Genomic DNA, 115909 nt, shown 5'->3' with positions numbered 1-115909 from the left:
TAGTTTTGACTTGTTGCTATTATTAATGAGCATTGCATCACAAACTCGAAATCAAATCGAGATTTTTTTTTGGTACAATTACCCTCAATTTGATTTAAAAACAACACCATGTGCATACTTGATCCTTTTCTGCCATCTTCAAATATAAAGACAGTGAAGGAATATTCTATGGATACATTAGCATACTGTGATTAGGCGTTTACGCCTTATTTAGCAGCGTAAATCACGCATATTTTAATACATTTTTAAATATTGAGTTTAAATTTATAACATTGTTTATTGTTATATTACCCTGGAATTAGTTATTTTTTTTATTTTATTTTTTTTTTTTTTTTTTATTTACAGCTGCTGAGTGACAGTAAATTTGGCATCTTCTTCCATCTGATTGGAAGTTCTCTATTTTTTCCTGTTCTGGAAAGTCATTCAAACGTAATAGTGGATTTTTTTCTTTTGGTCTTGGAGCAAATGGGTAAGTGACATTAATATTTGCTGTGATCACCCTTTCACTCCCATTCACCGCTGTCGAAATTTACGCTGCAAACATGTACTTCGTTCCAAAACCCAGAGAATGAAAAGGTAAGGCAATACATAAACAAACAAACAAACAAACAAAAAACCTCACAGACACTCACATGTTTCAATAAAACACTTTAGAAAAATACATGACTAAATAAATTAATAAATAAACCTTATACAATCTATTAAAAAATATTGAAATATTTAAATTAATTAAAAAACAATTTTTAATTAAAGTAAGCAGCAAAATGCATGTATTTACTAATTTTGTACGTTATATATCTCTAAATAATTTAACTAAAAAGGGTATGTACAGATGCTTTCTCCCTGTTGTACCACTAGGTGGCGTACAAGTTTTATCGTCATCCTAAAAATCATTGACTCCCATCAACAGGGTTTTAAAGAGATGACGATCAACTTTCATTTTTGTGTTGTTGTTGTTGTTGTTGTTGTTTTAACCCTTTAATGCATACCTCATTCCACAGCTGTATTTCCATTTTCCATTTCCATAAGTCCGTTTTTGGAGTTATGCACACACCTCTTTAGTATTTCTCAACCTTTCTCTTCTGAATAGAGTAACACAAATAAATGGCAACATTGCAAGGACAAATTTAATTACACACACACACACACACACACACACACATGTTGTGTTTCCATGTTTTATGGGGACTTTCCATAGACATAATGGTTTTTATATTGTACAAACTTTATATTCTATCCCCTAAACCTAACCCTACCCCTAAACCTAACCCTCACAGAAAACTTTCTGCATTTTTACATTTTCAATAAAACATAATTTAGTATGATTTATAAGCTGTTTTCCTCATGGGGACCGACAAAATGTCCCCACAAGGTCAAAAATTTCGGGTTTTACTATCCTTATGTGGACATTTGGTCCCCACAAAGTGATAAATACACGCTCACACACACACACACACACACACACACACACACACACACACACACACACACACACACACACACACACATATATATATAAAACTGCTTAACAAACATTTATATAAATTTTAAAGATATGTGATACAGTAGTGACCCTTTTTTGTGCTTTCATGTAAATTTACTTTCACATGATTTATGTTTCTTTTTTATTAAAAGACAAATGAGTTCTGTATTCACACAAATTACTTCTATATCACATTGATGTTCTGTGTGACAATGGTGAATATCAGTATTCTATATGTGTGTACACATACACATTATACATGCAATTTCTTACACAAGGTGGTGCTAATGTTTCAGTGATCCACTTAATTTACATTTCACATTGCTATTTGATAAAGAAGGAGCGTGTACGTAAACTACACTCATTCAGTGCTTTATTAGGTACACCTTCACACCTTCTTATTCTGTCTAATCTAATCAGCTAGTCATGTGGCAGCAGTGTAATGCATAAAAATCATGAATACACGGGTCAGGAGCTTCAGTTAATGTTCACATCAACCATCAAAATGGGGAAAATGTGATCTCAATGATTGTTGGTGCCAGACGGGCTGGTTCAACTGCTGGTCTTCTGGGATTATCACCCAAAACAGTCTCTAGAGTTTACTCAGAATGGTGCCAAATACAAAAAACATCCAGCGAGCGAAGTTCTGCTGACGGAAATGCCTTATTGTTGAGAGAGGTCAACGGAGAATGGCCAGACTGGTTTGAGGTGACAGAAAGGCTATGGTAACTCAGATAACAACTCTGTACAATTGTAGTGAGCAGTATAGCATCTCAGAATGCACAACACGTCGAACCTTGAGGCAGATGTGCTACAACAGCAGAAGACCACGTCAGGTTCCACTTCTGTCAGCCAAGAACAGAAACTGAGGCTGTAGTTGGCACAGGCGTGCCAAAACTGGTCAGTTAAAGACTGAAAAAGCCATGAATCCATGGACCCAACCTGCCTTGTGTCAACAGTCCAGGCTGGTGGCAGTGGTGTAATGGTGTTTGGTACGTTTTCTTGGCACACTTTGGTTCTGTTAATACCGATCAATCATCACTTGAATTCCACAGCCTATTTGAGTATTGTTGCTGACCATGTGCATCCCTTCATGGCCACAATTTACCCATCTTCTAATGCTAATTCCAGCATGATAATGCACCATGTCAGAAAGCAAATGTCATCTCAAACTGGTTTCATGAACATGATTTCTTTCTAACTTTTAACTGTTCTTCAGTGGTCTTCCCCGTCACTGGATCTGAATCCAATAGAAAACCTTTGGGATGTGGTAGAACAGGAGGTATGAGCATGAATGTGCAGCTGATAAATCTGCAGAAATTGTGTGATGCAGATTTGGAGCAGAATCTCAAAGTAATATTTCCAACATCTTATGGAATCCGCCATGAAGAATTGAGGCTGTTTTGAGAGCAAAGGGAGGCCCTACCCAGTATTAGTGTGGAGTTCCTAATAAAGTGCTCAGTGAGTGTATAGTAAGTTTAACACATGAACAGTAATACTTGACTATTGTCATTTGGGTGTACTATTGAAATTATGTAAATTGTGCATTTATTTAGACTCAAAAAGTGCTGGAGAAAATACATATGTGTAGTTAATGTGTAGTTTATGTGTACCTTATATGATTTATGTAACTCAATATGTGTTTGATAGCCAGTTGTATCTCATTACATTTCTAAGTTCAAGTTCAAGTAATGAATCCTGTTCTAGATTAGTTGCATCTCTTTGATATATGAAAATTAAAACATCAAAATATATCAGAATATATTCTATTCTATTTTCTCAATGTCTTAAAAATGTTTTGAAAATGTGACACTATCTGGGCCTTTTGCAGATCCATTTGTGACAGATATATGTGCCGGGTCACTAAAAAACCAAGTATGTAACAATGTTTGGTGAAACACCCATACTTTTAAGGGTTAATTGCATGAAATCCACACATCTATTTATTCAAGCAGAGTTCATGATTAATGTTTAAATTAACGTTTTTACTGTGCTAAAAATAACAAGTTAAGTTTGATCTACTGCTGAATATTGCAACTGTCTGGCTTGCTTTATTGGATTAAGATGGGCTCTGTTTAATAGAACATACATGATGTTGGAATGGACAAACTTGCAGCAACCTTAAGTATGGCAGTCAGGATGAATGCATATAGACAGATTAACAATATGCAGTGCCTGAAAAACAGTCTGATTAAGCATTAATCGCTTATGCTGAAATAACCTTTTGGTGCACTGAACATTCATCATACTTAAAATATATGCTTATTTTAATAAAGAAATATTTTTATGGCGCTCACACTTTTGCCTCACAAAGGTGGAAAAAAATGTATGTGAGTAGCTGATTTCTTTCTAACTAATTTGGAACTCATGTTTATGAGTTTTAAGATTGCATATTTTATAGCTGCTGCAGTTGATATGGAAATTCTAGTGGAAACGAATTAGGTTTGCTTGAGGGCTCACTTTACCCATATCCTGCTTTGAAACTTCGACAGATCTTAGAAACAGCTTTGCACATTGAAGACAGGACTATTCATGCTAAACTCGGTCATCTCAATCATAGAGGACGGAAAAATAATTTTCATACCACCTATCAGCAAGCCTCTCTCATTCAAATCAGAGTGGCCACTACAGCATTATATTTTCCATCATACTTATGCATATGACATACTTTCCTTTGTTCAGTGGGGTTGGTCAGTGCCTAAAAGCGATATAACAAAAAATCTAGGGAGCAGTCATTGGAAATATTCGCCAGATGATAGGTGAGCTATACACTAGCAGGCACTTGCATGGTTGATGGACCAACTTCACTTCACTTTATGACCTTTGACAGCATCTAGGCCTGTTTTTATGCTTTTCATTACCAATCATCAAAGAAGAAATACCTCACTGAAGTACTAAGATTCTTCTTCTAAATGGCTGGTGAGTCATTCATGCCACAAATGATGGTTGTCAAAAAGTTTATGAGTTACAATAAATAACATGGATTAGTAACAACAACAAACATAATTACAATATATAAGGATGAAAGCATATTCTGGATTGGGGAACTAAATGTAGTAATTTAAGAAACTGTTCTATAATATATACAGTACTGTGCAAAAGTTTTATGCTCTTGGGAAAAATGTTGCATAGTGAGGATGTCTTCAGAAATAATGTCATAAATTGCTTTCATTTATCAATTAACATCATACAAAGTCAAGTAAACATAAAAAATGCTAAATCAATATTCGGTGTGACCACCTTTGCCTTCAAAACAGCACCAATTCTACTACTTACAGCACAGTTTTTATTGGTTGTTGGCAGATATGATGTTCCAAGTTCTTTGAGAATTTGCCTCAGTTCTTCTATATATTTAGGCTGTCTCAATTGCTTCTGTCTCTTCATGTAATCTCAGACTGACTCGATGTTCAGTGGGGGGCTCTGTGTTGACAATGCCATCTGTTGCAGGACTCTCTGTTCTTCTATTACATTCTATTTGCAAAATAAATGTTTGGGAGTCTAAAATGTGTATTTCCTATTAACACACTAAAGCTGAAAATATAAATAACCATCTAAAGACAAATGTTTTTGTCAAAAGATTCAAATATGTTTGCACAGTACTGTACATTTGTCTATCATTAATTCGAATATATATGTGAATATTATAATTTTGAAAATTAGAAATTGTGATTCATTCATATGTTTTCATATATTTATATTCAAATGCACATGGCCTACTAATTGGCATTACATAATGTTTTTGTTTATAACATATTAATGAAAGTTACAAATATATGTAATACACTACCTGTTAAAAGTTTGGACACACGTATTCATTCTACAGTGTTAGTATTTTTTCTCTTCTAATTTTACAACAATATTAAAGTCATCAAAACTATGAAATAACACAAATGGAAGTACTGAAATTATGTAGTGACCAAAAATACTAAAACAAAAAACATCTTATATTTTAGCTTCTTCATATTAGCCATGTTTTAACTAAATTACAGCTCGCCATATTCTAGGAATTATCTGGTACATTTAAATAAATAAAATAGAAATACTTTTATATATAAAACAAATAAATTAATAAATAATCAGGCCTACGTTTTTAATGAAAATGTTAGTTTTGTAAATACATTCATACAAAGACACAATCTGTATATCTATTTTCAAGCATTTAAGCATAATCCTTTAGGTAAGAAGTCTTTTTTTTTTTAATAAATTATTCAGCATAAATTAAGTGAGGTGTTACCAAACGTTTGACAGATGGTGTGTACATATTGGTAAATCACATGTAAAAAAATAAAATAAAAAAATAAAATAAAAAACACAACAATCCATTAGCTCCCTTTACACAATACAACTCCACATGTACATCGCACATAAATAAATAAAGCAATAATTCAAGAGCTCTAGTCCTCCAGCTGAAGTCTTGAAGATCCAGCCTTGCTCTTCCCATTGTGCTCAAAGTGTGAAGCAGCTCAGGGAGGCTCTGCCTGTTCCGTTCAATTCAGCCTTACTGTCATCGAACTTCCTTCCTGCCTTTCGTACATTAAACAAACATTCGGCCCTGACGCGAGGTGTCGAACTACTCCTAGTGACTGTAGCGCCGTGCAATACAAAATAACAAAGTGTAACATTTATTAAAATCGCCCAAAATGAACTCTTGGAATGTAGCGCGTCAGTGGAGAAACTGAGGTTATTGTTCGTGTATGGGACGACAAATAAGCGTTTGAACGAACGACAACAGTTTCTGCAACAAGGAGGCTTGTCCCAATTAAAGCGAGGTGAGGTGTCCGACATGATGGTTAAGTTAACTTTTCAGACAGATCTATGTAAGGGAGGAGACCCAAAACAGTGTTACCTCTCCAAAAAAGTAAGTCTCAACATGTCTATCGGACTTAATTAAGTTTGCAGAGTCGCATGTTTATGTTATTGTAATAAACTATAATCATATGCTCTGCATGGCTCATTATTAAGGGGTTATTAAGACAGTTTTGGTGTTAATACCCATTTTGGCACCAAATTTCGTGTGTCAAATGTCCGTGTGTAAACTAAACAAGTATCACTTTTAAATAAGGTTGTATTGCTTAACATTAGTTGGCTACATTAGTTATCATCAACTAACAATGAGCAATACTTCACATCACTTATTAATCTTATGTTATCTAATTAATCTAATGTTAATTTCAAAATATATTACTACATTTTTAAAAGAAAAAGTTGCACATGTTAACGTTAGTGAATGCATTATCAACTAACAATTACGCATTGTACTTTCATCAATCAACTTTGCCCAAGATTATAAATGCTGTAAAAATATTGTTCATTGTTAGTTCAAGATTCTTAATGCATTTGCTAATATTAACATATAGAAGCTTGCCTATAGAAATGCTACCTATACATTTTAGGGGAATGTGCAAAAGCCATATGAACATGTTCCACCTCTGCAAGATTTGGTGATGAAGTCTAGGGCGTTTAATGCTTAGTTTTATGCCAGAGAGTCATGATTATTCCTTTATGTTCTTATAATTCATATATAGTACTTAATGTTCATTAGACCATAAGTGATCCTACTGGAATAGAATTGGAAGAAGAATGCATCAGTTCTACTGAGTTCATAAGAGAGTCACCACGTGTTTTCCAGCTCATTAAAATGATCTGAATGCCAAAGAGTGGGAAGTTTAGTAAAAAGCTTTTATTGATATGCTTCAAAGTCTTGTGAGGGTCAGTTTAATTTTCGTGGAGTCATATTTATTTCGTATTATCATATTGGTCATATGATTCACTGTGATGAACAGCTTTTAGACACTTTCTCTAAACGCAGTACCCACAAGGGTCCTGGAGTTGCAGTAAATGTTTCAACCATGACATGGGTTGCCTCAAGATGCATTTGAACTCTCAGGCTTTAAGGGCGATAATCACTTTTTAAAATGGTGAATGGGTTAAGAGGGAGGAGGTGCATTCCAACCTTGACCTCCCCCACTGGAGTTAAAATGCAGGGCACAATCTACCCATCCCACCTGACTTCTTAGCTAAAACATGTGATGTTTATCAACACTATTTAATCAAATATCTGAATTCAGCCTGAAGAAGTGGCTTTTAACTCACACATGGTTGCTGGAATGAGATGGTAAGCATCTTAACAATGTGTTTCGGAACATGATATATTTGCAGTTGAATACAACTAAACAGTTTCTCTGATATGTTTAGTCTTCTCCTTGGGTGTGTGGCTCTTTTGTTCAGATAATTTGCCTTAAGTGCAAAAGTAATTAGTCCCACTTGGGAAAACTTGCTGGAAATTGTCATGGTTCATTTTGAAATAATTTGCCTCAGCCTTTCGAGTTAATAAAATTTCTATGTACCATTTAAGCAAAACTTTTCCCATGTCGAGGCTTTGGCGATAAATTAAAGCAGCTACTGGTTACCTCACTGACTGTTGTTTCCTTAAAATCCTCTGATGTTTAACATCAGCAGGGTTGAGGACTCACAACCATTTATGTTTGCAAAGTAAAAAGTAAAAAGTAAAAGTTTTGTTGATATATGAGGACTATTGTGCACCAACATCTTTTAATTTACAAACTGGCTAGACAAACTAAAAGTGATATAAGTGCTATGGTATGTGTAATAATATTTTTCCATGAAGCCTTATTGTATTACACCCTCAGTCCTTCGCTCTTTCTCTCTCAGGCAAAGGCATAAAAGGTTATGTTGACTGCGTCTGAGTAACATGTGTTTCCAGTATTTGAGTTTTTGTGGAAGGACATATTTTTCCGGCATACTTGAAACTGTGTGTTAATAATGTGTATACTGCCATGACTGAGTAAGCAGTGTGATATAATAAAGATTCTTCAGACAACTAAGTAAATGAGTGAGTATTAAACAGACAAGCAAATCTTTTTAAACTTTTTTTAGATGGCAATGTCTTACTACAAAGGCATTTTGATAACCATCAAAACCAACACAATTAACAAATATTTTGTGTTGAAAGCAACCTTAATATTAGTCTTGATATAGTCATGTTTTAGTAAGATTGTTGTCCTCTTATTGATGATGTCCTCGTTTTGGGGAAACTTATAGAATTTAAAAGAGAGGACATTTATTTTGCCATTCCTCTGATAAATACACTTTAACCTATAAATCTTTACTTACTGATGGCACATGCACTTTTTATAAAATTGGAAACATCTGACTATCTTGTGCTTCTTTTTAGCAACTCTGCCAAGGAAGAACCAGTTGTGGATATAACATGTGAATGAGGAAAGGAGTCTCGGATTGTATTTTACAGTGCCTGCCAGCTTTCCTTCAGTCCCTCGTAATGATGGTTGGCTCCAGTGGCCAGTGGACTGTGGATGAATAGACCTAAATGGGAGCTCACACGGACAGAGCCAGCCTGCCACTATGGCAGCTTATGCTCTGAACAGCCTGATAATGATGAACCCCAACAATCTGACCAATAAAAGCAGCCCTCGGACAGGAAGGCCTGTGCTTCCAGTACCTGGTCGTTCTACATTTAGCCCAGTGCTGGGGGGCAGTGGAAGTCCCTTTAGCCCAGGCAGTCTGAGCCCCGGGTCCCCAGAAAAATCCTTTGTCTACCCGACAGTTACCAGTCCCAGCAGCCCAAGAGCTCGTTCCCCATGCCGGCAGCCAGAACTGCTGGGGGTGAACGTGGGTAATCGTGTGCGCAGATTAAGCGTGTCCGACCTTGATGAAGACCAGGAGAATGAAGAGCGACGTGCTGCTCAGCAACTGGAGCGGCACAAGGAACTGCAGAACGTGGAGGTGAACAAAAAGGTGGACCTCTTTGAGGCTCACATATCGGCCCATGTGCACAGCAGAGACAATCAGCAGAGCCCACGGATTTCCAGGAAAACTGACCCAGCCACTCAGTTTGCCAAACTCTGCTTGAACCCAGAAGAAACACTCCTGGCTACGCAGAACAAGGATCACTCTACAGGGATCCCCAAAGAACAGCAAAATGGAAAGCGCTTCTCTGGCCCGGAGGAGGGGCTGCAGGTCAGCTGTGATGAGAAGAACGGGGCTTACCCAAATACAGAAGAGGGCAGCCCACATAAGAGCACATCAGCAGGAGCTAAGAGCAAAGCTGACAGCTCTACCGACAATAACTCCAGGACTTCCCGAGAGGTTAGCAACTACTCGATTGCAAACGAGAGCTCAGCATCTAGGACCGAGACATGTTCGAAAAAGGACGGAGGTGATCCGACAGCAACACAGCGACAGGCTGACTGGGGCAGCCCAGAGGTGGGCGCCATACCTGCTGTCATTATTACGGACCACGGCATGGAGGTGGGTGGGGAGGGCAAAGAGCCCGAGGTTAGCCCTCAACCTTTGAGAGCCATAAGGAAGCTCTCCTCCTCATCTGCCTCCTCTACGGGATTCTCCTCCTCTTGGGAGGAATCAGAGGACGATATCTCCAGCGACCCTGAGCGGTCCCCAGCTTTCTTGCAGACTCAACAGAAAGCGGTGAGTCCACTTGTGATTTGAGCTTTAATTTCATTTTGTAAGTTGGACAGTGTGGCTTGATGAGTTTCCAAATTGGGTCAACAAATGTGTCCTTGTTGATTATTGATCTCATTCAAGCATGTGCTGTTGGTCATCTACAATTTCTGTTCATGGGAGAATTGCCTTCTGGGTGCAGATTCACCTCAAGGTGAATATAGCCTATACGTGTACTGGTCAGTCCCAGAATTGTTGGTGTGTATTCTAGACATCTTCCAGTACATTTGTCAAGCTCATCTGTATTCTTCCCGAGTAACTGACATTCTCATATACAAAGGTACTTCTGTGTCCTGCTGTCAGACTGGATGGACTTTTTTCTCTGACTTTAGCTGGTCGCCCTTTAAGCAAATTACAAAAGAGGAACGGGGAACAATTAGCAGTACAAGGCTAGCAGTTCTAGACCAAATGTTAAACGGTCAAATATTCTCAGTGATTTTTCAAAAAATCATGCATGAAGAAGAAAAACTAAATGGATGTGAAGTATTTTTTGTTGCTGTATAGCAAGCAACCATCTATTATTTAAAGGTGAAGTGTGTATTTTCCGCTCCACAAGCATCACCAATTAGAAATGCAAAACACTCCAACTGTCTTCCATTATTTAGATAAACCAAAACGTGTGCTGTTGGAGGATTCCGTTTTGGCTGTTCAAACAAGCCAAAAGCAATGTTTTGATAGCACCACACTTAAAATATTTGAACATTGAAAAAATTAAATACTTCACATTTTAAAGGGTTAATTTACCGGAAAAATTAATATTATGCAATCATTCAAAAGATCTTGTTCCACAAAAGGAGATTTTATGCAGAATGTTAGCCTCCATTTATGTTTATTCACACTTTGCTTAGTGACCATTTAATTTAATTGTATGGAAAAAAGATGCAGTGAAAGTGAAATGTGACAAAGGCTAACATTCTGCCTAACATCTTGTTTTGTGTTCTGCAAAAGAGCAAATGTTATACAGGTTTAGAATGAGAGTGAGTAAATTATGACAGAATTGTCATTTATGGGTGAAATGTAATTGAAACGTGGAGAACCATAAGTCAACTGCATTAGCGTTAAGCTAAAAGTTTTTAGATTATATAATCATCTCCTGTGGAAATGACATGTGTGACACATTCTCAAGGGGGTTACACTTGTCTTTGAGACAGGCTTGCCCTGGTGAAAATGTGTAGGCTCATATATTTAGGCACACCATGCTAGCAGCGGCATCACTGGTGCCTGTGGCTAGTATGCTGTTGCTGCTGTCACAGAGGACTTCATTGTTTAGACATAGATGTCACACAGTCCTCCAGGCTCACACTATAATTTGTAAAATAATGTGGCTCTCCTCATCACTCAGGCTTTTACGCCCCTTTATGTGACGTCTATTTCTTATAAACACACAGTGGAAGAGAGCAATCATCCTATTGTACCTTCTGGAGGAGTGATGGCACTCATGAAAGATTGTTTAACTATTCAACGTAACTACAAGGGCAAGACTACTTGATAGCCTTGATCTTCTGTGATGGAATCTTTGATGTTTCCAGACATATGCCGTTGTTATTGAATGGCTTTGGCTTTGGTGGGTAGATGTTCTATGAGTGCCTTAAGTGGTTGTGATTCAGGGAACAGTTACTGCAACGAAAAGGAGCTTTGCTTGATGTATAAAGGAATAGTTCACCCAAAAATAAAAAGATTCTCAAAATGTACTCACCCTCATGCCATCCCAGATGTGTTTAAATGTAATCCAAAAGACTCCATACCTTCTGAAGTGATATGATAGATGTAGGTGAAAAACAGATAGAAGTCCTTTTTTACTATAAATGTCCACTCTCACTTTTTAGCATTCTTCATGCATACTGGTCGGGACTGGTCAAAGATGGAGAATCATTAAAAAAAATAAAGATTAAATGTTGATCTGTTTCTCACACAAACTTTTTCATTTCACTTCTAAATCATGAATTTAACAACTGGGGTCGCATTAATAATTTTTTTGCTGACTTAATGGGATTTTTGGAGATTCAAAGTTTTAGTCTCCGTTCACTTGCATTGTAAAGACCAACAGAGATGAGATATTCTTCTAAAAATCTTCATTTGTTGTCTGCAGAAGAAAGTCGTACACATCTGGGATGGCATGAGGGTGAGTAAATGATGAGAGAAATTTTATTTTTGGGTAAACTATCCCTTTAAGGGTTCGGTGAGCACACTAGTCTTTGTATAATGTGTATTCTATGCTCCCACAAGGTTCAAAGAGTAGTTCACCCAAAAATGGAAATTCTGTCCTCATTTACTCTTTTGTAGCTTTTGTCTGACTTTCTTTCTTCTGTGGGACACAGGAGTTATTTGCTGCTCTTTACCATACAAATTAAATGAAATGAAAATGAATTTTTGCCACTGTTGTCAAGATTTTCTTAATCTTACTTAAATTTCAGTCTGTTCCTCAAAAAAATCTGTTGTATAGCTTCAGAATATTTGGAATATAATTTTTGTAAGCTTGACAGCCTCTGGTCCCCATCCACTTTTATTGTATGGAAGAGAGCAGCTCAGACATTCTGCTAAACTTCTCCTTCAGTGTTTGGGAAAAAAAAGTCACACTGAAGGTTCTGAACGATATGAGAGTGAAATAATGCTGACATTTTTTATTTTTGATCAAATTAATGGACTTTGATTTAAACCTGTGTATGACTTGTGCAATGATTTGTAAAAAACATTCTTTTGATTCCCATTTTTGCATTAAATTTGGCTTATATCCTTGGGTTTGGTGAGCATGGCTTGATCAAAAATATCTAAAACACTTGTAGATGACCTCAGTTCACATAATTCTTATAAAAATAGCCTTACTTTAGAAAAAAAATCCAATTGCAAGAAATATTCCACTTGACGTTTATCATTGTGTTCTCAGCAGGCTTGTGTTCTCAGTTCATCACATTTGGGGGCCATTACTTTTCTTAAACACTTTGGCTCACACTGTGTTTTTTAGACTGCTGAAATATTCTATGGTCGTCAAGTTGAGACCAGGAACAAATGGATTCACAAGAGTATCATAAGGAAGTTTTTCAAAGGGTTTTAAATCTAATAATTGCAATACTTTTAAAGGGATAGTTCACCAAAATATTACAATTCTGCCATCATCATTTACTCACCCTCATGTTATTCAGAACCTGTATGACTTTAAATCAACATGGGGGTGAGTAAATGATGATATAAATAGGTGAAATATCTCTTTAATGAGCTAATTTTGTTTTTAAAAACATGTTTATCTCACATTTCATGGTTCTGCTTGACCTCCTTCCTCTCACAGTAACAAGGTTAGGGGGGAAATTCATGAGCAGGAAACATATCTGTGTTAATTTTACTCTGCAAACATTTGCACGATGTTTCTATTTATTAGGTTGCACAAAGCCTTTGGAAAATTAAAGAGTGATAAAAACCACACGTATTATCTGCGCTTTTGGTCAAACTATTGACCCAGAAAAGTTTCCAATGGGCTTGCCTTTTTAAGTTCTAATGGCTGTGTTTTGTGGTTTAGTGCTGCTAATTATGCCTCATGTGCTCTGCAGATAGCCGCGGCTCAGGGGATCCCTCAAGCACGGTTCATTTGACAGCTGTTGCGCATTTCACTTTACCAAGACTGCAAACTCATGCATTTTTGGGATCACCAAAAGTACTAAAAGTGAAACTATACCACAGTTTCCAAAGATTCTTTTTTCTGCACTTCCTTGTTTCAACCAAGTTAAAGGTGTGTCACTGGGATGTGCTTGTATTTTCACATTCTTACAGTTCATGCCCCTGGACAGGTCGTAAAGTGTGTAAAAACGCAGGCATCATACATAATTCACTCTGCTGTGGCATACTATTAAGATTAATTGAACTGTCTCTTTAAAAAGGACTTTCTGTCTGACATTTAAACAAAAATGTTTTGGTGCTTCAAAGGAATAGCTCACCAAAAAAAAAAGTGATTGAAAGAAAAGATCAATCAGAAACATTTAAAGCTGATGCATGTAGGGTTTTGTTGTTGTTGTTTTGTCAAAATGTTAAAAAACTTAAATACACCGTGATTTCCCTGAAAAGTGTGAACAATGGGTCTGTGGCAGTTTCATAACATTGCTCTGTTTGATTGAGCATCCCTTTATCAATGGCTTAACCAATGGTGTGAGTTTACTCCGGGACTATGTTTCCGACCAATGGAAGACGGGGAGTGTTTTCGGGAAACCTGTTTGAAAACAGTCATTATTTGTGCAATTTTGTTTGGTGATGGAAATGGCACAGAAATGATAAACTTCAGCCTTAACTTTTGGTTACAGTGTAGTTTTGTTATGTGGTGTGTTCTATTAATAGGGAAGATGAGATATGCAAGATAATATTTTCCCAGCACAAGTCAGAGGTGTGGTTCATTTTCTGCATGCTCAGTTACTCCCCTGATCTGGTGTCTCCTTTTCCTGTGTCAATAAGATGAGGGAAGAACCCTCGTGTGTGTGTGTTTGTGTGTGTGTGTGTGTGTGTTTGTTTGTCTGAGCACACTGCACATAGTCTTGTGGTAACTTGCTCTAGCAAACCCGACAGCAAGTGTAACCTAACCAAACATGCTACAGGCTCATAGCTTTTTGCTTAGTTGCTTAATTTCTAAGCTGCATCATATTGCATGATTCAGACACAATTAGCAATCAGTATACTTTGGTGCAGTGATTTGCAACAGTGATTTTTCTTCACAACCCAGATTTTACTTTGGATGTCAAGTGGCGACCCAAAATAGTACCATAAATAATTAATAATAATGAAAGAATAATGAAGACATGAGAAGCGCTTTCTCTTTTCTTTTATGTATTTTGATATTCCTCATTATACACACACATTATACCCTATGAGAATATACCGGCCACTAATATTTGGGTCCAGTTGAGAACCACATAAGTGTGCTTCAGTGTGCATTGTTATATTAAAAAGAGGCATATTCAGCATATTACTTTACATATTTGCATGATAAAACAGGAACATTGTACCCTGACATTCACACGGGAAGTCGGCAAGTTGTTTCCTAGAGTTCCAGTACCCTTGGATCGGCCACATTATGCTGACTTAACCTCTCCGGGTGGATCGGACGCAGTCCTCCAGCCCCTGGCGGACGGAACGCCCCGCCGCGTTCTCGGGGAACAGAAGGGGTCTCCCCCGCCCCTGGCGGTCAGCGGTTCTCCCGCTCCAGGCGGTCTGCAGCGAGCCCCTTCTCCCCTCGTGGTCGGCGGCCGTTCCTCCGCTTCCAGGCGGCCGGGCTCCTCTGTCCTTCTGCAGATGGCTGCGGCTGCTCCGTTGGGGTGGATGGTAGTGGTGAGAACTCTACTACGGCGTATCCCTCTTTCTTCCCGGATTTCGGCACCAGTGTAAAGCATTTCAATGGAAAGGAGGAGGCGATATAAACAATACTTTAATGATTAACTTAAACAAAAAACAATCACACACACATGACGGACATGTCCGTAAACGATCTCTCTCTCGTCGCACCACCATTCGCAATCGGCCTTTATCCCTCTCGGAGGCTTAATTAGCCTGATAAGGGACTGGGTGTGTATAATCACAACCTGGCCCCGACCTCTGCCCTGTCACATTTATATTTTTACTCCATGATGGTTAGGTTTAGGTTTTGGGTTGGAAGTACAGTTTATAACTTGTGCATTCCTCTGCACTGTATTACAGCCTGTACAGCTGAAAACAACTCTCTTTACAATATGCTTTTGGACCCCCTCCGTGGACATTTCACCTTGAAAATGGAGCTCACACCCAACAACCCTTACCACATTGACCACTGTGGGCGGTAATCACAGACCAATTTTAGCTAAAGTAAAGTCAACCTACTGTTTCCAATTTCACTGTGAGATCAGTCTGTTGGGATATGGTTAATAAAATATTGATTCTTGTAGAAAATATGACATAATTTACAACTAAAAAACATCAACTCTCTTTTGGCGACACTCTGTTGACGTTTCACCAAAAAACTGGAGCTCACATGTACCCATAAGTTAAACAAAACTCACAGCTTCGGCCACTGGGGGCAGGGTTTAAATTTTGGTACGCATAGACTTAATTCAGCTGAGGAATTTTCGACGTACTGTAGCCAAATTCACAATGAGATCAGTCTGTTTGCACCGGGCATCTCTAACTTGTAAAGCACAAAGATAGTTCTCTGTTTAGTCTGCTTTAGTAGTCCTTGTTGCAATTTGTGACTGTATTCTGTCGGTCAATAGTAAAATAATGTTAAGCTACATTAAAGTGATCTGATGTAATGGTAGTTTTAATCCTGATGCAATCCAAATAGTAAAGATCATGGTTTTAAAGTCATGAGAAAATTTGAATACAATATGATGAAACATGTCTAGGCCTGTGATCACAGCAGGCTTCAGGCTACAGCAAGTAGGCGGATAACTTTCTAGAGATTGTGTGTGAGTGGTGCATATGTGTATGTCATACACACTGTGCGCAGTGAATGAACACACTCATAGACACAAAGAGTGCTGCTTTGTTTGGAAATGTTTCTGCTCTTAGAGAAAATTGATAGAGGGAATTATTTAATTTTCCTAATTTGAAAGACCTTAAAGGGATAGTTCACCCACAAATATACAATTCTGTCATCATTTACTCACCCTATTGTTTTGTTTTGTGACTTTCTTTCTTCTGTGGAAAAAATAAGAAGATGTTAGAATATGACAGTATCAGTAACCATTTACTTTCATTGCTTTTTTTCAATTTCAATTGCATTTTCTCCATACAAAGAAAGTGAATGGTGACTGAGACTAAATTCCACTGAACATTTCCTAATGTTCCATGCAAGAAAGAAAGTTTAAATGTACTTAAAACAACTTCTGATTTTGTCCTGTTGTTTTAAGTAAAATATAACTGTTTAGTAATCAGATATAGTGTGACAAAACAAGGTCTGAATATTTGTTCAGTCTTAGCGTTGCTTTGAACCTTATGCTCAGTTTGTGAGCCACCCAGCATAAACAGTTTTTGTGTGAGGTTGATTCTATCACCCCAACTGTGAGCATACAAGTGCTGGAGCATGATACACTAGAGGATCTGAAGGCTACAAGCAATGGAAAATGTAACACCCCTGTGGTTGACGGTTGCCTAGCGACCAGCTGACGTCAAGGCATGCCTAGTTCAAACAGCTGGGGTTCTGTGCTGCAGTCGTACTGCTGGAGGGAGCCGTTTCATATGCATCAGACAGGAAGTGCACCGGCCCTTTTTGTTTTTGCGCCGGCCAGGCATGCTTCACTCGTATGCACCGTAGAACCCTTAAAGAAAGGGAAAGCACCCTACTATTAATGAGTGGCTGTTTACATTTGAAATTGAAGGAAAGTGCATTTGCATTTCATAAATGTGCAGTAGGCTACTTATGGTCTTGTTTTGTGTTGTTTTAGTTGGTGTCTACATCTGCATAGCATATTATTTTCTTTTTCAGTTTTTGCCTGGTTTACCCTTTTCCACCACTCATGATTTTCCAAAAGAAGAGACACAGAATTACATGAGGTGTTTTTAAATGCATAGCTCACCCAAAAATGAAATTCTGTCATAATTTAGTCACTCTGATATCGTTCCAAGCCCATATGATTTTCTTTCTTCTGTCAAAGGGGATGTTAGGTAGGATTTTCACAGTAGTCAATATGAATTGTGCACTATATTCCAAGTCTTTTGAAGTCATACAGTATGGTAGCGGTGTGGGAAAAATAGGCCAAAATTAAAATCCAAATTGTATTTAATTTTGAATTAAATCTCAAATTAAAATTGTGATCGCTATGAGACACACAAGAGCCAATAATGTTTGGCATCACTGATTTCAAACCTTGTGTGATGTCTTGACGCATCACATTGAAATACTGTATGTGCAAGTGAATGAGGTTTGAGAGCTGCAGCGGAGAAGATTATCAGTGATTAACTGGTAAAATTTCTAAAAAGATGTCATATGGCTCCAGAAGACATAGGATATAGTACACAACATATAATATTTGTATCTACTATTATAGTGTAAACATATATAATTTTTTACTATTTACTATTTTTCAAATACTCTTTTCAACTATTATAATGGTGCTTTTGGTAATTTGTGGTCATTGTTGGACCTGGATAGACCCTGGACACCATTTACCTTTGTTGTATAGAGAAAAGCATCAGCAGTGTCAGCATTCTGCTAAAGATCTCCTTTTGATAGAATGTTTATTTTTGGGTGCACTATTCCTTTAACAAAGGTGGCTGTGTTAAGGAATGCTGTTGTGGCTTTCTTTCTGAGAAACTGATGTGAAGAATGGAATGGTTAACTCCTGGAAATGAGCAGTGAGCTACTCTTATGATGCCCCCCGCACGTCGCTAGACTCTCTTGAAGTGGTGTCTTTGATGCACAGGCATAAGCCATGGCCTACAAAGCAATTTAAATGTACAGTACTTACACTTAGTGTACAATATTACTGCCTAATATTGTGTAGGTCCCCAAAGCCTATGGTAACTCAGATAACCACTCAGTTGTGTCCAATTGTGGTGAGAAGAATATCATCTCAGAATGCCATTCTGAGATGCGAGTTGGCAATGTTTTAACTGCACGAGGGGGACCTACACAATATTAGGCAGGTGGTTTTAATGTTGTGGCTGATCGGTGTATATACTGTATATGTATATATAATCTGTATATAATCAGCGTAACAATTTGAGCAAAAAGTTTAGTTCGAAAATTAACATGAAAATTACAAATTGAATCTTACAAATATTTTCCTTTTTTTCAAAATCCTAAAAGTTTTTGTTTAATTCCAGTTTTAGATTAGATTTTGAATCACAGATTTTCAATGTGTGCGATTTTTGAACCAAAATGCATTTTCAAAATTGTACAGAGTACAATTTCTCTCTCCTTCAAACAAGTCAATATTAGAAGAAAGATTTGTTTTTTTCAGTGAATCCCTCATGCAGTGAGTGAACTTTGTTTAATGTTTTTTCGCAGTTTTACATTCTTGTGTATATTAGGGTGCAGTAAAACATCAGTTTATAGGCAGGTCTCGCTTCTGTGAAAGAACTCTCCTGTCATTAATGGGAAAAAGACTGGTTTCAGGACAAGCAGGAACAGCTATGGCATGCTTTGAAAGGCTAGGAGTGTCAAGGAACATGACGGTCTATTTCTCAACTGTCAAAGAGGAATTCAAATAGTACTCTGTTGAGTGTTGATATACGATAAGTGCTGAGCTTTAGTCTGAGCTGTATTTCCTTTAAACAAACATTATTAGATGGTCTAGGTTTACCCACTTTTGACCCATTTTTGTGTGCATATTGTTTTAAACAGACACAGTCTGATTCAATTCCGACATGTACCTGACTTGCCAATGGAAAATTGCACTTCAGGATTTTCAAGATATGAATGTTGATCTCATTGAAATCTCATACTGAAAGTTATATTTACTCCAGCTGTCATTTGACACTCAAAAATCAATGTAGGATATGTACAAAAACACATTTCAAGCTCGTCTGTCGGGCAAACAAAAAGCCCCGACCCCATGTCTTTGTTATGCTCTATGATCCTGTGAGCACACAATACACTTTGCATCTTGATATAGGCCTTCATTTTTCCACTATGATATTGCTTGAAATATTCAAATGAAAAAAGACAAAACAAGCTCAATTTATAAAACCGATAGTTCTGACTTTATGAACTCATATTACTTACTATCTTCAGTGGAACACAAAAGGATATGTTTGGCAGAATGTTATCCTCAGTCACCATTCATTTTCAAAGCATTTTTCTGTTCAATGAAAGTGAATGGAGACTGAGGCTTGTCATTCTGCCAAACATCACCTTTTGCAGTATGTTCCATGGAAAAAATAAAGTCAAACAAGTTTGGAACAATTTAAATGTTCACACGTTTCTTTTTATAATTTCAGTCACATTGTTATTTTTGATTATCACAGGTGATTTCATTGATAATATTTAAAAGCATTGCAAAGATTATTTGACTTATGTTAACTCTGTTATTCCACATTGAAAACAGTGTCTGCCTTCTGTGAAAGCTTGTGGTTATGCTGGCAACATTGACCTCGGCCGACATAAGATGGTTGAAGCCCTAATGGTGGCTGTCTTGCCTCCATGAAATAGCACCCAGTCTCTGGCCATGTCACTGAGTGTGGCTTGCAGATGTGGAAAATACTGTCTCGGAGCCCTCAGCCTTTTCCTGTTTCGCAGAGAGGTTCCTTTTGAGGGGTTAAAAGCCACTTCCTCCCTCAGTGCTCAGTGGAAACTTTAACAACACCCATGAGGTCAAGCAGACGCTGTGTAGAACGGCATCCCTTTCCTCCATCTTGATATAGCTCACCCTGTGCTTATCAGAACAATGGCACGATCCAGCGCTGCGGAGTGCTCCCCTTGCGATACGCCGCTGCCTCTTCCGATCCCCAAATTAACAAAACCCTGAGCTATTGATAGCGGTTTTATACAATAGTGAAGGGCATTGGGAGTTTGAGAGAGGGAGGGGGACGTAATCTGCGGTCAGGTTAATGTCCTCTCTGGGACAGTTTATTTTTCTGGCATTCCACAAGGGAAGGCCGCTCACTTGTTGTATGATTCTCAAAACACATTTTTGCAAATCACCCAGTCTCATTTTTACCAAGGCAAGGGGGAATTGCTTTGGGCATTTTTCATGAATACGGTTTAATTCGGCATCTCATTTGGTTTTTTTTTAAGCGTTGGCGGCACAAATCTCGTGTTTATATTGTGAGAACTATTAGAAATGTTAGATCTATTATGTAACTTAAAAATAAACCTATAAAATAAAAGCGTCTACCGGTAGTTAAGCACATCAAATGTCTGTATTGTCTTGACCTTCTCCACTGTATCCAACAATTACAATCACACAACAATGTCATAACTTTGACCAATCTGTTTATTGTAGATTTGTCGTAGTTATAACTATTTTTTTATTAACTTTTATTGATTTGATAAAATAATGTTTTAATTACTATTTACAGTTGAAGTCAGAAGTTTACTCATTAAAACTAATTTTTTAACCACTCCACAGATTTCATATTAGCAAACTATAATTTTGGCAAGTCGTTTGGTACTTTTAGGAATTTTTCCAACAATTGTTTACAGACAGATTGTTTCCCTTTTAATTGACCATATCACAATTCCAGTGGGTCAGAAGTTTATATACAATAAGTTAACTGTGCCTTTAAGCAGCTTGTCAAACGTTTAAGCAATTAGCCACTTAGATTCTGATAGGCTAATTGGCTATTTGCAGTCAATTGGAGGTGTACCTGTGGATATATTTTAAGGCCTACCTTCAAACTCAGTGCCTCTTTGCTTGACATTATGAGAAAATAAAAATAAATCAGCCAAGACCTCCGAAAACAAATTGTGGACCTCCTAAAGTCTGGTTCATTCTTGGGAGCAACTTCCAAACGCCTAAAGGTACCACGCTCGTCTGTACAAACAATAGTATGTAAGTATAAACACCATGGGACTATGCAGCCATCATACTGCTCAGGAAGGAGATGCATTCTGTCTACTAGAGAGGAATTTAGTTTGGTGCGAAAAGTGCAAATCAATCCCAGAACAACAGCAAAGGACTTTGTGAATATGCTGGAGGAAACAGGTAGACAAGTATCTATATCCACAGTAAAACGAGTCCTATATCGACATAACCTGAAAGGCTGCTCAGCAAGGAAGAAGCCACTGCTCCAAAACCACCTTAAAAAAAGACAGAATGCAGTTTGCAAGTGCACATAGGGACAAAGATCTTACTTTTTGGAGAAATGTCCTCTGGTCTGATGAAACAATTTGAACTGTTTGGCCATAATGACCATCATTATGTTTGGAGGTAAAAAGGTGAGGCTTGCAAAGCTGAAGAACACCATCTCAACCATGAAGAATGGGGGTGGCAGCATAATATTTGCTGCAGGAGGGATTGGTGCATTCACAATATAGATGGCATCATGAGGACGGAAAATTATGTGGCTATATTGAAGCAACATATCAAGACATCAGCCAGGAAGTTAAAGCTTGGTCGCAAATGGGTCTTCCAAATGGACAATGACCCTAAGCATACCTCCAAAGTTGTGGCAAAATGGCTTAAGGACAACAAAGTCAAGGTATTGGAGTTGCCATCACAAAGCTCTGACCTCAATCTGATTTGTGAAAATTAGTGGGCAAAACTAATAGGCATGTGCGAGCAAAGGGGCCTACAAGCCTGTCTCAGTTAAACCAGTTCTGTCTGGAGGAATGCGCCAAAATTCCAGCAACTTATTGTGAGAAGCTTTTGGAAGGCTACCCAAAATATTTGAACCAAGTTAAACAATTTAAAGGCCAAATACTAACAAACATGTAAACTTCTGTCCCACTGGGAATGTGATGAAAGAAATAAAAGCTAAAATAGATAATTCTCTCTACTAATATTGTGACATTTCATATTCTTAAAATTTAAGTAGTGATCCTAACTGCCATAAGACAGAGAATGTTTTCTATGATTAAATGTCAGGGATTGTGAAAAAGGTGTGTAAACTTCTGGTTTCAACTGTAGCTCTACTACTCAAGTTAACAAGAATATATTTCTTTAATTTATGGGAGATAAAAGTTTTGCAATCAATAAATATAACCAACATTATTTAATTTTATTATCTAATTTTATCAAATAAATGCATATTCATTTTTATATTTATTAATCTTTACAAATCAAAAGTTTTAGACAACGTTTAACAGGGTTGCAAAAATGTCAAGCTTCATATAAAATAACTCAGATTTTTATATAGCTCATAATTTTTAGTTAGGTTGACAGTTCTCCTTTCACCGACAATTTGTTGGTAAGAAGAAAAATATACTTTTTCAAGCACTATGTTGTACCCCATTTGTAGAAAGAGCTCTGAAAACCCTAAAAAGTTGTCTTTACTCAATTTATTAAATATATTTGTTCTCTTAATTAAGTAATGGTGTCTTCAAAACGTATGTAATTATGTTTATTTAACTTGGTGTTCATATAGAATGAACTTAACTATTTAAGTTTAGTTAACTAGATGCAAATAGACTTAACTGAGATTTGATATTTAAATACTGTAGTTTATATTTAATAAATTTAGTTGAATTTACTTAAATTTGATCAAACATTAACCCAGCTCAAATTATTAAGAATATTATAATCGATTCAAGGTCAATAATTAAATAAACTTTTTTAACTATTTAAATGCCCCCATAAGTTCCCTTTAACAAAGGAAACATAATTAAATAATTCACACACAATCGTTTGAGTTATAAACACTTAAAAACGTATACAATTTATAAAGGAAAAATAAATAAATGATAAAAAGTTCAAGGAAACCCAAAAATTGACATTTCAAGTAATGTTTAATTAAGAAAACTACATTTTCCCATTTCCAGTGACAACATTAGTGTTAACATTGTGCCTTTGAGAAAGGAATTGACATGGTTTGTTATTGTGGGGTGATGTTTGCAGAATAACAGTCTTTGGTCTGCAACAAAATAAGCAAGACTTGCTGCAAACAAACATCCACTTGAACTCAAATGTGTCTGGTGTTTCCCAGGGTGCATTGCTGTCGGAAACTTTTGTGGTTTTGCGATGATGTTGCATTTATCATCAGTAGGGAGGTCGCTCACCTTTAGTTCTGCTTTTGACCCTGTTGTACATGCCATCAAATACTATTCATCATCAACGCAGCATTATGACAAAAATGTCTGTTCTTATCATGCTGCAAACAAACTTAAGAGTTTCATCATTAGCCTACTGTTAAACTCATGTTTTTATTATATACGCTTATGATCAACCACGCCAATCCAGGAAATTAACTGAAATACATTCAGAATGTAATTTGGAATTCAGCTGCATTTGAATGAGGGTCAAAAACAGTTTGATCCAGCTTGTGGAGATGGCTAATTTGAAATAAATGGCAAATTCAAAAGAATAATGATCCGCACTCCTTTTTTCCAAATTTAAAAAAAATGTTATTACATTTTTTCCACCAGTATATTATATTTATATATATATGTATATTTTTTCACCAATCAAAATTGCAAACACTTGTTGTGTTTTGCTTGCCCATCAGGATTAAAAGCTATTTGTTTACAAGCAGCAAGTAGTTTCCATTTCGAAAACAAAAATGATTGTATTAGTGAGTAATGTTCTAAATTAAATAAAATGAGTACACCTGAACGTTGTTGACCTCTGTTATAGTGTCAAAAATGCCATATCTGTTCATAACAATCTGGAGATAATTAAAAGTGTTATTGCAACATCAAAGACGTAAATATGTTTCCAACCACCAACCATTAAAGTCATGCAAATGTATTTCTGCATGCAAATACAGGACCCAAATCTGCATGCAAGCTACCCAGTCTGGCAAGACTTGTTTAACCAGCAGGGATTTAATTTTTTGCATCATACCTCAACATAAATCATGATTTAAAAATATTAACTTCGTATAATTATCACATTCATATCTTCAAGTCTCCACGCTACTAACTGCTTGCAAAACTCTCTATATTGTTTGAAAAATAGGCAGTCTTTCCAGAGCAGTAATTTTTTCCTCATAACTTTCCCTAAATAAATTAATCATACTTTTAAAATACTTAAATTAATGATCAATAACATGAGATGAAGCCATATGATATGATCCAGCCATATTAGTAAAGTTTTTTGCATAGAGGTGGGTAGGGATGCAACTATTTGATAATCAATTAATCGAACGATTATTGGAACAATTATTCAACTATTCTGCAATTATTGCAACGATTAATCATTAGCTCTTAACCGATTATTCAGCTTGTGCCCGAACTTAAAGGTTGTATTAAACGTGCTTATTAACAATAGTTATAATATAACAGTAATCTTTTAAAAATACCTCTAAATGACATTATCTGAATTAAAGGTGGAAATGTTTTTTTTTTTAAGTTTAATTCAGGAAATATTTTTTTTTATTGGAAAACAAGCCAAAACAAAAACAAATCAAAAATGTATTTTGTTGCAGTGTATAATGGGGCAAAGACTACCCTCTCTCATATTTCTGTTCACTTCTATCCATCATTAACTCACAAAAAACAAACTCTCTGTTATTAATAAAGCTGCGTATTGCCAGTTGTCTTCACAATAAGAAATGCACAGTGACACATGTAGTATGATTCAATAAGTTGTGAGCCATCACGTTATAATCTAGCTGCATTAAGTGTACGTGCTGCAGTTTCAATCTCTCCCCCTTTGATCGGGACATTCATGCAACTCATAGAAGAGACGCTGTCCGCACTGAGAAATGCCAGTTTCGGAGTTTGTAATTATTTACATGATCTGCTTCCTTATTATTTGAACTTTAATAAAGCTGTAATGCATTAAATATAACTGCATTTAAGATTAAATGCAACAAGAGCAAATCTGTATTTACTTATTTAATATTTTTGCATTATAATTCACTCATACTTTGCGAACTTCATCACCTGAAGCTGCTTGGAAAGTTCAGAGTGCATCTGGACTGTGAGTTGTGTAATTCTTCCTCTCCTCAGTCAGGCGTGAACTGCTGTGCTGCTCTCACACACCATCATTAGAGTTTCATATGATCTCATGTTATGTTAAATTAGATCAAACGACTAATCGGCAATGGAAATTTTTGTAGTTCATTTTTTATTGTCGATGTTGTCGATAGCGTAGACTAGTCGTTCCAACCCTAGAGGTGGGCTGCCTTGTGGGAGCCACAAATTTGAGATCACATGACCAGCTAAATGCTACTCATTTTATTTTGTAACTCCGCATTATGGAATACCTTACTCACAATTTGTGTATATATATATATCACTCTATTGTCACACTACCATGTACACAAGTGCAACAGTAGGTGAAAGTCTTGTGTGCAGTTCAGAGCAACATAGCAGTCATGACAGTGACGAGACATATACCAATTACAATAAACAACATATTTACACAACACAAGTTACATATCAAATGTACACATACCTACACAACAATAATATACAATGTACAGTAAACAATACACAATATAGAATACACATACAATAAAAATGAAAAATAAAGAGTATATAAAAAAATATATATACAGTAGTTGTATTGTGGAGATTATAATTATGACAGTCCAGTGTGAGATATAAGATTAATAAAGTGAGTGCTGATTATTGATCGTGAGAGATCAAGTGTTCAAAAGTCTGATTGCTTGGGGGAAGAAGCTGTCATGTAGTCAGCTGGTGCGGGTCCTGATACTGCGATACCGCCTGCCTGATGGTAGCAGTGTGAGCAGCCCATAACTCGGGTGGCTGGAGTCTCTGATGATCCTCCAAGCTTTTTTTACACACCGCCTGTTATATATGAGGGAAGCTCACCTCCGATGATGTGTCTGGCAGTTCGCACAACCCTTTGCAGGGCTTTGCGGTTGTGGGCGGTGCTATTACCGTACCAGGCGGTGATGCAGCCAGTCAGGATGCTCTCTACAGTGCTGGTGTAGAACCTTGTGAGGATGTTGTGGTTCATTCCAAACTTCCTCAGCCATCTCAGGAAGAAGAGGCGCTGGTGAGCCTTCTTCACAACGGCCTCAGTGTGGACGGGCCATGTGAGTTCCTCAGTAATGTTGACACAGAGGAACTTGATGCTGCTGACTCTCTCCACCGGTGCTCCATTAATGGTGATGGGGCTGTGTTCTCTGTCTTTCTTCTTGAAGTCCACTACAAGCTCCTTGGTTTTACTGACGTTGAGGGAGAGGTTGTGCTCCTGACACCAGTGTGTCAGAGTGTTTCATCATTGTCAGTGATCAGACCTACCACCGTCGTATCGTCAGCAAACTTAATGATGGCATTGGAGCTATGTGTTGCCACACAGTCATGTGTGTACAGGGAATACAGGAGTGGGCTGAGAACACCACCCTGCGGGGCTCCAGTGTTGAGGGTCAGTGATCAGGAGATGTTGCTGCCCATTCTAACCACCTGACATCTGCCTGACAGAAAGTCCAGGATCCAGCTGCACAGCGAGCTGTTTAAGCCCATGCAGAGTAACCATCCTCTGTAGCGTTGGCCGTGAGTGCTCTCTCCACGAGGGCTGTGTTATTGTCCTCGAAATAAGCATAACATTTATTAAGCTCATCCGGGAGAGAGGTAGCAGTGTTCACGGCGGAGTTTTTATTACCTTTGTATTCCGTGATGATGTTAATTCCCTACCACATACTTCTAGAGTCAGTGGTGTTGAACTGTCCTTCAATTTTGTGCCTGTATTGGCGTTTGGCTGCTCTGAAAGAGTTACGGAGGGCATAACCGGCTTGTTTATGCTCCTCCGCGTTCCCGGAATTAAAAGCGGAGGTCCGCGCATTAAGTGCCGCGCGAACATCGCCGTTAACCCATGGTTTCTGGTTGGGGTAGATCCGTATTTTTTTGGTCGGAACAACGTCCTCTACGCACTTCCTGATGAAACACAATACGCTATCAGCGTAAACCTCGATGTCGTCATATATAGTGGCTGACTGCAAACAGCACATTTCTACATTGGAATCTGTAATTGAAAACCTTTGCTTTGGCATGATATGTCCAAGATGATTCCATATCAGCCTGCTAAACAAACAAAAAATTATATCACAATTTATCATTTAAAAATATTTACCTCTTTTACATTTGCTTTTACGACCACTTATACCAATGGATTATTGCTAATTGCTTTTGAAACTATTTAAAGCACATTGTATGAAAATCATATTAATAGATTGCTGTAGTTTCTTCTAAGAACAGTCTTATAATTGTAATGAAAGATGTACTTTGAAAATCTTTCTATACTTTTGAATCATAACTCTCACATTTGCTTTACATCAGTCACAAAAATAGTTCATTCATCATCACGTTTTGGGAAAAGTAAGTCATCTTCTCACAAATCACTTTGGTGATGTCAAAACAAGGTTCTGACCTCTTCTCAGTCTGAAAACAACAATGACATGGTCCTTTAGTTATTTAAACATTCAGATGGGTGACCCTATTGACTAACACACCATAGGGCCATTATAGACACATATACATGAAACTGACTCTGCACACATAAACAGACAATCAGTCAATGCATACTCAAGTTTTATTATTCATTTTAGCTACTATCAGGCAGGCCAAGGAGACATTACATATTCTCTATACATTTGCCATGATTTTACTGTCAAAATAAAGGTATCATCTTGAATATTGCAATGATTTTAATGTACTTTTCCACCATTAAGTTTCCTAAAGACTGCATTATTAGACTACGGTTCTCGATCTCGCAACTTGTGCACATGAGAATGTTAAAAATGTGTTTTATTAGAATCTCCGATTTAAACATCAGTAGCAAAAATAAGTTTGAGTTAAGGTCGATTCTTTTCAACAGTTCAAACTGTTTCATTGTCAATGAGTCGAATACAAACTCTGATTCAACGATTAGTTCATGTCTTCAATCAGAAATGTTCTTGGAAGTCTCCATTTGGAATTTTTTTAAATATGAAAATGTTTTATTAAATATATGTAGGTAAATATAGCTGTTTATTACTATGTAGCATTTTGTTACTGTGTATACATAAAAATATGTAATATTCTCCCTTGCATTCATTTAGTGAAAAACATGCCACGATTAACTCGATTTTTACTGTGTTGTAGTTTACTCACATTCATTTGAATCTACTTTGAATCTCTGGTTGAAAGAAAACAAAATATATTTTGTTTTGTACCATTTCAGAGCAAATGCATACATATTAAAAGATAAACTGAATATTGTCAAAAGGCTGAAAAGTATCTAGATGTATTTTATTTTATTTTTTGGTTGTTTTATTACCCAGTCCTTCTTTCAGGTGTGAACAGAGTGCTTGATTTTTTTGTCTTAAAGGGCTTAATGTGCAATCTGGGGACCCATATAATGAGTAGGCGTTATATATCCTGTTCTATTGCGATTTCAGATCTTTATGCATTGCAGATGAGTTTGAAGAACCCTGTTTATTTGCATCGCTCATGGCCTTTGCAGGAATCCTATAGAGTTTTAATATGGTCTCTGCGCATTATACTCTGCCTACCAGCATATTTGCATGGGCCAATTGTGCTTTTAACTGCTTTGTATGGAAACAAATGAGAAATTCGCATTACCCTGCACTTTCCTTCACTCAAATTGTAGCCTATGTTGCGATTGCACAGTAGTGTATAATCTTACAATCTTACCATGTTAACTTTTATCACACACATCTGGAATTTTGTTGTCCCCTTGCTGGGTTTTTTCACCACGTCAATCAGCCTGTTGTTCGAATCACTTCAGGTAATACCTTCTGGTTTTGCTTTGACTTCTCAGTAGTTGGGCTGTAAAATTCTATTTTCTAATATGGAAGCCAAACTGCTGAGCACAAAAAAGTAACACAAATCTTCACAATTCTGGTGTGTGTCAAAAATGTGTCAATGGTAAGTGAGTTTTTGGGTTGTTGGTATTTCTTGTTTTTGTTGTTATTTTTGTTACTATCAGATAGTTCTTCTATCCTTATCAGCCAGAAACCACATGAGATAACATTAGGAAAATATAGAATTTGTTGGTTTTGTTGAGTGTTTTTGTAACAAGTAAGCTCAGTGTTACAGATATAGTACATTTTTCCTGTGAACAAATAAATGTATAAAAACTGGTGTGAATCAAACACATTTATAATTGTAATACAACCATATATCTTGAAATCTACTGCTGTATGGACCCAGAAGCAACATGGACTATAATGTTTTATTATATAAAAGTGAACAAAAATGTCCTTAAACTTAAGCATTGAAATGTCTTAATTTTGTACAAAACAAATTGTGGTTGGCACAAACCATGTTTATTCTTGTTGCATATGAACAGGAATATAATCTAGCCGGAGGTATTCAATCTAGTCTTTTTTTAGTCTTTCAAAGTTGGTAAGCCTAGTTATTTTGCTATCCTAAATATAGACGAATATATGGTTAGTTGCATCTGATTATTTGCATTTAGCAATAGCATTGATTCCCAGGTCGTGACACACCAGTTAAGAACTACTGATCTAGAGCTGTTGTTATATATGGTCGGCAATAGTTATTTTGACCTGACCTTGGTTCTCTGAGTGAGTCTACAACTCCCATCACTTCCTGCGACTGAGTTTTCCACTGGTTTTGTTTTTGCACATCCAGAAGATTTCCCTCGCTACAGACATTTAATTTTGATCCACTTTTATCTTCACTGAACTTTAAATTCTACACTCATTGGGGGCAGGATCTTGTATTTCTGATGTTAACATTTGGTCTGGAAAACCCTTCCTGTTCATCAGTCCTAATGTTTTTAATTGCTTTCTGAGGTGGCCCAAACCACAGCGCTCTGACAGGATCTGCTTCATGTCAAATGCTCCGATATTAGCCAGAAGTCTTTTGAGTATCGCCTTACATTCAATAATGTTGTCTAATCTGCAGATATAACAGTACAAATCTTTTGTAAATCCCTTTGTGAAACCTTTATTTGTATTTTCTGCACACTGTGATGGAAACCTAGAAATATGTGTGAATTCTAAAATTGTGATCTATTTAATTTTTCTCAGATCAAAATATGTAATCAGCTGATAATGGCTTATCCTGAGGACTATATCTATAAAATAATTGTTAGTTCTTTTTTAAATCTCATAGAAATTAATTGATCAAAAGGTGTGGGAACCCTCATAATAAGTTGTTTTTGCAGTTAATAATAATAGTGATAAAAGTGATAACATAAGTAGTAGTGTTGTTATTATTAATAGTATTAATAGTAGGTTTTATTATTATTATTAATGATAATAGTAATTGTTTTTGTAAAAATAATTACAATAGTAGTAGTAGTAGTAGTAGTAGTAGTAGCTATTAATTATTATTTGTTGTTAATTATTATTTATTATTATTCCTGATTATATTATTAATGATTATTACACCCGTATATATAGAGCACCTTTCAAGTGGGCCAATGTGTTTTATATACAAGTTGAAAGTAAAATGTATGTATTCCAAAAGGAAAAAAAACATTCTCCATGGGAAAAAAATGGCACATGGAAAACTGCTGGAGATTTGAAAATGTTCCTGTCAATGGGCTATGTTCAAACATGGCATGTAAACTCTATGTTTGTGTTATCGCTGTTTGGGTGTTTCTGACATGGGTCGAGGGAACCCTCATGCTCTAATAGCTACAATCTTATTAACATCCTTCCTTATACTTTTCCAAGCAACGATGCCGACTCCTGGATCACTGACTTTCCACCATGTGCCTGTAGGGGTGGCCCTTGTTAGGGGTATAGAGGGGGGACACAGGAAATAGACCCCCAACCCTCACTGCCACGCTGCATTCTCTTTAATATGACATCTCATGGGCGCACCATTGGAGCAGAACAGGAGAACCTTTATGTGACAGAAAAAACTTCATGCTGCTCTCGGACAGTGGTTAATACCATTTATGGGCCTCTTTTTCTGTCTAAATTTAATCAGACCTTTCGTCATGGAAGTTACAGGGAGTAATTTAAAGCTTATTGCTGTCATATCCACTCATAAAAACAGTGCAGCACTCAAATGCCAAATTAATACCATTTATTTAATTGTGATTTGAAGAGATCACATCAATTATTTTTTATAATTTACTCACCATGTTCCAAACTTGTATGACTTTCTTTCATCTGTGAAAAACAAGAGGGCAGAATGTTAGGGACTGACAGCCTCAGTCAACAGTCACTTTCATCATATGGATAAAAATGCATTGAAAGTGAATGGTGACTGAGACTCACTGCCTTAATGTGTTCCATGAAAAAAAGAAAATCATTTGGGTTTGGAACAACAGGGGTAAGTGAATGATGATAGAATTTTCATCTTTGGTGATCTTTCCCTTTAAAATGTTTAAATGTAAATTGATATAAATTTGGAAAACTCTTATATATACACCGATCAACATTAGAACCACATGCCTAATATTGTGTGGGTCCCCCTCATGCCGCCAAAACAGAGCCAATGTTATTCTTCTCACCAATATTGTTACTGTAGACTTTGTCAGTTCAAACCAGTCTGGCCATTCTCTGTTGACCTCTCTTATCAACAAGTCAATTCCGTCCACAGACTACTGCACAGAACTACTGCTCACTGGATGTTTCTGTTTTTGGCACCATTCTGAGTAATTTCTAGAGAATGTTGCATGTGAAAATCCCAGGAAATCAGCAGTTACAGAAATACTCAAACCAGCCTGTCTGGCACCAACAATCATGCCACCGTCCAAATCACTGAGATCACATTTTTTTCCCCATTCTGATGGTTGATGTGAAAGTTAACTGAAGCTCCTGCACTGCTGTCACACAATTGACTGATTAGATAATCGCATGGATGAGTGTTGGTGCCAGACGGGCTGGTTTGAGTATTTCTGTAACTGCTGATCTCCTGGGATTTTCACATGCAACAATCTCTAGAATTTACTCAGAATGGAGCCAAAAACAAAAACATCCAGTGAGCGGTAGTTCTGTGGATGGAAACGCCTTGTTGATGAGAGAGGTCAATAGAGAATGGCCAGACTGGTTCAAACTGACAAAGTCTACAGTAACTCAGATAACCGCGGGTTGGCGCTGTTTTGGCGGCACCTACACAATATCAGGCAGGTGGTTTTAATGTTGTGGCTGATCTGTGTATGTAACAACAAACAGCTCAAATAACTTGAGCTAAAAAACAATCTGATTCATTGCATCGCTGTTAATTGGCGTTCCACTGCCCATCCAATTTGCATGTCTGCTTGTGTGCTTGTCCATTTTCCTTTGAATCAAGATGTTTTTGCATGAATTAGCACTTAGAATGTGTAAAAAATTTGTGGAAGATATGAAATAAGTCTGATATCAGCTTTATCACTGCTCATCACAATCTGTTAAATCATCTAAATCTGATAGTAAAAGTATTGTAATAGCTTAATCTTTAATCGGTTTACTATTGTTTATTCAAAATGCATGGCAAAGCACAAGTGACCAGACTTTGAATATGCTTGCTTGTGTTTGTTGGCTGGATGGGCTCTCTATGTTTGGAGGGGGTTGATTTGTGGTCATAGTGTGCTCAGTGATGTACTGCTCTTCCTGGGAGAGCTGGATCGAAATGTGCTGGGGTGGGGGTTGTAGAGGTAGAGAAAGGCTTCCCTGGTCACCCGAGGAAACCCCCCATTCATCTCTAAGATTGGAGTAAAGAATGTGTTTGCCATGCCAAAATGGAAAGTTTAAGAGATTACACTCAAGGACATTTAGTGAAGTGGAATAATAGTGAATGGCTCAACAGAGCAGCTCCTCTTGAACTGAAAACAGAGCCTGTTATCTGTAGTGTGAGTGTGTCCAAATAGAGCTAGAATATTTTGAGAGGGTTCCAGGTGAAAGAACTCACCTTGACAGAAAAATAGCTTTGAAAACACTGCACACCGTGTCACTTCCAGAATCGGGTATAGTGGATGTGTTTCATTAACCTTAGAATCTTTATGTAACGTAATCCACCTAAGATGCATATTATGTTTAGAAATTGTAAAAGCTACATGGAAAGAACTATTATTTTGTCAATCATTTTTTTTTATGATAATTGTTGTTATGTTGAATTTAATTGGATGACATACATTTTATTCAATATTTTGAATATACTGAAAGTGAAGTACAAGTTTAGGTCGAGTAGTGCAATTGAATTGGAAACATGGAAACCTAAAATATCTTACTATGGAATGCTAAAAATAGCAACTAAATCTTAGTCTAGTCATATTTATCTAACATATCCGCCCATCTAAAAGTTTGCAAATCTACTTGTTCAAAATTTTTGCATGAATTGGCGCTCAGATTATTTGGAAAACCATTGCAAGAAATAAAATCGCTTTAGTATCAATTGTATTGAGCTTATCACTGCCTTCCAATTGGTTCATCAAAATTTGGCCAGTGCAAGAGCTCTAGATACTTTCAATGCTTTAAAACAAATCTCATCTATTGATGAAATTACGCATTTATTTTAAGGTTTTATATACTGTAGTGAATCTGATTGTATGTTTATAAACAAATCTTTTGCTTAAAGTGCTTTAGTGTGCTGTGCAAACCATGATATCAGCACTGACTACCTCAGGAGTGGCCAGCAGATGTATGTAAATTCATGTAAAAGACCTGTTTGTTTATTCTCCCACATATTGTATTCTGGGTTTTGCTGTAGGAAAATGAACCCCACCTGCCAAACCTTATATAACTAATTACATAAGTAATAATTATTCATATTCCTTCAGGCACGTGTTCAGCTGCATGTATTGGGTAGTTGACAAATTACATGGACAAGATTTTAGGATTTGTTATATTATACATAATGAACAGTGATGTTATAACTAGTTACCATTTCTTTTAAGTTTGAACCATTTTAATCACATTTTAGCTTTTCACTTAAATAGTCTTGCAGTGTGATAAATACATTTTTAGAATTATAAATGTTCCATGAGTCTCCATTGAGTCTCAAAAAGTGGGAGCCATAAAATCTGCATACGCAAAATTATATAAGTATTATAAAATGTTGTTTAAAATGCACTACTTAACATGTTAACTACATTTTTGCCTTTATATACAAATGCCCCAAAAAGTATTTGGACAATTAAGCCACATTCATGAAAAATATATGAATGTTATTGTATTTGAAACAAAATATCAAGCCAAAACCAAGTTTGTAATTATAAAGCACCTGTGGTTACTCTGCTAGGGTACATATGTGAACGTTAGTGGAAATTGTGTAATTACATGTATACATTGACTACATAATGGTACAAATGGCTTGGACCATTATAATGCAATGATATTCATAGATTTTAAGTATCCCTTAAGTGTCCAAATACTTTTAGGGCTGCTGTATTTGTTGCCATTTATAGCCAGGCAATTGTTTATTACTGTAGCATTGAAATCTAAATGGGACTTACCTTGTCCAATCTTTGTCATTTAACAGCATAAATCATGGAAGAAGATCAAGAACATGGTGCAATGGTCACCATTTCTGATGTCCTTCAAGAAGAAGTACCCTTGGATCCAGCTGGCTGGCCATGCAGGTAGGCCTCAAAAGGGAGGTGCATATATTACATAACCTCAGCAAATACATTCTTAAAACAGTGAATCTTAGGTCAGAAACATACTTTAGTCAATTACACAGGCACAAAAACTTGGCCAAAGCATTGCAAGCCCAAAGTCCTATTGTAAATACTTAATGCACATTCTTGCGTAACAGTGGAAGTAACAAACCTAAGTAGAGTACTAAGGGGGCAGATTCTTGTCTTTAAATACCTTCAAATTGTCATGCCTTTAACTGGAAGTTTTATTATTCAGTTAGCTAGCTATTACAACATTCAACAACATTCTCTTCGATCTGTGAAAGTAGCTGACCCGAAAGAGAAATCTGACTGTAGAAGAACACAATTTATGTAACTTTCACAATTCTGCCTGCTATAGCACTTCTTGTGGCAACACTTAGAATCCAAAACATACTTCTGTAGCATTATTAATTGCGCTCTGACACATTTTCAATGACGTGTAAAAATGAGCTTGCATAGCTAGAAGTGTTTGCATTCATGTATGTTTTGGGCCCTATGGTACACCTATCAGCCACAACATTAAAACCACCTGCCTAATATTGTGTAGGTCCCCCTTGTGCTGCCAAAACAGTGCCAATTATACAGTTATCACCACAATTATACAGAGTGGTTATATGAGATTCCATAGACTTTGCCAGTCTGGCCATTCTCTGTTGACATCTCTCATCAACAAGACATCAATGCTGTAAATGTGCTAATTTTAGCAGCTTAGCACTCTGCAGCTCTCGATTTGTTACCCACTGAAGCTAAGCGGGGTTGAGCCTGGGCAGTACCTAGATAGGAAACCTTCTGGGCAAAGCAAAGTCCTTATTAATACTGCTCATATTCTGCTCACTTCAGGAAACTTTAAGGCAGGGGCGAATGGTCGTATCCTGAAGAAACACTGCGAGTGTGAGCAGCAATGTCTCGATAGGCTAATGAGAGATGTGCTGAAGCCTTATGTTCCTGCATACCATGGAGATGTAGAAAAGGATGGAGAGAAGTACAATCAGATGGAGGACTTGCTGGCGGATTTTGACTTGCCCTGTGTGATGGACTGCAAGATGGGTGTCAGGTCAGTTGCACAGAGACGAGGAGGGAATATTAACTTTTTTTGCTGCTACAAAGTTTTGAACTTAGAAAAATTAAGATATTAGCCTTTTGGTTAGCTGCTAATATTTATTTAGGTAATGTATTATGGGTGAACTATGCCTAGTCGCCAACCTAGACTGTTTAATTATTGCATATTCTTCAATCCTTTTTGAAAGAATTGAAATGGACAACAGACTTAAGGAATCAGTGAGTTTTTACTGTGAGGAGCAATCCAGCTGGACCATTTCAGGCAAGACTTCTTCTGTACAATAAGAAAAAGAAAGGGAAAGAAAGAGATAGAGAGAGAGTAAAGAAATATATAATTCACTAATGCGAATGAAGTAAACCAGATTAGTCCTCTATGCTAAGATTGAATCTTATTCTTATCTTGGACTTGTGCAATTGCTGTCCACTTATTAAACTGATAGTTGTTCATTAAAATAAAGAGTTCCATCCACTGACCCATTACTTGTACAGATGTTAAACATTCCAAGCACCATAGAACTTCTATAAAAATGGAAACTGTGCAGAAGAGCTGCTCTTTGTCTTCTAATTGGGTGAAAGATAGCTGTGCTTGTTTGCCACTGGTGTAGGGAGACCTTAAAACCCAATGGTTAGCGCTCTTCACTTTTCCCACTCTCACGGCTTGACTTTCTCATCTCCGTTGTTTCTGGGATCACTAAGTTTGCTGTTGCAAGCCTGACCACAACACAGCAGCAGCCATGGACAAATAAAGAGATAACCAGATGTTCTGGATTTCTGCTGGCCTGTCCAATCCAAACAATGCTATGTTTTAAGATTAATGCACATTCGGTCCACTTAGCAGTTTCTGTGTTACCATTTACAAAGAAATGTCAGACTTATCTGCTAAAAAGACTAGCTTAAACCAATATAAATTACATGCTTGTCCAGGCTGTTTTATGCTGGTCTGGTGCTGGTTTAGGTCATGCTGTTCACAGGCAAAAGCTCCAGCAAACCAGCATCCATCCTGGTCAAATAAAACACCTAGCTAAAAAAACAAAACATCCAAACATATGCTGGTCGGCCAGCAAACCAGCATCCCTTGCTGGGGACCAGCACACATGCATCGCATGCCATTCAGTCATCATCCAAAACAATATTTGCTGGTTAATCAGTATCCAAAACACAATATTTACATTTACATTACATTTATGCATTTGGCAGACGCTTTTATCCAAAGCGACTTACAGTGCACTTGTTACAGGGACAATTCCCCCGGAGCAACCTGGAGTTAAGTGCCTTGCTCAAGGACACAATGGTGGTGGCTGTGGGGCTCAAACCAGCGTCCTTCTGACTACCAGATTACCAGTTATGTGCTTAGACCACTACTCCACCACCACTCCTGCAGTATTTGCTGGTAAACCTGTAAACTAGAATGCCATGCTGGTCAACCAGCATCCAAAACATACTATTTGCTGGTCAACCTGCACACCAGCATCCCATGCTGGTCAGTCATCATCCACAAAAATGTATGCTGGTAAACCAGTACACTAGAATGCCATGCTGGTTAACCAGCATCCAAAATATTATATTTGTTGGCCAACCTACACACCAGCATCCAAAAAAAAATATCGGTTGGTCAGCCAGCACACCAGCATCCCATGCTGGGGTATCAGCATCTAAAACACAATATTTGCTGGTCAACCAGGACACCATGCTTGAAAACCCGCATCCAAAACACAATATTTGTAGTTCAACCAACACACCAGCATCCAAAACACAAAATTTGTAGGTCAGCTTGCACAACTTGGTCAACAAGTAAACCAGCATACAAAACACAAAGTTTGCTTGTCCACCAGCATACCGTGCTGGGGACTAGCAAACCAGCACACCAGCATTCCATGCTGTGGTCCAGTGCACAAAACACATTCTGACTAGCAATGCTTGACACCTTACCAGGTTGGTTCAGGCTGGTTTAAAAGGAGAGAAAATGTTTACTATATGAAGATTTAGTTTAATAGGAACTCCTTTGGTTAACAACTCCCCTGAAATATCCCTCTGTCTAAGATCGTTTTCAAGAGAAATTTATTTTTGTATGCTCTACGAACTTCAAGAGAAAATTAATGATGTTGCAACACATGCAACACGATGAGTAAATGACACTGAAACTGAGCCAGTGGTAATTTTATCTCTCCTCTTGCAGGACGTATCTGGAGGAGGAATTGACGAAAGCCAGAAAGAAGCCTAGCTTAAGAGCCGACATGTACCAGAAGATGATTGAGGTGGACCCTGATGCTCCGACGGCCGAAGAACACGAACAGAAAGCGGTCACAAAGCCGCGCTATATGCAGTGGAGAGAAACCATCAGCTCCACCTCTACACTGGGCTTCCGGATTGAGGGCATCAAGGTGAGATGTTCTCATCACGCTATGATGGAACTTTGCCACTTCCCCTTGGTATGAAACCAACAGATGATTGAGCAGACGATTGAGATGAAATAGCAAAAAATCTTCAACATCCTCATTTGAATAATACAGTTGAAGTCAGAAGTTTACATGCACTTAGGTTGAAGTAATTAATACTCATTTTTTGTTATTAACAATTTTTTATTGATTCCAATCATAAAACATACAAACACAACATAAAATACACAATCAATTCTTAACATTAAACCCCTCCCCCCGAACACCCCCCCACCCAACACAATCACGCACTAGTGGTCACCAACAACTGGAACATAAAAATATAAAACATTTAAATAAAAAAATTCAAACAACATCATTAATACACATACCCAACTAAACTACAAATCCCTCTCCACAGCCCATCCCCAAGAACCCTCCAAAAAAGCCAAATAACCCCCCCAATTCCTGACAAACAAATCACATTTTCCCAGCCTTCTAAAAATCACCTCCTCAAACGCCGCCACCCTGCCCTTTTTAATAAATATCCCCAATGTTAATACCCGTCCCATCACCCAGGATACAGAGTCTGGGGCAAAATGAAAATTGAGTGTCCAATACCTCACACATAAAGCTCTTAACCTTCAACCAAAATTCTTGGATCTTAACATGTGTTGTGTCCCCGTCTTCTGATTGGCACCGCCAGCAGGAGGGTGTGTCTTTAAGACCTAGCCTATACAATCTAGAGTGGGTCCAAAAGAATCGATGCAAAATCTTAAATTGCATCAGACGGCCCCTTGCATCTCTGGATGTAGACTTGATGCTTTTTAGAATCCAAGCCTGCACTCCCTCCTCCAATACCAAATTTAAATGTTTCTCCCATAATCTCTTGAGAGAAGACGAAGCTTCGTCCCCCTGACTTTGAATTAGCAGGGAGTAATACACTGATGCCTCATGACCTTTTCCAAAAGCAGTAATCACCACTTCCAGAGTAACTGCCGCTTTAGGGGGGTGTATACTACTCCCAAAAATACTGCAAAACAGGTGGCGCAGCAGTAAATACCTAAAGAACTGAGATCTAGGAATCTTAAAATGTTGAACCAAATTTTCAAAAAGATCTCAACACTCCACTCTCATATAGGTCACTGAGTGTAGTAACCCCCCCTCACAATCCACTCTGACCAACAGAAAGGTGACTTATTAATATGTAATTTTGGGTTCAGCCATATGCTTGAGGCTACATTTAAATAAATGTCTGAATGAAACACTCTGGACACGTGCAAATGAGAGATAACGGGGTGTGACTTAACTTCTCCAGTTATTGTAATAGAAAGGCTTTGGAATGGCAAAATAGGGGCAAGGATTTCCTGTTCAATACAAAAACAGGGAGGGACTCTCTCAGGTGGAAGCGACCAATGAACAAAATGTCTGAGACCAAATGCATAATAATAAAACAAAATCTTGGGTAGGCATAGCCCAACTTTGTCAATAAGCCAGTGTAATTAGTTGAAATGTAATCTGGGATGTTTACCATTCCAAATAAAAGTCTTCACTATGCTATCATATTGCTTGAAATAAGATAGGGGGACATCTACATGGAGAGATTGTAGCAGGAAGTTGAATTTTGGAATACAATTCATTTGATAATGATAATGATATGGGGATTTCCTTTTCCCCATATTTGGCACCAGGCACTCACCAGGGTATGATCTGAGACATAGGGCAGTCAGCAACAGAGGGACTTATAAAAACAATTATGGACTGATGAAAAAAATACCTACCTGATGGGTTCAAAAGTCTCCAAATATATGTAAGACACATCCTGTGAAGCATCACTGTTGCCCTAGGGGGCTTACACACTTTTGCTTCACTATGATCAAGGACTGAGTCCATCAGGACACCAAGAAAATCTCCACCCCATATCTTCCCAAAATGTTCTGCTTCCTTCAGGGAAAGACGCGTTTCTTGAAGAAACACAATTTCATATTTATTAAGTTTAAGAAAATAAATAACCTTCCTTCTTTTTATGGGGTGTCCCAATCCATTCACATTCCACATGGAGAGAGACAATCCACTCATATTAACATTTTACATTTTGACATATTAGAAAAAAGATTGTGTGTCAAAAATTAAATTATTAAGACTACATTCCAACATTAGTGTAACACTCAAACCCCAAACTTCCCCCCGAACCAAACAAACAGCAAAAAGACAAATTTGCATATTAACCCTGTGCATGACAGCGCCAAATGCCGAAATGTCCTCTGGTCAAATGAAACAAAAACTGTACTGTTTGGCCATAATGACCAACACATAATGACCATCATTATGTTTGAAGGAAAAAGGGTGAGGCTTGCAAGCCGAAGAACACCATCCCGACCGTGAAGCATTGGGGTGGCAGCATCATGTTGTGGGGGTGCTTTGCTGCAGGAGGAACTGGTGCACTTCACAAAATAGATGGCATCATGAGGAAGGAAAATTATGTGGATATATTGAAGCAACATCTCAAGACTTCAGCCAGGAAATTAAAGCTTGGTTGCAAATGGGTCTTCCAAACGGACAATGACCCCAAGCATACCTCCAAAGTTGTGGCAAAATGGCTTAAGGACAACAAAGTCAAGGTATTGAAGTGGGCAGAACTAAAAAAGCATGTGCGAGCATGGAGGCCTAAAACCTGACTCAGTTACACCAGTTCTGTCTGGAGGAATGGGCAAAATTCCAGCAACTTATTGTGAGAAGCTTGTGGAAGGCTACCCAAAATATTTGACCCAAGTTAAACAATTTAAAGGCAATGATACCAAATACTAACAAAGTGTATGTAAACTTCTGACCCACTGGGAAGTTAATCACTTTGTAATACCGTCACATCCAATTACAATGTTAAAATAAAGTTGTTTACTATGAAATAGTTTTCGACTATGTAGCCTACGTCATCTATGGGTCATGTTTTTCTAGTTTTAAAGTATTTTTTTTAATGATGTTCAGGTTTTGTCACATATTCCCTTAATTTTAAGTGAGCCACAAATTACAGAAAGTGAAACTAGAAGTGCAGTGCTGTTTTAATCCAGCGAGTCATGGCAGCTCTGTACCTATTCCTGTTTTAATGAAATAATGGCCTTCAGACTTGAGGTGACGGGGCAGGCATGGCTTTTCTCAAGAGGATGATTGCAACTGAATGTTTTTGTCATACACACAGGCTGTTTGTGGCACATCCATTGAGCCCAACATCAGTCAGTGACAGGCCATGGCTCTCACAACATGATTTCAGTCCTATAATTCCGGCCTTAACTACACCTGGCTTTAGTTACATAAATACATCTTCTAGGAAAATTTCAAAGAGATGTAATAAAGCTCTAAAACATTTAATTAATTAAGTCAAACCAGACTGCCCTGATTCCATTAAGAAAGGGAAGAGGTGATTAGAAAGCTTATGGTTGGTCTGTGTCATCATTTTCCAAAATAAATCTGTTAATGAGTGCTCTTCATTGGAGCGTTCCAGACGTCCTGCATGAATAGTTGAAGGGATGTTCTCCTTCACACTTCCCGTCAGCAAAAAGGGGGGTTCTCCCCCACTTTCTTTCCTTTCATGGATAAAGAATGCCCTGGGTGGCTCTAGATTAAGTATTTTTTGAAGAACAGTGTGGCTGAACATAGAGGCACATTATTTCGCCCACAGTCTAGAAATGTAACGTTGTAGATTCAAGAATTAGTGGTGATTGCTAAGGCAATTACTCTTACTGATACTAAGGAGGTTATCAAAATGTTGGCTTAAAAATGTGTCACCATTTGTATTAAAGATATTAATGATGTCTCAAATTGTGCTGCTAGTGAGAGCTGTGCTATTCATTGTCAAAGCAATACAATTTTGCTTTCTGGACTGTAAAACAGGCAAATAAATCCCATAGACTTAAACGGAAAAAGGGTAACAAAGCCATATCTATGGATTTACTATCAACTTTTTCTTAGCCCATTAATTACTCATCTGACAACTACCCAAAACGCCCTAGCAACCACCCAGAAGATCCTAGTGAGTTTTGCACAAGCAAGCACCAGTAAAATTTTTCAGAATATGTAAAAATCAACTTATGTTTTTCACTCTACTGTTTAATGGCATGAAATGTTCCACGTTGCTCTCAATGCAAGATCGATAGTGTGGTGTTGTTTTAACATATATGGTCATAACATGTTTTCTATGTACGATATCTATGACTTGGAACTTGATGGCGATATCTATGACTTGGAAAAGGCTAAATATATAAATTTTTCAGCAAAAATGTTTTGCTTTAAAAAATATAGGCTTTAAAAAAAAAATCAGATTTTGTCTGACACTCACAATGAATTCCCTTCCCTTTCCCTCCTACAGAAAGAGGATGGAACAGTAAACAGGGACTTTAAAAAGACCAGGACCCAAGAACAAGTGACACAGGCCTTCCAAGACTTCGTCAAAGGAAACAAGAACATCCTGGTAAGTTTGTGCTCATGTGTTTGTGTGCTTTTGGGCCTTCTGCCAGTTTTAAACTCTTGTGTGTGCGAAGCAAGTGACAGGTGGAGCAAAACTCTTCTTGTTTACCACCCAAGATGGTTTGTGTAACTAAGGGTTTCCTTTGTGCGGTGCAGCCCTTCAGGGTTATAGATGTTTGAAACCCAATGAAAGCTCACCTGCTACTGTATTTGTCAGGGAAAACCACTCTTCAAGTAGCACATACACTTACAATACTTGATTATGTACACAGAAATACACACATGCAAATACACTGTACTTTGCATAATGCGATTGTTGACACTAGGCAATGCTTGTGTACATTTTATAGTATGTATGAGTGTCATTAAAGTACCCTGAAAATTCTTACAGATTTAAATACGTTGTGAAATAAATTACATTGCAAGGCAGGGCTCCCTAGTTCACTTGGAACTGGGATGTTTTCTCAGTGTCAAGCCTTATAGATAAACAGTTCCAAAGAACTTTGTCCTTGACTTCTTAATCAGCATTTATTTAACACTGTGTTTGTCCATATTGTGTCCTGGAACTTTACGTGCATCCTGATTCACTCACATACTGAGTATATATTTTACGAATTAACTGAGGTTTATTGCTACAGTGAATGTATAGTTGTTGATCCATTATTTATATGCTTAATTAATGTTATTATTTTGTGTTATCAAGTCAAATGATAAAAACCATTTTTGCCAAAGGCAGGAAGTCTGATTATAGGACACTAAAGTGACAACCATTTGACTCATCCACAGGTGGCAATTAAAATGTTGGTTTATCTCTGTTTGATATCTACTAACTTTAAAGGTATTATTCATCTAAAAATATTTCTATAAGTCTCTTATTATTTTCCCAGATGTGTATGACTTTCTTTCTTCTGCTCAACACAAAGACTTTTAGAAGAATATTTCAGCTCTGTAGGTCAGTGCAATTAAAGTGAATGGTGACCAAAATTTTGAAGCTCCAAAAGCACATAAAGCCAGCATAAATGTAATCCATACGACTCCAGTGGTGAAATCCATATCTTCAGAAGCAATATGATAAGTTTAAGTGAGAAATAGATCAATATTTAAGTCCTTTTTTACTATCAATCTCCACTCTCTTTTTCCTATTCTTATTTTCTTTTGTTTTTTGGCGACTCACATTCCTCGTTCATATCACCAACTACTGGGCAAGGAGGAGATTTTATAGTACAAAAGGACTAAATAGTGATCTGTTTTTCATCCACACTTAACATATCACTTCAGAAGATATAAATTTAACCACTAGAGTTGTATGGACTACTTTTATTCTGCCTTAACGTGCATTTTGCAATTGGTACCCTTTGAGTTGCATTGTGGGGATCTACAGAGCAAAGATATTCTTCTAAAAATATTTGTTTGTATTCTGCAGAAGAAAGAAAGTCATAAACATCTAACTTGGTATTATGGTGAGGAAATGATGAGATAATTTTCATTTTTGGGTGAACTATTCCTTTAAGAAATCAGTGATTGGCCAAGGACATTGAAATAATTTTTTGTTTTATGCATTTTCAATTTCACCATAGCTCTTCCATACATAATGTTTTATACAAACATTAGCTATGCATACATTACAGTGCAAAAGTTGTAGGCAGTTGTAAAAAAAAAAAAAAAGTATATTTTAAAAAAGAATTATTTTTATTTATTTATTAACTTAATACAGAGTGTAGTAAACATAAAATAGCCTTTCATCTTAAGACAAAGGTTTTTGTGAATTTTTTACAAAACAAAGTACTGATATTTACTGATAAATAGGGTTGGGAGGGTTAATTTAGAAATGTTGAAATGTATTCCACTACAGATTACAGAATACATGCTGTAAAATGTAATTTGTAACGTATTCCGTTAGATTACTAAAGGTCAGTAACGTATTCTAGATTTTTTCACTTGTTTTGACAATAAAAACTCTACCAGTACAGTAAGACAAAATACACGTTAAAAATACATTCTCTGAAAAACCTAAATATCGTATGCAGTGTTGTTTCTAAAACAAGATAAATCAAATTGATCTGGTTTCAATGATTTTTAGATATTTTACAGGAAAACAACACAAACATTATTATGAAGAATATGATTCTTGACCTAATATCAAAGGTCTCACTATAAAAATAGAATTTATGATCTAACGGGAATTTTCTTGTTTAAAAAAAATATAATCGCGCCTGGTAACATGTGCATGTAAAATGTTTAGAAATAGCATTTTAGCTTAGCGTAAAGCTAACAATTTATACAAGATGTATTTCTATTTCATCTGCTCCAAACTTACTTCAGACTTACTTCTCTGTCTGCTCGTATAAATGTAACACATCATAAGAAAGTGTTTTGCCGCTGTTCAAATGCACTTTGGATCGCATCATTTATATGTAATCAATATTAAATGAAACAAATGACAATAAAATGCAAAGTAATCTCTTCAGTAATCAAAATACTTTTCGAATGTAACTGTATTCTAAATACCAGTTATTTAAATTGTAACTGTAGTGGAATATAGTTACTTATGTTTTGTATTTTAAATACGCAATCCCATTACATGCATTTTGTTTTCCCCCAACCCTGGTTATACAATCGATTCGTTTTGTCTAGTTTTTAGTGTTAAAAAGTCATTTTATTTATTACAAAAATATCTTCTGACTTCATTAATTTCTTGTATAGTAGGTATTTTGGGCTTTAAACATTTCTTTGTAATAGTGAGTTTTAACATGCAACTAGCATTATTCTGAATCAATATTTGATTCAAAACCTGATAAAACAACACTTGAGCAGTGTTTTTAGTGTTTAACCCTTGTGCGTCCTTGTGGACATTTTTGGCTTTTTCAGTTTTGTTTTTTTGATAACTTTGTCTGTGTTAATGCTAACTGCATAAAATTTTCCACAGGTGTGAATTTTTATTGGAATTTTAATATTTCACCCTATTTTCTTTAAAAAAAATATTTTTTGGACTAGTTACACAAAATACTCCCTCTTAGCGTCGTTTTGGACAAAAATGCCCCATTGAAACCCATTAAAACTGCGATTTTTAATCCCAGTGCCATTTAACTATAAAATTATGCAATCTTGTTTAACATGCTTTCATTATGTTGGCAAGGCTTCAAAATTTACATTTTAAATATTTTTTATCAGATCGTGCCATTTTTTCAGGTTTGGCATATCATCGCTTTTGTTGTTGTTTTCTGCTGTTTTTGGCTTATGCATATTATAGAGCTAATTAGATACATTATGAATATATAATTGTGTGAGTGTGTTGGTATGGATTTCAGAGTGTGGTTTGTATGTGTCTGAGGCTCTAATAATACAAATAAAAATTCTGTTAGCATTTATTAAATTGAAAATAATTATAATTATTATATTTTTTATAAAAAACAACAGTGGCATTATGTAAACAAACCGGCGTTTAAAGTGTTAAAATTCTGAAAATAAATGAATGTTTGGTAATTATGATTAGAACTGATTCTGGTTAAAATATAAGTCAGTGAAAGTAGAAAAAAATATTATTCTATAATATTTTTATGACACTTTTTTGACATGGCCATTTTTGTCCATTATGGACCTGAGTGGTAGCTTTATTTTAAATCTGATACTGCATAAAACATATGAAAGCATCAAAATGAATGTTGTTGTTAATCATTGACATATCTTTCTTTAATAATCAAAGAAACAAAATTCTGCTTAGCATCTATTAAATTGAAAATAATTACTATTTTTAATTTTTTCCTAAAAAAACAACAGTGGCATTATGTAAACAAACCAGCGTTTAAAGGGTTAAAATTCTAAAAATGAATGAATGTTTGGTCATTATGATTAGAGCTGATGCTGGTTAAAAAACTTATGTCAGTGAAAGTGGAAAAAAATATAAATCTATAATATTTTTATGACAGTTTTTGGACATGGCCATTTTTGTCCATAATGAACCTATGTGTAACTTTTTTTAATTGATGCACAAGGGTTAAAACATCTTATACTAACTTTGTCTCTTTTCCCAAAGAATTCCTATCTGAACCGACTGAAAGAGATCAGGGACACTTTGGAAGTATCACCGTTTTTCAAAACACATGAGGTAAACTGTCTTTTATTATCTTAAAACACATGAGTTACAACTATGAACTTGAAAGCTTTAAAAAATGCAAGCTTTTACCCACTCATTTGATAATAGTAACCATAAAAGCAATTACATCATGTGATACCTTTGGATACTTAATGCCTGAAAAGAAGCTTGGTTGTATGCAAATCACTACACAATCTCTATTAATGAGTGTAAGATAAATACACAAGATACACTTCATACATTGGAACTGTAACAACTTTGTATTAATACAAGGAGGTAAAACAGGCTCTGCAAACACAGTGTTGTTTATTCACACAATTATATGGTGGAAACACAGGGCACAGCTCTGCAAACTATCTGTTTAATAAGTGAACATATGTTTGCTGCACAAACCTTCAGGAAACAGGATCTTTGTGTCTATTGTGTCAAGTTTGCAATTGTATTTGTGGCAAAACATTCAAAGTCTCGCAAAGATACGAAATGCATGGAACAGGTTCTGACATTGAACACTTTTCCGTGTTATGCATTTACAACTTTGCCCCATTTCTCATGCTCAGGTGATTGGCAGTTCTCTCCTTTTCGTCCATGACAAAAGGGAGCATGCAAAAGTATGGATGATAGACTTTGGGAAGACCACTCCATTGATGGAAGGGAAGGAGCTGAGCCACAGGGCCACCTGGGTGGAGGGTAACAGGGAAGATGGCTACTTCTACGGCCTGGACAACGTCATAGACATTATAACAAACATGCTAGCTCCTAAACCTCACTAGAATAAGAGGACATGGTCTTCTCCTCCCACCCTTGGGTGGGCTGCCCGCACTACAGATCAGGACCTCGCTGGGTTACCCTAAAGCTATCCTAACTGATCTCCCTCTTTGGCAAAAAAGAAAACTGTTAAATGCCGCAATGGCCTTTAACGAGTGTGTATGTTTGTAAACTTGTAGATGCTGTACATATGTAGTGTAAAAGCCAGTGTTTTTAGTTCAGGAAATGTGTGAATAGAATATTTGCAGCTACTGCTTTTAAAGAATGGCACATCTTAAAGCCACACTCCCTTTTTTCTTCTCCTTTCAAGCGAGTTCTTTTCAAAATGCTAGTGTCACAGAAAAGTTTAAAGCACTTGCAGGCATATTTTACTAGTAATCTTAAAAGTATAGTTCACCCAAAAATGAAAATTCTCGTCATTTACCCTCATGTCGTTCCAAATGTACACAAATGGGATATTATTATATATTATTAAGAGGAATTTCATACAATAGCAGCTGATTGTGACTCTTTTTAAAGCTTAAAAAAGCACCCAAAAGGGTAAAAAAAAAAAAAAAAAAATGTAGTCCATGTGACTCCATGCGTCATAGTCCGGTCTTCTTAAGGCGTACAATCACTGTTCACTCTTAAATCAAATTGATCAAGTCATCTACAACAAGAGTCCAAATATAGCGTCAATCAATCACATCAAACCTCATTGTTATTTGTGTCATGACATCATGACGTTTGGTTACAAGATGCACAAAAATCAGTTATCTTTGATGATATTCAAGTGTCACCATATTTGATTTGTTGATGAGTTGATTGTTGATTTAATTTAAGAGTGAATACACAACATTGGAACAAAATAATGGTGAGTAAATTATGACACTTGTAATTTTTGGAAGAACTGTCCCTCTAATACAATGTTTTTGGAGATGCTGCACGTGTAGTAAAAAACTGTACGATTTTTTTTAAATGTCTCATTTATGGACCATTTTTTTTTATTTGAAACAAAAATCTAAAGTTTATAAATAATGTTGAATCTGACCACCACTTTTGATCCACCACTTTTAATTAAAATATTTTATATTTATATTTGCTGGGTCCAAACAATATCTTTTTATTTGTTTTATAGCTTTTACACTGTTAAGGTAACTTATAATTTGTGTTACCAATTGTGTCATCTATACTGAGTGCCTATAGTAGAACAAATGAAATGATCCCATGTTGTGAATTGTCTAATGATGTCCTTTTATATGAAACAAATACTTCATATTGATGTTCCATGAATTCAGTCACAATTTTTGTCCAAGTGGCCAAAACAATTAATCAAGGGGTTTTTCAGGAAGTGTCTCCTTATCTGTCTTGCATGTCTATATGTTAGTCTGCCACTACCAGTTTGTGAAATGTTTTCTAGTTCCCTGTTGGCGCACAGTCTGAACTTGTGTTTGTCTTAACAGGATTCTGAAAGGGTGAAAATGGCAGATGGTGAATGGTAAAACAACAACAGTAGACATTGACAGTGCTAAATGGTGTCACTTAAGTTTTAGTTTCAAGTTAAAGAAATAGTTGACTAGATGATTTTTTCTTCCTTGGAACACAACAAAAAACAAACAATGAAAATGAATAGTGACTGAGGGTGTTAGTCAATAACATTCTGCATAACATCTCCTTTTGTGTTTCACGGAAGAAAAAACATGTTCGTAATGACTTATGGGTATAAGTCATTGGCGATTTCCATTTTTCATCCTGACTAATAGATCTCTTTACCAAAAATGTAAACCATTCCTCGCAAGTTTAAGCATTCCTTGTTGTCACAAGAGCCTTAAGAAATGTTGTTTTTCCTTCAAAAAAAGTGCCTGGGGCAATCCTTCATGCAATGCCTTTAAATTTCGACTCACCACAATGAGCGCATCATGGTTTAGAGAGGTGATTGTTGTTTGCATGACTATTTGCCATGCAAATGATCCATCCCTGCATACCCGAATCATTGAGATATGCTCTAAGCAAAATATTGTTGGAGATAAAAACTAATTTGTTGGTCAGTATGGAAACCATGTGCTGACACCAGAATAAACACAATCAGTGAATAATCGTAGTTGATTTAGCCCAGGGCACGGAACACCTAGGGCAGACCTACAGTTTGAAACGTCAACGCAACGCATTCCAAACACACAGTAAATGGCAAAGGGGTTATTGTGAGGCCTCAAACCAAATGTCACCACACTGGGGTTCTGTTTTTTTTTTACACATCCTTTATTTGTGATGAAGAGATTTCACTCTTGTTAAATAAAATGACCTTTTACGAATGCTATAGGAACCAAGAGGACTAAAGGTTAATGGTTGATAAGAAAGCATGTCTCAAAGTCCTGTGCAACTGTCTTAGTTCCTTAATCACAGGCTGAAAAAAACTTAATTTATGTGGCCAGTTAGTTTGATTCTTTATATGCCATGAAACCTTGACTTTAAAGCTGCTGTAAGCTATTTTTTCAGCCCCTAATACCTGACAGATAACATTAAAATAGATGTCCTGAAAAATTATACAGGTCTCTTTGATAGTCCTAATCTCTGTAAACAGCAAAAAAACTAAAATGGACTAAAATTAATCTGACTACAGCTCGCACATGTTAGCCAAACAGAACTCCTGTAAATGGCTCTCGAGCAATGGCAGGAATTTGGGGCGGGAGTATCTGTTTGCACGACCAGTGGAAGACGGGAGTGTTTGGTGATGGTAGTGGTGCAAAACTCTCTTATGATAACTTTAAAGGAATATTCCACAAGTTAAGCTTAATTGAAAGCATTTGTGGCATAATGTTGATTACTACAAAAAAATGTTTTTTTTTTTAGAATTGGCACTTCTTTAAAAAAAGCAAAAATCAAGGTTACAGTGAGGCATTTACAATGGAAGTGAATGTGGCAAATTTCTGGAGGGTTTAAAGGCAGAAATGTGAAGCTTGTAAGTTGAGCTGTAAACTTTACAGTTATTTAGAATTTTAGGGTTTGTTGACATAATATCGTTAGTTAGTAAGTGATTTTATCACACTAAAATAATTTTAACATGCATATTGTTTATGTCTTGTGGCTATACTTTTGAAAAAATAATATTTGAATGTTAAAAAATTGGCCCTATTTACTTTCATGGTAAGTGCGTCGCTGTCACCGATTATTATAATTATAATTATTATTTTTTTTAAGAAAATGAGAGTCGTCAAAATGCATTTTTTTGTGGTAATCAACATTATGCCACAGATGCTGTCGATTGAACCCGCCCTATTCCTTTAATATGGAATACTTAGAACTTTCAGAGCGTTGCCTACTCTCTTATCAAATCAAGGTGATAAGAGTCATAACCAATGAAGAAAATATTGCTAATTTCATGTTTGACTGATCTCCCGATATCAAATGAACTCAAGACACACATTTTTCTCCCCACTTAAGCTAAGACATGGGAGTAGGACTCCCCCTGCTGTTATGGTGCTGTATTACATTAGAACAAACAAAACTGACAAAGTCCATCTTTTGCCCTAAACGTTTTACATTTCATGCCACATTTGTGTCAAAATAAAGGAAACTTCTAGTGATGTCATACGCAAACTTATATTTATATACTAATATTTGTTACATTTTGCACAAGAACACTAAATGTAGCTGCTTTGTTTGTCTGCGCTTGTTTGGTTGCCTGTATTTTCCATACCTTGGTGACGTAGTTGTTCATAGTAATGTAAGCTGAGCTTATTGCTGTGTAAAAATTTGCAAATGTTTTCAAAGTGTGTCTCTCTCTTTTGGAAAATAAATTTCTGAAACCTGCAAGAGTTGACCTGTTGTATTGTATTGGTCAAGGTGTTGCTGCATGGAGCCTGTTTACACAAGTAACATTTACACAACATGCTTCTGTGAAGAAGATATCCGTGTTGTGGTTCAGAGCTCCATCCATAACATTTTGAACAACCAACATCTTGCATCTCTGCCCTGATGTATATTTGCCATGTTAATACTGCAATTAATTAACTATGCTTGGTTGTACAGTTTTTCCTCAGTAAAAAAAATTGGGTCAAAAAAATCCATGGTTTATTCTGTTTTTTATTTATTTTATTTATTTATTTTTCACAGGCTTTACAGAAACAATACAACTGTCATTAGGATTTCCATTTTGTAGTAAACAAAACAAGCAACATGAAATCTCCTTCCTTTGTCTTATACTTGACTTTTTTTTCATCATTTAATTACTTCAAGAGACATTTATGGAGCTACATTTGTGCCAAAACTTAACAAACAAATAGAACATTTTGCAAACAAACACAATCCACTTCACAAAGGAAAACTTGACTCTTAAGCAAACTGAAAGCAATTTCAGCATTGCAATACAGAGACATTTTGTTCATTCATTGATCTTCTGGTTTCAGGTCTAAGCTCTGTATATTGTAAAATGATGTACAATGTAAGATGATCTTTAAATGATCCATAAATTATTAAAAGATTAATAAATTAACGATACTTTTAAAATTGCTTTATGGTTTAAGGCAATGGTTAGTAATAGAAGCGTAAATAGATCACTTAATTTAACTATGCTATGATGACTACAAACTCTATTCCTGTAGGTTGACTTTATTTGCAGTTATTCCACAATGAGCAGCAAGTGTTCCCAGGGGTGGAGCTAGGGGGTGGCCAGGGGTGGCCACGGCCACCATGGAAATAATCGCGGCCACCCCACTGGCCACCCCGATCGTAATTACGATCTATTATAAATAATAATTATAATTTTGTAGAAATTGATCAAAAGGACCTCGATCGATCATGGCTAAACTATTACGTTCAGACTGCGAAACTATCGCGACAGTTTAATCATTAAATTAAAAAAAAAAAAAAAAACGTTTAATCATTAAACTATCGCGAGGCAAATGTGCTATCGCGAGAGTTTCCGTAGCGCACGTTTCCAACATTCGACTGTGAAGAGGGGTGCAGCTTCGTTTTGGTGCCTGGATCAACTCGTGTTTGAGCACACAAACACATCTATTCAGGTGAGTTATTAATATCAGATAAATTATTATTTTAGTTCCTTTCAACTCTTTGTGTCAGTGAAGTTGTATCAAAGTGAACAGTTAGGAAGCAGTTGACTTTATATTAGCTGACTTGACTTGGATGCTCAGAACTATTTCCATGTTATCTCTGAATATATAAGGACATTTATTAAGTTATGTTTTTATCATGAGACATTTAATGTGATTCAACATTCCAATATAATTACTAGCCTAGGTTTTAGGTCGATTTTATATACAGTATAACAAAAACATTTAATCTTTGTTCAATAATAGTCCTCCATTTTTGTTTGTTTTTTTCAAACATGATGTTAATGTTGAAATGTTTTGCTTAGGTGTATTTATGTCAGACAGTCAGTGAAATGTGTGGAAAATTAAAAGAAAGGCACCAGATATAGCATCCTTCTTCAGGAAGAGTAGCAAGAAGCAGCCAAATGACTCTAAGACACAGGAGAATAATAGGCAGGATGAAAGAGAGAAAGAACAGACTGACCCAGAGAGTGAGGGAGAAGAATCTCCAGAGAGCACAAGCCCAAGAGAAATGTCAGGTATACCTCCACTCACACACTTGAGTACTCTACTGGTATATATGTTTGAATACAACAAGTGATATAGAAATCAATAATATATAAAACTGTTTAAAGTGTATGAAAACCAACTGAGACTGATTTTTGTATTCTAGCACTTTCTCAGACAGTTCAGGAGACAAACTTTGAGAATGAAGAGGAGCCAACTACCAGTAACCACGCTGACCCAATAGGACCTCCAGGTAAACTACAGTACCTATCACACATACCTTGATTATACAGGTGAAACTCGAAAAATTAGAATATCGTGCAAAAATTATAATTTTGATGATTATGGCTTACAGCTTATGAAAACCCCAAATTCAAAATATCAGAAAATTAGAATAATATTACATGAAATCAATAAAAAAAAAAAAGGATTTTAAATACAGAAATGTCGGCCCTCTGAAAAGTATAATCATGCATATGTGTATAGTTATATATACTAAATATATTAGTTTCACTTTTTAATTTGAATTACTGAAATACACAAACTTTTGCACAATATTAAAAAATAAATAAATAAAGTGATCTTGAACATGATTTTCTGGTCCTGTTTAAACTGTTTTTTTTTTTTTTTCAGCATTGGGAAATATGTATTCTGTTTTCAAAGTGAATTTCCTAAGTTTTATTTGATTAAATAACTTGAGGGTGAGTAAAATTATGACACACAGTTATTTGGTGAACTTTAATAAAAATGTCATTGTAGGCTAGCTATTGTACATTATACATCATTGTGATTTTGGGCACCTACAATACTTTAATAATTATTTTAAGGTTGGATGAGTGCCATGTTTGTTTGCAAAATTATGTTTTTTGTGCCACCCCAGAGTAAATGCTGGCCCCTGCCCGGCCACCCCTATGAAAAATTCCTGGCTCCGCCACTGCGTGTTCCATGGACATAAGTGAAAAAGCACATTAATAAGCGTTAATTAATTGTTACATGAAAATCATCTAGTTACAATTACAATGAATTATATGTTTACAACATAATTATGTTGTTTTTATCTTAATATTACTAGAATATGTCTAGCTTTCACCAGATCAGATCGTAATTCAGGACATATCTAATATAACTAGAAAGGGGATGTCGTTTTCCCCACATAACATTGTAATAATAACGACACAACTCAGTGAAGAAATATAGACAGCCTATGTGGCAGCACTGCGCCATCTACTGTTTTGAAAGAGGACATTGCACAACCTATTAATAAGAAAATCTGTATTGATGGATTTGTGAGAGAATCAAGACAGTGGTTGGGAAAATTGTGCCAAAAGTCAGGTGACGCACAAATGGAATGGATTTGTTCACATTCGACTTTGTATTTATTCAATAATACAGTAGAATTTCTAAAAGAGAATGTATTTATTTGTGAAATATGATAGAAGTTTATATAAACACACACACACACACACACACACACACACACACACACACACACACACACACACACACACACACACACACACATATATTTATAAAACAGCGCATTTGTTTGTTAAGCCAGTAGAACATGACAACTAGCATTCATTTTCTCTTAAATTTCCCTTTGTATTTGCAAATCTCTTTATAATAATTATAAAAAGGCCATTTGTTTGAGAGTCTAGTTTTTCTATGCTAAGTGGATTGTGCTTTTTTGAAAAACGTCCTATTTATATGTTAGTTTTGGCATAAATTTGGCTCCATAGACATTTTCCACATAAGAATGTACAGGTATCATAAAACAATTTGGGAAAGAAAGGCTTGTATGCATACAGAGGGTGAGAGGAGGCTTAAATTAAGTCTGATATTGTCATATTCAGTGTTTTCCATTTCTTTATCCTTCCTGGCTAAAATGTATGTAAATATTGCCAGCATGGAAGTGAACAATAGAGGTAAGCACAAATAAGAAAGCATGCTAGTCAAAGAGTTCAAAGGTTGTCTGAATCAGTGGCGTAGCCAATGGCACACCCAAATTAGACCCAGGCCCACCCAGAATATTTGGGATGACTCTTTGACTTCAAATATATATTTATAAAATGGTAAAAAAAATCATAAATTCTGATTTCTATATGTGTGAAAGAACTGTTTGAATGTGCTGTTTCTCTGTTGTTAAGGAAACATTTAAAAACATTTGGGTGAAAATTTGTCCCATCTATTTCTGTTGAGGCTCACCCAAACGAAATTTCGTGGCTAAGCCCTTGGTCTGAATTAGTTAACTGGAATTTATTCCATATGATTGAAAGCCAAGTTCTCTCAAAGTGAACAGTTGCCCCCTAGTGGCACTCTTGTTCAATGCACTGGAGCAGTCTACAGCCCAGTCAAAACGATGCATATTATTTTTTAATTTCCTCTTAAAATAAGTATGCGTTACTTATGAGCTCCATAATTCAAAAAATGTAGAAACATATCCCAAACAGTAATATATTCCAGCAAGCCTATGTGGTGTTATTTATTTTGGCATATTTTTTTTGGCATCCATCATCCTGATCTGATTGGATATAGATACTTTGTAGTGCTGAAGGTGTGCAAATAAAATTATTTTGATATGATAGCATAAACTGTGAAGTTTAAGTAGCTTTATTTTCATTTTCCTCCCTTGAATAAGCTGGACTTCCTTATTTAGTCATACTTAGAATGAGTCACACCACTGACAGTAAGCCTCAGAAATACTGTTAGCATGTGGAGCAGGGAGCTTAGAGAAAGGCCATGTTCAAGAATCAGTGAAACAACTGCCCACAAGAACACACACACACACACACACACACACACACACACACACACACACACACACACACACACACACACACACACACACACACGTAGTGTTTCCATGTTTTATGGGGACTTTCCATAGACATAATGGTTTTTATACTGTACAAACTTTATATTCTATCCCCTAAACCTAACCCTATCCCTAAACCTAACCCTCACAGAAAACTTTCTGCATTTTTACATTTTCAAAAAACATAATTTAGGATGATTTATAAGCTGTTTTCCTCATGGGGACCGACAAAATGTCCCCACAAGGTCAAACATTTCGGGTTTTACTATCCTTATGTGGACATTTGGTCCCCACAAAGTGATAAATACACGCTCACACACACACACACGCACACACACACACACACACACACACACACACACACACACACACACACACACACACACACACATTGGTGGAGCTATCCTTATGAGGACTCTCCATAGACATAATTCATTTTTTTTTAATGTACAAACTATAGATTTTTTCCCCTAACCCTACCCCCTAAACTTAACCCTCACAAAAAACTTTCTGCATTTGTACATTTTCAAAAAACTATGATGTGGACAAAAATGAAAAGTTTGTCATTATTTACTCTGATGAACTGAGGAACATTTAGCCTTGCATCTCCTTTTATGTTCCACAGAAGTAATACATGTTTGAAAGAACATGAGTGTGAGTAAATGATGACAGAACATTCATCTTTAGATATCTCATAAGGACTGATTCTAAGCCAAACAAAAATGACACAGTCATCATTATTTGTGTTTTTATTTCCACATCTAATTTGACATTTTATCTCATGATGGTGTGATCCTGAAATTAAAGCAATTACATTATAGAGATGGCATGATTTGGATCTATGGTGGCAGTTGGCGTCTGAGGAATGCAGTGTGTAATTCCATCCAGCTGCTCTGTGTTTTTATGACATCAAGTAAACAAAGGGGGTCATAAAACTTCTCTTCAAAACATTCCGCTGTAGTCAATAGGGAGCATGCAATTTAAACCAATATTTATTGCATTATATAGTTTCCGAAAAAGAAAACATCTACCGTCAGTTCCTTAAAGGGCTAATGACTTTTTTTTATTGTTTTAATGTTTCTTGAGGTTCACTTATAAACAAAATGTGCACCAAAAACAGTCATTTGTGTCTAAAACATGATCATTTCCCCCCCTCATTCTGACCCACAGAAACACTCTGCTTTGGTGCTGTTTCTCCTCAGGGACGGATTACCGATTGGGCCAATGGGGCCAGTGCCCAGGGGCCCTTGACTACCAGGGGGCCCTTGACTGCCCGGGGGTGCCCAGGGCTTTAACTCTGCTTTAACCCTCAAAACAAACTTTCTGCATTTTTACATTTTCAATAAAGCATAATTTTGTATGTGTTTCAAGCAATCTGAATTATGGAAACACTAGAAATATCATCATAAACCACATTTATTGCATTATACCCTTGTAATTACCAGGTCATACCCTAAAAAAAAGGCATCATAAACCACCAAAACCCACCCATCCAGCTTAACCAGCATGCAATTCCCATGCTAGTTTAATGGTGTTTAGTGCTGGTTTGATGCTGGTCTTGCTGATGGACCAGCATAGCTAATTAAAAAGCATTGTACAGTCACCAGCACACCAGCATGCCATGCTGGGGGACCGGCAAACAATACACAACTTAAGCTGGTGACCAGTAATGCTAGATTTTTTTAGCAGGGTAGAAGCTCATCTCAAGTTTCACATAAGTCTTCATGCCACAGTACAGTTTGTTTGGCATATACATTCAAACACGTTCATTATCTACGAGTGTGGTATACACACAACATCACTTTATATTGTTTCCAGAAAAAACAGCGAGACTAGAGGAATGCAGAGCAAAGGCCTAAAATAATAGAATCCAATGCATTACTTGTAAAGGAGACAAATAAATATGCTTTAAAAACAGATTCTGAGATAACCTAGCTCCAAACAAACTCTAAAGAGGGAGAAAATGTTCTATAAGGCATCATTTGTTGTAGATATTTGGGAAACAGATATTAAGATGTAATTTTCTAAAATCATGAAGTAATAATTTTGCTTGTAAAATAGACTAATCAATTTGCACTAATCATTATCTCACAATCATTCCTAACATGAATTGCAATGTTTAATTGAGATTAAACTATTGAAAACCAATATTATGCAAAAGGATTACAGATTGTTCATTCTAAGGGATAGCATGCCTCATACTTGATTTGTTGTGAAACGCCTTTCTCTTTCCCCAAGAGAGGAAGTCTCAACTCATCTCCACATCATTTTAATTTCAGTTAACTGGGTAAATGCTTTGAAGTCATGCCTCAATAAATTGCTTACTTGCATAAGAGAATGTATTCTAACATCACAAAATGTACACACTGGGGATGATTGAAAATGTCCCATTAACAGGATTTTATTACATTTTGAGTGTGAAACTTTACTACTGGTTGTGGTCATACACACAGATTTGTTAAGCCTATTTTAAAATGTGTGTGTATCTCTGGTTTTGATGGGGGGAAAAACATCACCACATTGTCACTTTTAGATGCATAATTTATTAGATATGATACCTCTGACATTTACAGAGGTGTGACAGTTTACAAAGTCATTGTGTGAGTCTGCTGAGTAACATTATGTTTGGCTGTAATAAATTAATGCTTCTGGACAGCACTGGATTCTACAGTAATGTTTGCATTTAAAAAAGGCAGCATTAAACAGAACAACACCCAACTCTACACAACATTTTCACGTTCTATCCATATTTGCAACAAACCCTCAAATACATTCACACCAGAGACCAGCTAATATCTATTTATATCCAAAAAGAGACTCAACTAAATTTGAGACTCCTCAGAATAGTTGTGTTGTGAATGAAAGTATCTAATATTTGGTAATGGGCCACTTCAGAATTTACTGGATTTTTACAAACACATTGTGCACTCAGCAACGCCAAATATTCTTCTTAATCAGTTGCTGGCGCCATTAGCAATTGGTGGTAAATTCTTCAATGTCACTCACTCGTAAATTATACTGTTATGGCTTTTACAGTTTGTAATTGATTTCATCCCCTTCACATGAGTTGAATAAAGTGGGAGGTCACTATGGCAACTGGCCCACTATTATTCACCAATACTTGTATGTTTTACTTAAAATTGATAATTACAACACTCAAAAATAGGATTTTTGCAGGTTGTTCACTTTACTTAATTAAAATGAACTAAAGCAACAGAATTCTAGAACATTTTGTCCTGAATTCAATTAAAGTTTACTTAATCCATTTGAGTAAGGTCTACATGAATATTTCTTTGTAGCATTGATAAAACTGGCTAGGAGATTTCCATTTCCCAGCATGCTTTTCAGGGGACTGGATGGTGTGAACAAATGTTATTTAATGCATGTTTTAGCAAGATAGGAACATAATTAGTGTTTACTGGTCTGTTTGATCATTTTTTAAAAGTAGTGTTTGTTTATCTGGTGTTTGGGCTGTTACCATTGTGGTGAAGACTGGTGCTTGTGCTTTGGTTGAGGATGGACTTACACTTTCAAGTGATGCCTTATTTGAATCATATACTAACGATTAATTTGGACTAAAATATGACAACTAATTCAATAAACCTTAGTAAATTAATAAGTTTGACAAACATAAAAAAATAAGTTAGTTGAATCTAATAAAGTTGAGTTAAACCAACTCTATTGCATTTATTTGACCTAATCCAACTAAAGTATGTTGGTTCAATTAAACTGTTTTAATTTGAATGAAATAGATGAACTTGCTTGTAAAAACTTTCTCAAATTCAATGAATTAAGCGTAATGACTTCATTTATTGAGTGAAGAGAAAAGGTTTTGTTTTTAGCTGTTGGTCTCTGTGTATTTCAGACTAGTAGAGATAACATGTGAACTTAAGTTTTATAAAACAAACAGATAAATACACACTTCCTGTTTATAAGGCTTAATTTGAGTTATACACAGCACACAACAAAGAAATACTATAGACATTATCCACCTTATTTTGCAACGAGAATGCCCTCTGACAAGAATGGAGAGTAAAATACGTTTATTAATTTGTCAAGATGAAACAAGATGCAGTTTTGGTGCAAAGAAAGTTAAAGCAGCATTTGCCCAGCAGCTTTCTTCTCTCTGCTGGTTGTGTAAAGTTTATGGAAGCATGTCAGAAGGCACGGAGGACTGTCCTATCAGTGCCTGATCTCTCATTCATTCTGCCTGTGCAACAGTGTGATAAAACGATGGCAAGATGCGATATATGGTAAAACTATATGTGTTTAAAACCAATGAGTTTATGACAATTAAAATTAATGATAATAATATGATAACATATATTGCCAGCTTGTAATATAAAGCAGCATAATGTAATATTTCTGTATCACTAAAATAGCTGGAAGTGGCTGATACCGGAAGTGGTCCACATTCAAGGTTGATAATGGCAGCGCCCTAGTTTCTTTGAAAAATAAGGTGGATAATGCCCATGACCATATACACTAAATATTCAGTTTAATATAAATTCATACAGTGCTCAGTGGGAAGCAAAATATTCAGCATTATTAAGCTTTGCTTTTCATTGGACAACTGAAAGTTCTATACAACTATTTAAAAATGTAAATAGTGGAGACCGGGGCTAGTTACACACTGGGAAGTTATCATAAAGGTTAAATCTTAGTGACCAGTAATTTAGTGAGTAGGTTTGGTAATGAGTCACTATATGCAAATGCTTGTTTACAACAGCAGTGGCTTTGTATGTTGGTTTCAAAAACCTAAGGTGTGTCCCAAACCGCATGCTGCTGTACTATTCTAAGTCATTTTGATGTGTTAGTAGTGCGAGTAGTATGTTAACACTGCAAATGCACTAAAAAGAACTATGCTATAAGTACCCAGATGATTCAATTCTTCAACCATCCAAACGGAGAGTGGAATGTTGGACACTTTATGCACTCAGCGTTCACGGCTTGCCGTACGTAGCGGAAGGCAGGGAGAACTGGGACTTTTCCTGGTGGGCTGGCTGCGAAACGGGGCTGAACGGTGAGGAACGGGCAGCGATAAGTAGAAACGGGCTGCCGCGTTATGCCGAATGGCACTGCAATAAGCTAAAGTCGGCTGCAATATGCAGAAAGGGACAGCGACAATAATAGCGGCACTGCGATATGCAGAAAAGGACAGCGACAACCCCAAACTTTGTGGTTGTTTTTATGTCAAATCAGGGATGATTTCTCTTCCCAGTCCACCCATGGTGGAAGGGGCGGAGATACTTGGCTGCATTGTTCATATGACAAAACAATTGTAAATAATGGAGAACATAGCAACTAGCAAACACATAGCATGTGTTTGAAACATCACTTCCGTCAGCTGTTAATCGGCAAATGCTTCTGTGAAGTACAAAAAACTTGAAGTGTTCCATTCGGGAAGATAAAAACACTTTGAAAATTCATACACTACATGGCTGAGTTCATAGTGTATAGTGCATCATTTGGGACACAACTCTAGTTCAAAACCCTCTGTGACAAACCTGTGAATTCTAACATGCAAACTAAACTTCAAATATTGTCATATTTTGTAATAGCTCTTAGGTAAACAAGTGAACACAATAACACCATATTGGCATACATTCAGGAAAGGGTCAACCATACAATGAAATGAAATTTTAACCATAAGGTATATTTTGTCACAAAAGGTCAAATTGTATTCATCTTATTCATTAGCTTTTTGTTGTTTACGGTATGTGTCTATACAGTGATTGGCTTTTAAAAAATAAACCTACTCTGAAAAATATTCACTCGAGTTTAAATTAAACTAGCCCCGGTCCACCAGTTTAAGAAGTTCATATATCCTTAAGTGTATACTGCTCAATTTAATGCACATTAATACTACAGATTAGAGCATGTTTAAACAAGATCGGTTTTCCCTGACAGGCAAGGTATGTGTTCGGCACATAGACGGTTTGCACATTTGTACAATTATCGAGATATTCACAGACCATATACATACTTTTTTCTGTCTCTTGTCAGTCAGGTCCCTTTTATTTTAGCACCTGATATGAAGGAACAATAGGAGTTGGACTGAGAATCTATATGTGAACAACGCCTGGATCTCCCAAGCTACCTGGGGGCCTTCTCAAAACTCCCATTTATGTTGACCAGACAGCACAGGAAAAAGGTGCACATTCAAGATTAAGTTTCAAGCACAGCAATCAGAGCTGCTGGGGTGCAGCCTGCTCCCTGTAGCCTGTAAGTAGAAAAGCAGCACAGTGTAAGAGCACATAACTCTGGCTAATAATACTACTGCGTTATGGGTTGAAATTAATGGCTGGATGTCATGTAGCAGGTTGTAGGTCCAAGCCTTTCAAATGCCAATCTATTAACTATAACCACCCAAAACTGGCCCTTATTTTATTCCCAACCAGCATGACTTTTTTGTTCCATCCATGGAACATAATAAGACAAGAATGTTAAGAATGTTCAAGGCTTTCAAGCACCAAAAAGGACAAAATGGTACTATAAAAGCACCAATGGTCAATGGGGTCGTCGACTTCAATCCTTTTGCATTATGCTTTTTGTGCAGTCACTTTGCATGAGCTAACTGGAATTGAGAGCTAATGTGAAAGATTTAAGCGAATAACAATTTGTTACTCAAGTCCTAATACAAAACTATTGAATTGCTTTTAAAGTCTTGAAAAACATGGAATCAAAGAATCACATTACCATACCTACATTTTTGCTAAATTATTTTTACTTGGCTTGTTGTAAGTATTGTGGTAGTTTCCTGGTGAAATGAACACTAGAGGCTCTACAACAAAAATTACTTTAATTCACATTCAGACAAATCACACAACATTTGAAAAAAGTTGGGTTCATGAGTTCGTTGGAATATACTAGTAGCAAAACATGTGTGCAAATAGCCTATGAAGACACAGGACGTACATTTATGCAAAAGTGTCCATTACTCATCTCAGTCGCATTAAAAACACAGATTCTATATGTGGCAGGGCGCAGGGCGGGGCCGGGTTGTGATTATACACACCCTGTCCCTTAACAGGCTAATTAAGCCTCCGAGAGGGATAAAGGCTGATGGCAGATGGTGGTACGACGAGAGAGAGATAGTTTACGGACATGTCCGTCATGTGTGTTTTTTGTCTTTTTAAGATTATCATTATAAATATTATTTATATTGCCAAGCCGGTTCTCGCCTCCTCCTTCCCTTTGAACTCCTTTACACAATATTTCTCAAAATGCATCCCAAACTTGGAAAGAACATAATGAAAGAGTTATGCCAAATTAGGTAAATAAATGCTTTATCAGTGTTCAATATATGCTCTATTAATCTCTAGCATTGACAGATGAATACTGAAGGGTTCGGGCAGGAGATTCGAACTAATTACTTTTCTGACATGGAGTGCCATTTTTTATTTTCCTGGTCAATGACTGTGCCGATGGCTTATTTCCAGGTTAAATTAATATTTTGAATAAACTGAATAGATTTTTGAACCACACGATGTGGGTTTATGTTTTCTCTTTTAATCGTTTAATGTAATTTTGAGTGTGACCATGGTTTAAGGACGATGTACCTGTATGCTGGGTTGGAAATCTCAAGGATTAAAAATTGTGTTTTCCTTATTACAACACGCATTGTTCTGAAAACAAAAAGAAACAAATAAAACACAGAATGTAGGCTGTCTGACCACAGCAAAGCGGGCACGTTTACTTATGTGAAGCGTTGCTGGCTCATGATGAATGAATGGCTTGCACGAGTCTCGTCACACTTTAATAGTGTTTAGCCACCCATTCAGCTGATGAAAACACGCTGCGTGATCATGTGGAAGGATTATATCAAGCTGTAGATTGGAATGCTGGTGCGGAATTTATATAAATAAAATAGTCTACTCCTCTCTCGCCGTTGCTGGTGTGTTTATCTGTTTCTTTACTCACAATGGTGCATTTGTGCGCTCAACATGAGATTACATCTGTATTATGGCAACGTGAATACGTCACATGAGAGACCACGTGATCTCAGCCCTCTCGTGAATCTTACCAGAAGTGATTGTTAATAGTTTAAAAGTTCTTAAATATTGATTTTTTTTGCACCAAAATCATCATATCGCTTCAATTTAAGGATAGGTTTAGGCTACTTTAACAGCTGGAGTTGTACAGATGACGTTTATGCTGTCAATCATGGAGATTATTTGAGATTCAAAAGATCAATCTCCATTCACATGCATTTTAAGGACCTAAAAAGCTGAGATATTATTCTATTATTCTTCATATGTGTCCTGTTGAAGAACGAGTCAAACACACCTGGGATATCATCAGGGTGAGTACATAATGAGGGAATTTTCAATTTTGGGTAAATATAACTCTTTTATTGCCACACAATTGATAATTCACCTCGAAATGCCACAATACGTGTAATGAAGAAAATTATAATTTTGCAAAAATGTCACCACAGTCATGTAATTGTCATGAGATCAGGCACACCATTACTGTGCTTTTATGGTGTCTTTTTGCCCTTTGTGGAGCTTCAGAGAAGATTTTGAAACCAACATCAGCTTACCTTAATTCATAAAAAAAAAAGAAAACAATTTCCTCATCAAAAACGGCTGACTTTATGTGATTTTTGGAGTTTCAAATTTCTGGCCTACTTTCACTTGCATTGTTTGGAATTACAGAGATATTCTCCTAAAAATTTTTATTTGTATTCTGCAGAAGAAAGTAAGTCAAACACATCTGGGATGTCATGAGGGTTAGTACATTATTTTTATTTTATTTCTGTCAGTATTGCTTTCTCCCCTTTTCTCCCCAATTTGAAATGCCCAATTCCCACCAAGTCCTCGTGGTGGCACGGTTACTCACCTCAATTCGGGTGGCGGAGGACAAGTCTCAGTTGCCTCAGCTTCTGAGACCGTCATTCCGTGCATCTTATCACTTGGCTCATTGTGCATGACACCGCGGAGACTCCCAGCATGTGGAGGCTCATGCTACTCGCCACAATCCACGCACAACTTACCATGCGCCCCATTGAGAGTGAGAACCACTTATCGTGAGTCGCGACCACAAGGAGGTTACCCCATGTGACTCTAACTTCCCTAGCAACCAGGCCAATTTGGTTGCTTAGGAGACATGCCTGGAGTCACTCTGCACACCCTGGATTTGAACTCGTGAATCAGTATTGTCAGCGTCAATACTCGCTCAGCTACCCAGGCCCAGGGTTAGTAAATGATGAGCGAATTTTCATTTTGGGGTGAACTATCCCTTTAATGACACATTCCAAATGGCCTTGTTTAGCAAGAAAATTGACAACCTATTCATAAAACAATACATTACAACAGGTTTTTAAATGCAGATGAATCTTATTAATGCATTATTATTATTATAGTAGTAGTATTATTACAATGCAGCTTTAAATAGATCAAGGAACAAGCTTTAAAAAGGTGATTCACTTTTGCATGCAAGCCATTTAGTAATCTCTACAGGGGGTTTCAAGGCAAAGTTAAAAGTTAAACTCTCCTCCAAGGCTGCCGTGCCACAAAGGCAAAGCCACTACAAGATCTTGTCAAAGGGCTCAGAGAGTGACTGAAAAGACTGGTGGCACTGTGCATCGTGGCAGTCTCTGTATAAAGTCGCGCTTGTGTAGCGCTTCTATTCTAATGAGCACTATGTCTCTACTGGCATTTAACAGACAAAATGTGGATCAAACAGACTGAGAGGAGACTGACAGATGGCAGGTGGTGGGAGGAACATTATCCGAGACGGTTCAGAATACACACAACAGTAGAAGCCATGCTTGAGGCATGCATAATGGTGATGGGCTGAAATGAGTGACCAAACAATAAAGAGAACAGACCTGTATCAAATATAGTGTAATGCTGTTTAGGATTATACCATGTTTTTGTTGCATTTAGTATTGTTTTTTTTTTATTGGTGTAGTATTTCATGTTATAATGCAATTTGGTATGTTTAATGATGTTCTATTTGAAACAGGTCAGAAGATGAGCTGTGATAGGACAAAGTGAAATATCAGATTCACTTACCTTCAGAGACTGTCAATCCAAGAGATCATATAGCAGCAAAATAAATAAATTATAGGTTAGAACTTTGAAATGAATCTGTAAAAAGCTACATGTAGATCAACATGACAAAAAACAACTATGAAAATAAAGCTATGTTTAAAGACTTTCGCACAGGATTTCTGGTAAATTAGTGTGATTACAGTACATTCAATAACAGTACAAACGTTTTACAGGAGAAATACAGAGACAAAGTTATGCACGTTGCTTTTCCCACCTAGACAGAGCAATTAATGCAGAGCTTTCTATCCACTCCCTACCAACAGACCACTCTAATAGTCTTTGTTTAAAGGATTCTAGTACTTTCTATAGCCCTGGAAGGTAGAGATGGTATAATAAGGAACAAGACAGACATGAGGCTGAACATAAATGCAGTAGACAACGGCCCACAGCAGGCTGACTGCTGAAATGCTGTTATCTTCACTAACAATTGGCATGTTAAATGTACATTGTAGTTACAGTGGGATCTGAAAATCTGGGATATTATTTTTTACATTTAAACCTGGAAATACAATGAATGTTTCAGGATTTTCAAAAGTTTAAAACAATGTACAGTAAATTTATGATGTAACATAAATACGAAATATAAGAAAATGTGCAACACATGTGACACACATGGATGAGCCATGCTGTTTACAACTGAGTAGAAGGAACGCTGTACAGAAGCTTAATTGGTTTTGGTTTAGATCTGTATATATCTGTTTCTTTACTCACAATAGTGCATTTTCATCTTATCCAGGATGTCTCAACCGAGAGAAGAACGTGAGATTACGTCCGGTAATGCGAATACATCACACGAGAGACTGTAATAACTCCACCCTCTCGTGAAACTTACAGAAAGCAATGGATTATAGTTAAAAAGTACCAAATGTTGATCTTTTTCACACATAAACCGATCGTACTGCTTTAGAAGACATTCATTTAACCGCTGGTGTCGTATGGATGACGTTTATGCTACCTTCTTTTTGAGCTTCAAAAGTCGGATCGCCATCCACCTACATTTTGAGGACCTACTGAGCTGAGATAGTTTTCTATTTTTCTTCAGATGTGTTCTGGTGAGGAAAGAAAGTCATACACACCTGGAATATCATGAGGTATCGTGAGTATTTTCATTTTGGGTGAACTATCCCTTTAAAGCAAAAGGGAACTTTTCATTCAAATTATCAACCTGGTCACGTTACTATACCAAATAATTATTGTAATTATTTTTATGTGGCTCGTGGTACATATTGCGGTAGTTTCCTATTGAAATGAACAATAGAGGCACTAAGACAACATTGTGGCATTAATTCCCTTTCACACAAATCTTGAGTTCAACTGCAGATTATCAGTTAATAAACACTAACTTTTCACCCTGTTCTCACAAAATGCTTTTTTATGACATCAAAACACTTTAGCGCGTATTAGGGTTATTTCCCCTCTCCTAGAATTTCTCTGTGGCCTATGCAGCTTTCGCAGTCACGTGAGTATTCTAATCAAAGTTTGCCAAGGATATGGCTTTTATTGTTAAAACCAATACAATCACACCGTGATATTTGAAGTACATGATTGGATTAAACTATCCAAACACAATCCCCTATCAATCGACATCCAGTTGATTAAAGAGTAAGTTTGAAAGAGCACACAGATGAAATTGCTGCTGGAAAAATGTCAAGGAAGCGTGCACGTACATTTAATGAAGATCTTCAAAAAGAGTTTACATTTCTAAAAAAGGAGTCACAGACAGAGCCTAGTAAAGTGAGGTGTGAGATTTGTAGCATCACCCATGGAGGCCACACACGACAACACGACATGTTCATATAAAAAAGCATGTGGATGCTGCAATAAGTAAGTGTGCCACACAACGTGTTAGAGATTTTTTGGTGAAGAAATGTTCTGAATCTGACAAGGTGCACACAAGTGAACCTATAGCTTTGCACATTCATGACCTGAGAAAAGTCTTGCAGGCCAGGCTGGAGGAATCATTCATACCCTCTGACATTAAAAAGCAGTTGGATGCCCTGGTTGAAGCTGATGACATGCAAGCGGATGATTTGTTACGTACAGTGAGAAACGTTTATTTAGCATTGGTGGATTACCTCCAAAATTGGAGCCGCTCATTGGAGAACACCGAAAAACTTGAGTGGGGCCTACTGAGCGATACCCCAGAGTGGAAAGACATTCAGAGCAGCCTCGAACACTTCTAATCTAGAATCACCGTTCTCAGTTTGATTGACAAAACCGCGCTCTTTGATGAGTGGGCTTAAGTGAAAAACATTGTCACTCATCGCATCACTGAGAGGAACATGAACAAGGTGGCCGTGTCTGAGAGATGGACAGAAGTTTTACGTGAGATGGAGAGCAAGACCATCAACTTCGGAGTCTTAATCAAGGTCATAGAGTTTAAATTGGAGAATTGAAGACAATGCTCTTTGTACGTCTTAATTTTGGACTGGACTGCTCTGTATCTTACGATTAACTCTTCAGAGACAAGCGTGAACTGAGGAAAAGTACAAGTTGATAACACAGATGCATATGCACCCTCTACTTCGTATTGATCTGAGCCTAGGTAGGGATATGTCAATTTTATTTTTGCTGGGAGTGGGCTTTAAGTAATGTATTAAGTAATGACTAAAATGTTTATCCTAAAGTATATATAGTGAGATTTAAACAAAAGAAGAACCAAAAGTTATTATATTATATATATAAAATGAATAAATGAGAAACCCCTGTATGGGCTGAAATATGTGCCACCAGAAACTGAATTTGAACCATTTGGTATTAACAAGGTATACTCACTTGCAAGAATGACCATGTCCATTCCCCAAAATATGCTCATGATCCAGCCCACCATGACGATGGCAGTGAGGATCTGAATGAAGGCAGCTGCAATGTTCAGCCAGAACACGCAGCACATGTGTCGGTCGGGCAGGTCCGTCCTCGCTCCGCACAAAACCGTGAAGGCTGAGATGAACGTGCCTGTCACAAAAACATAAAAGAGATGCCATCAACAGATGATATGATTCTGTTCTTTGCTTGCAATGCGTAATACAAGCAATATGCATTCATCTCAACTTATAACCACACACTTAGGCCTAGTAAAGGGGCCTGAAACCCTCTAATGGTATCATTCTTCATGTTGTGAATTGTAAAGCACATTACAGTGAGGTCAGAGACATAATTATGGCATGATGTATTAACAATGGAGATTGAATAGAAAATAAAAGACTGAATATTTTCAGTTATTATATTCTAATACAAACTAATGCATCAACAACACCTCAAAGCAGTGATATAAAATTAATTTGAAATAATGAGTGGTGCGTTTTAACTATGCCAACCAGCAACACATGAGAATGAAATTAGCTTAAGTTACCGATTTAATTCACTATGCAGGTCTGCAGAAAGGGGTTAAGGATACTTAATGTATCAAATAATGAGACTAAGTTTGATACTTGCATGTCCCATTTGAATTAAACTGTCCTGATGCAATTTGTTGAGGCTCCAGTTGATCTTTGATGATGTTGTCTTGATGAGAGAGAACCAGTGAGAGTCAGAGGATCTTGGTGAATGGGCAGTCGAGGCCGTAGCCTGGCACATGCTTGGGAGTCCTTGGGGCCTTTAGTTTGGCATCATTCAGCGAGAGAGTGAGAGAGCACGAGGCTCAGAGAACCAGAAAGGCAGGAAGCCGGAGGAGCATAACAGAGCGAAGAGATAAGAGAGAGAGATAGAGCTAAGAAGAAGAGAGAAAATGGGCGCAGCAATTTTATACCCTTAGCACACATGTCCCACCTCTCATTGGCTCGACCAATGAGAAGGGTTTGGGTTCCAGGCGGGAATTTGGTTTATTGCTCTTTGTTGTAAAATTGCCCATTGCATGTGCAAGAAAGAAAATAGGAAATATACTGGTAATACTAATATGTTGTTGTTATCGACATATCATGTACACAGTCATTTCAATCTTCAAAATACCAAGTTATAGAGACCAAATATGCCACACATATGATTTTGGTTAACCATAGTATGCAAAGTCTGAAACATTAACCCATTAGTTTGCAAGAAAACATAGATCAAGCACATTTAAGGGAAAATGTGAGATGGCACATTAGATACATGTCAATATTTATCACATGGATATATAGAATATATATATAGGATTAACAGGGTTCATTTCTCTTTCTCAGTAAGAGAATGAAGGGAGGGTCAGCACTTCTCTGAACATTCCTTTGGAGGTCGTAAAAGTCTCCCTTACTCTGGGCAGGAGAATGATTCCTTTGTTCCATCACGGCTCATTTGCATGTTTCTGGCTGGGTTTATGACGGTAAGAGATTTTGGGCTGAATGACTCAAAAGATAGTAAAACATCGCGTAATATCATTCTACAGAGATCTTATATTCGAATTCAGCTCGGACAAATCGTAAGGTTTAATTTGATACCAAGAAAGGTATATTTAGTACACTTAATAAGGGAATATACACTGAGGCTATTAAATATGAGGCCTCAGAGTTTAAAAACACACAACGAAACAGTTCTAACGAGTTTGATATACCTCAGAAATACACAACATACAGGGATTACACGTATTTCATTAGCAATATGCAGTTCTGTGTTTAACTGAAAAACACACACACACACACATTTTTACGTTCAAAGTTTCCCCCTTCCTGTCCACACGATAAGCACGTGGTGAGCATGCGGATGTCACATGCGGTTCTCTGTCAATAGTTCATTGTCTCTTTGTCAATACATTTATTGTGCTTGTGGAGGCTGGTTGGCGCTATTTCAGTAATTAGGGGGGTTTTTAACAGTAAGTTCTTGTTTGTTCGTGAATCTGTTAAGGCCACTGATCCTCCGCCATACCTTACAACTATGCAGGTCTGCGCTCAAAAGCGGTAAATTCCGAGGACCATGAATGAATGAATAAATGTTACACTTATATACAGTAGCATTTTTCGGACACTAACATGTCAGCTTAACATTCATACTGTATGATCAAAGCTTTTGATTGGGTAAGAGGCAAAAGCAAACATCAATGATAGTCAGGCTATCATTGAACGCTCATTGCACACGTGCACAACGTTCTCCAAATCTACCTCGATTAATATGGTGGATGACAGGCTAGCCCCCCCACAAAGCAAATGAGAACCATTAAATGGCTTTAACGCAACAGACCTTAATGATTATAGAATTTAATAAAATAATATCTACTGTTGTCTTGTGTAATGGACATAAAACAAGTTTAAGATGCGGAAATTATATTATATCTTACAAATAAATCCATAATTATGCCACAGTTTTTTCACAAACTGCCACATCTGGTAATGCACAGACCCACCTGTCCCTAATGTAGAGACACCTTTGGAAATGAGTACACTGTAGATTGTTTATATATCACTAAATTTAACAGAACTATGGTAGAACCAGACATTAACATTCAAATGTGTGGTGCGCTACAAACCCGCCACAACATAAACTCATCTTATCAAGTCGAATAGTTTGTGTATGCAAGATTGTTTCGATGTAAGAGTCTCCATGAATGTGAATGATTTGGTACAAACATAATGAACACACCAAATGTAATGAAGAAACTAATTTATACAAGACTTTTTTTTTCTTTAGCCATTGTCTGTTTGAATTCTTGGAAAGTTAAACATGGTAACTTGGAAAGACATTTTTTGTCAGATACATCTCTTTTGTCCCCTTCAAACTAGGGCAATTAGGTTATAAATAGCCATCCATATTTGTAAGACCGATAAGCCTAATTTACAGTGAAGGAGTTCGAGGGAGCAGGCAGCAGTGTGTCGGTCTGTATGGCTGCTGGTGTGCTGCCAAGTGCAATTTAGCATCTCATTAGTGTTATCACAATAGTTGGTTTCAAATGGGGAGGACAACTGCAGAACCGTTTATCATAGCCCACAAAACTGAAACAAACAAACAAACAAACATAAAACAACTTATTATGGGGAATTGACTTTATTCAAGCTTATAGATGAAAATATCAGCCTTTATAAACTGAATCCAAATATGGCCTGTCATTTATTCCAGTCATTTACAACTGGTGCTTTAGGGCCCAGACTTTACATGACATCAATTGGTGACCTAACAGAAAACTAAAATTGTTTCTGGAACAAATGTAAACAGAAATGTCTTGCAAAAAATAAAAATAAAACTGGAAGCGTTTGGTCCTTCCTTTTATTGATGTCTATTTATTTTGCTATCCTACAGTAACTATGCAAGATTATACGGTTAGTTCCATTTTTGTTTTTGCATTTTTTCCCCCCCTGCTTTCCATGCAAGATGATCTCACAGTGAAATCGGAAACATTAGGTTGACTTTTCTTTAGCAAAAAAAACTCTGCACTTACCAAAATGCAAAACACTGCCCCCAGAGGCCAAAGTGGCATGTGTTGTTGGGCGTATGGGCACGTTTGAGCTCTGTTTTCCAGGTAAAATATCCATGGAGGGGTCCCAAAAAAGAGCTATTAAACTGGCAGTATAACAGTGAAGAGGAATGCATATTTTGTACAGCTGCTGAAAGATGACGCTATATATACTTATTTCCTGTCAAAATTCATTTGTTTCCTTCTTTGGAAAGAACAACACAATCGTACAACACAATATGTAACAATAATGCTTTATTAACATTTTCCAAACTCCACAGAACAAAGACAAATTCACTAAAATAGCACCAATTCAAGTAACATGTTGACTGATTGATAGAACTACTATTTATTGCAAAGCACATTAAATCTCTTAAACCCTCATCTTCCACAATATTTATCATTATCAAGCTGTCTTTTCACTTTGGATATGGAATGCACATGACTTGTTTCAGGACAGCAAGTGCCATGTTGAACTCCAAATGAAAAGCTGCTTTTAGCGCAAGCACTGCAGATGGAAATATAATTAATTCCAAATAATTCAGAATTGTCTGGTAATCATTAGCGTGTGCTTCAGAAGCTCGGCAGCAATGGGTTCAAAGTTGAAATATGTTAAATTTGAGCGGAGCGTCAACAGACCCTCCAAGGGTGAACAAGCTGTGCAGCAGGCTTGTAAGAATTTAGATGCATAAGTGGAAAATGCTGACTTACAAAAGACACGAAAAACGTATCACATCGCAAAGGTTACGCCCTCTAACCAGTGTTCAGAACTCACACGGAACTGTATAAAATGTCAGAATCTAATGTAAAATCAGTACATGCCTTAATTGCGATTTAGAAAAGAAATTATGCGTTATATATTTTAAATTAATCACATGCATTAAGGCGTTAACGCATTACAGGCTTTTAATTATGATTTTGACAGTGACACAAAGTGAACTCATACAGCAAAAACAAGAACTGACATAGAAATGCACAACTAGAGGGAATATACACACTCAAGTGCTAACGAGGGAATGGAAAACAGGTGAGCACAATGGGGAAAAGATGGCAGTGATGAGGGCAGTGCATGATGGGAAATATTGTCTGAGGGAAACACTTCAAAATAACAGTCCTAGGAAACACGAGGGAGACAGACTGTGACAGTAATAAACCTGAGTGTTCCGCTCTGCTGACGCTTGAACCGACGCAAAAATGTCTGATGGCAGATGGTGCTTGTCAATGAGTCAGCATAATGTGGCAGATCCTGGACTGGTACTGGATTTTTCAGAAACAACATGCAGAATTTATGTGCGATCATGTTGGTCCGTGTTCCTTTAAGAACAGCCCTGCTGAAAAAACAAACAAACATCCTAAACCGAACTGAACTGGCTTGCTGGTCTTAGCTGGTTTGAGTGCCAAACAAAACCTTAAAACCAGCTAACAGACCGGTCTAACCATACTGGAACACTAGATGACCAGCAAACCAGCTTAGGATGGTTTAAAATGCTTTTTCAGCAGGTAGACCTGTGACCCATTTATTCATGTTCCACTGAGAACCACTACTAGTCGATGCAGTCTGGTGGTATGAAATGCTGAGCTTTTTTTTTTTGTTTTGTTTTTATGTTATGGGAACCAACGCCTAAAATGTATATTTTGGAAGGGGCTTTCCAAGTTGACAGAAAAATACAATAAAATTAATCATTTACAGCATAACTGCTTCAAAATCTCTGATTCTCAAGGCCCTTAAACAAACAATACTCTTATTATCTGAAAAAAAGCAGTTGCAGCTTACGACAGACACCAAGGGACTAAAGAACAAATCTACAAAATGGAAAAAATGGAAAATAACCCTCTATCCCACCCATTCCCACTTCAAAAGTCTATCCTTCCCCTGATTTCTGTTTGCATGGTTGAGTGAAAATTTCTCTGTGGTCAGAGACAAACAGAGCCTTGGGTGTTTGTAGCCCTCTAATTACAGTCAATGATGTGAGGACCCCCACCATATTATCAGACATGTACAGTACACACGCACAATGCAAATCAACTGTGTGAAGTTTCATTGGGCTGTCAGCTATGCTTCCACCTGTCACACTGCATGGGATACCTTGGCTAATGTCTAATTTAGAGTCCACATCAATTCTCATAATCATACAAAAGAGACACACATTCGCACACATTCCCTCTATGAGGAATGGATGCACATAGATAAGAGACAGAGGGGTCCTGGTTCCGGCACATTAGGCTCAAGATGACTATAATTTTCCTTGGCCTCTCTAAAATGCGCCCACTGCCAGTGTGGGAGGTTAATTATCCCATTTGGTTCCCTTTCTTCTGAGAGAGACAAATGTTGAAAGATGGTAGAATTCACTGAAAAGTTACACCACTTTTGTGCAAGGTATTTTAGCACAAAAGGCTGCATCTTATTCACACAACAAGCTACAATCCAGTTAACCAGGTGCTAAATGCACTACATTTAACTATATTATATAGGTATAATAGCCTAATTTGTAATAGTAATTCGATGGTAAACGATGTAGCAGTAAACGATGATCAAAAGATAGAGAAGACCATTAAATCTGGCCATGTATTCAGATGAGCATTGCAGTCATGCCTAGGCATTATTGGTAGCCGATTCAGGTACCTGAATTGCAAGTTGAATAGGTTGTATTAAACATATCTGTTATATAAACACCTTCAGTATAAATAGCCATGGTGACCTTTTCGTGTTTTTGCCTTGAACAATAATCAGTCTCCACTTATCTCCTCTCAGCTTCACCCATCCTTGTGGGCTGCGCTAGCATCTCTTAAGAGCCTCAGTGGAGCTTGTGGATGCACCATTCAATACGTATTTTCAGAAAATCATTCACAAGTCTACTCACTTGTTGATTACACAAATTGATTTGAGTTTCTTCAAGTCATCGAGCATGATTTGTCACCCCATTGGATAAAAACATGACCTTCAGTCTTACGAAAGACACATACCAACACTTTCCTTATTGCCTCCCCCTCTTCAGGTGTAAATAGAGTGCAACAGTAGGGCTCAGGGGGTAACAATGCCATTCAATGCCAAACTCTATAGGTAAATGGATTTTCAGCAATAATGTATAAACCTTTCAAGATTGACCGATCATGAGCTCCAAGGTTGCTATGAGCAATGTGACTAAAGAAGACTTTAGTCACTAGCATCCTACCATTATAGTTAAATTCAACATTAATCCACATTTGCCACCTGTTTTACTTCTGTGACATAATTGACAGTGGAGCAGGATATTCAATGAAAAAGTACTACTTCATTTTATCCATTGGGAATTGATTGGATCTTAAAAATTTGGACATTACATACCAAAATGGAGCCAGACAGGATGAGAGTACGCTTAAACAATGCTTAAACGTTAATGCATGCCTCAGTTCTTTGGTGAACCGGGACCACATTCCACCCCCTGTATGGTACCTCATTCAGTTTTTGGAGTTATGCCCCCTCCTCTTTAGTAATCCTTAAACCTTCACTTGTGAAAAGTGCAAAAAATAAATAAAAAATAAAAACTGCTTCTTTACCAAAAGAATATATGGTCATTAAAGACAAGAGAAATGTAATGATACAGCTTTTTTGCACTTCCATAAATCATATTTTTATGATTATTTCATGATATTTTCTGTGTGACATGGTGAATAACCAGTTCCCTTCCGAGGGAACTCGACACTGCGTCGTTGAAAACGACTCTTTGGGGAACGCTCCTTAGCGTGCGCCTCTGAATTATGAATGAAACTATTCCAATCTTGATTGGTGTTGCGTCATGACGTAACATGTGACGGCATAACCGGATGCATAAAAGTGACGCCGGTACACATACACATTAGCTTTCGCTCTTCAGCAAGCGCTCTATGTTGAAATTGTTTGTCTTATTTGGTGTTGTTTGTCTGATTTAAAAATATTATGGCCACCGAACAGTTCAAGAAGTGCGTGCACTCCTGCCCTCGCTTCATTACGTGTAGGGACACGCACGCTTTATGTGTGAACTGTTTGGGAGCATAGCACGCACAGGCAGCTCTCGAGGGAGCTGCTCTGTGAAAGTTGTGAAGCACTACCCATGAGAGTGCTGCGCCCCGGTTGGCGTGCTTCGATGAACACGGTCAGGCTCGCGTTCCCCACGGTTTTGGTCCCGCGTCTGTTGAGGCAGCGCGGCGATTGAAATCGCGGGGTTCGCGAGCGGATTTTGCAGATGAGAATGAGACTGCTGCGCACGTTCTCATTCTTCGCTTGAGGATCCCGAGCCTACTGTGAGTGGTGCAGAAGCCGGCGTCGCGGCTTCTTCTGCCCATGATCAGGTCCCCTTGCTTGAGCTCACTGCTTCCGAGGAAGTGGATATGCTCAGCATCGATGCGGATCTAATCGTGAGCCAAGCACGCCAGTTTTTGGCCAAGCTTATGAGGAGCTGATTGAGGTTGTGACGCGTGCGTGGCCAGACTGAATATCAGCTGGCCACAAAATGAGCAGGGAACGCAAGTTGAAAGCAATTAGACGTGCGCTTCCTGCGGCACAGATCACAAACTCAGCGCCGGGTTTGCCGCTTATCCCCGATCTCCACAAAGATATCTAAAACGAGATCATGGGGTAAACCGCGATTCGTCCCGTGATCTCCAGCCCCAGTGTTTGATTACAGATGATGTTTTGGGGCACGGTATATGGGCTAAAACCCCGGCGCTGCCTAGTAAGCCCTGCAGAGATACATCTGCTTTAATAAGTAGGGCTTACATGGCCGCACACAATCGGTGTTGGTTTCCTGCCGCCTCTGACGCTTCAGGCCACATCAATTTCCAGCTTAACGCACAGCTTAACATTCGTGTAAAAAAAAAAAACAACAAGCATCAATTGTGGTCAATCGACTAAATCCTGCCGGTTTCCCGCTTCAGGAAGTCGGGAACAGTGCTCGAAAAACACCCGAGACCAGCCTCGAGAGGCTGGTTCCTTTAGTTGAAGCTTCAGGAAAGAGGTCCTACCGAGGTGGTAGAACCTCGGAGGGCTGTCCCCCCCCCCGCTGCAGAGCAACCGAGGTTGCTCTCGCAGCGGAGTCCTCAGGAAATCGGTGTCGGTTCCCGCCGTCTCTGACGCTTCGGGCCACATCAATTTCAAAAAATAAAAAACACACATCAATTGTGGTCACAAGGACTGTATCGACTAAATCCTGCCGGTATCTCGCTTCAGGAAGTCGAGAACAGTGCTCGAAAAACACCGAGACCAGCCTCGAGAGGCTGGTTCCCGTAGTAGATTTTGTAGAGGCATGGAATCATCTTCCCAACATATCTGCATGGGTCCTGCATATAATAAAATCAGGGTACAAACTGCAGTTCGGGCACCGCCCCCAAATTCTCTGGGGTGGTGCAGACTACAGTGGTTCCGAGCAGGCTCAGGTGATGGAACAAGAAGTGCAATCTCTGCTGCTGAAGGAGGCCATAGAATGTGTTCCTCATTCAGACAGGGAGTCCGGTCTTTACAGCCGGTACTTTATAGTTCCAAAAAAAAAAAAAAAGGATGGGGGTTGAGGCCGATTTTAGATCTCAGAGTTTTGAACCGCCTTTGAGGAGGTTCAGGTTCAAAATGCTTACCATTCCTGTCATCGTGAGTCAGATCAGATCCGAGGACTGGTTTGTCACGATAGATCTAAAAGACGCCTATTTTCATGTACCCATCCTTCCATGTCACAGGAGGTTCCTGAGGTTCGCTGGGGCTGAAGCTTACCAATATCGGGTTCTTCCGCTCGCCTAGCACTCTCTCCCCGCACATTCACCAAATGTATGGATGCAGCTCCTGCTCCTCTGAGACTTCAGGGCATCCGCGATACTGAATTTTATCGATGACTGGCTCATTCTGGCCCAGTCTCGAGAAATGGCGGTTCGGCATCGAGATGTCGCCCTGGCCATATTCGAAGTTTGGGGTTGAGACTCAACACAAAAGAGTGTGTTACAACCATCCCAGTGCACAACGCTTCTGGGTGTTGTGTGGGACTCTGTTAAGATGCAGGCACGCATGTCTCCTGCACGTATCGAGTCCGCTCTGGCGATGGTGTCCGGGTTAAAACTAGGCCAGGCCATCACTGTAAAGCAGTTTCAAAGACTGCTGGGCCTCATGGCAGCGGCATCCAACTTGATACCTTTGGGCCTTCTACACATGAGGCCCCTCCAGTGGTGGCTGAAAGCCAAGGTGTTTTCCCCAAGGGGAATCCATTTCAGTATAATCAGAGTAACGCGCAGATGCCTTCGTTCTCTGCTAATATGGAAGAAACCTTGGTTCCTGTCCCTAGGGCCAGTGTTGGGAGCGCCATGTCGCCGAAAACCGCTTCGACAGACGCCCTCCCTCACTGGCTGGGGCGCTGTCATGGACGGCCGCTTTGCTAGGGGTCTGTGGCAGGACCATCATCATTCTTGGCACAGAAACTGTCTAGAGATGTTGGCTGTGTTCAGGGCTCTGAGGAGCTTCCTTCCAGACATCAAAGGTTACCATGTCCTAGTACGCTCGGACAATACATCAGTGGTAGCTTATCTGAACCGACAAGGAGGACTCAGATCGCGCCCTCTGTGCAGACTGGCGCATCAGATAATTCTTTGGTCCCAAGGGAAAATACTGTCTATCAGAGCATGTATATTCCGGGGGTTCAGAATCAGGGAGCAGACATCCTGTCGAGGCAGGGGCTGAGGCCCGGGGAATGGAGACTTCATCCAGAGGTGAAGTTGATATGGGACAAATTTGGACCATCAGAAGTGGATCTATTCGCGTCTCGAGAGACGTCCCACTGTCCACTTTGGTTCTCCCTCTCACATCCAGCCCCACTGGGGTTGGACGCCATGGTACAGGCTTGGCCGAGGCTTCGCCTGTACGCATTTCCCCCGATCGCTCTGCTCCCAGGAGTCCTGGAAAGGGTCCGCCAAGAGGGCATCAATCTACTTCTGGTTGCCCCCATGTGGCCGGCCCGAGTATGGTTCTCAGACATAATTTCACTCCTGATAGCTCCGCCATGGCAGATTCCTCTGAGGAGGGATCTGTTGTCTCAGGCGGGGGCACAGTCTTCCACCCTCGCCCAGAGCTGTGGAAACTGTGGGTCTGGCCCTTGAGGGGGTTCAGTACCTAAATGCTGGTCTATCAGCGGGGTGGTTGAAACCATACTTAGCTCTAGGGCTCCGCCTACTAGGAGATTATATGGCCTCAAGTGGAATGTGTTCTCCACTTGGTGTAGAGAACATGAATTAGATCCAGTTAACTGCCCGGTGGCTTCAGTTCTGGAGTTTCTTCAAGATCGCTTCTCTGCGGGTCTCTCCCTTCCACACTTAAGGTGTACGTGGCTGCCATTTCGTGCTCCATGCACCACTGAGTGATGGGCCTCTGGGGAGGCACCAGCTGGTCATTCGCTTTCTCCGTGGTACATGGAGGATGAGACTGACAACCAGGTCCAGGGTTCCTGCCTGGGACCTGGCGGTGGTTCTCGAAGGGTTATCCCTGGCCCCTTCGAACCCCTTCAGTCGGCTTAGCCCAAGGACCTGACGCTCAAGATGGCTTTTCTCTTAGCTATTACCTCTCTAAAGAGGGTGGGTGATCTTCAAGCCCTGGCAGTGACGCCAGCTTGCTTGGAGTTTGCCCCTGGCGGAGTTAAAGCCATTTTACACCCGAGACCTGGCTATGTGCCTAAGGTGCCATCTAACACGGCACGGTCCACGGTCCTGCAGGCTTTTTATCCTCCACCTCATGTGTCGGCAGAAGAAGAGAGGCTCCATTTGCTCTGCCCTGTCAGAGCTTTGAGTGTTTACCTCGAGAGGTCCTCTTCTTGGAGGAGGTCGGACCAACTGTTAGTGTGTTTTGGGTCACCTAAGAAGGGGCTCCTGCCTCGAAACAAACCATTAGTAATTGGATTGTTCAGGCTATTATCTTGGCCTACAAGGTGCGTAATTTGCCTTCACCTTTGGCCGTGAGGGCTCATTCAACTAGAGGCATGGCGCCCTCTAGGGCTCTCTTATCGGGAGTACCCTCCAGGAGATCTGTGAGGCAGCCGGTTGGGCTACCCCGCACACTTTCATCAGGTTTTACAGTCTGCACCTCCCTAGTACGCCTGGCGACGTGTGCTCTCGTCCTAGCTGAGTGCCTGAGTTCAGTTTCACCCTAGGGAAGGCCTTTTTTCGGCGCGTGGCCTAGTGGGCATTCGTTCCTCAAAGAGTCGCTCAACGACGCAGTGCGAGTTCCCTCGAAGGGAACGCCTCGGGTTATGACTATAACCCTTGTTCCCTGAGAAGGGAACGAGACACTGCGTCGTCCTGCCACGCCCCTCAAGGCCTGAGAGCGGCTTGCTTCATCGCTAGGCTAATGTGTATGTGTACCGGCGTCACTTTTATGCATCCGGTTATGCCGTCACATGTTACGTCATGACGCAACACCAATCAAGATTGGAATAGTTTCATTCATAATTCAGAGGCGCACGCTAAGGAGCGTTCCCCAAAGAGTCGTTTTCAACGACGCAGTGTCTCGTTCCCTTCTCAGGGAACAAGGGTTATAGTCATAACCCGAGACGTATTCCATATGGGTGTATACATACGTATTATACATACTATTTCTTGCTAAAGGTGACACTGATGTTTCAATGATTGACTTTATTTACATTTGACATTGCTATTAGATGAAGAAGCAATGTGAAAGTAAACAACACCAAGTGTAACACATGAACAGTATGATTTGGCTATTGCCATTTGGGTGTACTATTGAAATTATGTTGTGGATCTATTGTGTTCTGAGGGTGAACGGTGCCTTGTGGTGGTGACATCTCATAGAAACACAAAATCACTTTCCCTGACTGTGACCCGCTGGTGGAATGACCTGCCGAATTCCACCCGAGCATCTGTTTCTCTAGCCTCTTTCAAAAAACAATTGTTGTTGTACTCTCATTCCATTCTTCCACTGTCCCTCACCTTGTTGCAATGTGTAATGTACTTCTCCAAGCAAATTATTGAAACATGTATTACAGCACATTGCCACCTACTGTCTCCATTGGGATGAATCCCTTCTATTGTTCTTCTCATTTGTAAGTCGCTTTGGATAAAAGCAATACATGTAATTGTAAATCTATTTAGACTCAAAAAGTACCTGAGAAAATGCTTTGTGTAGGATATGTGTTTGACAGCCAGTTGGGTCTCATGAAATTTCAGTTTGGAAGTAATGAATCCAGCTCTCTATTTGCATAATCTCTTTGATATTTGAAAAATAAAAAATCCAAATATATCAGAATATATTATATTATATTCCTTTCTAATTTTCTTGAATGTTTAGAAAATTTGACAATTTCTGGCATTTTGTTGATCCATTTGTGATAGATATACTGCACATGCCGGGCCACTAAAGACCAGAGGTACAGTATGTAAGAATGTATAGCGAAACACCCATGCATTTAAAGCATGCATTGTCGCTGTCCTTTACTGCATATCACTGCCCCCTTCGGCATATTGTGGCGCCGTTTTGCATAATGCTCATTTCAACTTATCGTGGCCCAACCGGTTCTCACGATGGCCAGTCCACCCCTGATTGGCCCCAAAGTGCATCTTTCCATTGGGAAAATGCCTGGTGTGCCAGATTACCAATCCAGCCCTGGTTGCCTCTATTTATAACGGCTCAAGGATGAGAGCCAAGACAGTTTGTGAGGAGAAATGATAAAGTCAGCCAGTTCTCAGCTATTCTGTGAGAGCTGATTACTCATCACTCATTTATTGGCTGTTCAGTCCTTTCCAAAGGGATTTATTTGGTTTACACTATATTTTACAAGGATCACTGCACAAATATACTGCTCATTGCATGCCTTTAAAGAGACTTTTATGGAACAGTTCAAACAAAAAACATTTTTGTGTGAGAAACAGACCAATAAATATGTGCACTGATAATCTTCCCCTCATGTGTGCTCTCAAATTGAGAATAACTGAGACAGGATCATTTAGTAAGGGAATTGAACAGATCAGTCTGATTTGTGAACAAATCATTTGACCGGTTTTGTGAACCAGATCAACCGATTATTTAAAAAGATCTGACTTACTGATTTGTTCATTAAAGCAACATGAAGAGCTAAGGTGCATGTAAAGATTTTTAGTTAACAATTACTTATATTTCATTCTGCTCATCACACAAAGCTATCATATGGCTTCATATGATATGGAATATAGCTCACAAGTAGTATGGACAACATTCAATATACTTTTGTATTGGATTAACATCCTTTTTGAAGCTTGAAAACTCCAATACCCATTTATTGTAATTGCATGGATAAGAATGACCAGTAAATGATTCAAGATTGCTATGCTTGTGTTTTATGGAAGGTGAATAAATAACGACAGAATTTTCATTTTTTGGTTTAATCCTTGAAGATCCCTGAAAAGACTAAAAGGCAAGCAACAGACACATGAACAACATTTTACAATATGGAAAAACCCCATTAGGGGAACAACGAATTTTCACTACATTGGCTTAAAAGTTACTCTTCAAGATGAATCTTTATTGAAAATCTAATTTTTTTTCTTCTCACAGTGTTTGGAGGGATTTGGAGAATGAGAGGTCATGTGTAATGCTCAAAGTTTTTGTCATTAATCACACTGCAAATCTTATGTAATCTAAAGCAAACACTTGTTACTTGTTAATGGTGTCTGCAGCTCTATTAAAAATTAGACGAGCAATAACCATCTCCGAATGACGTTATCCCATTCATTTCATCTTATTGAAGAGACCTTCTCAGTCTCTATACAATGCAAAAAGTTGTGTGACGAGGAGGAGGGCGGGCCGGGCCATGAGGACACACGCCCAGTGTTGTGTCGAAGTCTGTTCCACTATGTTTCCCCTTTGATGAAGTCTGTTCCCCCTATGTTTCACCTTAGGTTAGAGTCAAAGTCTGTTCCCTCTATGATTATGTTTAACGGTGCTATGGGGAACACTAACCTAAGGGAAAACGTAGGGGAACAGACTTCGACACCGGCCCTGAATCAGGTTAATCTGCCAGGAGGGGGATAGAGACGAGCCGGAGAAACCAGTTCGAGAGAGAGAGAGGCATATGCGGCCGCTGTGTGTGTTTGTGTTTAAGTTGATTCAAGTTCATTTATGTTATTAAAACTTACGTTGACTGTTCAGCTGGTTTCTGCCTCCTCCTTGCCCAACTTATCCCATTACAAGTTGTAATGCTCAGTGGTCCTATGCTGCCAAAATCATTGCACTGTGTCATTCTTTTTATTTATTTATATTTTATCCCTTCTCTCCCAATTTGGAATGCCCAATTTCCACTTCTTAGTAGGTCCTCATGGTGGTGTGGTTACTCACCTCAATCCGGGTGGTGGAGGACAAGTCTCAGTTGCCTCCACTTCTGAGACCGCCAATCCGCACATCTTATCATGTGGTTCGTTGTGCATGACACTGCAGAGACTCCACATGTGGATGCTCATGCTCTCCGTGATCCACGCACAACTTACCACCCGCCCCATTTTGAGCGAGAACCACTAATCGCGACCACGAGGAGGTTACCCCATGTGACTCTACCCTCCCTAGCACCTGGGCCAATTTGGTTGCTTAGGAGACCTGGCTGGAGTCATTCAGCACACCCTGAATTTGAACTCACGACTCCAGGGGTGGTAGTAAGCGTCAATACTCACTAAGCTACCCAGGCCCCCCATTCTTTTCCTGCTCTCAGAACTGTTGTTTTGATAGTAAAATGTGACATTTATTTTATAGTAATGTGACTGCCCTACAGTGGAATTTGTCAATGAGACACCACATCAAGTTAAAAGTAAATCAGCTTTGAAAAATGCATCTTGAGAGATCTACATTCTGTTTTGTTTTGATAGATGGAAAACATTACATTACTAACATTATTACAGAATTTACAAATTGGAGCATAAATTGTTAAACTGTTTACATTATTATTATTATTATTATTATTATTATTTTAACATTAGCGTTTTAGATTTAGAGTTGATAATGAATATGTTGGTATAATAATAATTAAAAAAGACACAAATAATGTAAAAAGAGAAACATCAAAAAGTGTAATTACAGCACTCTTGGTGATCTCTTCATTCAGTCTATTTTTAGCTTAAATCCACAAGTGAGCTGAGTTGAGGTCAAACATAAGAGTCCTTTACTTGACAATCACATCATCATCTGTGTCTGTCTTTTGTCAGACACAGATGATGTCTTTTGAAGACACTGTCTTTTTCATTTGAATATCTTTGCTTAGCATGTATTAACCATCTGAAATCTGCAACCAGTCAAGATCACCACAGGCTTTAGTTTTTTTCATGTGAAATGCCTTTCACATGGAATTGGGATGAGGATTGGGACGAGGTCAAGATTAACAGTCAACAGTTTTCCACTTTTAGACCTTGAGAAACTCCTTTCTTCGGATGAAATTCCATCCATATCTGATTGTCTCTACACAGAAAATATATTTTTGAAAGGGCTGCACGCTTGGATATCAGAGTCCACACAGAGATTTATATTACAACGAGATATTCATTTCTCTGGTATGCTTGAACACATAATGCAAATCACATCACCCATCTATTTGATGTGGAAAATATATGCTTTATGTTGTTGAAGATGTTTCCTCTCAGATGTCAATAAGAAATTCAGCAGATGTCTTAGAGATGTTTATTATTTTGAATTTTTGTACATACTTTTTAAGATGTTTAGTAGATTTTAATTAGACTGTGATGCTTTCCAGATAAAAATAACTAAAACATCTAAGACATCTCGGAGATGTATGTTTGCTATCTGGGTAATGCCAGAGCAAGCTTGTAAATGTAGTTGATTATGTTATGCCAGCGTTAAAATGCATCACCTTACAACAAGTCATGCACTATCATAAAAGTGTTCAGGGAGGTGGGGAAATTGTTTTATGAATTTATAGTCGTTTTACTTGTGATTTTCCTGAAAGGGAATACTGCCTCCAGATGCTAAAGCAGTAAGTGATTCAGAGCATATAAAAAAGAGTGACATCCATTTATATGCAGGAGAGGTCGCCAGAAGCCAGTAGTAAAAATAATTGTTTTCATCTGAACAAGGTGTAAAACAGTGAAGAGAAGTGTTTTTTTTTTATTTAATCTACCACCCCCCAACCAAAACCCACATCTAACCATAACCATTAGTAGAGACAAAATGCAATGCTAGGGATAAATATGCAACCTCCTTATCACGCTTGTGTTTGTTTATACAAACATGATTACTTCCTTATTCAAACAGGGGTCTCCCATGCAACTGATGCAACGTGCTAACAATCATGCCACGAGGGAAAGTAATTGTTATTGAGATATTCCAAATATGTCTGCTGCAATATAGGGCATGTAAGTGAGTCAGCATACTTTTGCCGATCGTAGGGTACCGGAACTTTCGGAAACAGCATGCCAACTTCCCGTGTGATCATGTTGCTGATTCCCCACAAATGCTAGGAGTGCTTTTTATGATGTCAATGTGAAGAATCACTGCATCTCAGCCACTTAATTTTTCCAGTGTAAACAAGGATACAGGTGTGCCCAGCTGTCTGTAACACAGCGGTAATTTATTTTGTCTAGAAACTCACTAACATGACCCTCATTTCATGCACATGCAAATTATCATGATCAGAATCTAACCTCAACTGGCACCCTGCACATGCCCTGCCAAGTTTCTGCAATTAAAGGTGAAGAGAGAAGCTTGTCAAGTGCGACTCACTAACTAGAGTGGTAATGGTCTCTGATAATCTCTGAGTTCGTTCTGTGTGCTCAACTGAGCCCCATTTGGCTCTTGGCATTTTCCCTTGTATCATCCTCATAATCCAAACATGGGCTCTCTTGTCATAATAGTCTGCCCTAATTTATGTATAAACAACCATGCAGTAGACATGAGCTTGGTAAAGCATGCCCGCTTGGAGAGATGATATGAGACAGACACATTACTGCCTCTAATGCATCTTAGTTCTGTAAAGATTTTGATGCAACATTAATTATAAAAGAGGTGGAGGGTAAGGTTGAGCGATATAATATTCACGATACTGTAGATACACAATTATTTGGTAATATAAAATTAAACCACATTGCAAATAATGTGATGATTTTAATGCTCCTTTATTAGGCCATTTAGTTTTATCAGACTAGTTTCATGAGTATTAAGACTGATTTAAACTTCAGAAGCAAAAGTAGAATTTGAATTATTATGTTTGATTTAGATGGTTTTAACTGAAGTTTGTGAATCAAACTGTAAATCAGTGAATCGATTGGTGTTCATTAGTTTAGAGTGGAGGAGGGTGGGGCCGGGCTGGAACAACGCACACTCGGTCCCCAACCAGCCTGATGGGGGCGCGCGAGGGATAAAGGCGGCTGGTGACGTCAGTTCGAGAGAGAATGACAGGCAGCTGCTCTGTGTGTTTATGTTTGTGTTTTTTGGTTCCGTTTATTATTATACTATTATTTATGTTGCCAAGCAGGTTCTCGCCTTCTCCTTTCCCTCATACCCCTTTACACTGGTCCCGAAACCCGGGAGGGAGGAGGGATGCCCATCGCGGGGTCCTCGACACTGCCGTCCACCCAGGGGTGTGCCGCTGCCCGACCGCCCGGACACGGAGAGCGGCCGCTGTCCGCGAGGCGAGTGGAGACTGGACTCCCCGACTACCTGGAGCGAAGGGGCCACTGCCAGGGGTGGAGGAGTGCCCTGCCATCCCCCAGAAATGTGGAGGGGTAGAGAAGACCGCCGTCCACGAGGGGTGGAGGGAAGCAACTCCCCGACTACCTGGAGCGGTAGGGCCACTGCCGGGGCGGAGGAGTGTCCCCACGGGTCGCCGAGAACACAGAGGGGCATTCTGTCCACTGGGGGTTGGTCTGACGCCGGTCCGCCCAGGGAGGAGTGGCTGCCATCTGCCTGAGAGGGTGGAGGAGTGGGTGCCGTCTGCCTGAGAGGGTGGAGGAGTGATCGGGGACCACGTGATGATGCATCAGAGAGTGAGTTTTCTTTTCTCTCTCTCTCCTCTCTCTGTCACTCCATGTTGGCCTGTATCCCTCACCTATTATGTTTTTGTTATTGTTTTGCCCTCCTGTCTCCTCCCAGGTCGAGGAAGGTGGGGATGACCCACCGGCAGACGGGGCGCAGCTGTTTGGTCGATATGAGGGTTCCTCTGAAGAACATTTCAAGATATTTATGGACAACCTGGTCCCGTTAAATCACTTTACTATACCTTCTTTTTTTGCTAAATGTTTTTTACGTGGCCAGTTGTATGCTTTTTGTGGAAGTTGCCTGGTGAAATGAACACTAGAGCAACGATGACTTCTATTCACACAAATCACAAGTAAAATACCATCAGTTCATAAACACTTACTTTTAGCTCTATACCTCATACAATGCTATCTTGTGACATCTAAACTCTTTTACTATAGTGCATAACTTGTAAGACAATACATTTTAACGTTTGCATAACCAACTACATTTACAAGTTATATTTGAGTATAATCATGTTGCAATTGCGTTTTTCATCCAACATTGTGTTTAATTTACTTTTAGTGCCGTACATTGAACATTTCACCTAAGAACTGCCGCAGTACATTTAAGGAACCACTTAACATCAATTTGCAAAAATGTTTCAATGCCAATTCCATGAATGCCAAATTCATGTAATTTTCATGAGATCAGGCTGTTTATTGAATATCAGCAACAGTTTAACAAATATTGAGGGAGAATTTGTGCTGTATCTGCCATGACTGATTAAGGGCAATTTACACACATTGATCACTCTTGCAGTATCTACAGGATACACATGTCTTCCAGACTCCAGAGGGACTGGCTTAAACTTGAGGAGGCCCAATGATAAAGCTATGCTGAAGTAGATGCAAGATTAGATGACCTGAGGTACGGTTCCCATGGGGGTATCCTGATGGATGAAACCAATATTGACATAAACACCAGAGGGCCTCAAGTGGCTGAGTAAAGCAGTAACCGGGTTGACAGCTGCTGTTTCATTAATGTATGTTCAGTCTAACTGCAACGGTCAGAGCTTGGGTTCTAAGCTCTGCAGATTTCCCAGGCACACAAAGGCTGGGCTGAAATACCATAGGCGAGCTTCATATTTCCAGTGCCCTGGTATTAGTAAATCGTTAGCACAAAAATACCCAAAGGGGAAAATAACCATGCCTGTGGGTTAAAAAGGATAGATGACAACCTAATGCATGATCCATAAAAGAAGAGGAAGCCAATAAGTATCAGTTCCCCTACCCAGACAATAGACTGACAGGCACAGATTAGATGTGTAGGTATAAAGTTTCATCACACTGCCTTGTTTCGGAAGGCTTTGATGCGACATAACTAAAGAGCATGGAGTATGATTTGTTTGCAATTGCTTGCATATTTAAAAAATTATGCAGGATCCCTTGAGTCATGCATAACAAGCCTTTTTGACATGAGAGAAACTCATAGTCGATCAATATTCTGCAGCACTGTGTGCCACTATTGAAAATAACAAGATACAAAAAGAGCTATAACTAGAATCATTACAGAGAAATAAGGTAATCCATTTAGTCTTTGTAGACCTCCTTAATGCTACAATCTATTGGCAATAAGAAAGGATGAAAGGAGAATGTCACACAAGAGAATGACTCAAAGGGCCAAACACTAAAGATACCAATAACTTAGACCCACAGGCCAAACAAAAATCATTGAGAATCAAGGTGGAAATGACTATTCTGAGATGGATGGATCAGTTAGGAAGGAGAAAAGGTCAAGTTATCAATCAGAGTAATGGAGTGGATGCAATTATACATACACTGCCAGCCAAAAGTTGGAATAATGTACAGATTTAGCTGTTTCAGAAGGAAATTGGTACTTTAATTCACCAAAGTGGCATTCAACTGATCACAAAGTATAGTGAGGACTTTACTGATGTAAAAAAACAGCACTATCACTATTTAGTTATTTCTTTTATCAAATCTAGACAGGCTCCATTTCCAGCAGCCATCACTCCAACACCTTATCCTTGAGTAATCATGCTAAATTGCTAATTTGGTACTAGAAAATAATTAGCCATTATGTAAAACACAGCTGAAAGCTATTTGGTTTGTTAAATGAATCTTAAAATTGTCTTTGTGTTTGTTTTTGAGTTGCCACAGTTTGCAATAGACTGGCATGTCTTGAAACAGCTTTCTCTAGAAACTCGTCAGTCAATAATTGTTTTGAGGAATGAATGCTATACAATGCTTGAAATTGCAATACATTCTTCAAAGACAAAGGACAACTGGCTCTAACAAGGACATAAAGATATGTGGAAGGCCAGATGTACAACTAAACAAGAGGATAAGTACATCAGAGTCTCTAGTTTGAGAAATAGACACCTCACAGGTCCTCAGCTGACAGCTTCATTGAATTCTACCTTCTGTTAAAAAAAAGCCACGTTTGAAATGGAAAAACAAAAGAAAAGATAATTGGAAAAGAGTGTTATGGATCTTAACCCCATTGAGCTTTTGTGGGATCAGCTAGACTGTAAGGTGCATGAGAAGTGCCCAACAAGACAGCAACATTTATGGCAAGTGCTGCAGGAAGTGTGGGGTGAAATGTCACCTGAGTATCTGGACAAACTGACAGCTAGAATGCCAAGGATCTGCAAAGCCGTCATTGCTGCACGTGGAGGAGTTTTTGATGATAACACTTTGAAGAACTTCTGAACATTTTTTTCACATTGTAATAGTAAATTTTCACGTTATTATTGTCCTGACTATACATTGTGACCAGTTGAAATCCACTTTGGTGAATAAAAGTATTAATTTAATTCCATACGAGCAAAATCTGTACATTACTCCAAACTTTTGGCTGCCAGTGTATACTGTATCTGACTGGAATGTTTGTATTTGTATTGTAGGCTATTAGAGTGGTGGTGGTGTAAGGGTCTAAACCACATAACTAGTAAACTGTTAATCAGAAGGTTGCTGGTTCGACACCACCATTGTGTCATTGAGCAAGGCACTTAACTCCAGGTTGCTCCGGGGGGATTGTCCCTGTAATAAGGGCTCTGTAAGTCGCTTTGGATAAAAGCGTCTGCCAAATGCATAAATATATAACAAACATAACTCACATTACTAGGCTACACAGTGAATATTCTACACATGCTGAAAAAAAGCTGACTGAAATGTCACCGAAAGAAACTTGATCTGATGTTTCCATTCCTGTCCAGATCCTAAAAGTGCGCTTCAGTGATTTATACATAGCCTATTTAAAATTTCACAAAACAGAAAATAAGCAGTGCTCAAAGTCGCGCGTACTTGGACATTCCAACCGCATCCCGAAAATTGCGAAGTAGCTTATAAACAATGCATTGTATATTCTATATTAAAGTAAAGTAAGAGACAAAAAGTAACACTTTATTCTATTTCTATTACTCAGGCAGCACATTCAAATAACGTATTGATTGCATTATTTTTGAATCACAGCACCAGGTTGTAAACACATCTGACATTTTCGCAGGTGGTACGAATGGTGAATGTGCGATTCGCCCCACTTACTCACCCAGCCCCGGCACAAATGTGTTGAGAAACAGGCAGATGACGGCTACTGGGAAAGGCATATAGGGGATGGCAGCGCGTAAAGGTCCTTTCTTCTCCCTGACTTGAACAACAACTTCGCTGGTAGAAGACGAGACTCCTTTTTCATTCATTTCCGTGTCCTTCTGGTCCATTTTCAAATTTAGTAAACAAAAAACAAACCTAGAAATCTTTGATATGTGTGTTGGACACTGTCAGGCGCACGCGACCGTATGCTTTGCATTGATGTTGAAGTCAGTGCACGAAGCGAACGGTAGGCGTCACAGTTACTACTGTGTCAGTGAGCAACAGTACATTACAGAATATATTTAAAGTCACAGTAATAAGGGGCCGTTCACACCGAAGACATTTTTGCGTCCGTCCGCGCTGTTTTTATTTATAAATGTATTGCTTTTGAAAGTAAACATGAACAAGAAGTATTTGGACGTTACATATAAATATAAATATACATTTATTTTTTCGATGCATCTGATGCATTTTGTGACCAGAAAAAGCTAAACTTTCATTAATGGTTGCCTTTAGCCCCGTTGTACCCTACACATATGCATTCTTGGTTTAATTGTATCTCGTCCACTGATCTATATATATAACAGATCATTGATCTCGTCAGATTTTAGAGACTCCACAGCAATGTTGTGCTACAGTGAGATTTATTTGCTCAGTTTTCCAGCTTTACAAAAGGGACCAGCCATATGACATGTCTCAGTAAATATTCATAAAGGTGATCCCCAAAGTCAGTCGTCTTATTTTCAGGTCACTTTGCAACAAGGCATTCTTGGTTAAAATATATAGGCCTACATATTTGTTCTGTTCTGAAGTCAACGGAAACAGCGTAACGTAAAAACGCTGGCTTAATTATTAGATATTGTGAGCAACAGGCTGACAAATTACATGTGGAAGTGGTGCTGTCATGTTATTAAAACAAAAGTTTGCTTTGTGATTGTCAAGTCTGAATAAAAAAAAAAAAAAAAAAAGAAAAAAACATTGTCCATAATCTGAAATAGCAAAAGGCATTGGCATGGGATCAGTGCTTGTGACCCCCTGTCTGGTCTCATACTTACTGTATCTGGTAGCCTACATCAATCTGTCTTACTGAGTTGGATGCTTATTTGCAGTCTTCTAAATGCTTCCAGCATTTCCGCTAAGGACTTGGCTGTTAATTATTTAGGAATGACATATACTCTACTTGCAGTATTGTAACAGACAGGGCAAAGTAGGCTGTGTCTTAAATTTTCTTGGTAAATCCCCTTAACTCAATGTTTTTACAGCTTAGGCTAAAAATTGCTATAATCAACTGCTGCAGCAGTCATAACAGATTGCATTTATTATAAAAAAAAAAAAAAAAAATAAAATTCATCGACCTCAAAGTCTTCAGATTATTTAGGAGAAATATAGAACCTAAAAAAACACATCTCTCCACTCATTTAAATTAAGTGACATATATTGAGTCACTAGTATATTGAGGGCTGTAAGCACTAAATAAAGCACTAATTATGTAAGAGCAAGAGCATTATTGCTAAATAGTCCTGCTATTCCTGCTATTCTATTTGAGCATTTAATGACAGGCAGTTTTTGATTATTTCCTGTCCTTCTGTTTTTAAAGATTTTGTTTGGTGATTTTTTTTTGCATTGTATTTTTGTAAATCATTACTGTTACTTTTAGGCTCATACAGCTTCTACCAAAGTGACTAAAAAAGCTGATAAGGTAAAGAGAGGTAAATAAAGGTGCAATTCAATACAAGTTAAGCTCAATCAACAGCATTCGTGGCATAATATTGATTACCACAAAAATGAATTTCGACTCATCCCTACTTTTCTTTAAAAAAAAAATAATTAAAAAAAATAAGCGAAAAAAATTAGCTTTTTATTAGTGCTTTTGGAGGGTTTAAAGACAGAAAAGGGAAGCTTATAGTTTTATACAAGCACTTACATTAATTTACATTACCTTCTGTTAAAACTCATCTTATTTGAGCTGTTAAGTTGTTTAAATGGTCATTTGTACAGTCATTTTAGGGTTTTATGCTTTGTAGACATTGCCATGGCAACGAAATTGTAAAATTAGCTATAACTTTACCCAGAAAGGGTTAGTAAATTATTTTATCGCACTAAAATTATGTTTACAGGCATATTGTTTATCTTGTGGTTATACTTTTGAAAAAGTAAGTAAGGCCCCATTCACATTTTTTTTTTTTTAAGAAAAGGAGGGGCAGGTCAAAATATATATATTTTTTTGGTAATCAACACAATGTCACAAATGCTTTCGATTGAGTTTAACTTGTATTGAACCCAGTTTTTGTGCAAATTTGGAGATTAAAATTCTGAAAGTGCCTAAAGGAATTGTTTGTTCCTGCTCAAATAGTTTTAAATAACTAGTTTCTATTTATTTATACCTTCACATGAGTTATTATTAGACAATCATTTAGTTGAATTGGATGTTTGTAACAATATCTCATATTCTCAGACATACGTCAATGTGTTTCATTAGATCTGTAATGTAATGGCGGCCACTAGTGGTCAGAATAAGCAAGTCACTGGATGATTCCAGTTCCTTCCTGATGAGAGAGAGAAATGAAGACAGACTCTCTGAAAGAGTGGCATAATAAAGAAAAGAGCAGCATGTCTTTAACAGATCTGGAAGGAACAGAGAAATCCAAGAGTTTGAAAGAGTCAAAGAAAGATAAAGAGCCAATACAATGAGATGATTTCGTGAATGACTCACTACAGTAAATGAATCAGAATTCAAGCAGGATTGAAAAAACTGAAGAGGTGCTGAAATGGAAAATAAAGAGAGAAGAGACGATCAGAAATTCAGAGGATATAAAAAAGAAAAGATTCATGCATAAAACTGAGTTTTGAAAAGAACAGTGAGATGAGAAATTGAATATGGTTCTTGAAAGAAAATTAGGATGGAGGAAAATTAAATATAAGAGAAAATATGAGGGAATACATAAAATTATAAAGGAGATGTAAGAAATGCTGAGAAACAAAAGTCGAGAGAATGGAAAAGAATATGAAAACAGAAAACGAATATGATATCAAAAACAAGGATGAATAACATTCTGAAGCCATTAATGTGTTAAAAAAACAAAACAAACAAACAAACAAACAAGTATGTGGATATAAAAAGTAGAGGGTTGAATATGTAAAGTTGTATGTAAAAATAAATTATGAAAGATGATTGCTTGGGCAACAATGTCTAAAGCTTGAATTTTAGGCTGGAGAAAAGGAGGTGTTTAAAACTTCAAACCCGTGGATTTCACACAGAGAAAACAACCAACCACACAAATGTTTGCTGACAGCCTCATCATACTCAAATGTTACAGCAGCTCTCAACAGAGAAGAAGCCATTTAGAGCCATTTAGGAACTCAGCTTTGCTTTGTTTGATGCACAGTTGGCTTTGATTAATAAGTAAACATGAAAGACACAAGGGCAAGTGACAGCAACTTAAAAACTGTAATTGTGAAACATATGATTTAATTTTCAAGTTCTACAAACCCCTAATTTTGTAATGCTCTATGCCAATATTTTAGTCCTGATGTCAGTGATGACACTGTCTCATGAAATGTATTCGGTTATTCTCCCATTGGGTACCTGCAGAAACGAGTTGACCTGCTTTGTGAAACAGAGCTCACTGCAGTCAGTATATAATGTATAGATGCATAGATTCTTTCTACATTTGTCTCATGTGTCACAAAAACAAAAGCCTTATTTGCTCTCTCTTGAAAGCCACTTTTTTTTAAAGTGGAATATATCTGGAATAAAGTTCCCTAGTGAATTTGAGAATCACATTTTGACAGATGAGACAGGAAAAATAGATTTTTATATTTTAATTTGGAGTATGTACGCTCATCATTTTTATTGCTGTGTTGTGTTAATGGTGTGTTTCAGTGCAGTGCCATGTGCACTTTTTACACTGGAGTTGTGTATTATGCCACTCACATAGTACCTGTTGCACCTGTCTGAGTTAAATAACAAATGATCACATCCTCATTGAGTTTACAGACAATAAGAGAAAATCTTTCTGGTTGTTTGACTCTTTGAGGTGGACTAGAGCTGTTTCCTCTAGTCTTTGGAGTGGTGTTGTCTCTGTTGTGCTGATTGACTCTGATTCTGTCCTTTCAGAAATGAAGAGTGATGCTGTTTTTACGATCGTTAAAGAGGATGTTTTTAAGGCTTCCGGTGAAACAAAAATGTCTTTGCTTTTTTGCTTTGCTGAATATTTGCAAAGTTTAAAAATTACAAGCACTTGAAATGTCCAGGTGCCGAAAGCTGGCAATCCATCACACACCCCGCCCCAACCGTGTTGGACGTGTTTGTGGTCACCACTTTTTGTCTGAATACTTGACCCAGCATAATGCCTTGTTGAAGAAGGCTGGTGTTGTCCAAGGTGCTAAAGCAACCAGACAGTGGTGAGTTACCCAAATGCTTATGCACCCGTGGCACCAGGCATGTTGTAGTACAAGTCACTTAAGCCAATACTGGAAAGATCTCATGCATAACAGACCTAATGGTCTGATGCCGCCATAAAACCGAGTATTTTCTGAAAACACTTCAGTGGACATGTTTTCCACAGTTTGAACTGAGACAGACAAAGAAGAATGAATGCGCTCGATTGTGAGGTGCGCATACATGCGTACTTACGGAGTTGAGATGAACCCCTAAAACAATTCACAATGGGCGCTATGCGAGCGCACGATTCAAGCGTCTCAGATCTAAAATGGGCCGGAGCCCACTGCCTGACTTTGGAATGTGAAAATAGCGTCTGTAAACCCCACTGTGGGTGTCCCAGTCCAGGACAGTTTCTATCACATTCTTTGTGAGGAGATTGTACATTTCTGCAGTAATACTGACGGATCCTGTGGTGGGATCCCAGATTACAGAACTCCATTGAAGTGAGGTGGCCGGCATATGAACTGAATCGTGTAGCTGTGTTGTATTGTATTCAACACCCAATTTGACACGCCAATGAGGGCTCGCCATGCATCCATACAGAGAGACAGTGGGCTTATTGATTCGCTCACTACAGGAGATGGGACGCCACTTGCCATAGGGAAGCTGTTGACCATGGTGTGTGGGATGTGATAGACTTGCACGCCCATGAGGCCCCACCGTGCGTCTGCGCAGAGAGACAGCGGATTTCTTGATTCGCTCGCTATAGGAGACAGAGAGCCAGAGGGAAATGGTTGATCATACTGTGTGTGTGTGTAAACACGTAAAGAGTAAAAAGCCCTTTTAGTGACCAGAGGTAAAGCGGGAGCGGGCCGGATGAGAGGCAGCGCTGTTCCTCTTAGGTAGAAAATATTTAATTGCCTGTGACTGTTTTTGAGCGGATATGAAACTCTCAGAAAATCCTTCCACGTCATTGCCAAAGAGGCAATCAGGCGACACTGGAGTGTCGAGGAGGGTGGCATTATCCACGTCACACATGTCTGTGAGAGTCGGCCAGATGTGTCGATCCAGGACCACCAGGTTGCTCATAGCTTTTCCAATGGCCTGAGTAGTAGCCTTTGTGGCTCACAACACCAAGTCTGTTGCAGTGCGAAGCTCTTTAAACATATCTGGATCGGGGCCTTATTCATCCATATTTTTGAGGTGCTTATCTTGAAAAACCTGGAGCACTGCCATACAGTGGAGTGCTGATCCAACTTGGCCCGCCACCATGTATGCTCTTCCAGTCAGTGCGAACATGGGATTTCCTTTCCATGACAGAATTCGGGCAGAGGTGGGCTGCAAGGGAGGGACACGGCGTCATCCCCGTTGTCAGAGCCACTGTGACAAGTCACAAACTCTCTTTGAGTGAGGAAGCAAGGTCCAGTTGAATAGTCAACGTAAATCTTTTTATTTTTAAGGTTGTTCACCTTTTCAGCATAACACACATAAATAAATGCACATATCCACACTGCTATGTGCAATACTCTCTCTCCCCTTCGGCGGTCTGTATTGCCACTTTTATCCCTCTCCATCTCTATCTGCAACAGCAATAATGCAATAATTTCCCATAGAAGTCAGTCCTTACCATTCTTCCTCTCCCGGCCTTGCTCTCTACAGATGTTGCTTCACCACGCCCCCATCACCACAGCTGCCAAACATGATAAGACCATGTGCTTCTACAGAGGGCCAGAGGTAATCAATTTGTAATGCAGCGGTGAGGACACTACGTCTGATACGCGGGAGGCTTGCAAGGCTTGCACCGGCATGATATCCTCCTTGGATTCATCCATCTCCACCTCGCAGCCCCACCATACATCTTGATTTGGTTCCTCTGGATTAAAAGCAGAGGAGGCGGGTGGAAGGGCACATGAGGCTGGATCATCCCTCAGAATGAGGGTGATCCTGGAGTGTAGTGTCCTGAGACTCATGCCCTTGCAGTGAGGGCAGTCTTTCTCCATGAGAGCTGCTTCGTGACAGGAGAGAAAGCAAGAAGAAAACAGGCAAAGAATATTACTGTAATACAAGATCATTTCAAAATTAAGAGGGGGAAAAATTCAGGTACACCTAAAATGGACCAAATGAAGTGGTGAGCCTATAGACATTAGCACAATATGAAGAACTGAATGGAAGAAGAGTATGTTTGTGTAAAAAAGGGGGAAAAGGATATCTAATATTTAATGGAACTCATTAGAATCATTAGAACCATTAGATCATTAGAACAATATGGACATACATTTGGAGGAAAATAAATCAGATTTTTGCATGGCAACAACGTCAAAAGCATAATGACCAGGTGGGATATTAGAGCTGACTAAATCACCCATCGTTTCTGACAGAGTTAACAATCAAGTTTGAAATGATGCTGACAATCTTTATTATGCCTGCCCTCCCTATTAGAACAGTCCAGAAGGTGGCAGTAATAGTATTTTTTCACATGACACATATGCCTGGTGTCCTCAGTTCTGATGTATAATGAAATGCATTTAGTTATTCTCCCTCTGGGTGCCAGCAGAAGTGAGTGGACTGCCATGTGTGTATAGATGTCATTAAGAAAGGCTTGTGCTTTTCTCCAAATCTAGACCTTCTACATATAGTTATGTTACAAATAGCAAATCTTAACCTTGTGGTAAGGCCTTCTTAAATAAGTTGCAATATTATAATCTCACCAGAGGTGTGAATCTTCAAGATCTGAATTCTCTGGTCTCTTGATCTTTGCTCTTCCAATCATGCATGTTGACTTTGACCTTTCAGAAAGGGAGATATTTTCATTATAATGCTTGCTAAATGTAGTGTGTAGGTCTTTGATGCCCTTGCTGACTGCTGAACATGTGCGTTTTTTACAGTGTGAGAGTGGGTTGATGCAAGAGGTATTGACAGCATTTCATGGCATTTTCACACTGGAGACAAATTGGATATTTGTTGTTTTTGCTTCCATAAATGCCATTTGTTTAGAATATTATAGCTTGTATATTTTAACTTGAATTAACACTTTTAATATTAAGAGCTTTCGGTTCCTTTTAAAAGAAAGAAAACAAAAGGAAGAAAAAACATAGCTTGGCAAGGGTTTGGTAATTCATTCTGAAGACAGCTGTATTGGAATTTGTGTGCATATGAATACACCAGACAGAGAACAGTTCTTTTTACACGTCTCTCATTCCTGTTTGGCCATTTTTATTTAGATCAAAATACTCTTGCTAAACGAGAACAATTAATGAGCTGTGTAGGCAAAACTGATTATTTTGTTTGTGCTAGTTGTTCTCTGCTGTAACGTCCTTTAGATTGTTTTTGAATTTTAGTGCACACAAAAAATTGTGATGCTAACACTGCCGCAAGTGCCATTTTGTGACACACTCAGTGACCACTTTATTAGGTACACCCGTACACCTACATATTCATATGATTATCTAATCAGCCAATTGCACTGGCTCACCAAAACTGGACAGTTAATGACTGGAAAACATAGCCTGGTTTAATGAATCTCACATAATACACAGATATGAATGTACACAGAGGTAGGCCCACTGCAGGCTTAACATTCTGTGCTTGGCTGACAGAAGTGGAACCCGACGTGGTCTTCTGCTGTTGTAGACAATCCACCTCAAGGTGCGATATGTGCATTCTGAGATACAATTTTACTTACTACAATTATAAAGAGTGGTTATCTGAGTTACCGTAGCCTTTCTGTCAGCTCGAACCAGTCTGGCCAATCTCCGTTGACCTCACTCATCAACAAGGGGAACGTCTCAGTTACTGTTGTAACCTCTGTTCCCTGATGGAGGAAACGAGACGTTGTTTCCCTATTGCCATAGACAGAACTTTACTGTTGTAACGGCCGGGAACTTGCCTGCTGGCCTTCCTTTATACCCGTATGTCGGGCGCCTGGCGAATTGAATCGCATAGCCGAGTCGGACGATTATGGCCACCCAGCACGATGGGTTAGGAAGTGATAACCACACACCCAAACTCCGGGCAAGGGGCACTAGGGGAAGGATCGCATCCGACGTTCCTGGGGGTGGGGCCTCACAATGGGGGGGGAGCATGGAGAGACGCAACGGGGAGTGTTGCAAATGCAAATGCAAATTTAACTCGCCATTTCTCATTGGCCTTTTCTCAAAGATCTGAAGGTGCTTCGGGCTCATTGACACAACGTCGAGTGGGTGACAGAAGGGGAAGTACAATATTTAAAAATGTTGGAAGTCAGCTGTTTATCTAGTCCTTTACAAAGAAAAATTCAATAAAAATAAAAATAAGAACATTTACTGTGAGTCAGTGAGCAGAGGGCGAAGAGACAAGAAGGGCGAATGTATATACAGTTGTATGGTCTTATCTTTGGGTCGTCAGTGAGCCTACACACTGCACCTATCATTTCTGTTCAAAGAGGAACAAGTGACATCACATGCATGGTTTAAAACTGTGCTTGCAGTGATTTTAATCATCATATGGTTAGCTGTACCTATTGGTGATAGTAAAGTTGGACTGAGAATGTTTTATCGTGTGGTGGGGTGGTACAGGTAGGGGCGCCGTAATGGGGGGTGCAAGGATTGCCTGGCAAATTGGCCCCCGGATGCTAGGGGGACCCAAAATCACCACATAATTTTTTTGGTATTATTATTATTTATTTTTAAAACATTTTCATATATATGCCATGGCTATTCAAATCCAGCCTGCCAATTATTTTTATCAGCCGGTTTGTCTGATTCTGATAAATTGAAATAAAACTTGATGAAATAGCATTCTGATAATAAGAGCACTCTCAGCTCAAAACTCAGTTTAAGAACTCTCAGCACCATGTGCAACAGCATGCAGCAGTCTAAGTTCCGGACCAGAGCGTGGGTGTTTTTCTGGCCATAGTTCAGTCATGCTGCTTTCCAAAATATGAACCAGTGCAGTTTAGGTGAGCATATTTGTTTGTCATATTCAATCAAAAGTATTTATGTAAATTGCTTCACTGTGGTTAAATGTACAGACAAAAAAATATAGTATCACAGCATTTGTAACAGAAGTGTCATCTTATTAAATAAAAGATAAATTGATACTGAAAAGCAAACCTTCATAGAAAATGCACTAAAAAGTTTTTATAAAATAATTTTAAAAACATTATTTATTATTTTATACTTTACAAGTTAAACTGATGTGTCTCATCTGTTCAGCATCTGTAGTGCTCATAAAAAGGGATAATGAAATGCAAATGAATGTGTTTGGTTCTAGATATGTGGCAGCGTTTTCAATCTCGAACATTAGCAAATCAGTTTGTACTCCGATGGCCACTGTTTTCTTATGTGGGTTATTATTGTCAAAGATATGGGGCTTTAGTTGATTTTAATGCACCTCTTAGTTTTTATAGTTGTAGCCCTAAAATGTTAAAATGATCATAAAGTTATAAGGTTATGAGGTCATATTTGTTCTTCAACCACATCTTAAGAAGGAATTTATGGCCTGATCGAAAAAAAAGTTAATTGACTCCCCTAAGCACTACCCTCGGGGGAATCCCAACACCATTTTGGAAGTATGTTCCACTTTGTTAAGTGGGCAAGAGAACAGGGAATTTTCTGTTGACAGACCCTCAAACCCTTGATTTTGACTGAGTGTGCGAACTTACTCTGATGTACGCTTCAAGCAGCTCCATGTCCCACAATGCAACTCGATTGTGACATAAAAGCAGTCACGCTTCATCAAACCCTACCCCCACACAACTCTAATGTGCAATGGAAATTAAGTTAGTTTAATTAAGAGTTATACTGATATTTATACTTGTTACAGCAAAATACTTGTAGCAACCTTAAACTGACACAGTCAGTTCATTGCAACATTTTCATTTGTGTAAAACTAGATTAATCCTTTCTAACAATTAATTCTAATAAAATGTTAATGTATACATGATGAAATTTTTACATAAGGGTCTGAAATCACAACTAAAATTTGCCTGAATCTGTGATTTCTTCAATCTCTGAAGGTGTTGTCTTCACAGGAGCAAAATTTGCCAAATAGTTCCACAAAAAATAGCGATAATGTGCTTGATGTTAGGCTCAATAATATACTAGAATATTAAATATTTCAGTTGGCCACTATGGCTGAGATGCATAGTGTACAGTATAGTTATAAATAAGAAGTATCATTACTTTATTCCATTATATGCTATAGTGAATTGTTTTCTTTCGGTATCATTTACAGTATTGTTTGTGTATTTATATTGAGAAGGGACCACTCACCACGAGCATAGCATAATAAATAAACTGAGCATTTCTCCACAATGCATCCATGTAAAAACTTTGTAACTGTTTGATCGTGAGCTTAGATGTAGTGTTAGATAAATAGCCTATGATAAATAATGAACTGCGTTCATATTAATTAACCCCTACGGTCATTCTAATTATTCAAATTCAGAACACAACATGTTGTGCACTCGGGCAGGTTTAGAATTATCCAACATAAAAAAATCTGGTTTGGATTATTTATGAAACTGGAACAGATAATGGACAACATTGTTTTGTGTCAAAGTTACATTTTATTGGCCTTATGGGGGGTTTTACAATAAAGTTGTATAGCCAGTGCTGGTCCTCCCTATATGCAAACTAAGCAAGTTGTTTAGGGCCCCCAATCCACCAAGGGGCCCCCACACTGACAAAGATATTATAAGCAGTGTTACGAAAATATTAACGGGGGTCCCCACACAAATTCTTGCTTAGGGCCCCCAAAAGGCTAGGACTGGCACTGTGTATAACATATGCTCACACAGCATAAATTACATTCTAAATTAGGTATCATGAATTAAAAATGTATATCTATTTTCAAGTATTTGTTCATTTTGTTTAATGTTTTTATAAATATACTATTGTTCATTGCTATTTTATGTTAGTCCTCAATAATGTTGCATAACTAATCTTAAAAAAAATTATTAGTAGCCTATATGTAGAAATGAACATAGCCTAAACCAAGATTTAAGAATGATGTAAAAGCATTGTTGATTCTTAGTTAATGTCATCTATTGTGTATTGTAAATGTATTGTTAAGCACAGCCTTAATTGCAGTGTTAACTATACATGGAATAAAAAGCAATCTTACAATGCTTCCATGAATAGCCCACATTAACCTGATATTAAGTATTTTTAAAAAGTAAATATTATCATGCACTTTCTCAACTACTAAACTAACTTTTCTTCACTGAATAGTAAAATACAGTCCTCTTTGTTCTCTTTTTCTAGCTCATGGCTTTAGTTTTTGGTGTAAACATCTCCTCTTGTTGCCAGAATTCACTATAATTCACCTAATTGAAGTGCACTTTCTCATGGATCAAACATAGTGCATTTGTGACTAATATGTTTTTCAGCAACACTACCATTTTAATATTAATTGAAATTTGAATGGATTTATTTTATTTCTTTATTATTCTTATTGATGGTATTTATTTCTAACAAACATTTCATAGCAAACATCTTTATGACTCGAACGTTTTATAACACATCTTTATTGTTGCTATAGTAACAAACATTAATATGGGGGGTCAGACCCCCCTGAAACACCCTAATTAAAGTTAGAAAATCTAAAAAACTAAATTGTGGATATCTAGCTAATATTTATAATACTACTACTAATAATTATCTGTTACGTAATATATTAAAAATTGTATAATTGTGTTATTATTATTGCTAATATTATTAAATTAATTAACTGAAATTGAATCAGATTAATCTCTAGCTTTGGTTTTAAATGTTTTGCCACCTATTAGCACCAATTTGTTTTATTAAAAAAGAAGACCAAAATCTGAGAATGTTTCTAGATGTTGTTTATTTATATATAGTCATGTTATGATTCAAACTGGTTCAGACTGTACTTGTAAAACTTAGCTTAAATTTTAAAAAAAAGCTTAAATCGGTTTAAAAACTTTTCAGTGTAAGATTTTTCAAAGCGAAGAGCAGTTTACACATTAGGCACTGTCCCCTGAGCTGCCATCTGATCCATCTCCTTCAGGTTTCGAGCATCCACCAGGTTCTTCAGTCTCTGAACCCATTTGTCTGATGGGTCAGCACAGATCTCCTTTAGAGCCTTTGTGATGAAACTGGAATTTTAATGAGAAGATGGTTCATGATTTCACATAATAACCGATTTACAATTGTTATTCATTCCAAATAAGACATTGTGCAAAAGATACTTACATGATACCCCTCCTGTGGCATTCGAGATGTGTTATATGGTAACTTTCAACCTGCTTTAGGGGGATTCTTATATTGGAAAAAGTAAAGCAGCACTTATCTGGGCCTTGACTCCCTGCAGGAGAAATATAGAGGAAACAATACATTGTAATTAACAGTATGTTCAAAATATTAAAATAACATGCTAACAGTTCACGAACACTTTTAAAAGTGGTGATGTGCAATTGTTACCTTAAGGATCTATTTCTATCTGATCTAACCCATATAAAAATAATTGAATTAGTGTAAACTAATGTAATCAAGTTGATTCAGTTATATTTAATAATTTGTAATATTTCTGACCTGAATGAATCCAAGTAATTTAGATGTAACTGCATGAAGCACATTTTGTAGATTACCATTTTTACAGTCAATTACATACAATTAACAATTTAGAAAAATGCCTCACAGATGTATTTAAAATTGTTGGCAGTCGAGTATTTATCTAGTCCTTTACAAAGAAATATCATAAATTAGAAAAAGACGCACATTCACTGCGAGTGAGTGAGCAGAGGGTGAGGAGCACCAGACAGGCGATGATGATGCAGTAAGCTCTCATGTTTGAGTCTGTGGTCTGTCGGTGATCAATGTGTCTTGATGCGCTGTCTTCGGCTGGTCGTCTTGAGTATGATCTCCTCACATATACTGTCTGCCTTTTAAGGTGTGCATCCACGTGTGCCTGTACTTTTTCCACTACACAAACTTCTGGGTTCTGTCCAACGAGGAAGAATTGACATCACATGCTTGGGGGGAAAACCATGATGTGGTCTACAGGGCTAGTACTTCCTGTAGTACCCCCTCCCCAATTCTGTGAACCTAACTTAAATTGCTGACACAAGTCACCTGAAAAGTTGATAATATTATGTTCTTTCTTCAAAGTCTATGCAAACCCATGGAAAATGTCTTTAAATTTATGAAGGTTTCTAATAAGGACCCTGTTGGATCTATAACATTTTAAGTCATTGTAATGTTGACTTAAAATGTTGTTTATTTGTCATTCAGTCTGGTTTAGATTAAATTAGCTTAATCTTTGAATAAATACTGATCATAATAAATGAACAACATTGCGCTGGTGTGCACTCCAAGTTTTTATTACTATAATTATAATTATTATTTAATAAAAGCTAAACATTTAGTTTAGAAACTGTTTAGAATGTGTTTAATAAGCTAAGAGCAGTTCAAGTTTATGTCCCCAATTGTTCCCTGATTGTCATCCCAAATAATTAAGAACCTTCAAATGGACCCCATTGACTCATTTCAACACGTCAAAGCCAGATTTATATATAAAATGTTTACATGTTTTCAAGTTTCTCAAGAAGATGCCCTATACTCTCAAGTGCAGTGCAATGCAAGAAAAGTCCCTCTCTGCAAATGCATGGTGGAAAATGAGTCTGGGGCTCAATGCAGGAAATGGTAAGCTTAGCTTTTAGGTGAAGGAGGCAAGGTGGTTGGACTGAAAGTGTTTAGTGTGGTTAACAGATCTGCACACAGTGTGATCCAATCTCAATAATATCAGAAGTTACTCGCTGAGTTTATACCACACAAACAAATAATGCTTCATCCTTGCTTGTTATCGTGCTTGGAATCAATTTTGCCACAAACTTTAAATTTTTGAATGAACTATCCCTTTAACAGAATGTATTGCAGAGTGCATTTATAGCAACATTTTAGATTTTTTGTCTTTTTTTTCCATTCCATTACTTTTTCACACGTCTGATCTATTCTGAGCCACACGTGTCATGTCATTGTTCCTCTTCGCCCACTGGGCCCACATTACAACACTTTCTCAAACACTACCATACAGTACTTATTCACTGGGGAGTTTTTAGACCTGTGTAAATCACTAATGACCACATAGTAAGATATCGCATTAAAGAATAACAGATGTAAATATTTCAATTCTTGAAGGTGAGGGTGAGAGTCGCAACATTAAAGGCCCAAACATGCTCTATGTAAGTATGTGAACATGGATGCATCTTGCTACAAAAGCTCGATTTCACATGTTGTTGCATTGCGTCCAAGTGCAATCCATAACCCAGAGCAAGTAAGTGCTGTATTCTCAGCGTTGCAGCAAGGGGCACTACAGTGTATATCATTTTTGCAATCAACAACTGTCATGGCGGAGGAACAAGTTAGATTATACAAACAAATTTTTTTGTCATCTTTTCAGCAAATACAAAAGCACACTCCTCAACTGTCAGCATGTTGACTCCACACTACGGTTTCGTGGCACCTAAAAAACTTTTTTGCCCCCTTATGGTCTAAAGATTATAACTGCTAGAGCAATGCAAGAACGCATGTAATTTATGTACAATAGGATCAAGCGTTTACTAAACGTTTAATAACTAACTCAGTTATCACTCCTTGTTATACTTTGCATATTAAGTTCAGGATAGGAGAAAGTTTCATGACATTGAAAAAAATAAACACTTCGACTTTAAAGGGATAGTTCACCCAAAAATGAAAATTCTCTCGTTTACTCACCCTCATGCCATAACAGGTGTGTATAATTTACTTTCTTCTGCAAAACACAAATTATGATTTTTAGAAGAATATCTCAGCTCTGTATTCAAAGTCCATTCAATGCAACTGAATGATGACCAGAAGGTCTGAAAAGGACATAAAGACAGCACTCCCGTGATAAAATCCATATTTCCTGAAGATATAGGTTAGGTGTGGGTGAGAAAAAGATCAATATTTAAGTTGTTTTTACTGTAAATCTACACTTTCACTTTCACATTCAGCCACCTACTGTTTGGGGCTGGTCAAAGGTGGAGATTTATCCTTGTGCGACTCTGCGTCCACATCGGTGGACGTAGTATTTTGGATTTGCTATACGCAGCACATAATTTAAATTAATTTGAACCATCTGAGTACTGTTCACAACACTCTACGTTGTCATTTAAGGGTAAAACTTATGGCACACCATGTCATGTGACACAACAGCATGGCATCGATATCATGGAAGCGCTTCTATGGGGAAAGCACCAACAAAAGTGCCTCTGTTAAGAACGTTTTTTGAATGAAACCTGTTTGGTTGTAAAGATTAGCGTCTCTAATTTTGTTTGATATATCGGTTAAAAACTGATAAACATGTCCACATATGTGAAAAATGGGACCTTATTCCCTCAAAATGTGAAAAAACATGTTAACATTAACACATCTGTGGGTCATCTCGTTTCATTTTAATATAAATGTTGATATATTTTATTTTGTTATAGCTGTACTATACGGTTCTATTCACTAACATTAGTAAGTGCATTCCCATATTTATTGTGCATTTTCACATTGAGAATCAAAGATGTTATCCAAAAGCTGAATAATTTTGCATTCAGAGGCTTTATATGGAGTTGGGATGACAATAAGTTGCATTTTGAACTGTTTTGAGAGCAGCGTTTATTCAGCTTTAGAAAATCAGCTGTAATGTCTGTAACGACTCAAAAACTCGAATAACCAACACTCCTACAAAGATAATAAACAATTTGAAGAACAAAAAAAAAAAAAAACTTGAAAATAAAAAAAGACTTTCTATAGCTTGGTATTATTTAAAATTTCACCACTTACTCCCACTGTCCACATATGTGGACAGAACCTTTTATTTGTTCTAGAAAAAAAAAATATTGTTTATTAGGTGCTACTAGTTACAAATCAAAAAGGGAAATGGAAAAAGGACTTAAATCTCACCCTCACCTATCATTAGCTTCTGAACATTTAACCACTGGAGTTGTATGGATTACTTTTATGCTACCTTAATGTCCTTTTTGGACCTCCTGAGTTCTGGTCACCATTCACTTGCATTGTGTGGACCAACAGAGCTGAGATATTCTTCTAAAGTCTTTGTTTGTGTTTAGAAGAAGAAAGTTCGTCACATAGCTGGAATGGCATGAAGGTGAGTAAAAGGTGAGAGCCTTTACAATTTTGGTTGAACTATCCATTTAAGCTGTGCTGTTTAATGTGCATCCTTTAAAACCCTGACTACATGGGTTCTCTGCACTCAGAAGTAAAGGTACCGTTTAAACAGTGGCGATTTCTCTGGGCCACCAAAGCCTTCTCTGCTGGCGTAACATGCCTAATAAATAAATATTTGTTCATCCTTTCATTCTCATTGACCTTTTTGCCTATGTATTTTCAGTTGCTTTCCACTCCTAATTAATCTTCAAACAAATCGAAGCCATGCTCCTGAGCTCCACCCCGTCAGGCCTTCAGAATTTCCACAGAGTACCCCAACAGTGTAAGTGAACGGGCATCTAAATTCTAACTGGCTGATGATTTTTTGACAATTTATTTATTTATTTGTTCTTGTGGGTGTGGTCTTTAGGATATGTCCCAGTCCAGGCCTTCTAGCTGGCCTTGAGTGACGAAATCATGCTTTTTGTGATGAACGTAATTTGAAAGCGAAGCACGCAAGATCTTGCTGACCCGGCTGTCATCACTGCTGGCATTGCCGTTGAGAAGGAGATCCTAATGGATTTAAAAAACCTGAGATGTTCTGCATGATAGTGCGACTGATTAATTAAACAGGGAAGGAGGACTGATTTTCACTTCAAGTAAATTGGTAAGTGCTTTTTACATTGTTATAGCAACATCAGGAATTCTCTAAGTGTAAATTTGGCTTCCTGAGCATTCAGTGTTGATCAAGTTTAGAAAAGTAACCGAGTACCCAGACACATTTTGTATTATTAGAGAGATTTTTCTTGGTATTAGACCTCCTTGGTTCTGGCTTTCGTGCATGGACGTGTTTTTGAAATGTCAATTGGTATTATTAGTTGACTGCCATGTAATGCATGATAGGCTTACGGTGTCTTATTCATTGTGAAACTGTTTTCTTAATGGCATGAATCGCACTGAAGGCCTAGACTTAAAATGCACGGCCGTGGCTGCATCCATCCATCCATCCATCCATCCATCCATCCATCCATCCATCCATCCATCCATCCATCCATCCATCCATCCATCTATCTATCTATCTATCTATCTATCTATCTATCTATCTATCTATCTATCTATCTATCTATCTATCTATCTATCTATCATCTGTTTAGTTTACCTGAATCATTCTCTGACTCATGTATGCATAGGCAGATGTGGATTTTTGCAAGAGCATGATATGAAACCACAGAGCTCTAAATAGAACCACACAAGATGATGAGAACTGACACTGTATTTTCCTCTTTAACCCCACACAAGTTACCTAGTACTCAAATGCCACAAAATTCCTCTCCTATATCTACTGCTATGGTAGAGTACATTGTGCAACAAATTGTTATGATGGCATACATTTATAGAGATGATATTAGGTTCAACTCTAAAAATCATATTGACATAAGTGGCTAAGAAACGTGAGTTCTAAGACATTTGTTTGCAGATGCTACTTGGTTTGATGTTTTGCATCTAATGCAATGAAATTCACAAATTTCCGTGTGACCTTAACGCCCCAAAGTATCTAAAAAAAACAAGATTTATTACTTTTGGGGGCCTCTGTATCTACTGAATGGATTAGCATAATTCTTAGTGCAAACACATGTCTGGTATGTTCCAGAGGAAATAACGAAACAGAGGGGAATGATTTTAACTGCTTCAGTTTAAGCACACGTTTTACAGTGCGTGTTTGGGAACAGCATTCACTTTAGGTCTTTGGAGAGCAGGTATGCTTTGTGCGACTAGAAATGGATTTTACTTTTTGTCAAAATCTCTCCAGTAGTACTTGTAAAAATGAGAACCTTTCGATCCTACACACAAATGAGTAGCCTGTAACATCAAAACCGTATGTCAGGACATCTTACACCAATAAAAAGTGTAACAGTGGGCTTGAAACATGGACCAATGAAAGAAGCTGTTTAGAAGACCAATCACTTGATGTTGCATGTGAAATCAATTAGTGTCCTGAAACCTCTTATCAGAGCAGCTGTTTCTTCACAGACATCAGATAAGGGTAGAATGAATTATTATAGATTAATTATAGGTACAGAAAAAGTAAGGGTAAATTCCCTTATGATTTAGCCTTGTAAGAAAATTCTAGTTATAAGTAAGGGTAGATAAATTCCCTTAAGGGTGTGATTTAACCATGGTAGTGTTTCTGTAGTTTAATTGGTCAAGCAAACTGTAGCACTCACAAATCCAAAGTCATGGGTTCAATTCCCAGGGAACACACAAACTACTAAAAAGTACAGAGAATGTAATGTAAGCCGCTTTCAATAGAAGCATCTTCCAAATGCACAGTAAATGTAAATGTAATGTAAAGTATCAGAGTACATTCCAACAGGGCATGAGCCATCCTCCCATGATACATTCCAAGACGTATTGGTTTATCAGATTACATTATTGGCTGAATTGTGCCAGAGAATATGAATAAAATATTGACTGATTATGACTTCTGTGACAAATCAATCTAGCTTCAGTAGGAGTGGTGGTGTAGTGGTCTAATGCACATAATTGGTAAACTGGTAATCAGAAGGTTGGTGGTTTGATCCCCACAGCCACCACCATTGTGTCCTTGAGCAAGGCACTTAAATCCAGGTTGCTCCGGGGGGATTGTCCCTGTAATAAGTGCACTGTAAGTCGCTTTTGATAAAAGCGTCTGCCAAATGCATAAATGTAAATGTATAATCTCATTGGAATTGAGTCTCAAACATAAACATAACCACTTTGGATGAAACAGCTCTCAAAAAAGAAAACCCCAAAACCCTTATATCCATTCATGCTTAGAAGCAACTTGTCTCTTCACACAGGATACAAGAGACTGATAAATGGACTGAAATATGTTCCTTTCTAAAGAAAGCTGTCTGTATTTTTAACTTATCTCAACCCCTTCCTGATCTACTTATGTAATATCTGCTGTCAGATACACTGTGGTGACTTAGGAATGTTAATTGAATGTTGTTCATCAAGGGGTGGCTGTGGCTCAGGTGGTAGAGCGGGTCGGACACTAATCGCATGGTTAGCGGTTAGATTCCCGGCCCACATGAGTCCACATGCCGAAGTATACTTGGGCAAGACACTGAACCCCAAGTTGCTCCCAATGACACCTAGCGCCTTGCATGGCAGCTCTGCTGTCATTTGTGTGTGTGTGTGAGTGTGTGTGTGTGTGTGTGTGTGAGAATGGTTGAATGAGACTCAGTGTAAAGCACTTTGAATACCGCTAAGGTTAAAAAGGTGTTATATATGTGCAGACAATTTACCATTGTTGTTATCAATTGAACATGGGCTTAACACTCAACTATGGCTATGAGAAACAGACCTTTAAATCTTAATCTTTTTGAGCCCATGTGAACCAAAATTTATTATCCACTGTTACAGGGCAAATAAATAAAATAATCATATCTTAAACTTTTAAACAATCCATGCACATTTTTGCAAAAGAGTACCTGTGACATAACATAAATACCTGTATGTGTGATCACAATTAACAATAATTAAAATATATGCATTGTCATCAACCCCAAATATCTAGATATAAAGTAAAAGAAAACCCTACAGAAATGTGTAATATGTTACAGTACAGTATGTGATAATACGGCACATTTGTTGATTGAGTTAAATGATTGATGTTGTTGTGGTTTGATTATCTGTTTAAATCATCTTGATTTTCAAATACAAATTAACCTTTGTAAAAGTTATGCCACATGCTATGTGTTGGGATGAATTCAAGAGGACAGGAGACGGGTAAACAATTCTATTTTGTTGGCAAATGCCAGTATTGGCTGAGCTAGTGTTTTTAGCCAAATGCATTTAAAGATGTTTTTTTAGCATCATATTGGCTGGTTAGCTTACAGGTTACACTTTACTGCATCAATTATTCCTACAGTACATGTGTTTTAGTCTATTAGGCAGTTGCGTTGCGTTGTTTGCTAATACTAAATATAAATATCAACTAATAATTCTACATAGCTATATAGCCAATTCATTTTCAAATATTACTGTTTTTCTCAATTGCTTTGGCTCAGTTCTCAAATGTTTTTTTTTATTTCCCAAAACATTAAGTTCAGATCTCTGAACAATTCGCTTCTTTTTCACATCAGATTGGAATTTCTTATTGATTTGAGCAACTTGCAAATGCTTTGGCACATGTGTGCAAAGAGTACATACAACTGTCTGCAGTTTGGACAACAAATAATTGCATATGGCTTGTTGATTAAAACTGATGACTCAATTCTCACTTACACTGTCAAACACTTCAGAACTTCTCAGACATTTTTTATTGTGTAAGCCATCACATTCAAAACGATCTATTCAATTATCATAATTAGTATACATGAATGTATATTCTAAAATATATCTGACATTGACATTGTTTGTAATGTTTGCTAAATTGGCACATGACCTCTAATTGCATTCGCAATCTAATTGCAAATTACCTCTAATATGAATCAACCATTTAACCATTTAACCAATCAACTTTGGGAGTATATATATATATATATATGTCTATATATATATATAGATTGCCCACAGCACAATCACTGCTGTAGAAGTTTTTGAGAATGGAGGACATTCACAACCCTGAACTGCAGCAACATGCTCATGGAAGAGCAATTGGAAGGCGTGTAAGAATACGTGGTGGTGGTAGAGGAAGATATAATCGAGGAAGAGGTGGAAATAGAAGAGTCAGAGTCTCTGATGAAATCAGAGCCACACTTGTGGATCATGTCATAAATCATGGTTTAACAATGGAAGAGGCTGGTCGAAGAGTACAGCCGAATGTAAACAGGTCCACAGTGTCATCAATTGTGCAAACCTTTCAGTAGGGAAAACAGGTAAATATGTTTTTTGTTTTGTTTTACAGTATGTAAAGTATTTTTACAGTATAAACAACAATATTGTAAAGGTAAATGCAAGTCTATTTGTTTATTCTATAGAACTGCACGACAACCTCGGCTGGTGGCAGAGCAGCAGTATTTAACCAACTGCAAGAACAAGAAATTTGCAACATGGTCATAGCCAACAATTCCATCAGGCTAAGAGAGATCCAAAGTGCAATCATAAATGACAATAATGTCTTTGCAAATATAAATTCTGTCAGCATTTCCACCATAGACAGAGTTTTAAAAAGACATCAGATGACTATGAAACAGCTCTATAAGGTGCCATTTGAGAGGAACAGTGAAAGAGTCAAGGCGTTGTGGTACCAGTATGTCCAGGTAAACCATTGGTGTGCACTTAGTGAGTTTTCCTGTTTTTCTAAGATGCCTGTATTACTTTACTGTAAGTTTCAGAAACCCATAAGAAAAAACATTTACTATTACATTTTTTCTGTGTTTCTTCATAGAGAATCATGGAGTTAGAAGTACATGAAACGACCCACATTCTTGTTTTTGTGGACCGAGGCTGGGTTTAATCTGTCCAAAGGCCGGAGGCGTGGTCGTAATCTCATTGGACACCGAGCCACAATTGACACACCAGGCCAACGTGGGGCCAATATTACAATGTGTGCTGCCATTTCAGAGAACGGTGTGAGCACACATATTCCACACATTGGGCCCTATAATACCCAACTTCTCCTGGCCTTCCTAAATGCACTTTACAGAGACCTGATTCCAGAACAAGAAAGAGGTTTAGTTAGACCACATTTGCCTAATTATGTTGTTGTCTGGGATAATGTCAGCTTCCACCGAACCAACAGTGTTAGGGACTGGTTTGCTGCACATGAAAGGATAACAGTGGAATTCCTTCCACCATACTCTCCATTCCTAAATCCAATAGAAGAGTTTTTTTCAGCATGGAGGTGGAAAGTGTATGATCATAGACCACAAAATCAGATTTCTTTGTTGGATGCCATGAATGCTGCATGTGAGGACATCACAGCTGACCATTGCAGGGGATGGGTGCGGCATTCAAGAAGATTTTTTCCACGGTGTGTGGCAATGGAAAACATCAGATGTGATGTTGATGAAAATCTTTGGCCTGACCAACGTGAGCGACAAGATGTCCACCAAGGATAATTTGTTTTGTTTTTTTTCCCATGAATGTTATTTGTTGTTTGTGTATTTGTGGTAATACACAAATATGAAATGTAAAGTGAAATCTTGTTACTCTTGTCAGTTACTTTACATGTACAGTAAATACACTTGTATTGTGTATATACACATGAGGTACAAAAATAAACACTGTAAAAATACAAATGTTCATAGACTTTTTTTTCTACATACTATTGACTTTTCTCAACATGAGATTTGTTTACAGTAAACCCTTAATTTTCATGGTTGACTGTTGTGGTGAAAAAACAGCTAAACATTTTGACCAGTGTGGCTCACACAATAACAAAAATACTTTAGATTTTGGTGGCCTTGGCCAAATTATTGACACAATAACTAGGTTTTGAAGCATGAATTAAATGTTTTGGGTGAGTAACTACATTTTGCAGACGTGCTATAAAGTTTTGAAGTTCCTGCAAACAGTTGTAACATTTGCACTCACAGTTTAGAGAATGTTAAGACTGTTTCGAAAAATGTACCAAAGCAATTGAGAAAAACTGTAAATACAAAGCCTCTTGTGGCAGGGCGGAGGGTGGGGCCGGGTCGTGATTCTACACACCCGGTCCCTTATCAGGCTGGTTCAATCCCGGGTTTCGGCACCAGTGTAAAGCAGTTCAATGGAAAGGAGGAGGCGAGAACCAGCCTGGCGATATAAACAATATTTGAATAATGAACTTAAACAAAATACAAAAACACACACATGACGGACATGTCCGTAAACGATCTCTCTCTCCCGCACCATCCTCCGCAGTCGGCCTTTATCCCTCTCGGAGGCTTGATTAGCCTGATAAGGGACCGGGTGTGTAGACTCACGACCCGGCCCCGACCCCTATAAATCTGTCATATTATTTGATTTGCTCTGAGAGAATGCTCCCCATACTCCCCAAGTGCTTCTTCTGTTATTATAAGGGAGTTGAATGACTGTGGATCCCCTAATGCACTTTTCCAACTTCATATCCTTCTTGGCTTGAGATGCCCTCAGCAGTCACAAGCAAAGCACAACCAACTGATTTAACTATTGTCACTACGCTATCAAATGGTCAGAAAACATAAATGATAACCTGTATTTGAAAGGTTCATTCTTACCAAAACTGACCATGACAATGAAACTCAAGAACAACAGTTAGCTCAAGAATTAAAATTCTGTCACATTTACTTACCCTTATGTGGTTTCATTCAAATTTGCATGCTGTTCACAAATGAGAATTTTTGAAGTATCTTCACACAATTTTTTTCCATACAGAAGTCATTATTCACAAAAAATCGTTACCACAACTGCAACTCTTAGATCTCATTCTCCACTGCACATATTTGAACTGGCGTATATTACATTCAGGTGCAACAATGCATTTAACTTTCATTTTCATTGAAGAAAGACTTACATTTGGTTCTGTTCCTCATACAATGCTATTTCAGAAGACTTAAGAAGACATGGAATCCACAAGTCATATGGAGACTCGTAAAATAGTGCATGAGTCATACTTTTGTGATGTTTTGTTGTCGTTGTTTGAAAAAAAAAAAAAAGCTGGTTGATGATTCTTCAAAAATACTCCTTTTGTGTTCCACTAATAAATAACAGCATGCAGTATTTGGAGTGATACAAGGGTGAGTAAATATGACCAGAATCTTCATTTGTTGGGTTAACTATTCCTTTAAAGTTCCTCTTTAGTTTCAAATATTTCCAAGGGCACAAATGTTTGGTTAACAGTCTTTCTAAAAACACAAATCAGCTCTTGCAGTCTCTTGACAGAGGAGCAAATGCTTTGACCCTGCAGAGCACAGCTGGGAGATCTTTTAGCAGAGAAGTCAGTTTATAAAACATCCTCTGAGATGAGAAAGCATTCGAACAAATCCTGACAAGAACAAAAGAAGAGTGACCCCAAAACTACATGGTTTCAACATTATTTTGGAACAGAATAATCACTAATGCAAACCCAACTACATTGTTCTCTTGAGATAGATATAGAAAGACAAAGCCCAAAGGAGTTTTAAGCAAATGTATCAATTATATATTAAAGTTTGCTTTACACACTACACAACATTGGTCAATGCTAATCGACTTTTGTACCCAGAGCAAGGCAGTAATGGTTCATACTGTAAATGTTTCCATTCAATCCTCATCTCCCTCAGTTAGCTCAGATTACTCCCTCTTCTCCAAAAGTATATTTTCAATATTTTTCTTAATTTATTCCTTATGTATTTATCACCACATTGGTTTCTAGAACAAGTATAGCTGTAAA

General features: G+C 37.8%; 3 protein-coding genes and 1 long non-coding RNA gene across 5 annotated transcripts; 2 read left to right on the top strand and 2 right to left on the bottom strand.

Annotated features, from left to right (window-relative positions):
* Positions 1–6021: 6021 nt before the first annotated feature.
* On the top strand, positions 6022–51941 carry LOC127623546 (inositol-trisphosphate 3-kinase B-like). Of its 2 annotated transcripts, none has more exons than XM_052097927.1 (8): positions 6022–6252; positions 8679–9949; positions 34887–34986; positions 35866–36079; positions 38261–38465; positions 42823–42924; positions 46954–47025; positions 47571–51941. In XM_052097927.1, the coding sequence occupies exons 2-8, from the start codon at positions 8867–8869 to the stop codon at positions 47781–47783; spliced, it is 1989 nt and encodes a 662-aa protein (XP_051953887.1). In that variant the 5' UTR covers positions 6022–6252; positions 8679–8866; the 3' UTR covers positions 47784–51941. The 2 variants fall into 2 exon arrangements, with proteins under 2 accessions (XP_051953887.1, XP_051953886.1); XM_052097926.1 differs by having other exon boundaries at positions 6022–6341.
* Positions 51942–52701: 760 nt separating this feature from the next.
* LOC127623553 (uncharacterized) lies at positions 52702–57818 on the top strand. Its single transcript, XR_007968075.1, has 4 exons — positions 52702–52778; positions 53132–53344; positions 53479–53565; positions 57298–57818. It is a non-coding gene; the product is annotated as an uncharacterized LOC127623553 (long non-coding RNA).
* A 4497-nt stretch (positions 57819–62315) lies between these two features.
* Positions 62316–91295, bottom strand: LOC127623943 (protein stum homolog). Its single transcript, XM_052098519.1, has 4 exons — positions 91043–91295; positions 68964–69143; positions 66150–66158; positions 62316–62350 (listed from the first exon to the last, which is right to left on the bottom strand). Exons 1-4 carry the CDS (start codon positions 91209–91211, stop codon positions 62316–62318), a joined length of 393 nt encoding a protein of 130 aa, XP_051954479.1. The 5' UTR covers positions 91212–91295.
* A 12006-nt stretch (positions 91296–103301) lies between these two features.
* Positions 103302–104377, bottom strand: LOC127623552 (C-C motif chemokine 13-like). The gene is given in 4 exon segments (XM_052097937.1): positions 103302–103468; positions 103471–103565; positions 103663–103774; positions 104188–104377. Coding segments are annotated over 4 exon segments (312 nt in total). The 5' UTR covers positions 104258–104377; the 3' UTR covers positions 103302–103433.
* Positions 104378–115909: the final 11532 nt, after the last annotated feature.

The sequence above is a fragment of the Xyrauchen texanus genome, chromosome 30 (genome assembly GCF_025860055.1).
Source record: "Xyrauchen texanus isolate HMW12.3.18 chromosome 30, RBS_HiC_50CHRs, whole genome shotgun sequence".
In the NCBI taxonomy this organism is placed as follows: Eukaryota; Metazoa; Chordata; class Actinopteri; order Cypriniformes; family Catostomidae; genus Xyrauchen; species Xyrauchen texanus.
The sequence above is the reverse complement of the archived record's forward strand: the minus strand, read 5'-3'. Positions and strand labels throughout refer to the sequence as shown.

Excerpts from the sequence above, each read along its gene's own strand:
- LOC127623943 (XM_052098519.1), bottom strand. The coding sequence starts at position 91,211 with ATGGACCAGAAGGACACGGAAATGAATGAAAAAGGAGTCTCGTCTTCT. Across the intron at positions 69,144-91,042 it reads CACATTTGTGCCGGGGCTGG|GCACGTTCATCTCAGCCTTC; the intron begins GTGAGTAAGTGG and ends TTTTTGTGACAG.
- LOC127623546 (XM_052097927.1), top strand. The coding sequence starts at position 8,867 with ATGGCAGCTTATGCTCTGAACAGCCTGATAATGATGAACCCCAACAAT. Across the intron at positions 9,950-34,886 it reads TGCAGACTCAACAGAAAGCG|CATAAATCATGGAAGAAGAT; the intron begins GTGAGTCCACTT and ends GTCATTTAACAG. Across the intron at positions 38,466-42,822 it reads TCCGGATTGAGGGCATCAAG|AAAGAGGATGGAACAGTAAA; the intron begins GTGAGATGTTCT and ends TCCCTCCTACAG.